The 134,388-nt window shown below is 54.5% G+C and overlaps 13 protein-coding genes across 16 annotated transcripts in view; 7 read left to right on the top strand and 6 right to left on the bottom strand.

Moving 5' to 3' along the window:
- The window catches only part of LOC144273707 (uncharacterized), a 13,459-nt gene extending 323 nt beyond the window's left edge, over positions 1–13,136 (bottom strand). Inside the window, exons 1-5 of the mRNA XM_077832398.1 lie at positions 13,089–13,136; positions 4,922–5,064; positions 4,116–4,329; positions 1,040–1,224; positions 1–110 (exon numbers count right to left, since the gene is read on the bottom strand). The exon at positions 1–110 is cut by the window's left edge and continues 323 nt beyond it. Coding sequence (XP_077688524.1) covers positions 54–110; positions 1,040–1,224; positions 4,116–4,329; positions 4,922–5,064; positions 13,089–13,107 — 618 coding nt within the window. The 5' untranslated portion in view covers positions 13,108–13,136 and the 3' untranslated portion in view covers positions 1–53. The remainder of the gene's footprint in view (positions 111–1,039; positions 1,225–4,115; positions 4,330–4,921; positions 5,065–13,088) is intronic.
- A 5,425-nt stretch (positions 13,137–18,561) lies between these two features.
- On the top strand, positions 18,562–29,413 carry DNTTIP1 (deoxynucleotidyltransferase terminal interacting protein 1). Of its 2 annotated transcripts, XM_077832065.1 has the most exons (13): positions 18,562–18,685; positions 18,997–19,067; positions 20,255–20,351; positions 20,882–20,980; positions 24,243–24,311; positions 24,834–24,890; positions 25,201–25,262; positions 26,472–26,517; positions 27,021–27,079; positions 27,329–27,389; positions 27,844–27,915; positions 28,463–28,518; positions 28,924–29,413. In XM_077832065.1, the coding sequence occupies exons 1-13, from the start codon at positions 18,608–18,610 to the stop codon at positions 29,060–29,062; spliced, it is 966 nt and encodes a 321-aa protein (XP_077688191.1). In that variant the 5' UTR covers positions 18,562–18,607; the 3' UTR covers positions 29,063–29,413. The 2 variants fall into 2 exon arrangements, with proteins under 2 accessions (XP_077688191.1, XP_077688192.1); XM_077832066.1 differs by lacking the exon at positions 20,882–20,980.
- Positions 29,414–29,942: 529 nt separating this feature from the next.
- Positions 29,943–35,772, top strand: UBE2C (ubiquitin conjugating enzyme E2 C). Its single transcript, XM_077831965.1, has 6 exons — positions 29,943–30,211; positions 32,119–32,146; positions 32,322–32,408; positions 32,565–32,769; positions 35,134–35,193; positions 35,570–35,772. The coding sequence occupies exons 1-6, from the start codon at positions 30,114–30,116 to the stop codon at positions 35,626–35,628; spliced, it is 537 nt and encodes a 178-aa protein (XP_077688091.1). The 5' UTR covers positions 29,943–30,113; the 3' UTR covers positions 35,629–35,772.
- A 601-nt stretch (positions 35,773–36,373) lies between these two features.
- LOC144273769 (regulator of G-protein signaling 9-binding protein-like) lies at positions 36,374–38,086 on the bottom strand. The gene is made up of 2 exons (XM_077832469.1): positions 37,846–38,086; positions 36,374–36,888 (listed from the first exon to the last, which is right to left on the bottom strand). The coding sequence occupies exons 1-2, from the start codon at positions 38,084–38,086 to the stop codon at positions 36,374–36,376; spliced, it is 756 nt and encodes a 251-aa protein (XP_077688595.1).
- A 2,093-nt stretch (positions 38,087–40,179) lies between these two features.
- Positions 40,180–42,026, bottom strand: TNNC2 (troponin C2, fast skeletal type). The gene is made up of 5 exons (XM_077831985.1): positions 41,979–42,026; positions 41,485–41,628; positions 41,284–41,398; positions 40,724–40,860; positions 40,180–40,363 (listed from the first exon to the last, which is right to left on the bottom strand). Exons 1-5 carry the CDS (start codon positions 41,986–41,988, stop codon positions 40,332–40,334), a joined length of 438 nt encoding a protein of 145 aa, XP_077688111.1. The 5' UTR covers positions 41,989–42,026; the 3' UTR covers positions 40,180–40,331.
- Positions 42,027–47,127: 5,101 nt separating this feature from the next.
- SNX21 (sorting nexin family member 21) lies at positions 47,128–50,968 on the top strand. Its single transcript, XM_077832193.1, has 4 exons — positions 47,128–47,171; positions 47,844–48,128; positions 48,672–48,829; positions 49,353–50,968. The coding sequence occupies exons 2-4, from the start codon at positions 47,861–47,863 to the stop codon at positions 50,022–50,024; spliced, it is 1,098 nt and encodes a 365-aa protein (XP_077688319.1). The 5' UTR covers positions 47,128–47,171; positions 47,844–47,860; the 3' UTR covers positions 50,025–50,968.
- A 100-nt stretch (positions 50,969–51,068) lies between these two features.
- On the bottom strand, positions 51,069–56,975 carry ACOT8 (acyl-CoA thioesterase 8). Its single transcript, XM_077832195.1, has 6 exons — positions 56,799–56,975; positions 56,154–56,290; positions 53,866–54,091; positions 53,336–53,493; positions 51,575–51,766; positions 51,069–51,499 (listed from the first exon to the last, which is right to left on the bottom strand). The coding sequence occupies exons 1-6, from the start codon at positions 56,972–56,974 to the stop codon at positions 51,381–51,383; spliced, it is 1,008 nt and encodes a 335-aa protein (XP_077688321.1). The 5' UTR covers position 56,975; the 3' UTR covers positions 51,069–51,380.
- Positions 56,976–57,277: 302 nt separating this feature from the next.
- Positions 57,278–62,624, top strand: ZSWIM3 (zinc finger SWIM-type containing 3). The gene is made up of 2 exons (XM_077832264.1): positions 57,278–57,946; positions 59,768–62,624. The coding sequence occupies exons 1-2, from the start codon at positions 57,792–57,794 to the stop codon at positions 61,785–61,787; spliced, it is 2,175 nt and encodes a 724-aa protein (XP_077688390.1). The 5' UTR covers positions 57,278–57,791; the 3' UTR covers positions 61,788–62,624.
- Positions 62,625–65,789: 3,165 nt separating this feature from the next.
- Positions 65,790–68,614, top strand: ZSWIM1 (zinc finger SWIM-type containing 1). The gene is made up of 2 exons (XM_077832270.1): positions 65,790–65,842; positions 66,429–68,614. The coding sequence occupies exon 2, from the start codon at positions 66,581–66,583 to the stop codon at positions 68,429–68,431; it is 1,851 nt and encodes a 616-aa protein (XP_077688396.1). The 5' UTR covers positions 65,790–65,842; positions 66,429–66,580; the 3' UTR covers positions 68,432–68,614.
- Positions 68,615–72,447: 3,833 nt separating this feature from the next.
- Positions 72,448–76,933, bottom strand: NEURL2 (neuralized E3 ubiquitin protein ligase 2). The gene is made up of 2 exons (XM_077832004.1): positions 75,987–76,933; positions 72,448–73,098 (listed from the first exon to the last, which is right to left on the bottom strand). The coding sequence occupies exons 1-2, from the start codon at positions 76,660–76,662 to the stop codon at positions 72,983–72,985; spliced, it is 792 nt and encodes a 263-aa protein (XP_077688130.1). The 5' UTR covers positions 76,663–76,933; the 3' UTR covers positions 72,448–72,982.
- Positions 76,934–77,823: 890 nt separating this feature from the next.
- Positions 77,824–85,299, top strand: CTSA (cathepsin A). Its single transcript, XM_077832328.1, has 15 exons — positions 77,824–77,896; positions 78,265–78,428; positions 79,002–79,113; positions 79,398–79,448; positions 79,899–79,985; positions 80,100–80,255; positions 80,677–80,768; positions 81,650–81,734; positions 82,071–82,162; positions 82,532–82,610; positions 83,149–83,297; positions 83,388–83,463; positions 83,686–83,775; positions 84,008–84,109; positions 84,535–85,299. Exons 2-15 carry the CDS (start codon positions 78,265–78,267, stop codon positions 84,616–84,618), a joined length of 1,419 nt encoding a protein of 472 aa, XP_077688454.1. The 5' UTR covers positions 77,824–77,896; the 3' UTR covers positions 84,619–85,299.
- An 888-nt stretch (positions 85,300–86,187) lies between these two features.
- On the bottom strand, positions 86,188–95,566 carry PLTP (phospholipid transfer protein). The gene is made up of 15 exons (XM_077832200.1): positions 95,458–95,566; positions 95,002–95,101; positions 94,381–94,509; positions 93,840–93,995; positions 93,597–93,660; positions 92,736–92,799; positions 92,347–92,438; positions 91,934–92,104; positions 91,674–91,733; positions 91,296–91,460; positions 91,035–91,102; positions 90,864–90,906; positions 86,773–86,836; positions 86,608–86,684; positions 86,188–86,413 (listed from the first exon to the last, which is right to left on the bottom strand). Exons 1-15 carry the CDS (start codon positions 95,564–95,566, stop codon positions 86,288–86,290), a joined length of 1,488 nt encoding a protein of 495 aa, XP_077688326.1. The 3' UTR covers positions 86,188–86,287.
- Positions 95,567–108,753: 13,187 nt separating this feature from the next.
- On the top strand, positions 108,754–134,031 carry PCIF1 (phosphorylated CTD interacting factor 1). 3 transcript variants are annotated; one of them, XM_077832653.1, is made up of 17 exons: positions 108,754–108,911; positions 109,224–109,336; positions 112,721–112,859; positions 113,102–113,226; positions 113,662–113,799; positions 120,974–121,104; positions 121,323–121,477; positions 122,464–122,611; positions 122,821–122,904; positions 123,997–124,096; positions 125,104–125,266; positions 126,640–126,812; positions 130,284–130,370; positions 130,861–131,045; positions 131,379–131,472; positions 131,696–131,871; positions 132,908–134,031. In XM_077832653.1, exons 3-17 carry the CDS (start codon positions 112,736–112,738, stop codon positions 133,152–133,154), a joined length of 2,130 nt encoding a protein of 709 aa, XP_077688779.1. In that variant the 5' UTR covers positions 108,754–108,911; positions 109,224–109,336; positions 112,721–112,735; the 3' UTR covers positions 133,155–134,031. The 3 variants fall into 3 exon arrangements, with proteins under 3 accessions (XP_077688779.1, XP_077688778.1, XP_077688780.1); XM_077832652.1 differs by having other exon boundaries at positions 109,224–109,602; XM_077832654.1 differs by lacking the exon at positions 109,224–109,336 and having other exon boundaries at positions 108,780–108,911.
- The last annotated feature ends 357 nt before the right edge of the window (positions 134,032–134,388 follow it).

The following is a 134,388-nucleotide window of genomic DNA, read 5'->3' as shown; positions in this document are numbered from 1 at the left end:
TCCTCTGTCAGAGAAGCAAATCTCGGTCTTTCCATCGTCTCCTCACTTCTTCCTTAAAACCTTTCTCCTGCTTTTTTCCTTCTCTTTCCTTTCAGAATGACGACAATCGCCTAGAGAGAATCATTAAAGCAGAGAAGTTATTAGCTCCTGAAATGACAGCTTCAGCCTTAAGGGCCACACTTTCAGCTGGCCTCCACTCACCGTCAGATTATGTGCACATAAATGGCATTTGCACAGGCAGATCCGGAGGCTGAAGCCTAATTCTCCCCTTTGCAAAGGCAAGTCCCTTTTGCATTTATGTTGTTGTTCCATATTCAAGCAGCTATTCACATAGTTTTGCATTTACAATATTTTAAAAGCCAATTTTGGAAAACAGGACCTTTTATCTGAGACTCGCCTCAGTCCATCCTTACCCAGAGTACTCCAGGCTGGATGATGCTTTGCTCAGTGTGCTGTTGGAACCCACTGGGTTTTGGAGTCTGGATTAATGAGGGCAAAAATTTCATTGCTGAGTGGAAGCTCAGATTATTCCGCAGCACCCTGGACTCCCTCCCCACTTGTTCTCTCTCCTCTAGGCTTGTCCTCCGTCTGACCCCCCTTTGGCTGTAGTGTAGCACAAAGGGGATAGACACATACTCACACAGAGGAAAGCAAACTGTATTCAGGATACCCATTCTCCCAGCCCTCTCCAGGAGGCACTTCTTCCTGCAAGCCCCAGGAGGCACCAGCCCTGGAGAGACACGGCAGGGGGCTGGCAGAGCAGGTTCGCTCTGAAGTTGCTCTCGGTCTGCAACTTGATTCCAAGTGCAGCATGTTTATAATTTTCTCAAATCCCATCAGTAAGCAGCTCCTCTTGCCCTAACCAACTAGAGACTCATTCCCAGTGGGGCTTCATGTCATTTGGCTGGGCCGCCCTTTCAGAGGGGGATTCTCTCCCTCTCCCCCTCTCCTCTCCCTCACAAATTGCAGCCTTGAACTCCCATCTTCGCTCCCAGGCCAGTTGACCCTGTAAAACCCTCCTGGCTACACAGAGACTCACCAGAGTGAAGGCAAGACTGAGCAGCCCTTTCCCCAAGTTGACAGCCAACAGGCCCAGGACAGTAGCAAGGACAGGAACCGGTTTCCCCCAGCAGCAGGTGGAATTAGGGCTCACGCTGCTCCCTTGCTCTGAATCCAGCAGCAGAGTCTCCCTGGGTAATGTGGCTGACTGGAGAGTCGAGCACTCTGAGAAGACAAAAAGACAGGTACAGGCAGTGCTAGCCCTAGGGCTAAGGTCAGACCAAAAGAAAGTGAACTCCCCCAGCCCCTACTACTGACAGCTAGACTTCATGCTGGGGGAGACAGGGGTTCAAAAAGCTGGGATCTATATGAGGCTTCCACACTCAAGTTACAAACTGCCACAATTGGTATCTGCAACCCCACCTCTGATTACTGCGAGGGGATCTGGTGCATTGTTATTCATGAGTAAATTAAAAATAAATATACTGTCACCAGATTTACCCTCCTTTGCCTTGGGTGTGATTTCAGGCTGACGGGCTATCTCTAAGAAGTACCAGTTAGTGGGTCAGACCATGGCTTCCGTTACTGGGACATTAACTGATTTAAATGGAGTTACCCTGCATTTACACAAGTTTCAGAGTAGCAGCCATCTTAGTCTGTAACCGCAAAAAGAAAAGGAGAACTTGTGGCACCTTAGAGACTAAATTTGTTAGTCTCTAAGGTGCCACAAGTCCTCCTTTTCTATTTACACAAGTGTGACTCAGGTCAGACTCTGGCCCAGAGCATTTGAGGGCAGACAAGTAGAGAAAACCTCCCTACTCAATTAACTGGCCAACAGGAGGGTGGGTGAGAGAATGGGCGATGAAGCATGTCAGAAGGTCCTAATGATCAGCCTGCACAGGACACAAATGCACCAGGCACGAGGAGGAGATGAGATACCAAGCCCAGAAATGGCTGAAGTTTGAAAGCTGCAGCTTGGCCTGGCAATAGTTTTTATTCCCCCGAACCCTGAGGAACAAGGTATGCAGGAGGAATTGGTTGGAGCTGGACATTAGTTCTATACCTCTGAACCACTATGTGGCTCTTCACATGAAACCTAGAAAGACAAAAGTCCTCCCTGCCTCAAAGTGCTTCCAGTCAGACTCAGCGAGAGGGAGCCATTCAGGGTGGCAGGCTGCTGAGGAAATCTGTGTGGGAAGGCTCCTTGCAAGAAGCAGGTTTTAAGTACAGGTTTACTCCACTCTTCCCGGCTGTGGCTCAATTCTGATGTCAGCACTGAGTGATCCACCACCTTCTATTGCATTTCCAGTATTCCACACCTTGCAGCTTCATGGCTTTCATCCCAGACAGTCAGTTGTTTATCCTGCATTGTTGTTATTAATCGTTGTTAGACTGAAAACACCATTGAGTTAATTGCTCCATCTACGTGGCTGATGCCCTGAGAGGTGAGAACTGCAGCAAATACATCCGATGAAATGAGCTGTGGCTCACGAAAGCTTATGCTCAAATAAATTGGTTAGTCTCTAAGGTGCCACTAGTCCTCCTTTTCTTTTAGCAAATAACAGTTCACTCTGGACACACCCAGCTATTGATCTGAAATATCAAACTACCCAGCAATAGCACATAGTGATCAGATTTCAATGTACTGAGACTTCACAGCCCGAAGCCACGCTACTGAGGCATGGTGTTAGATCTCAGAGCTAAGTATGACCAGGCCAGGTCAATGCTTAGATGAGAGACCTCCAAGAGAAACCCAGGTGCTGCAGGCAGTGGCCCTGGTGATACTCTTCCCTCTGAGGCAGTTCAGAACCCATACTCCACCCTTAGAGGTCCCTGGATCCTTTTCTCAAGAGCAAGGGTGTTTGCCTTGGTTTCTTGGCCAGATTCCAGTGTAGGAAGTTACAGTTTGGCTCCCTAAATCCCTGCCTGGATTTTCAGATTAATCAAATATGTGTTGTGCACTGGTGAATAGAAAGTTGTACAAATTTCTAACCCAGACATGGCTGCATATAGCTCCCGGGGGAAGTGACATCTATCCAAGTTCCTATACGGGCCTAAACTGTCCGTCAAGCACGTTGTATGACAAATGTTATCGGTATTCAGGGACTGGTGGTAATAATTAGGCAATCATTTCCATAACCTGGAACCCAAACCAATTCCTCCTGCCTGCCCCAGGGCACTTTCACAAGTTAGCAATGCAGCAAACAAAGACACTGGGCCAAATTCAGCCCTGAGCAGATGTGACTCACTGATTTCAATGACGTGGCACACACTTACACCAGGGCTGCATTTGGCCGCTCGGTGGACAGTCCCACAAAGAAGTCCAAAGGCCCTTCTCTGGAAGGGCACTGTCCTGCAGCGCTAGGAGCCAGTCACAGGCTTCTTGTGTTTGAAAACAACTCACCGTCTCTAGCCTGCATCCTTTTTCCACTTTTGTACATGTTAATAGTTTTGAACCTTTGTAAAATGCTTTTGTTAGTGTCAGTAACTCCATCATTGTAACACACATTTCGTTACTGAAACGTGCACAGAGGGGTGAATCTCACACCACTTCGTTTTCATAGACATGGGGCAAGATTGTACCCTGGCCCTGTGTGGCTATGCAGGGGAGCAAGGCCTCACACCCTGTGGGTGACCTTCCTGGGCCCAGGTGCAGGGGCAGAGCAGAGGCAGCCCTCTCCCCCTGGGAGCAAGTGGGCAGAATCATGGCTGGCCTGGCCAGGCACGAGCAGGGAAGTAAGCTGCATGCTCAAAAGGTGTCACAGCTCACTTCCCCGACCCAGTGCAAGAGCGGGAGCAGGAGGGGAATGGTGACTCTCCAAATCACAGATCCTTCCTGGGCAGGAACAACTCTATACTGCCCCCTACTCAGGGCTGAGCTTAAAGGCTCAGTCCAGCCCATGGGAACTACAATGAACTGTATCTGGGTGACAGGTTTCAGAGTAACAGCCGTGTTAGTCTGTATCACTCCAAATCTCACTAGTTTCTTTAGCCCATTGCCTTTTGCTGGAGGAGGGCAAAGCTCTGTGCCACAATGTCCTTTTTCAAAGCTCTTTTGTATCCCTGTGATCTTTGGCTGTGATTCCAGCCCTATTAATATGGTGCTGCCAACTCACCTGATATCTGCAGGATAATGTCTGCCTGCTGATTGAAATGCCCAACTCTGGCCCACAGGGAACAGCGGTACGCACCAGAGTCCTCCGGCTGGACCTCAGGAATGACCAGCGATTGCTGCACATCCATCAGGAACTCCCTCTGGGTCCCTGAATACACATGCGTGCTGTTCTCATGTCTCCGAATCAGCCCCATTTCATGACTCTCATTGGCTACCTGCAGTGCCCCAACAGAAGCCCCATTAGCATGTCAGACGTTGAACAGGGATAAGCAATGGACTGTGTTGCCAGAGATCTTAGGTCCAAACATGCTGATTTCCATTTTTGTGCAAACATTTGCATGCACAGCTGACTGTGATCATACAAGTGGGTGACCCCCCATTTGCTTGTATAAATTAGATAGTGGGTCATCCAGCTAGCGGAGCTGCATGTGCAAATGAATGTTTCTTTCATATGAAACAGGTGCAGCCCAATTGAGACAACGTGCTAAAATGCTCCCCCAAACCTGGAAGCTGGACATGAAGATGAGGCCTTTAATGTCACTGAAGGGAGAGCCCACAGCAGCTACATGGAGGAGCTACCATCTCCTCCAAGAGTCAGGAGGAATAAGACAGAAAGAAGCAATGCCACAGTCCCTCTCTGGGTCTATTCCCCTATCTGCCCAACATTCACAGCTTGTGAAATAATGTAGGGAGGACAAGATCCCAGGGAGACATGCGCTGGGTTTGGTGGCCACGAGAAGCTTATAATTAAATTTGTTGTGGCTCAGAATGGTTGTGACTTTCCAGGACGGTTAATAATGTGGTTACCTTGTACCAGCCAATGGCCCAGTAGTTGTGCATCCCTCCAGCAACAGTGGGACACGGTAGGACTGCTGTTTCCCCACACTGGACTTTTATGGACCCAGCTGCCACAGCTGTTCTTTGCAGGAGAAGCCATAGGCAACAAAGAGCTAGAAATGAAAGGAGAGAATCAGGGTTATGAGCGGCCTGCTTCCCCAGACTTATATCCAGGAAAGGCCACCAATAAATCCGCTTCAGAATTCCTTATAGCAACAGGAGCTGTTTCCACCAGGGCTGGAACCCAGGTCACTTTGGGAGGATTTCTCGTCAGTTCGGAGCCTGCCCACTCACATGCCTCTTGCACCTACTGGCGCTTACAGGTTCCAGCACACCTTCTCCATCTCTACGTGGCACACGCCTCGTCCCCGAGCCCTCTGAACTGTCAGAGGAGTTACAGAAAGGTGACTGTTGTTTCTCTGAGTTGCTATGAATTTATTTGAAAGAGACTTCTGACATTTAAAGCACCTTGACAACAGCAGAATGAGACCGAGGTCACTCAGTAGCCTTCAAAATGTGTTTTTAAATTTTACAACTATTATAAAAATCACTGTTTGCCTTTGTTTTACATACTGACCAACATGTTCAGACCTGGCTGCCTAAAGGTAGGCCCCTACGTCCAAATTTAGCCACTTAAATTAATTCTCAGAGTATGTCTAAACTACAAAATTAGGTTGATTTTATAGAAGTCGATTTTTAGAAATCGATTTTATACAGTCGATTGTGTACGTTCCCACTAAGCGCATTAAGTCGGCGGAATGTGTCCTCAATACCGTGGCTAGCATCGACTTACGGAGCGTTGCACTGTGCGTAGCTATCCCACAGTTCCTGCAGTCTCCGCTGCCCATTGGAATTCTGGGTTAAGCTCCCAATACCTGATGGGGCAAAAACATGTCGCGCGTGGTTTTGGGTACATGTCGTCAGTCGCTCCTCCCTCCGTGAAAGCAACAGCAGAGAATTGTTTCGCGCCTTTTTTCCTGGGTTACCCATGCAGACGCCATACCACGGCAAGCATGGAGCCCGCTCAGCTCACCACTGCTGTTGTGAGCATTGTAAACACCTCACGCATTATCCTGGAGTATGTGCAGAACCGGGCTAAGAGACACCAGCACGAGGGTGATTGTGATGAGGACATGGACACAGACGTTCCTGAAAGCACGGGCTGTGGCAATTGGGACATCATGGCAGCAGTGGGGCTGGTTGATACAGTGGAATGCCGATTCTGGGCCTGGCAAACAAGCACAGACTGGTGGGACCACATACTGTTGCAGGTATGGGATGATTCACAGTGGCTGCAAAACTTTTGCATGTGTAAAGCCACTTTCCTTGAACTTTGTGAGTTGCTTTCCCCCGCCCTGAAGCACAGGAATACCAAGATGAGAGCTGCCCTGACAGTTGAGAAGCGAGTGGGGATAGCCCTGTGGAAGCTTGCAACGCCTGACTGCTACCAGTCAGTCGGGAATCAATTTGGAGTGGGCAAGTCTACTGTGGGGACTGCTGTCATCCAAGTACCCAATGCAATCACTGATGTTCTGCTACCAAGGGTAGTGACTCTGGGAAATGGGCTGGTCATACTGGATGGCTTTGCTGCAATGGGGTTCCCTAACTGTGATGGGGTGATAGACGGAACGCATATCCCTATCTTGGCACCGGACCACCTTGCCAACCAGTACGTAAACTGCAAGGGGTACTTCTCAATGGTGCTGCAAGCACTGGTAGATCACAAGGAACATTTCACCGACATCAACGTGGGATGGCTGGGAAAGGTACATGACGCTCGCATCTTTAGGAATTCTGGGCTGTTCGAGCAGTTGCAAGAAGGGACTTACTTCCCAGACCAGAAAATTACCGTTGAGGATGTTGAAATGCCAATAGTTATCTTTGGGGACCCAGCCTACCCCTTGCTCCCATGGCTCATGAAGCCGTATACAGGCAGCCTGGACAGTAGTAAGGCGCAGTTCAACTATAGGCTGAGCAAGTGCAGAATGGTGGTAGAATGTATCTTTGGCCGTTTAAAAGCGCGCTGGCGCTGTTTGCTGACTAGGTCAGACCTCAGCGCAACCAAGATTCCCATTGTTATTGCTGCTTGCTGTGTGCTCCATAATATCTGTGAGAGTAAGGGGGAGACATTTATGGCAGGGTGGGAGGTTGAGGCAAATCGCCTGGCTGCCGATTTTGAGCAGCCAGACACCACAGCGATTAGAAGAGCACAGCTAGGCGCACTGCACATCAGAGAGGCTTTGAAAACCAGTTTCATGACTGGCCAGGCTATGGTGTGACAGTTGTGTGTGTTTCTCCTTGCTGCAAACCCGCCCCCTTTGTTGATTTTAATTCCCTGTAAACCAGCCACCCTCCCCACTTCGATCACAGCTGGCAAAGGAAATAAAGTAACTATTGTTTTGAAACCATGCATTCTTTCTTTATTAATTAGAAAAAAGGTGAGATAACAGACAAGGCAGCCCAGGTGGGGTGGGGTGCAGGAGGAGGGAAGGACAAGGCCACATTGCTTATTGTAGCCACACTACAATTCAAAACTGTTTGAATGACAGCCTTCTGTTACTTGGGCCATCCTCTGGAGTGGAGTGGCTGGATGCCCGGAGGGGCCCCCCCCCCAACGTTCTTGGGCATCTGGGTGAGGAGGATATGGTACTTGGGGAGGAGGGCAGGCGGTTATACAATGGATGCAACGGGGGTCTGTGCTCTTGTTGGCTTTCCTGCAGCTCCAACAGACGCTTCATCATGTCCGCTTGCTCCCCCATTAGCCTCAGCATTGCCTCCTCTCTCTGCTCTTCACGCTCACTTAACGCTTTCCTGGCCTCTGCCACTGAATGCCTCCATGCATTAAGCTGTGCCCTATCAGTGCAGGAGGACTGCATGAGCTTGCAAAACATGTCATCACGAGTGCGTTTTTTTTTGCCTTCTAATCTGCGATAACCTCAGGGACGGAGATGATGGGGGAGCATAGAAACATATGCACCTGGGGGGAGATAAAAAGGGAGAGTAAAATTTCAGATGATACATTTCTGAGAACAAAAGGGAGACCCTTTCACAGTGAATCAAGCAATTCACAGCTGACAGCACATGTGCTTTAGGTACAAGGTGGCATTTTGCCTTTTATATTGAGTGCCTGCCGGTATGGTGACACATCACACATGGCTGGGCAACAGAATTCGGTTTCCAGACAGCTATGGTAAGCCTTTTGGTATGCGGGGTTGGCTTCTTACGCCTTCATAACATGTGGGAATGGTTTCAAACTGCAGCGCCATCCTTTCCCACAGCAAGCAATGCCGGGGTTGGGTTTCACATTTAAAAGGAGGGGCTGCGGTTTTCGGGTGGATGTGCAGCACACACCTCCCTGCACCCCACTGCGTGGCTATTCTCTGTGATGATTCCTTCATCCCTCCCCCTACCGCGAGGCTATTCTGCAGGATGATCCCTTTTAGCCCAGCGCAAACAACCCAGCATGAATGGGGTCCTTTTACTGCTCCCTTACAAAAATTCCCCTATTTCAACCAGGTGACCATGAATGGTATCACTCTCTTGAGGCTAACACAGAAAGATAAAGACCAAATGTTGCTCGAATGCAACCAAAACCCAGGACCATTCGCTGCCATGTTTTGTGCTGCAATGATTCCAGTCTACTTGCTACTGGCTTGGCATGGTAAAGTGTCCTACTGTGGAGGACGAAATAAGGCAGCCCTTCCCAGAAACCTTCTGCAAAGGCTTTCAGAGTACCTCCAGGAGAGCTTCATGGAGATGGCCCTGGAGGATTCCCGCTCCATCCCCAGACACGTTAACAGACTTTTCTAGTAGCTGTACTGGCCACAAATGCATCCCAATTCTTCAGGGCAAATCAAACATTAAACATTATTGCTTTTAAACCCTGTACTGTAGTTACAAATGTGCACTCACCAGAGCTGCCTTCTCTGGCTTCAGGGTTGGGGATCCCGCCTTGGGAGGGTATTGGCTTCAGGGTGATGAAAAGGTCCTGGCTGCCGGGGAGAACGGATTTACTGCTTGCCTGCTGCGCATTCTCCTCCTCCTCCTCATCCACAAAATCCTCCTTCCTGTTGCGTGAGACTCCCCCCCTTGCAGGTGTCCACGGACAGTGGTGGGATAGTGGTAGGGTCCCCCCACTAGAATGCCATGCAGCTGATATAGAAGCAGCATCTATGGGGCTCTGACCTGGAGCGACCATTTGCCTCCTTTATCTTTTGGTAGGCTTCCCTGAGCTCCTTGATTTTCACATGGCACTGCTCTGTGTCCCTGTTATAGCCTCTCTCCACCATGCCCTGTGCGATTTTGGCATATATATTAGCATTTCTTCTTTTTGATTGGAGTTCAGCCTGCACAGATTCTTCTCCCCATACAGCAATCAGATCCAGTGTCTCCCATTCGCTCCATGCTGGAGCTCGTTTGTGATTCTGGGGGGACTGCATGGTCACCTGTGCTGCTGAGCTTGCCACGCTGACCAAACAGGAAATAAAATTCAAAATTTCCCAGGGCTTTTCCTGTCTACCTGGCTAGTGCACCGGAGTTGAAAGTGCTGTCCAAAGCAGTCACATTGGAGCACTCTGGGATAGCTCCCGGATAATTGCGTCTGCACTACCCCAGATCTGACCCAGCAAGGTCGATTTTAGCGCTACTCCCCTCGCCAGGGAGGAGTACAGAAGTCGATTTTAAGAGCCCTTTAGGTTGACGGAACGGGGTTGGTTGTGTAGACACATTCATTTTAAAATCGACCTAACGCAGCTAAATTCGACCTAACCCTGTAGTGTAGACCAGGGCTCAGAGGAACTGAGCACCAGCCATTCCTACTGGCTTCAGAACAAGTTGTGGGTGATCAGTGCCTCTGAAAATCAGGCCAATTTTATTTAAGCCCCTAATTTAGTTTTTGTTTTGTTTTCTTCCTTTTCTTACCTGCATCAAAATACTTATTAAAATGCTCTCAGCATGGCCAGTGACCCATGGACACTTACTCATCTCTAGGTGGGCTAAGAGTTTTGGTCTCTTGACTCACTCTAGTCTTCTATGTGGCAGCCAGGAACAGTTGACATGTACTTACTTAGGGCTGGTCTACACTTAAAAGTTTTGCTGGTTAACAGAATGTTGGGAATCATGAAGAAAGGGATAGATAATAAGACAGAAAATGTCATATTGCCTCTATATAAATCCATAGTACACTCACATCTTGAATACTGTGTGCAGATGTGGTCACCCCATCTCAAGAAAGACATTTTGGAATTGAAAAAGCTTCAGAAAAGGGGCAACAAAAATTATTAAGGGTATGGAACAGCTTCCATTTGAGGAGAGATTAATAAGACTGGGACTTTTCAGCCTGGCCAAGAAATGACTAAGTGGGGATATGATACAGGTCCATAAAATCATGACTGGTGTGGAGAAAGTAAATAAGGAAGTGTTATTTACTCCTTCTCAGAACACAAGAACTAGGGGTCACCAAATGAAATTAATTGGCAGCAGGTTTAAAACAAACAAAAGGAAGTATGTCTTCACACAACACACAGTCAACCTGTGGAACTTGTTGCCAGAGGATGTTGTGAAGGCCAAGACTATAACAGCGTTCAAAAAAGAACTAGATAAGTTCATGGAGAATAGGTCCATCAATGGCTATTAGCCAGGATGGGCAGGGACGGTGTCCCTAGCCTCTGTTTTCCAGGAGCTGGGAATGGGGGACAGGGGATGGATCGCTTGGTGATTCCCTGTTCTGTTCATTCCCTCTAGGGCACCTGGCACTGGCCACTGTCAGAAGACATGATACTGGGCTAGATGGACCCTTGGTCTGACCCATTAGGGCCATTCTTATGACATATCTATGTCAGTTAGAAGTGTGAAAAAAATCACACCTCTGACATCGCTATGCTAGCAACAGGTCCAGACACAGTTCAACCAGCAGAAAAGTCATTTTGTTGATAAAGCTTATTTTGTTCAGGGACTAAATACAAACTCTACTGGCAATATACTGGCTTATATCTTTTGCCAGTATAAGCTGCATGTCCACTAGGAGGGTTTGCTGATATAGCTAAACCGGTATAGCTATACCACAAACACTGTCTAGTGTAGACAAAGCCTTAGTAAAAAAATAAACAAAAAAGTTGAAAACTAGTAGGAAAGAGAGCCATTGCACCCTTGCAAGCCAGAGGTATGGAATTCTACACTGTCCTTCAGATGTTCTGTTTCAATTAATCTGTTTGTTTGAGTCACACTACAGGATCATAACACAGGAGTCTCAGACACCGGGGAGAATGAATGAGAAAGCAGTGCTTGGAGGCACTTCATAGAAGCGAGTATCTTCAATGGCCCCCATTGCTGTAGTCTCTGAGCATGTCTCAATCATTACATGATTTATCCTCGCAACATCCCTGAAGTAGGCAAGTACCATTATTCTCATTTCACAGAGACTATCTGACATGCACAAGGTCACACAGGAAGTCTGTAGCAGAGCAAGGAACTGTGTCTTGGGTCTTGTCTACAAAGAGACTTAGAGTATGTCTACACTTTGAGCTAGAGGTGTAAATTCCCAGCTCAAGGAGTCAGACCTACACTTGCTCAGAGTGAACTAGCGTATGAAAAATAGAGCATAGCCACAGCGGAACAAGCAGGGAGTGGGGTTAGCTACTCAGAGTATGCACCTAGTGTCTCGGGAGGATCACATTCAGGGCAGCTAACCCTTCCTGCTGCTCATGTCGTGCAGCTATGCTCTACTTTTAGTGCGCGAGCTTGATCAGAGCTAGTGTGGGTATGTCTCCTTGAGCTGAGAATCATCCCTCCAGCTCAAAATGTAGATGTACCCAGAGTGAATGGCAGGCCCACTCCTGGAGTCAGCACTAACAGTATGTGAGCTTGCCACGCACTAACTGGCCTCATAGACCCTGCTACCACGCGCTAAGAGCTCCGCGGGGTAGGGTTTTTGTTATCATAGAGCCTTGAACACATCACAACCACTACTGTATTTAGTCTCAACCCCTCTGGAAGTAGGAAAGTATTATCCTCATTTTCCAGGTGGGAATATTGAGGCTCAGAGAGATTAAGCAACTTGTCCAAGATCTCAGAGTGAGTCTGTTGTAGAGCCAGGAACAGAACCTAAATCTTCTTAACCACAAAATGATCTTGCATCCTTCTTTAGGAGACACCTGGGGCAGAGGATAGCTCCCCATGTATCTGGCATATTATTGGCACTGCCAGGATGCAAATAAAACAATAATAAGAGAGGAGACTATTAGAGGAGAGGCTCTGATTGAATTTGGATTTAAGAATAAATTCCACTCCCAAGTTACAGCCACTCAGACAAGTAATAACATTCCCCCTGGAATGTACAAATAAGCCACACAACTCACGATCCCGTAGGGCAACAGTTCTCAAACTGAAAAGGAGGACTTGTGGCACCTTAGAGACTAACCAATTTATTTGAGCATGAGCTTTCGTGAGCTACAGCTCACTTCATCAGATGCATACTGTGGAAACTGCAGCATCGGTATGCATCTGATGAAGTGAGCTGTAGCTCACGAAAGCTCATGCTCAAATAAATTGGTTAGTCTCTAAGGTGCCACAAGTACTCCTTTTCTTTTTGCGAATACAGACTAACACGGCTGTTACTCTGAAACCAGTTCTCAAACTGCGTCGGGACCTCAAAGTGGGTTGCGGCAACCCCATTTTAATGGGGTCACCAGGGCTGGCTTAGACTTGCTGGGGCCTGGGGCCAAAGCCCAAGCCCAACTGCCCGGGGCCAAAGCTGAAGCCTGGGGCTTCAGCCCTTGGGTTTCGGCTTTGCCCCTCCTCTACCCCTCCCACGCCTGGGGTTCAGTCTTTGCCACCACCACACCTTCCCCCCACCCCACGCCCTCGGCAGCAGGGTTCGGGTGAGCTCAGTCCCCACTCCTGGAGTCATGTAGTAATTTTTGTCGTCAGAAGGGGATCGTGGTGCAACTGAAGTTTTAGAAAACCTGTCCTAGGGAATTCCACTTAACATTGGCCTGATCTGCTTCACTGTCAGGCCCTCATCTTGCTGGAACACACAGCCTGTTGTGGGGTACACTCCCCACCCTCCTTGCATGGAATACAGCCAACAACAAGAGAAAGAAATACAAAGGTGATGAATAAACGCCTAATGAGGACTCACCCAAATGCAGGATCTGCATGGTCTGGGCAGCTTGCACTTGCAGGAGTACTTGTGCCCTCTAAGCTTCCTGTTCTAGTAAATGGAAACAAGTGGGCTTGGCTTTTTAGAAAATGAAAGCTGGCTCTTCATCAAACCCTGCAACACAATATGACGTACTAGCTGGAACCCTAAATGCCACACCGCCTGAGCATGGGGACAGAGGAATAAGACACAACTTCATCAGATTGTGATAAGGAATTTATTAAATTGTAACTGAGCATCTCCCCACTCACACTCCTAGGGCCATTATTTCTTCCTTTCAGACTTGGGCAGCCATTGTTCTGCTCCTCCCACAAAGGGTTTCATGCTCCCTCCGTGTTGCTCACTACATATAGAACTGATCCGTAATGCCAACACATTCTCCTCTTTCAGACTCCTCATCCACATTTCTGCTGGGATGTTGTCAAGAAATCAGCCAGTCGATGGTGGCCATGTTGAAGGGTGCTTAGGAAGAGCTGATATTATTGATTGATTGTGGGGAAAAAAAATTCTAATTATTTCAAACCACCACGTTACCCAGGAAATGCCTAATCCTGACCCAATTAAGTCAAGGACAACACTCCCATTGACTTCAGTGGATACAGGTTCAAACCTCCATTGAGCCTATGTAGCAGTATGAGCATATTACTAGCCTTGTCCTTCCTTCCCACTTCTCTCCTCTTGTTCATCACACTCACCTCCTGTGTCTTATCTTATATTAGACTGTAAACTCTTGAGGGACAAAGACAGTTTTTTCCTGTATGTATGAAAAGCGCCACAGTACACGGGGTGCCAATTCTGACTGATGTCTTTGGGTGCTATTTTAATGCATGCTGATAGATAAAATATAAGCATAGGCAGATAAAATCTGGCCAACAAATTAGTAAATCTTTGTCAAACAACATAATACAATATAATACACGGTAATGTTTCTTTATATTGTAGGCTGGAGGCTTTGGAGAAGTCCAGTGCCACCAGCATCTGTGAACTAGGCCTGAATGAAGAGTTTGAAAGAGACAATCCTCTCAACACTTGGCTCACTCTACTAGAAGAAATGGTAAAGTTTCACCCACCCGTATCAATAGAAAGGGTTTTTGTTTGCCTATATCCAAACCTTTATTGAAGCAAAAAAGTTTAGTTCATAAACGCATATGTTGAACCCTTCTAATTGTGCTCTGCTTTGTAACTAGAAAAGGAGTACTTGTGGCACCTTAGAGACTAACCAATTTATTTGAGCATAAGCTTTCGTGAGCTACAGCTCCCTTCATCGGATGCATACTGTGGAAAGTGTAGAAGATCTTTTTATATACACACAAAGCATGAAAAAATACCTCCTCCTACCCCACTCTCCTGCTGCTAATAGCTTATCTAAAGTGATCACTGTCCTTACAATGTGTATGATAATCAAGTTGGGCCATTTCCAGCACAAATCCAGGTTTTCTCACACACACACCCCCCAGCTTTGTAACTGATCAAGATGAAGTTTTAAATCAGATTACAACACAGAAGAGAGACATCTTTCAGGTTCATCAGATCCTAATGTTCCCTGGGCTATTGGGGGAGGTGCAAGAGAGACGACAAGCTCCAGCTCCCAACGGAGGATTGGAGCTGCAGTAACTTTTTTTCCCAGTTAAATGCCAGCTTATTTTAGATGGAATGAGGGAAACATTTACTGATGATATGATGAAGCAAATGGGTTAATGTCTATGATTGTGGTCCCTCTGACATCCAAAGGGTGAACTGAGTTAGAGACCAAATCCAGTCTTTATAAGATCCCTCTATTCCTGATTTGGAATTAATAGTACAATTTTTCTTACATTTTTCAAGTTTAAAGCTATCTTAATGGGGAATATTTTACTAGGCAAAGCATCCCACTGCTCTCGTAAATTTAGCAGTTACAAGCTGTGTACGATTTTGGACAACTACTTGTTTTTCTTTGCATATACATCAGTTTTTATAGGTTTAATACAAATGACCTTGTGTAGAAAGACTGTTTCTTCATGTAGCATAAGATTTAAAATATTTAAATAGTCATGCAAGTTCTAAGGGCTGGACTTCCTCTTCATTAACTCCCCGTGACATGCTTGTGTTTCATCTGCACACTAAACGGCACTTTTCTCTCCGCTTGGTTTATTTATTTGTATCTTGCTGCAATACTGCTTTAGCAAAGACACATTTCAAGGACTGTAAATGATTGTAAAGGTCTCTGCAGCTGCTCTGAGTATGGGTTACACTCTCATGCTCCCCTGAGCAAATCTATAGGCAGTTTAACACCTAGCTGCTTTATGGAACCAGCACCAGACAGGAAGTGGGAGAGATGACAAATAACCACAGCACACAGTCTCCAGTTCGTGTTGTCTTCTTTATGAGCCCCTTTTGGGTTGGTGGAAAGAAGACCCTGCTAATTTGCTTGATTTAAAAATCATCTTATGTAAATTTCAAGTGCCAAATTTCCCCCAGACTGGTCTGTGGGGAGCCTGTAAGGATGATCTTTGAATGGCACTGGGTTCCAAGTGCAGCAGCTTACACCTTGTCCAAAATCCTTCTTGTGTCCCAGGGTATATCTACAACATCTGCTGCCCAATGCATGCCTGCGAATTCTGATGCAAAATCCTGGATTTTCATACACACACACATGCAAAACCGGCAGAGTGCACATACATTTGAAAATCAAGATCTGTGTTGTTTAAAGGGCATTTGGAGGGGTTGAGGTGGAGCCAGCTGCTTCTCATTAGCTGCCCAGCATGCTGGGCACAGGCCATGGCACAGTAACACACAGACTGCACCCTGGCTGCTAGCATTTCCAGATGTTAACAAGAAGTTAGTTAGTAAGAGTATTGCCAGCAGATCAAGGGAAGTGATTATTCCCTTCTATTCAGCACTGGTGAGGCCACACCTAGAGTATTGCATCCAGTTTTGGTCCCCCCACTACAGAAAGGATGTGCACAAATTGGAGAGAGTCCAGCAGAGGGCAATGAAAATGATTAGGGGGCTGGGGCACGACTTATGAGGAGAGGCTGAGGGAACTGGGGTTATTTAGTCCGCAGAAGAGAAGGCTGAGGGGGGATTTGATAGCAGCCTTCAACTACCTGAACGGGGGTTCCAAAGAGGATGGAGCTGGGCTGTTCTCAGTGGTGGCAGATGACAGAACAAGAATCAATGGTCTCAAGTTGCAATGGGGGAGGTCCAGGTTTGATATTAGGAAACCCTATTTCACTAGGAGGGTGGTGAAGCACTGGAATGGGTTACCTATGGAGGCGGTGGAATCTCCATCCTTAGAGGTTTTTAAGGCCAAGCTTGACAAAGCCTTGGCTGGGATGGTTTAGTTGATGTTGGTCCTCCTTTGAGCAGGGGTTTGGACTAGATGACCTCCTGAGGTCTCTTCCAACCCTATTATTCTATGATTCTAAATCCCGGCATAACATATGGATTGGTAACTGGTTAAAAGAGAGGAAACAAAGAGTAGGAATCAAGGTCAGTTTTCAGAATGGAGCGAGGTAAATAGTGGTGTCCCCCAGGGGTCTCTTCTGGGACCAGTCCTATTCAATATATTCATAAATGATCTGGAAAAACGGGTAACCAGAGAAGTGACAAAATTTGCAGATGATACAAAACTACTCAAGATAGTTAAGCGCCAAACAGACTGCGAAGAGCTACAAAAGGATCTCACAAAACTGGGTGACTGGGCAACAAAATGGCAGATGAAATTCAATTTGATAAATACTAAGTTATGCACATTGGAAAAATAATCCCAACTATACATATAAAATGATGGGGTCTAAATTAGCTGTTACCACTCAAGAAAGAGATCTTGGACTCATTGTGGATAGTTCTTTGAAAACATCCACTCAATGTGCAACGGCCGACAAAAAACCAAACAGAATGCTGGGAATCATTAAGAAAGGGATAGATAATAAGAGAGAAAATATCATATTGCCCCTATATAAATCCATGGTACACCCACATCTTGAATACTGTGTGCAGATGTGGTCGCCCCATCTTGAAAAAGATAGGGGGTCTGGAATGGCTCCCGTATAAGGACAGATTAATAAGACTGGCACTTTTCAGCTTGGAAAAGAGACGACTAAGGGGGTTATAAAATCATGGCCGGTGTGGAGAAAGCAAATAAGGAAGTGTTCTTTACTCCTTCTCATAACACAAGAACTAGGGGTCACCAACTGAAATTAACAGGCAGCCGGTTTAAAACAAACACAGGGAAGTGTGTCTGCACCCAGCGCAGAGTCGACCTGTGCAACTCCTTGCCAGAGGATGTCGTGAAGGCCAAGGCCATGACAGGGTTCAATAAAGAACTAGGTCGGTGCACGGAGGACAGGTGGCCATTTGCCAGGCTGCGCAGGGAGGGTGCCCTGAGCCCTTGCCTGCCCGGAGCTGGGGATGGGTCACTCCCTGGTTCCCTGTTCTGTTCACTCCCGTGGGGGCGCCTGGCCCTGGCCGCAGTCGGCAGACAGGAGGCGGGGCAAGAGGGATCCGATCGGATGGGCTCACAGCGCGCCTCTGGCCCGGCCTCACCTGGGGCAAGCGGCACCGGCAGCGGCAGGCGGGTGGGCCGGCCTGCGCGCTGTGACGGGCCCAGCCGGGAATCATAGAATATCAGGGTTGGAAGGGACCTCAGGAGGTTCTAGTCCAACCCCCTGCTCAAACCAGGACCAAACCCAATTAAATCATCCCAGCCAGGGCTTTGTCAAGCCTGACCTTAAAAACTTCTAAGGAAGGAGATTCTACCACCTCCCTAGGTAATGCATTCCAGTGTTTCACCACCCTCCTAGTGAAAAAGTTTTTCCTAATATCCAACCTAAACCTCCCCCACTGCAACTTGAGACCATTACTCCTCGTTCTGTCATCTGCTACCACTGAGAATAGTCTAGAACCATCCTCTCTGGAACCACCTCTCAGGGAGTTGAAGGCAGCTATCAAATCCCCCCTCATTCTTCCCTTCCTCAGACTAAACAATCCCAGTTCCCTCAGCCTCTCCTCATAACTCATGTGTTCCAGTCCCCTAATCATTTTTGTTGCCCTTCGCTGGACTCTCTCCAATTTATCCACATCCTTCTTGTAGTGTGGGGCCCAAAACTGGACACAGTACTCCAGATGAGGCCTCACCAATGTCTAATAGAGGGGGACGATCACGTCCCTCGATCTGCTGGCTATGCCCCTACTGATACATCCCCAGATGCCACTGGCCTTCTTGGCAACAAGGGCACACTGCTGACTCAATGATAGGGGCTCACTGAGCCCCAGACAGATGGGACCGGGGGCGGGGCCCTGGCTCGTGCTGTGCGGCCTCAGGCCCCGCCGGAGAGCGCGGGGGGCAGAGCCCCGGGCACTGACTGGGACCCAGCCCCCAGCCCCACAGCAAGATGGCGGCGCGGTTGCCATGGCAGCCCGTCGCGCTCCCTCCTGGCGAGGCGTCGCGGGTCTGATGACGTCCGCTCGGCCCCGCTCCTTCCGGTGCGGCGGGTCGGGGGCGCTGCGCAGCCGGGATGGGGGCCGCCCGGGATCCCGAGCAGCAGCCGGGGCCGCCGGGGGAAGGGGGCCAGGAGGAGGGGGACGGGCAGCTGGTGAGCACGCTGAGAGCCGGCGGGGCGGAGCCGAGCCGAGCCGTCCCGTCCCGTCCGTGTCCGCCCGCCCCGCTCCCGCTCCCGCTCGGCCGGCGCCGTAAGGCAGAGCCCGGGCGCTCCAGGCCGGGGCCGGGGCCGGGGCCGCGCTCGGAGCGGCCTGTAGGGTTTGCCTGACAGCCCAGAGCGCCCCCCCCCCCCGATCTAGGGGGGCCATCTGTGCCCCTCCCCCCGCCGGGCCCTGAAGTGGGCGGGGTGCGGGCCCCTCTCTGGGCACTTCCCGCTCCAACCCCCCTCTGCTCCTCCCCCTGCAGAGCCCCTGGAACATCATGATCAAGCACCGCCAGGTGCAGCGGCGGGGTCGGCGCTCGCAGATGACAACAAGGTACCAGCTGCCCCCCGGGCTGGGGTCGTCACGGTGGGGTGCTGCCAGGAGGGGCCGCGCTGGGCAGCCAGTGCCCAGCCTTGCTCGTCCCGACACAGGGCTCTCCTGGCAGACTCGAGATGCCTTGGGCTTGCTGACGGGTCTCTGGCGTGTGAAGTCGCTGCATCCCGAGGTGTGCAGGTGCTCAGGGATTTTTCCCCTCTCAGGCAGTTAAAAAGAACCTCCCCTGCCACCCACCAAACCCACTAAACAATAGGATTAAACCCAAACAAATGGGGTTTGATATCAGGAAGAAGCAACGTTGTCTAGAGGACTGAGGAAAGGCAGTGTATGGGAGCTCCCAAATTCTAATCCTGGCTCTGCCATTAACTCCCGATGCGGCGCTGAGCAAGGCATTTTGGTGATCTGGGTCTTGGTTTCTCTGTCTGTAAAATGGGGCTTTTTACCCAGGGAAGTAATGTGCATAAAGTTCTTTGAAGACTGAAATGCTCTACAATTGCTAAGTGATGGTGGTCACTGTGAGATGACCCAGAGTCTAGTGGTAGCACAGGTCACTGGCTCAGCAGCCTGTCCAATCCTGGTGAAATGGAGATTCAAATGAGTATAAGAACGCCTGTTCTGGGTCAAACCAATGCTCCATCCAGCCCGGTATCCTGGCTTCCAACAGAGGCCAATGCCAGATACCCCAGAGGGAATGATCCCAGAAATTGTCAAGTGATCCATCCCCTGTCATCCAATCCCAGCTTCTGGCAGTCAGAAGTTTAGGGACATCCAGAGCGTGAAGTTTGGTCCCTGACCATCTTGGCTAATAGCCACTGATGGACCTATCCTCTCGGAACTTATCTGGTTCTTCTTTGAACCCAGTTATACTTTTACATCACTCCTCTCCAGCTGACACTTGAAGCAGTGATGAATTCAGAGGGGTGTTATATCCAGCACTTCTCTTCTGTTGGGAGACCTAGGTTTGGAGTCAGCAGGTAATTGTGCTGCTAGGTTTGGTGTGGAAATAAGCTTGCAGCCTGTGTTGTTAGAGTTATGTCCTTTGTTAGAAGTCTGTGAACTCTGATGGACATCCATGTGGGTGAGAACATTTGGAACAGCATTGTAGAGTGGGATTCTGGGCCTTGGGGATTTTCTGAGCTGTGTGGGGCAGTAAGGGTGGGTGGAGTAATTTATCTTGTGTTCAGCTTTACAGATCCTGCTGTCTCCATGGATTTGCTGCGAGCTGTTCTGCAGCCTAGTATCAATGAGGAGATCCAAATAGTCTTCAATAAATACATGAAGGTAAAAGCTCACTAGGAAAGGGAAATCTCTTGGGTGGACCTCAGCTTTTTCCTACCTCCAGCCTGTGCTACTAGGCACTGACGCAGTGAAGCCCCAGCCCTGTAGCCCTCTTTATATACACACCACAACCTTGTGAACTGGATAAAAAAGGCAGGTGGGGGCTGCTCAGTCTAACCCTGAAAGGGTCCCACTCAGAGTGCTCCCAGTCCCTTCTGGAGGAGTCGAAATGCACACAGTTAAGATGAAACTTTAAAAACAAGTTCTGGTGGACAACAGCGAGTGACCAGAGAGGATGGACTCTGTTCCCAAGGGGCACGGAACTTCCTGATGGGATTGCATCCCGGGTGCTCAGTGCTGACCCTGGTGACCATACAGTATTTCGTTGTAACATGAGCAGAAGTGGCTCCTGGAGTCACCAGCCCCTGACTTTGTCTGTGCAGATGAGAGCCTTGTCCCCAGGAGGCAACCTCCTCTGGAAAGAGGTTAGAGCAGCCAGCGTCATTCTAACCATCTCTTGGGCCCCTTTCCAGTTTTTCCAGAAGGCAGCGGTTAACGTGAGAGAGAATGTCGGGGAGGAGGTGGACCCAGAGCAGCTCATCCAGGAAACATGTCGGAGCTGCCTAGAACAGGTAGGGCTGTGCCATTGCCACACACAGCTGGGGTCACCGCCCTCTGGGAGTAGCCGTGTAAGAAAGAACACAGGGGTGGAAATATCTGCCCCACAATCTCCTGAGGATGCAGAGAATCACAGGCTGGGTGCCCAAAACCTCACAGTACAAAATGTCCTTGCTAACATGCCTTTGTATCTAGGTCAGGGATACTCAGACTGCGGCTCACCACCCACCAGTGGCTCCTTATTGTGTCTCCTGCAGCTCTTTGCAGCACACAATATTAAGAGGTGTGTGATTTAATTATTAACCAATCAGGGTGCTTTTACTGTGTTGTTAAGCAGTTGTAGCTAATAACATAATACATGCGTCCGATGAAGTGAGCTGTAGCTCATGAAAGCTTATGCTCAAATAAATTGGTTAGTCTCTAAGATGCCACTAGTACTCCTTTTCTTTTTGCAAATACAGACTAACACGGCTGCTACTCTGAAACATAATACATGGTCAGTCATTTTGCTGTGAGAATTATACAGTAAATGAAACAATGAATTCACACTCCTGTGGCTCTTTTCGGTAATGTTGATCGCTAATTTGGCTCCTGAACCACTGGGGTCTGAGTATCCCTGACCTAGGGAGAGCTGGTTGTAGGGATCAGCCAGCAGAGGGCTCTGGTGGAAGGAACTGCATGCTCTTCTCCAGCTCATGCATACTGTGGTGATGTTGGCCTCATAAACATGATATGGATGAGGAGCCGGGGTATGGAGCCAGCTCTGAGCTGCTTCTCCTCTCCCACCCCTTTCTCTAGTTCTCTCCAAGTCTGGTTAATGCAAAGCCAACCAACAAGGAATTTCAGGGGTGATTCTAGACCCCCAGCAGCAGTGGGATGATCCCATCACCGCTGTAACCCAGTCAGCCTCACATCAGCCATGCCTGGCCAGGAGGTCGGGATCTTCCATTTCACATCCCGATCTTGACACTGTTCTCCAGGCCTGAGGCACCTGAAGATCAGACTATTGCCGTGTGTTCGGCATGAGGCTGTCCCTTACAGCCAGCTGGAGACTGGCGGTGGTGCAGAACGTAGCACTTACTTACTGAGCGGGGCCCTTTTCTGGGAGCACATGACCCCATGCTCCGGGTTCAGCACTGGCTGCCCATTGGTCTCTGCAGCCCTAAATAGCCTGGGACTGGCCTTACCTCAGGGATCCACACCTCTCTCCCTGGGCCAGGCCTCCACCGCCTCTGTTGGAGGGGCACTCAAATTGGATCCCTTTAATTATAGAACAGAGAGGGCGGTTGGCAGGACACTGTCTGTGAGGACTCTGGAACTTGCTCTCCCTGGTCTGAAACACCCAAATGTGGTGACCTTGGAGGCACTGTGCCCAGTCCTCTGTTTGGCGTGGGTTTGGAGGGGCTGAGGTTCTGCTGCTCAGAATGAGGAAGTGGCGGGGAGGAGCCCACTGTGTAGGTGGCTGACTGACTGAGTTCCTATCTCTGAGATTATTCTAATGCTGCTAGGGTTTGTCTGTGATACTAATTATCTGTTGGGGCATCTACATTCCAAGAGAGGCGTCTCTCCGATCTTAAATTGAAGTAAATAAATTGATCTTAATTAGATTTCACAATTTTCTGCTCATTAATAGAAAGGAGCTACAACCTCCCAGTGAATGATCAGCTTTGCCTTTCCTCTGCCAGAGTTTGCACCCTCTAGAGTTGGAGAGCGCTTACTAACATGTTACATCAGAACGGGCACGTTGTGCGGGGCAGCAGAAGCCACTCTCTGCACTGAAGCATATCTGAATCTTCTGACGGGTCTGACGTGAGGGCTCGACTGATACGTAGTTATTGTGCCCTCCTTGAAATCATGCCAAACAGAGTGGGCTTACGGGAAACAGATCCTGTGACACTAACTTGGTATCTTTTTGGTGAGGTTACAAGTGTGGTTAATAAAGGCAATAGTGTTGCTATACCTTGTACACACTAGTGTGGCTGTAAAAGGCATTCGACTACGTACCGTACATTTCGATTAAGAAACTAGAATGATACAAAATTAACATGGCACACATGAAATGGATTTCAAAAGGGGTAAGTGACAGCTCTCTAATGTAAACAGGTACTCATCATCAAGCAGGTGTGCTTTGAGTGGGGTCCCGCAGGGATCAGTTCTTGGCCCCACCCAGTTGAATGTTTTTGTCAATGACCTGAAAGAAAACCTAAAATCATCCTTGATAAAGTTTGCAGATGACACAAAAATGCAGGGAATGGTAAATAATGAAAAGGACAGGTCATTGATAGAGCGATCTGGATCACTTGGTAAGCTGGGCGCAAGCAAACCATAGGCATGTAATGTGGCTCAGTGTAAATGTATAAATCTAGGAATACAGAATGTGGGCCATACTTATAGAGTGAGGGACTCTAGCTTGGGAAGCAGTGACTCTGAAAAAGACTTGGGGGCCATTGTGGATAATGAGCTGAACACGCGCTCCCAGTGTCATGCTGTGGCCAAGAGGATGAATGTTATCCTTGGATGTAGAAAGAGGGGGAAATCAAATAAAGCGGTTACATTAACTCTGTATTTGGCACTGGTTCAGCTGCTTCTGTGGCCAGTTCTGATGTCGACAAGTCAGGAGGGATGCTGGACAGGGGGGATCCGAGATGAACTATGGGAATTATTATGGGATTGGAAAACCTGCCTTCAAGGAGTTCAATTTGTTTAGCTTAAAGAAAAGGTTAAGGGGTGACTTGATCCCAGTGTATAAGTACCCAACTAGGGCACAGAAGTTTGATGGGGGCTCTTCAGTCTAGCAGATGAAAGTCTAACACAGTGCAATGGCTGGAAGTTGAAGCAAGAATATTCAGACTGTAAATAGTGTGCAAATTATTAACAGCCAAGAGTAATTAACCATTGTGACAATGTACAAAGGGTCGTGGTGGATTCGCCATCACTGGACATTTTAAAATCATACTTGTATGTTTTTCTGGAAGATCTGCTCCAGTTCAAACAGGAATTAATTCAGGGAAGTTCTCTGGCCTGTGTTACTGGGCGGGTGTCAAACTAAATGATCAGCCAGGTCCCTTCTGGCCTTTGAGACTCTGTGTTCATGTTATTCCAGTGATCTGAGCCAAATAGGCCGCGTGTAAAAGCTGTTATAGGAATCCAACCCATCTGTGAATGCCTCTCGGGGAGAGAACCTGTCCCACATCCAGCCTCCTTCCTGGCCCTCCTGGAGGCCCTGAAGTACAGCAGCTTCCTGGAGGCAGATAACCCTTCCCTCTCTCCCCACAGGCCAAGCTGCTGTTCTCTGATGGCAAGAAGGTGATACCCAGACTGACCCATGAGCAGTCAGTGCCAAAGGTAGAGCTGCTGTCGCAGAGGGCTGAACTTCAGGGACCTGGCCTGGGAGACTGGGGTTGGGCTTCTAATTGCTTTTTCTCTAGCAGTGGCTTGGCAGGAGCTAGAAGAGGCCCCTAGCAGTATTAGATTCTTACGTGCTGGTAGTGATGATCAAGAAATGGAACCAGAACAAGTAAGGGGGTGGAGCAGGGATCTCCTAGCCAGTCTGTCCTTTGTAAAGCCACCTGACTGCAGAGGAGACCTCTGTGTAAGTGGATTTCTTGCCTCTCTGTCAGTCCTTCTGATGAGGAAATGGAATTAGGGAGAGTGAAGGCTGGGAGAGGAGGGGCCCAGGCCTGGTCTCTGCCTTGGGCAGGTAGAACCCCGTGTGCCCATCTCTAAGGATCAGGCTGGGGTGGCGGTACCTGTTTGAGTGGCGCACATTTCTGGGTGCAGCGGAGAAGAGAGTAGTTGTCCGAGTGGCTAGGGTGCTTCTGTAAGAGAGAAGGGCTGTGTTCATCCCATCGCTAATTTCTTCGCCAGCGTGCCCGGCAGATGGAAGAGGAATCCAGTCGGCGAGGAAGCCCTGTTCCCAAAAAGGTAAGGCCCATGCAAGGGCTCCACCCCAATACACTGCCTCATGAGGAAGCTTGGCCCTCGTTTCTTGTGCAGGCCTCACTGGCTGCTCCCTCCCTATAGCTGAGAGAGGGTTAGGAAAGGGGAAGCCCCCAAGGCAGCCTGTGGCCCCGACTCTACTCAGGAATGCTGGCTCCTTTTGCCCAGTCTCAGCATTTCTTAATAGCTACTCTTAACAGGTTCCTCATGTGGTTGGGAGACCTGCCTTCCCAGCAGGGAATGCACATGTGTGCTTCTCAGGTGAGTGAGCTAAAGAGGGATTTCTCTCTTGCAGAGGAAGGGGCGACCTCCAGGGCAGAGCCTGCTGAACGATCGTGGAGCCTCGGGTGTGGCCACGTAAGTGTGGAGATAAGAGGCGAGACACAAGGTTGGCTGAGGAAGGGCGTAGGGCAGCCCAGCTCTCTCTCTCCTGGTGTGTCTCATGCAAATGGATCACGCAAGTGGGCGAGATGCTTTCAGCTGAGGTTGACTCGTGCTCTCTCTGAGTCCAGACCCTACAGGGAGGCAGTTCCAAACATGAGAGCCGCAGGGCAGAAGGTTCTTGGCTATGGTGAGATTGTGCATATGGGCAAACAGAAGGCTCAGGCGAGGGGAGTGAAGATACACGTGGTTGGCTGGAGCCTGGCCAAGCTCAAACAAGTGAATGAGGAGCCTGTAGGTGGGAGCGCTATGGCCCCGCTCCCTGCCAGTGAGAAGGCAGAGGCATAGTGCATGTGCTGGAGACAGGAGGGCGGGGACTCAGAAGCCATAGAGAAGGAAATTGCAGTAACAGAGGTGACGAAGCTCTGCCGAGAAGATGGAGACCTGCGTAGGATTTGGGCCGAGTCAGGGCAACTGCACACAGGGGCAGTGTGTCACACAGGTGTCAATGACAGATTTGCAGCCATGGGGGATGTAGAGGGAAACTCATGGTCAAGCATGGCATTCAGGGCAGGGCCTCTGGACGGAAATGGAAGGTCTGAGTCAAGAAGGAAGAGGAGTGTCTGGAGCTCAGCGTGGGGGCTCCTCCTGGCCAAGAGAAGCATTTGTGTGTGTGAGACCTGCCAGCTTTTCTTCAGCTAAATGAGCCTGGTCAGGGAGGTCGTGGGGGAGGGTTACGGAAGGCCCTGAAATATGTGTGGCTGAGTATTGTCAGGGTAAGGTTCAAGGCAGGGATCAGAGGAGCCAGGGGAGATACAAGAGAGTAGAGGGCTGAGAGTCTTGTGGGACTCTGGAGAGGAGAGGGGTTGATGCGGAAGAGGAGCCAGCACCAGAGAAATGGGTGTGTGGGGGAAGAGGGATATTCAGGGGTGCTCTGTCTGTCTGGAGAGGGGGAGGGGATGTATGTCCCGATCAGGAGAGCAGAATTGTTTTAGGCTATAGGCAGCTTGGATTAGTAAAATCTATGGCTGGCAACACTGTGGATGACCAGCCCTCCCCACAGGATCTGCTCCTGGCAGGCCCTTTCCTAGTGCTTTTTATCCAGTGTTGATTTAAATTCTTTTGTGGCTTCTTGGCATGAGCCTTCTGGGAATTCAGGACTATTTTGTGTTCTTTCCCCTTCAGGTGGAAGCTCAAATCCTGTGAGCCAGTGCGCCGGGAGGGACCAAAGGTACAGTGTGCAGCTGGCTGTCCTTTCTTTGGGCTTGGCTCAGTAGTGCTCCATGCAGCCTCCCTTCTCCCCATTGCCTCTGGCAGTGATCGTGCTGCCACCTACAGGAACAGAGGCTGATTCTAGGTCAGGCTTTACCCAGCTCTGCCACCTCCCTGCAATGACAAAGTGGGGAGAGCAGTGGGCTGGGTGGAGGCCCTCATCTGCTGCCTCCATATGCACAGCCTGTGAGCACTCCCCGGTGCAGCCCAGCAGCTCGGAGGAAGTAGATTCCTCCTGGCTATGGATGAACTGTCCCAGGGCAGCACGTTCTGCTGGGAAGGCCAGAGAAACTCCACTGCCTGTTAGATCAGTCAAGGTATGAGGCGTATTTTCCCCTCCATGGAGCCCACCAGAGGCAGCGGGGCCCCTGCAGGAGTTTGCTACAGAAATCTGAGGCTCAAAGAAAGGGTGTTGGATCTGTTGGGTTTCTAATCTCTGCTCCTTTCCCAATCACTCTTTAGTGGGATCCAGCCCGGCTGACTGAGTCCACAACTTTTGTGCTGGGATCTCGAGCAAACAAGTAAGGAATCGCCCTGTGGGGTGCTGGCTGTGTGCCCCAGGGTTCTGGGTAAGGGGAAGAAGGGGGCAGCAGCACTGCCTCTGGGGCTGGAGCCCATGGTGCTCCTCTCACGAGTTAAATCTCTCTGCACTCTGAAGCAGAGTGGGAAGGGCACAGGCTCTGGGGACAGAAGGAAGCCTCCATACATCACACTTCAGCTGCCCCTGTGCACAGGCCTAACCCCCTCCCCCCGCCATGTTCCTGTTTCAGGGCCCTTGGAATGGGAGGAACCAGAGGGCGACTCTACATCAAACACCCCCATCTCTTTAAGGTCAGAAAGCTCAGCACAATGCTTCTTTTGGGGTTTGCTCAGAAGTTGCCTGTGACGGGGGTGGGGAATGTCTACTTGTGCTTGTATGTTCTGCCCCCTCACACCCTGCTGACGTTGCTTGTCGGCTCCCGGAGCAGGGACTCGAGTACATTGTGAACGTTACTTCACAATAGATTGAAAAATTGTATTAAAGTGAATGTAATACACTAGACTTGCTTCCTGTGGGGTGATGAATTTGCCCGGCACAGGAGGCTTTGCTTTGAGGAGTAAGCAGGATGAGGCTGAGTCCTTATTCACAGGAAAATCTCTTACTGGGAGACATGGGGTTACCCCCTGGGTTTCCACAGAGGACTGGGCCTAGACTCTGTGTCCACACCCAGAAGTTGCCCCATGATGGTGGCTATAGATGTTGGTATGTTGATCATGGTGTTCTCACCTTGCTGCTCTGTTGCAGTATGCGGCTGATCCTCAAGACAAGCACTGGCTGGCAGAACAGCAGCACATGAGGGCCACAGGGGGCAAGATGGTGAGTGTGGCCAGGGCTGGCTCCTGCCGCAGCCTGGGATCTTGGTGGGGTCAGGGAGAGAATAGTAAAGTAGACTGGCTCAGAATTAAAGTGTGCAAATAAGCTGAACCCAGTGCAGTAAGCAGCCCGGATTCCAGGGCTCTGGGTTTTCTGATGGGCTCATCCATGCTGTAGCCCCTTCAGAGCACTGTCTGGCAGGCCACTCTCTGCTCCTCGTCATTTGGGGCTGAGATTTAGCAACTGTTGCTTCAGCCGAGGAATTCATCAGCTTTGATGCAACTGTTATGACGATGAGGGTTTGGAAGAGTGAGCAAGGTGGAACCATGAGATGCAGAAACCCACTTCCCCTGGACTCTCAGGAGCAATTCTGCTCACACCTGACCTGGTTTCTTTGAGGTATTGGGGCGTGGGTGCTATTTACAGAGCTAGCGCCACTACTTCATGCCAGCAGATCTCATTTCTGAGTAGCCAAGTGGAAAATCTTCTTAGCCTGTGTATGTTCAACCAGAATGGCTCCTAACCATCTCTTGTTTCCCAACTGCTGCAGGCCTACCTCCTCATAGAGGAGGATATTCAGGATCTGGCTGCCAGTGACGATTACAGGTGAGGCAAGGAACCAGGACTTCAGCTGTGCTGAAACCCCTGCTGTCTCCCCTTTATGAAACTAGAAATGACAGGGGGAGGGGATGGGGGAGTCATCATGTCCACAGGGAGCAAGAGAGCGAGCAAGGCAGGAAGCAGAGTGGGTCCTGCCTAGTATCATGCTCTACCAGATGATCTTGTGCTCAGCACCCACGACTGGGATGAGACTTCTCAGCACCCAGTGTGTGCCCACCATGCTGCACTCCTGAAAATCAGGCTTCTCATGGGAGCCCCCTTCTCTGGAAAATCTTACCTGAGTAATGGGTGCTGAGCTTTCCTGAATCTGACCAGACAGTGTCTGTGTCCCTCCCACATGCTCACTCCTGTCTCCCACATGCTCACTCCTGTCTCCCACTTGCTCACCAGGAGCTCTCTTGATTTGAAGCTGGAGGAACTAAAACCTTTTATCCCACCTGCCTGGATGACTGAAAAGATGCAGAAATATATGGAGACACTTCGCTATGAAGGGGACCCACAGCCTCCAGAGGGAACCCATGAAACATAAGAAACCTCACCCTCCCTGCCAAGCGGCATCCAGTCACAGCCTGTCACAACATGGACTCTTGCCCGGTTTTTTTATATCTTTCCTTCCTTGGTGTTTCACTGGACATGTTGGGGCTTGTGCTTTCAGTGGCCCAGGTAGCAGAATGCTGCCCACAGGGAAAAGCACTGCAGCAGCTGGGATTAAACCTTCGGAGAGCTGTTTGGGCCATTCCCCTGAGTGGGTGGTGGCTGGCAGTAAGCAAAGTTACTGGCTGCTTCCTGCTTCTCCTCAGAGCTGCACTTTTCTGTGTGAACTTCCTGTGTCAGATCCTCTCGGTGTACAAACAGATTTGTAATAAACGCTGCTGCTGGAGCCTGCTGCGCCTGTGCGAAGGCATGGACCGGGCCGGGGTGGGGGATAGCTGCGTGGGAAGGAGGGAGAGGGAGCTGTTGGTTCCTTATCCAGGGCCCGTGAGCGAAGGAGAGTTTCTCCCCCTTCTTGGGCCAGGAGCTGGGGAAGAGGGCGGGCAAGCGGCTCCTCCTGGAGAAGGTTCTTCAGGCGCTGCCCCCGTGGCTGATTAGTCCAGGCTGCCCCGGTCCTCCGTGCTTTGGCCGCAGCCGGCCCGGTGGTGCGGGAGGGATCGGCCCTGCGCCGGGGGCCCGCGGCAAGGGCGGGAGTCGGGGCGCCCTGGCTGGGGCGGGGGGCCGGCCTGCCCCTCTCCCGGCGGCCTGCCCCGCCCGCCAGCCCCGGCCGGGAGGGGAGCGGCGCTGCCGCCCCGCGGGTCACTGGCCCTTTAAGGGCCCTGCCCCGCCCTCTCGGCCTCGCCGCCGCCCTTCGCGTCACGGCCAATCCCGGGTAACTGACGCTGCCTCGGGCCAATCCTGGGGGGCCAATCCTGGGGCCCATCGGGCGGGAGGCCGGTTGCCCGGCCGCCCCCGTGCCCGACGAGCCGCGATTGGCTGGATCGAAACCAAACGGGCCGCTGATTGGCGGAGGGGCCGGGCGTTCGTTTCAAACGCCGGCGCGGGAGCGAGCGGCCGCGGGAGCGCGGGCGGGGCGAAGTAGCGCCGCGATGGCCTCGCAGAACGCGGACCCCGCCGCCCGCCCCAGCGCCGCCCGCAAGGGGGCCGAGCCCGGCAGCAGCGCGGCCCGCGGCTCCGTGGGGAAGCGGTGAGCGGGGGCCGCCGGGCGCGGGCCTGGACACAGGGGGAATGGTTGGGCGGAGGGCGCGGGGGGGCCTGGACACAGGGGGAATGGTTGGGCGGAGGGCGCGGGGGGGCCGGTTGGGGGGCCGGGCCTGGGCGCGGGGCCTGGACACGGGGGGGCCGGTTGGGGGGCCGGGCCTGGACACTGGGGGGCCGGTTGGGCGGAGGGCGCTGGGGGGCCTGGACACAGGGGGGCCGGTTGGGTGGAGGGCGCGGGGGGGCCGGTTGGGCGGAGGGCGCGGGGGGGCCTGGACACGGGGGGGCCGGTTGGGCGGAGGGCGCGGGGGGGCCTGGACACGGGGGGGCCGGTTGGGCGGAGGGCGCGGGGGGGCCTGGACACGGGGGGGCCGGTTGGGCGGAGGGCGCGGGGGGGCCTGGACACAGGGGGGCCGGTTGGGCGGAGGGCGCGGGGGGGCCTGGACACAGGGGGGCCGGTTGGGCGGAGGGCGCGGGGGGGCCTGGACACTGGGGGGCCGGTTGGGCGGAGGGCGCTGGGGGGCCTGGACACAGGGGGGCCGGTTGGGTGGAGGGCGCGGGGGGGCCGGTTGGGCGGAGGGCGCTGGGGGGCCTGGACACAGGGGGGCCGGTTGGGCGGAGGGCGCTGGGGGGCCTGGACACAGGGGGGCCGGTTGGGCGGAGGGCGCGGGGGGGCCTGGACACAGGGGGGCCGGTTGGGCGGAGGGCGCGGGGGGGCCTGGACACAGGGGGGCCGGTTGGGCGGAGGGCGCGGGGGGGCCTGGACACAGGGGGAATGGTTGGGCGGAGAGCGCTGGGGGGCCGGTTGGGCGGAGGGCGCTGGGGGGTGGGGGAGCCGGGCCTGGGCGCGGGGGGGCCGGTTGGGGTTGGGCGGAGGGCGCGGGGGGGCTGGGCCTGGACACAGGGGGGCCGGTTGGGCGGAGGGCGCGGGGGGGGCTGGGCCTGGACACAGGGGGGCCGGTTGGGCGGAGGGCGCGGGGGGGGCTGGGCCTGGACACAGGGGGGCCGGTTGGGCGGAGGGCGCGGGGGGGCCTGGACACAGGGGGGCTGGTTGGGCGGAGGGCGCGGGGGAGCCGGGCCTGGGCGCTGGGGGGCCGGTTGGGGTTGGGCGGAGGGCGCGGGGGGGCTGGGCCTGGGCCTGGACACAGGGGGAATGGTTGGGCGGAGGGCGCTGGGGGGCAGGGGAGCCGGGCCTGGGCGCGGGGGGGCCGGTTGGGCGGGGGGGCTGGGCTTGGACACAGGGGGGCCGGTTGGGCGGAGGGCGCTGGGGGGCGGGGGGGCTGGGCTTGGACACAGGGGGAATGGTTGGGCGGAGGGCGCTGGGGGGCAGGGGAGCCGGGCCTGGGCGCGGGGGGGCCGGTTGGGCGGAGGGCGCTGGGGGGCAGGGGAGCCGGGCCTGGGCGCGGGGGGGCCGGTTGGGCGGAGGGCGCTGGGGGGCGGGGGAGCCGGGCCTGGGCGCGGGGGGGCCGGTTGGGCGGAGGGCGCTGGGGGGCGGGGGAGCCGGGCCTGGGCGCGGGGGGGCCGGTTGGGCGGAGGGCGCTGGGGGGCAGGGGAGCCGGGCCTGGGCGCGGAGGGGCCGGTTGGGCGGAGGGCGCTGGGGGGCGGGGGAGCCGGGCCTGGGCGCGGGGGGGCCGGTTGGGCGGAGGGCGCTGGGGGGCGGGGGAGCCGGGCCTGGGCGCGGGGGGGCCGGTTGGGCGGAGGGCGCTGGGGGGCGGGGGAGCCGGGCCTGGGCGCGGGGGGGGCCGGTTGGGCGGAGGGCGCTGGGGCGCGGGGGAGCCGGGCCTGGGCGCGGGGGGGCCGGTTGGGCGGAGGGCGCTGGGGGGGCGGGGGAGCCGGGCCTGGGCGCGGGGGGGCTGCGGGCCACGCCTCACCGCCCATGTCCCTCTGTCCCCGCAGGCTGCAGCAGGAGCTGATGGCGCTGATGGTGAGTAGGCGGCGCTGCGGCCCGACCGGACCCCGGGCCCAGCAGGGTTCAGCTGGGCCGGGGCTGGCCTGGGCCGGGTCCTGCGGGGCGGACCCCGGCCCGCCGGGGGGGCTGCGGCGGGGGGGGCAGTGTCGCCGGGGCGTTCGCTCCTGACCGTTGTCCCGTCTCTGCTCAGATGGCCGGCGACAAAGGGATCTCCGCCTTCCCCGAGTCGGACAATCTCTTCAGATGGATCGGGACCATCGACGGCGCCGCTGGGACGGTGAGCCTGCGGGGGCTGAGGGGGGACAAGCGAGCCTGCCCTATGGCCCCGCCTCTCTGTGCTGTGCAGTGGGGCCCCAGGGGTCTGCCTGGCCTCCCTGAGGCACGGAGGGGCCTGGGTCCGTCCTGCTAACTCTCTATTTCCTCCCTCCCCCAGGTGTACGAGGACTTGAGGTATAAGCTTTCCCTGGAGTTTCCCGATGGCTATCCCTACAATGCCCCCACTGTCAAGTTCCTCACCCCCTGCTACCACCCCAACGTGGACACGCAGGGCAACATCTGCCTGGACATCCTCAAGGACAAGTGGTCTGCGCTCTACGACGTCCGGACAATCCTGCTGTCCATTCAGAGCCTGCTGGGAGGTGAGGCTGCCTGGGGATTGCCCCATGGTGTCCTGCAGCTCTGAGTTCCTGGGCTTCCCCTTTCCCACTGCAGTCTCCTCTCGCTCTCCTCACTCCCCTTGCTTGCCCAAAGCATGTTCTTGCCTCCAAGTGATTAGCCCACAGGTGGGCTGTGACTACAGCCCATCACACTGACCAGTATTGCTTCATCATTTCCTTGCGTCCCCGTCCGTTGTCTCATCCAATACTGGGACCGTCAGCTCGGCTTGCTGGGGCAGGGACAGTGCTTTTGTTAGGTTTGTACAAGGCCGGGTGTGATTGGGGCTTTGTCCGTGGCTGGGGCTTCTAGGCGCTACCATGATACAAATAGAATGACAGCTACAGCTGACAGCAAGCAGGCTGGGGTGTGAGCTAGGGGAGGAGGGCACAGGGTGTTGAATGGAGCAGAGCATCAGGGGGAGGGGGGGAGCATGTGACCAGATGCTAAACAACCAGTGGGGCCACTGGACAATCGAGGTGCTAAAGGAGCACTCAAGGACGATAAGGCCATTGAGGAGAAACTAAATGAATTCTTTGCATCAATCTTCACGGCTGAGGATGTGAGGGAGATTCCCAAACCTGAGCCGTTCTTTTTAGGTGACGGATCTGAGGAACTGTCCCAGATTTGAGGTATCATTAGTGGAGGTTTGGGAACAAATTGATAAATTAAACAGCAATAAGTCGCCAGGACCAGATGGTATTCCCCCAAGAGTTCTGAAGGAACTCAGTTCTGCAGTTTCACATTTACTAACTAGTCTGTAACCTATCATTTAAATCGGCTTCTGTACCATATGACTGGAGGATAGATAGTGTGACGCCAGTTTTTAAAAAGGGCTCCAGAGGTGATCGTGGCAGTTACAGGCCTGTAAACCTGAGTTCAGTACCTGGCAAACTGGTTGAAACTATAATAAAGAATAATATTGTCAGATACATTGATGAACATAATTTGTTGAGAAAGAGTCAACATGGTTTTAATAAAGGGAAATCATGCCTCACCAATCTACTAGAATTCTTTGAGGGGGTCAACAAGCATGTGGACCAAGGGGATCCAGTGCATGTAGTGTAGTTAGATTTTCAGAAAGCCTTTGACAAGGTCCCTCACCAAAGGCTCTTATGCAAAGTGAGCTGCCACAGGATAAGAGGAAAGGTGCTCTCCTGGATTGCTAACTGGTTGAAAGATAGGAAACAAAGGGTAGGTATAAATGGTCAGTTTTCAGAATGGCGAGAGGTAAATAGTGGTGTCCCCCAGGGATCTGTTCTGGGGCCAGTCCTATTCAACATACTCCTAAATGATCTTGGAAAAAGGGGTAAACAGAGAGATGGCAAAATTTGCAGATAGTTAAAACCCAGGCAGACTGCAAAGAGCTACAAGAGGATCTCTCAAAACTGGGTGACTGGGCAACAAAATGGCAGGTGAACTTCAATGTTGATAAATGCAAAGTAATGCAAATTGGAAAACATCATCCCAAGTATACCTATAAAATGAAGGGGTCTAAATTAGCTGTTGACACTCAGGAAAGAGGACTTGGAGTCAGTGTGGATAGTTCTCTGAAAACATCCACTCAATGTGCAGCAGCCATCAAAAAAAAATAGATATAAGAGAGAATATCATGTTGCTGCTATATAAATAAATCCATGGAACGCCCACACCATGAATACTGCGTGCAGATGTGGTCGCCCTGTCTCAAAAAAAAAAAAAAGATATTGGAATTGGAAAAGGTCCAAAAAACGGCAACAAATTATGTGGGGTATGAAATGGCTTCTGTATGAGGAGAGATTAATAAGACCGGGACTTTTCAGCTTGGAAAAGAGACGGCTAAGGGGGGATCTGATTGAGGTCTATAAAATCATGAGTGGTGCAGAGACAGTAGATAAGGAAGTGTTACTCATAACACAAGAACTAGGGGTCACCAAATGAAATTAACAGGCAGCAGGTTTAAACACAAGGAAATATGTCTTCACACAACGCACAGTCAACCTGTGGAACTCCTTGCCAGAGGATGTTGTGAAGGCCAAGACCATGACAGTGTTCAAAAAAGAACTAGATAAATTCAGGGAGGATAGGTCCGTCAATGGCCATTAGCCAGCATGGGCAGGAATGGTGTCCCTAGCCTCTGTTTGCCAGAAGCTGGGTATGGATCACTTGATGATTCCCTGTTCTGTTCATTCTCTCTGGGGCACTTGGCATTGGCCACTATCAGCAGACAGGATACTGGGCTAGATGGACCCTTGGTCCGACCCAGTAGGGCCATTCTTAAGGAGTGGGGTGGGCGTGTTGCTGTGTAAGAAACAGGCAGCCTCCTCTGTCCTCACACTGACCTCCCAATCCCGTCTCCCAATCCTCAGAGCCGAACATTGAGAGCCCCCTGAACACACATGCGGCCGAACTCTGGAAGAACCAAGCAGGTGAGTGTCTCCTGTTGGGGTCCATTAGGCACTATGGCTCTGGGCTACTCCTGGCTGAGCTGCCTGCAGGCCCAGCACAGGGTTACAGCTGCCCTCCAGCACCTGGGCATGGAGGGGAGGACAGCTGCCTTCAGACCTGTTTGGGTAATAATCACCCTCCCCAGGGACTGTACCTGATGGGGGGCCTTGGACTTGGCCACTCGCTCAGCCTGGCTTCATTGCTGTGCCCTGGCCTAGTAGAGGAGGATGTCTTCCTTCCTAGCCTGTCACAGGGTGACTTCCTCTCACCAGCTGCAGGAGCTACAAAAAAGCCCAGGGTGAGCCCCTGTGGTCCCAGAGTCTGCCCCTCTCCAACAGCTCTCCCCTCCCTCCCTAGCCTTCAAGAAATACCTGCAGGAAACATACGCAAGGCAGGCGAAGAGCCAGGAGACCTGACGCTTGCCTGAGCCACAGCTGTTTGTCTGTCCGTCCCTGTCTGCTCTCTGGAACTGTCCTCTGGCTGCTCTGTACAGGACTCTGTATCATAAGCTGTTTTAAATTAATTCTGCAGGTGGAACCCACGGTTACTGTATAAATAAACTCTCGTTTTTTAACTTTGGTTTTGCACAGATCGTAGTACTTGCATTTAGCCGCATGGTGTCTTGGGTCACAGTGACCCCCTCTGGCTTGGCTGCCATGCCGCAGCAGGAACTGAGCCCAGGGCATTTTGAACCAAGAGCTCTCAGCTGCTGATCTCCCACTGCCTGGGGCCCGTCGCCCCAGCAGATGGAGATTCCAAGCACAGATCTCTGTGACCTCCATCACCGCCACTGCTGTGGGGGTGGAAATGGTTCCCTAGGGGAGGGGCATTTTGCAGGCTCTACAGGAATGAACACAAGTGGGAGAACAATGGCGTTTATTAATCCCCCCCATGGTCTCCTCTGCGATGGCTCCTCTTAACTACCCGTTCCCTCGGCCTGCAGTGCTCACCCAGCTTGCCAGCGCTGTCCCACGTGTTCACTGAGTTGTCTGCCCTGCTGGCAGGGGTGCCCTCAGCCAACTTGTTCCTACCCCAAGCCAGAGCCCTCTTCCTGGTTCTCCCTGTGGGGCTCTGTGTGCTCCAAGGAATTTTCTCTCTCAGCTGCTATGGCCAAGGGTCCTTGTTCTGGGTTTTCTCCTGCCCCTTGGCATGGGTAGATGGTCATGACAATGTGCAGCAGAGTGCAGGCCAGTCCTGACACTGCCCACAGCACCCTAGGCCACCTGCCACCTCTGCAGCCTGCCTCTCGCTGCATGACCCCTCTGCCTCAAAGGCCAAGCTGCTCTCAGGCCCAGTCTCTTCTGTGGCCTCCACTGTCCAGACAGGGACATTGACTCTGGTCTCCATCTCCAGCAGCATGGCCCCCACATGCTCAATCTGCTCCTCCAGGCTGGGGGCAGCTCCCAGCTGCTCTGTGCTCCTGGTGCCCTTGCGGCTTGGCCTCCTCCAGGGCTTGTGCCCTCCATCTGTGGTCTTCCCTGTGACTCCAGTGCTCAGCAGCTGCACCCCCCACCCCTGCAGGGGGAAGAGTTGGCAGAGATGATGGGCTCTGCAGAGGTCTTGGTGGAATTGCTCCAGAGCTGACAGGGACAGCACCCACAGCCTCTCCAGCTCCTGCCGCTCCTCTGGGCTGGCCAGCGGCTGCTGCAGCCCAGCTAGGAGCATGTTCCGCAGGCCTGCAGGGAGATGTGCATTCAGTGTTACCATCCCTGGGAGGGAAGCCAGCAGAGCAAAGCACTGGATGGGCTCGAGTGGAAGGTAATTGAACAGCTGTCCTAGCAAGGAGCCAGCTGTGATGAAATATCCTGGTGATAGAGGGCCAAACTGTGAGCACTGAGTGCGAGCTGTGTGCTTGTCCAGTGTGCTTGTCCAGTGGGCATGCCCAAGACATCTGCATGGCATGTTCTCACCTAGGGGTGTGGTCCCATGCACATCCTTGCAGGTGCAAACTCTGCCCTCTGTTACTAGAAGGAAACCCCCAGCCACCAACTCTAATGGGGTGGGGGGCAGTGGGAGGAGGTTAAAGAGTAACTCTCTGAGGGGTAACAAGCAACCTCCCCATGGCTCACAGAGGGGTGAGCTCTGGTCTCAATGCCACAGCTCAAGCCTCTACCACCTGAGCTCAGTAGGTCCGTTACATGGCAATGCTAGCTGGCTGTTACTCTCCATGGGGACAAGGCACTGGTGGGGGATGCAAGCATTAGCTCTCAGAACTGCCCACTGCTGCTGCTATGTGACCGGCCTGGCTCTGGGGCAGAAGATGCAGGACGAGAGGGAGGCGGACATGGGGAGCGGGCTCCCATTTGAATGCAGAGGAAAGCAGGAGCTGGCCACAGGCAGGGTGGTCTATGCTCTTTGCTAGACCAGCCCAAGCTGTCTGAGCGCTGTAGCCCCAGGCCTGGGGAAGAGCAGGTGCCCAGCGCACAGCCCCTGTGCAGCGAGCACCCAGGGGCTGGGCTGGAGGCTGCTCTGTCTTTGTGCTGCCCTTCAGCTGGGATCATTGGCCGTGCCTCCTGAGCTGCTCCATGGGACGGGGCAGCCACAGGCGGGGCAGCCTGGCATCTCCCCTCCTCTCTTGCCCTGCTCCTGGCAGGCAGTCCCCAGGTGATAACGGGCTGGGCTCAGTTCCTTACCCTTGCTGAGCTCGTGCGCCTCCTTGCTCCGCTCCTGCAGCTCATCCCGCAGCTGGGGCGAGTCCGACGTGCCCCCCAGCTGCAGCGCCAGCTGGTTGTGCCACACGATGACTTTGCTCAGGGAGGTGTGGGTGGCTGCACACGCCCCCCTCACCTCCCCCACGCTGTGGGAGTCAGGCGCGTGGGACATCTGCCAGGGCAAGGACCTTGCTGCTGGGTGGTCCCTCTCCAGCGCCCGCATGCAGCCCAGCCAGGACCTGCTCCCCCAGGGCCTCAGCTGGGCCTCGCTTGCTCCAGCGCCTGCTGGTGGGTGGGGAAGCGGCACCAGCCAGTGGGTCGGGCTGCACAGCAGGCCGGTGCCGGGGCCTCCGCGCCTGGGTGTAGCTGGTGGGCTGAGCCACAAAGGGCTCTCAGGGGCCTCGTGCAGGCTGGGGGCTGCTGTTGCCTGTGATGCAGGACCCCTCGTCGGCTCCAGCTGTTCTCCGAGAGGCAGGGACCAAGTGGGAAGGTGGCCTGTGCCGAGCTGTTCACTGTGCACTCCCTGGAGGAGCCGGACTCTCCCCCCGCCAGCAGCGCCTCCCTGCTCCAGTCCTGTCACCGCAATGCAATGCAGTTCCCTGGGGGACAGGCCTGAGCCAGCCCTGCAAACTCTGGCTGTCGGAGCCGCTGCACCCCAGCCCCTCGGCTTCCCGGTCCCGGGAGCAGCGCCCTCGCTCCCCGCTGCTGGAGTCTCCTCTGGCTGGCCAGGCTGAGCCTGAGGCAGACTGTCAGGGGCGGGCTCAGGGGTCCCAGGGGAGCTGCGGCAGGTCTAGGCAGGCGAGAGGCGCCACTGGGCATGGCGCTGCCTCGCTGTTTTCTGGGGGTGGGTTTAACCCATGAGGCCTGGTGGGGGGGCTGGGCGGGGGGGGGAGTCCTGGCCTGTGAGGCTCCCAAAGTTTCATCTTCCTCCTAGATGGGACCCTGTCTCCGGCTGCCGTGGCGAGGAGCTGCCGTGGCCTGTGCTTGCGGCTCCCCGGCTGTGGGATCCCACCTGCTGACAGGTTGGGGGGGCCTAGCCATGGGCAGCAGGGGGTGACGACAGGCCCTGCCCCCCGGCCCAAGGCCTGCCCTAGTCTGGCTGTCTCCCTCCCCACCCTGAATGATTTAGGGGCTGCTTGAAAGTGATCCTCTAAAGCACGAAGCCCCTCCATGGGGGAGGCAGTCCCCCGGGGCCATGCATGTGGCCCTGCAATGCAGGGGCTGGCCCAGGACCCGTTGGGGTGGGGCCGGCAGCCCGAGCTGTGATCGCTCTGGTGACTGGAGCAGAAGCGGTTCCTGTAAGGGAGAGCAGAGGGGGCGCTGGCATGGGGTCACTGTGCAGCCTCTCTGCCACGCCAGGCTGGTGATGGCTGCCGAGGTTCCTGGCTTGGAGGGGCTCAGTGTGACTCAGCCCCCCCAGAATAAGAGCACCCCCATGTTCCCAGCCCCTGCGCCCTGTGGGCCAGCCGTGCCCTGTGGGCCAGCCCTTCCCTGAGGTAAAGGGATTCCTCAGTGGTGCCCTGGTCCCGGGCCCTGCCCCCTCCGGCTGCCCCTGCAGCCCCACAAGGGAGGGCCTGGGTGGCCGCTTGGTTCCTGCACCGCAGCCCCTGTGCTGAGATGCAAAGCTGCCAGCGAGTGAGCTCCTCCCCTGCGGAAAATCTGAGCTCACTGCTGGCCTGGTCCCCAGCGGCCATGTGGGAAAGGCAGCCCAGAGTGCAGCCCCCTGGCCGCGCCCAGTCGACCTGAGCCCAGCTGCTCCCTGCATGCACTGGAGGCCCAGCTGCGCCCCGTGCTTGCCTGCATGAGCCCCGCCTGCCTGGCACTAACCCAGGCTGCGAGCATGGGGGGGCAGGCGCCGCTCGTCAGCGGATGGCAGCAGTGTGGGGCACAATGGCCCTGCTTGTTGAGTGGGGCGCCAGGTGCTGCTACGAGCAGTTACCAAGTGCTGTGAGCAGGGCTGCACCGGCCACACGTGGTGATACCCACCCCAGGCACTGGCAGTGGTCCCCCCACCCTGCCCCAACGCCAGTGTCATGCCCCTGGGGGGACCTCACATCCCCCCACCTGCTTCCTGCAGACTCCTCCCGGGGTGCCTGGGCTGGGGTCTCTGGCCAGAGGGTCCCCTGCCCGCTCCACTCCCCATATCAGAACCAGCTAGAATCCAGGCTCGAGCAGGTTCAAACCTTTGACCCTTTTAATGAGGCTTCAGTACTATACACAGCGTTTACAGATGGGGGAAAGGCTCTTTCCAGCCATGTGAGAGGTGAGTCCACAACCCACCAGCCCCAGGGCATGGCCACAAGGGAGCTGGTCTCGGGGAACAGTGGAACTGTACAAAGCGAGCGCTTCGCGGGGCAGGGGAGACCAGGTGCTCTGGCTGGAGGCTGCTCCCAGAGTGGGCTTGGCTTTGCTGTGCGGTGATGGAGCAGGGCTGGAAGCAGGGTCTGGCTTGCAGGAATGTCCATCCTTTACTGCACACCTTCCATCATCTTCAGGAACTCTGCAGGCACAAGCAGCCAGACACCGGGTCAGCACTGGGGAGTGGGTGCGGGGAGCTCAGGGGCTGGGTTGGGGATGGGGGGTGCAGCATGCCCGTAATGCAGCACAACGCTCACTGGCATCGGGCTATCAGGGTACCCTGGCGCCCACACCCAGCTGTGGCCCTTCTGTACGCGGGGGCATCCCTCAGCTCAGTGGAGAGGCTGGGAAGGTGGAGCACTTGGGGCTTAGGAGAGCTCTGAGCACAGATCTGCTGGGCTCAAGGTGGGCTGGGGAAGGGAGGAGCCCAGCCAAGGGTGGGGGCATGAGAGCTGCTCTGGGCAGCCCCACAAAGCCTTGGTGAGGGAGCCCTGGGCCTCACCATCAAAGTCGATGCGTCCGTCATTGTTTTTGTCCCCATCTTTCATGAGCTCCTCAATCTCCTCCTCAGTCACGCTCTCGCCAGAGGATCGGAAGAGCTCGGCCAGCTCCTCGGCATCGATGTACCCGTCCGTGTTCCTGTGGGGCAGGGCATGCGGCTCTGAGCAGGGCTGGCCGGGCAGGCGGAGAGCAGGGGCTGCCGGAGACTCTGAGCCCCTGGCCTGGCCCCTGCTCTAGCAGCCGACCCACTTGGTGCAGCCAGCGCAGGAGCCTGGATGACTGAGGCTCAGGTGGAACTTGGGGCAGAGACGGGCGTCCCCTGGGCTGAAAGGGAGGCAGCAACGCTAGTCAGGGCACAGGGGTCTGTGGCCACGCGTGAGGCAGCCTGGTCAATGGCCACTGGGCCAGGGACCTTCCTGCAGCCTGCGGGGGCAGCGGGACTCAGAAGAGTTCGGCAGTGATGTGACCCCCCCACGCTGAGCTGGTCACTGCAGGTCCCCGCCCCCAGCCGTGCGGGGGGAGACGCGCGTCCTCTGAGCCAGGCCGGCGGAGCTGACTCACCTGTCGAAGACGCGGAAGCACTCTGCCAGCTCCTCCTCCGACTTGCCCTTGGCATCCTCCTTCATCTGACGCACCATCATGACCAGGAACTCTTCGAAGTCGATGGTGCCGCTGCCTGCGGGAAGAAGCCGCCCTGAGGTCAGGAACCGCCAGCCCCTGCCCCCTCCCCAGGGATTGTTCCGAGAGGAAGATGCTGCTCACCATCTTCATCCACCTCCTCAATGATGGCATCCAGCTCCTCCTTGGTGGGAGTCTGCCCCAGCATGCGCATGACAGTGCCCAGCTCCTTGGTGCTGATGTCCCCGCCGCCATCCGCGTCAAACATGTCGAAGGCGGCCTTGAACTCTGCAGGACAGGCCCGAGTTAGCAGGGAGCTTGCCCAGCTCCCAGCAGCTGAGAATGATCCTCAGCTCTGCCCAGTGCCCATCGCTCTGCTCGGCTCTGGGCCCCTGGCATCCTCCGGGTACCAAGGGGTGGGCAGAGCCATGGAGACAGCCCAGTGCCCTCCCAGGCTTGGGAGTAGGATGTGCTGGTCAGGTCTATCGCCCTCTTCCCTTCCCAGGAGAGGGCAGGTCCTGCAGACAGGTCCCCTTTCTGCGTCACCCTGGGCCAGCAGCTCCTGTCCTTTCCCCTCTCTGCGGGGAGCTCTGACAGCCCCTCCTGCCCAGTGCCCAGAGGGGCTCGGTTACACTCACCCGCAATCATTTCCTCGCTGAGGAAGGACCGCGCTTCCGCCTGCTGATCCGTCGTCTGTAAGGCAAACAGAACAGCTGCTCACCCAGAGCCCCAGCCCAGGCCCTGCTGCCTCTTCTCTCAGCAGGCCAGGGGGAGCTGCCGGGTCTGTCCCCTCTCTGCAGCAGGGTGCAGGCGAGGCGGGTCCCTGAGCCACACAGACCCAGACCCCAAGGCTGAGCACAGCCCCAGCACCTGAGCTCAGAGCCATGCAATTCTGGACTCAGCCGCACGTCCCAGAGCCCTGCCACAGAGCACCTGCCACCCAGGCCACTGCCCACCGTGGTCCATGGGCATCCCATGGCCTGGGTGCCGGGCGTGTGCCAGGGAAAGGCAGGCGTGAGCGTATTACATGGGATTTACACAGACCTGTCAGCTGTGCACTGTCCTGGGCGGTCCCCAACCAAGCCCTGCAGGGCTGCCAAGCATCCTGTGAGCTCTGCGGCTGGCCCCGAGATCCTGCAGGCCGCGGGGAGGGGCCTGCGTGAACAGGCCACTCATGGCCAGTTGCTGCTGCTGGAACCCGGCTCCCTCCCTGCCATGACCTGCCCCCAGGCTCAGCTCCAGGGGCAGCTCCCTCACTCCCCACAATCCTCTGCCCCCCCCAACTCCTCTGCCTCTCTGGTCATTGGGACTGGGGGGAGCAGCCTTGCGGCTGGGCATGAGCCTGAGCGCCCGGCTCCCAGCTCTGCTGGCTGCCTGGTCACTAGCCTAGCCCAGGCTGCTCCATCGACACTTGCAGTGGGACCTGCGGGCTGGGGGTTCCCAGCCCTGGACGTGCGCGGCTATTCTTAGCAGAGACTCGGCTCCCTTTCAGGGGACCAGCGGGACGCCAGGCCCACGCACCTGTTGGGAATCGGATTGAGTTACTCCTTGAGGGCCAGGCCCAGGCAGCTGGTGGGAGCTTGCAGGCCTGCAGACGGGTGTCTTATGACCCAGAGCTCAGCTTACTGGCCAGCCTGCTGTGCTCAGCGCTGCTCCTGAATCCCAGCCAGACCTCTGCTTCCTCGGAGTCGAAATGCAGCCTCCTGCCCGCAGTGCAGCACTACCCTACCCCCAAGGGATGGGATGCTAGGACAGGGCTGCCTCAGGGCTTCCTCTCCCAGCTGAGTGAGATGGGAGCAGCCCCTGCCCATTCCTCACCCAGCCCTCTGGGCCCCTTAGTAACCGTGCCCTGTTCCACACCCCTGGGTTGGCACCGTTCGGAGGGGAGGGGGCGGGACAGTATGGGACGAAACTCTGCAAATCGCAACATCATCACTTTGTTTTCCCAAATGCCCCAACACCCCCCACCCGCAGGGACCTTGTCCCTGTAGCCCCGATCCGCCTTGATCTCATACAACCAGCCCAGCCGACTTCCCCCTGCTAACGCTCTGATCAGGAGCCGCCCTGTGCACAGCGCTCTCGCCCGCGTGCATGTTCCCATAGGCAGTGGCTCCTCCTGGAGCATAATCTCTGCCCTGCAGGACCTGACCGTCCCATGGCTCCTGTGCCAGCCTCTCCAATGGGCACACGCCTGAGCTGGCCATCTCCCAGCGGGGGAACGCACCTCTACCACGCACAGGTGCCCCCACCGTCCAGCCCGGCTCCAGCTCCCCCACTCCAGACTCTGCCAGCACAAGCCCAGGCCGCGCCATCTGCTGCCAGGCTGTTCCCGCACAGGGTCTTACCATGTTGACTGGTCGCCCGGCAGCGCCCACAGACCAGAGTCACCGCAGCCTGCAACACACAGACCCCAGGAGCTTCCCCTCCGCCCCTGGCCCCCCAATTTGTACTGTCCTCAACCAACATCCTGCCTCCCAGCACCACGCCATTGGGTGTCACCGGGTGCCGCTCTTGCAGCAGCCTATCAGCTGCCTCCCGTTAGCCCTCGGCCCCTGATTGGTGCCCAGGCCATTTTACCTAATTTAGCAAAAGCTTTATTGGCCGAGCAGTGGGGATTAAGAGCAGGTCAGGGAGCCGGCGAGGAATTCGACGCCTCCAGGGGGCAGGACACTGGAGACACGGCTCCTCCCGGCTGAGCACCTGCCGTGGGCTGGCCCAGGAGGGAAAGGGTCCCAGCTGGAGGCAGCTGGCTCCCTGGGAAGAGCCAAGGAAGAGCCCACGGCTGCCCGAGAAAAGGGGGCCTGAGGGGGAGAACGACCTTTTGCCTTCAGCGCAGCAAAGAAGGTGACTTCCATATGGGCCCCCAGGCTGGGGCGGGGCTGGGGAGGGCAGGGGAGTGAGCTGGGGGGCAGGGGCAGGGCAGGTAGAATGGGGGAAGGCGGATGGATAGGACAGGTCCTGCTCCCTGTCCCAGGCCGAGAACATCTCCTGCTTTTGTGCTATAAGCTGAGGAATCCCTGTGAGCTCCAGGCCCCACAAGTGGTGGAAGCAGCCATGCCACACGCTCTGACCCTGCCCCTGCCCAGCCTTCAACCCCCCATCCTTTCCCAGGTGCCACTGTCCCATGGCTGGCTCATCTCCCAGCCCAGCCGGGCCATGCAGCTTGGCGTATTTATCCCTTTTTCCAGATGATGTGGGGTCTCTGCCAGCCAATGTCTACAGCTATTTGGGGGGGCAGGGTTTATTCCTTGTTTCTATCCCCCTCACCCCCCAGTTCTCAGATGTCCCTGCGTCGTCCTGTCTTTCCCCCACTCCAGCGCTCCCTCTACCCCATGGCTCCCTTCCCTGCATTCCTGTAACTGGCCCCTCAGGCGGGGGCCAGAGCCCATCCTGACTGTCCTCCAAACATCTCACCCCAAGGTGCCTCCAGCCGCAGAGCGCAAGGAGCAGCAGGAACCTCCTGGCTCTGCACCCGGGGAGTGGAACGCCCTGCACTGAGAAGCCTGACATGGCAACAGAGGGGATGGGACCAGCTCGGCTGCAAGAGGCCCCGGCATGGTGGCCGAAGGGCCGGGCATGACACCTGTCTAGCACTGGGTATGCTGGAGCACGAGCCGTGCCTGAAGGCGCTGTCACAGCTCCATGGATGGACACACCGGGGAGTGCCAGCAAAGTGCCCAGGGCTCTGTCCAAGGAGGGGAGGAGGATGCCATGGGACTACAGGATCCTTGGCTTGCTTCTGGCCTTGCCAAGCCCATCCACTCCACAGCTGAGCCTGGGAGCTGGGCACAGCCCTTGGGAGAAGAGCCAGGCCTGGATTTTCTCATCCACCCAGCAAACAGCATCTTCCCCATCCTTTCTCTGGGAGCGGGCAGCAGCACAGGCCAGAGGGGAGGGCAGGAGCACGTCTCCCCATGACACTCCATATACAGGCTTGCTGTGGGAGTGGAGCAGTCACTAGGGGGCTGGAGGAGAGGTTGGGAGCCCCGGCTAGGTAGCCTTGTCCTGCATGGCGGCTCAGATTCCTGGCGCCCTCTGGAGCTCTCCTGTTGTCACTCTCTTGTTTACATGGGGATCCGGTGTCCCACCCATCTAGGGAAGGGTGCTGTCCTTGGGAACACAGCAATAGCAAAAGAAGTGGAACCCCAGTCCCCTCCAACCCTGGGGGCCCATGGGAATGGCCAGGGTCGGGAATGGCTGCTTGGAGCCCAGACTGCCCCAGCTAGGCCATTCCAGACCTTGGGGTTGATGCCATGTTTACAGCCATGACTGAGAGCAGAGGGGGCACAAAGGGTCCGTGCTGGCCACTGGCGGAGGGGATGATCCAGGGGCACTGCAAGGCTGGGAACTGGCACAGTCAGTGCCCAGGTGTGTGACGCTTTGGGCATCAACAAGTGTGCTACTCTGGAAGCAGGGTCATCAGCGAGAGTCCATCCCCATCCCTCTGCTCCCGCTCCCCATCCCCCCTTTGCATGCATACAGCCCTGGGGAAGGGCACAGAGCTTCCCCCAAATTCCTGTTGTGTCCCTGATGTAAATCAACCTGCGTCTGACATGGGTCCCTGCCGGCTTAGTGGAGCCGGGGCCGTTTGCACCGTCTCATTGCCTAGGGCCCCGCCCTGCTCAGGGCAGAGACCGGCACGGCCTCTGTGGTTCCACTGCCCTCTCAAACCAGCAGTGGGTCTCGGGCTTTAGGGTAGATGCTGCCCCAGGGCTGAGCCTCCTTCAGCCCTGGATGGCAGCTGAAGGGTGGCAGCCCATGGCCCGAGGAGGCAGGAGTGGGGACAGGGCCCGGGGGCACACTGGGCCCAGCTCCGAGGGAGGAGTCCGACTGATGGGAGCAGCTGAGCTGGGCTCCGTCTGATATTAATAGACATTCCTAAGAAAACCTGCCGAGGAGGGAGTGGGTGCATCTCTCTAAATAAGGAAGGGAAGCAGCTGGATCCAGGCTGGGGCTGGGAAGGATGCCCAGGCTGTGGCTGACTTCCCAGTTTGGAGAGACGCAGAGCCCTGGGGAGCCAGCAGCTTCTCACCCATGACAGGGACAGGCCTGCGGGCCCCAGGAATGGGGCTGTGAGCGTGTCTCTGTACTGTGGCCCCAGGACAGTATGTCTGCCAAACCCCTGGCACTTGCCCTCACTCTGCCAGCTGCTCGTGCCAACTACTGAAACACTCATGTCCCTGTGGGGAGCGCATGGGGGGAAGGGGGGTCCCCCTCAGGCTCAGGCTGAGCCCCCTGGTGTGTGGTGCTCCCTGAGGGTCTCTTGGATGCTCTCCTGCACTGGGCAGTTTTTAGATAAACCCACCCTGGGCGGATACAGACCAGCTGGGCTGGATCTGATTCCCTGCTGATTCCCGGCACTCAAAGATACTTTGATCCAGGTTAGAGATGTGTGTAGAGAGCCCCTGGCGCTGGATCCAGATCCTGGGCATGGGACATAGAATCCTACTAGACCGAGTTAGAATCCGGACTGGGCACTCCACACACTGGGTTCGATCTGAATTGACTCTGGATTGGCTGGATGGTTGGGGGCGGGGGGGGAGAAGGCTGTTGCGGTTGGGTGCTCTGCGCACGGGGGTCCGGGGCACCCAGTGGGAGACAGGGATGGATCCGGATTGGTTGGGTGCCGTTGTGTGGCTCAGGATTAACTCCGGATTGGGCGGCGGAGGCGGATCCAGATGAGGCGCCGTGCACACAGGGGAGCCCGATCGGGATCAGCCAGCCCCCGGCTGGGCAGGATCCGGGTTCCCGGGCGGAGGCGGAGCTGCGGCGGGGAGGATCCAAGGAGGAGCCGCGGCTGAGCGGCCAACGCAATCCGGACCGCGGCCCCGGTGAGCAGCTCGGGGGCCGGGGAGCGGCTCCGGGATAGTGCGGCCCGGCCCGGCCCCCACTGACCCCCCAGCTCCCGCGGGCGGCCTGGCCCCCACTGACCCCCAGCTGCCCCCCCCATTGATGCTCCATTAACCCCCTAGCTGCCTCTGCCCCCTCCCCTTTGGCCCCCAGCTGCCCCTCCTTCTACCCAGTTACCCCCGCTCCCTCCATGGGGTACCGAGCTCGCTGCCCCGCAGCCTGGCAGCCCCTGGCTGGTGCAAGGCAGAGAGAGGGAGCAGCGACCCTGGGGCTGGGGCCGGCTCTGTGCCGGAGGGAGCGGCTGCGTCCTGCGGGGCGCGGGGCCCTGGGGGTCTCATTTCCCCGCAGGTTTGTAGCGAAAACCACAAAGCACTTGGAGCACCTGATTGGAAGCTCCTGCCTGCACCTGTTGCCCTCCCGAACCCTGTCCTCAGCCTTGACTCCAATCCCGCCCCCCCCCCCCCACTGCTCAGCCTGTGCCCTCCTCCTCTGGGGTCTCCCTGGACTGTGGCAGGTGCAGAATGGCCCCCGCCGCCATCTCTGACTGCTGGCCACGGTCTCACCTCTCCCTGCCCCACCCCTGGGTGCAAGCGCCTTCTCCCACGCAGGCCCGGTTCATTGCCCCCCTTTCTGACCAGCCTCTCCTCCTGCAGCTGCTGAGCCGAGCCCCATGGCCTCCCGCCTCCTGCACCGGCTGCGGCATGCCCTGGCTGGAGAGGGCGAGGGTGACCAGGAGGGACACGGCGGAGGCGGCTCAGAGGCGGAGGAATTCCCAGAGAGCTCCGAACTGGAGGACGACACGGACGGGCTGTCCACGCGGCTCAGCGGCACCCTGAGCTTCACCAGTAATGAGGAGGAGGAGGAGGAGGAGAATGAGGAGGATGCCGCTAGCCGGGAGCTGGGGCTGCCCAAGAACCCCAGAGCCATGGAGAATGGAGGCAGGTGCCAGGGTCCCCTCGTTACTCGGGTCTGGGGTGGGGGTGCTGGCCCAGCCAAGACCCTTTTCTGCTGGGGTGGGGATGGAGGCTCTGTTATTCCAGTAGCGCTGGCGAGGCCCAGCCGTGGGCCCCTCGTGCTAGGTGCTGTATAAACCCAGAACAAAGGCAGCCCCAAGGAGCGTCCAGTCTGAGTGCATGAGGAGACAACAGCTGCCGGGGGAGCACGAAGAACCAGCGAGACCACACCGGCCAGCCTGATGAACAGTGGGCTCAGCCAGCCCGCCGTCAAGTTGGTTGTAGGCCCCACAGCGTGTGCCTGGGAAGGCAGCATGGGAGAATGTGGGCTGGCATGAGGGGCCAGTGCCAATGGACTGCCCACGCCTGCGCCCAACAGGGAGCCCTGCACTCCCCAGGCCTCTCTCTGCAGGAGAGGGCCTGGGCCACTGGGAGCCCCGGGCCACTGGGGGCGAGCCCTCCCCCTTCCTCTCCCTTTACCAGGGTGGCTGGCCTGCGGGGTGAGTGCTTGGCTTGTCTCCGGTGCAGATCAGAGCCCTGCTCCAGCTGAGCACCTGGGCAGTAACCTACTGACACGCCAGCTCCACGACTTCTGGAGGAGATCGCGCAGCAGCCTGGCTCCCCAGCGCCTGCTCTTTGAGGTCACCAGCGCCAGCGTTGTCAGCGAGCGCTCCTCCAAATACGTGGTGAGTGACACTGGCCGCGGGGGCCAGGCTGGGACTCTGGAGTGGGAGACGGGGTACAGGCTGCCCAATCCTGTGGGTGCTGGATGCCCCCTGCTCCTCCCACCCAAGCACGCCACTCATGAAAAGTGCTTGGGTCCCAAGACCCTTGGGAGTGTGCCGTCCCCGTTGGACAGAGAGGGAGGGCAAGGCGACCGGGGGGGGCTGGAGCTGATTCTTGTCTCTGTCTCTCCCTGTGCTGCTCGGATGGCGCTGGCGGCTCAGACGAGCCTCAGGTAACTCTTGCTGCTCTTACCCAGCCTGCTTCCCTCCCCCTGCTCCCGCCAGCCCTTCCCTGCCCCAGGCAGAGCCACCAGGAGGCCTCTGCTGCCTGTCCCCTTCCCCAGCGCGTGCACCCGGGTGCGATCGGTTCGCTGCGCCGCCGTCCGCAGCGTTCCCCTCCCGCGTGCTGAGTCTGGGGGCAGGCAGATCCTGGAGAGCCTGTGCACCCCAGCTGCTTCTCGCTCACGGCCCTGCTCTCCCACAGCTCTACACCGTCTACCTGATCCGCTCCGGACAGTTTGACAAGGCCCCGGCCGCTATTGCCCGGCGCTACTCGGACTTCGAGAGACTGAACCGGCGCCTGCGTCACCGGTTTGGCTGCGACATGGCAGGCGTCTCCTTCCCCAGGAAGAGGCTACGCAAGAACTTCACAGCAGAAACCATCGCCAAGCGGAGCCGGGCCTTTGAGCAGTTCCTGTCCCACCTGCACTCCATCACTGAGATCCGCCGCTCCTCCGACTTCCTGGAGTTCTTCTTCCTGCATGACCTGCAGGCAGCACAGCGCCTCACCTGCAGCGGCATGTACCGCGAGGCCCTGGCCACCTGGAGCAACGCCTACCAGCTCCAGGACAAGCTGGGCGTCTGCAACTCGGGCCACTTCCTCCTCACGCTGGCTGGCCTGGTGGTTTGCCACCAGGAGCTGGACGAGCTGAGCGAGGCTCATCGCTACTGCGAGCAGGCTCTGCAGCTCCTGGAGGCCCAAGACAGCCACTCCTTGCTGGAGCCCTTCCTTCAGGCGCATGTCCACCTGTCCTGGAAGGTGGGGAAAGACAAGCGCCAGTCGGAGGCCAGGCTGCAGGGGCTGCAAGGAACTGGGGTGGCTCTCCAGCAGCAGCCCACCCTGAAGGAGTTCTTGATCAAGGAGGCTTTGGACTGAGCGCCCAGGCCCCCAGCACTGGGACTGGGCGGGGACCGAGCAGCGTGGGCCTCGAGGAAGGAGGCTGCATTGTCCATGGGGACTGGAAGAGCAGCAGCGGTTGTAGGTCAGGGATGGGGTGTGTCTTGAGCCTAGGCCTAGAGTGGTAGAGGGGGAGCTGCAGGTCAGGCTGAGTGTGCAGTGGCAGGGCTTTGTCTGTACGGTGCAGGGGAGAGAGCGGGACACTGGCAGAGGGGTGGGGTGCGGCCCTGGACTGGCCCAGCACCTGCCTGTCCTGGGACCTGTTCTCTTGGAAGTGTGCTTCTCCAAGTATGTGAAATGGCCCGTCCCCCAGTGCTGGGCGTGCAGCCTCCCTCGTGCCAGGTCGACTCCTGGCTCCCTTAGGGGAGGGAGCTGCTGCTGGGCCATATTGATACAGTACTAAAGGGATTCGCTGGCGCCAGGCAGAGTCTGGGGCTCTCCTTGGGAACTTTTAACAATACTTGAAGACTTGGTAGGAAAAGGGACCGAGACTCCCCAGAGTGTGTTCAGATTAACCCTCCCCTGGCCCCATTGCAAGGAGACAGCTCTCCAGCCTTTCAGCAACAACCCTAGGGGCCAGGGCAGCAGCGGGGGCTGGGAGGACAGATCCCCAGGACCCACCGTGCCTTGTGCTTTGGCTGAGAGGTGAAGACAGTCAGTCCTTCTCCTCCTCCCCCTCTACCAGGCCTTACTGTGCTAGGCTACTGGGGGAGTGGCTGAGCTCCCCTGGGGCCTCTCAAAGCCTGCCCAGCCTGCAGGGAGAGCGAGAGCAGGAGCTGCAGCGGAGCCACTGGGGCTGGGGAGGAGAACTGAGAAAGGGAAGCTGCAAGGGCTCTGCAGCAGCTTTCTTCCCTGGCCCAGCCAGAGATGCCCTGCAGCCTGAGCTCCAGCCCCTCGCTCTCCTTATACCCCTCTGGGTCTCTGCCCCTCCTCCAAGGCCCCGGGGGCTCCCTTCTGAGTAGGTCATAGCCCCAGCAGGGTGCTACTCCAGAGCAGATGTCTAAATGCCATGCAGGGACTGAGTCTGGGTGGGCCATGGAGGCTTTATTAGAGGGAGGCAGGGGACAGTGTCTGACAGGCCGCTCTAATCAACAGTCAATAAAACGGATATTCCCACAGCTGCTGTGACTGCGTGGTCCCTCTGGTGCAGCCCTGGGCAGTTGCAGGCTGGGCTGAGGCTTCCAGCAGCACGGAGCTCCTGCTGGCTTGAGGCTTCTTTCCACTCCTGCCCCAGATCTTGGTCATGCCCATCTTCGCGCGGGGGCCCAGCACTGCCAGCTGCCCAGCCTGCACCCCCAGAGCAGGGGTGGATGTGGCTGCTGCTGACTTGTCCAGCTACAGTTTGCTCTCAGCTGGGCTCTGTGTCACCCTGATGACTCCTTCCTGCGCGCAGGTGACAGCCAGGACTCCATCCCTGCGCCACAGCCGCCCATGCACCAGCCCTCGGCACCCACCTGCCCGGGAGAGAGAGCATCCATTACCCTGTGGCCAAGCAGCTCCCCAGCACCTGCAGCAGGGGGAGGACTTACCGGCCCAGGGGCTCTCACACTCATACAGCATCCAGTGGTCAGCGCGGAAGGGGGCGTGGAACCACATGGAGTGGTCGAGGGACACCATGAACTTGACAGGATGCTGCCGGTGCGGGAGCAGAGCTGTGCCCAGGAAGGCATAGTCGGAGATGTAGGCAGCCACGCAGCAGTGCAGCTTCATATCACACTCCCCTGCCAAGCAACCAGAACCCAGCCTCAGAGTTCAGAGATGAGCCCGGTCGTGCCACACTCGTCCTCGCAGAGCGGGTGCCTTGGGGAAACGTCTGTGGAGCTGCTGAGGGTTCAGCTCCCCTGAGGGGTGTATACTATACACTATACCTGGCCACTGAGCTGATGAGCACAGTGAATGAGCCAGCAGCTGCAAAAGGTGAGTCCCTGCTGCACCCGAACTGTTGGCCTGTCCTGGGTTAGGGAGGCAGCGGGGCTGTGCACAGGCCATCACAGGCTTTGGAGCAAGAGGTGGGAGATCACCGGCAGCTCCCCCAGCCCAGAGCACGGACTCAGCAGTGAGGCTACACCCAGCCTTGACCGGGCCTGCCCCTTCATTCCAGGTGTGGGCGGGCAGGCTCAGCAAGGCAGATCCAAGTGTGGAGGGGCTTAGTGTGTGTGAATGGGGGGATCCAGGTGTGGATGGCTCCGTGGGGGACCTGGATGCACAGGGGCTTGTCGCAGGGTTTTGAATGCAATGGCACTCTGCAGGGGAGTCCAGGTGAAGGTAGTTGGGGCTCAGCAAGGGGGTCTGGATGTGGGGTGGGGGGGGAATAGAGCTCAGCAGGGGGGTTGGTGTGGGAGGAGCAGTGGGGGATCCAGGTGCAACTGGTTGGGGCTTAGTGGGGTGGGAATCTGGGTGGCTCGTCGGGGTGGTCTAGGGGGAGTGGGGCTCATCAGGGTGCGGGGGTACTGAGTGCTGGTGGGTGAGGCTCAGCGGGAGGGTCCGGGTATGAGGATGTCTGGGTGCACGGGTGTTGGGCAGATGGGGGAGCAGCTCCTTGTACAGGGATCCCTCCCCCTGCAGCTAAGGAGCGACAGGTGCAGGAAGCAGAGGGGGGAATTTACAGAGCTTCCTGTACCTGGGGGAGAAATCTGGGAATGGGTCTGACCTAGCCCTGGATGCCGTGCAGGGAAAGAGGAAGTCCCATCCTCCCCAGCCAGAACTAGCAGCTGAGCCAGGCGCAGGGTAGGCGCCACCAGCCAGGTCTTCCCTAGTCTCACCCTCTGCCCCACAGTGATTTACCTGGGCACTTGAAACATACTGCTGTGGGAGTCACGTGACTGCTCTTTTGGCTTCCCTTTGCTTCCCCATCAGAAAGTCATTTTTCTGCAGGGAAGCATGTACAGTGGTGCAGAATTCCCCCAGGAGTCAGCTTCTCTGTAAAGCTCCAGACCTACATCTTGGCTGTGTGGCCAAAGGGCCTGAGGCCTCTGCCAAGGGGCACTTATCTGGCCACCCCAAGGTAGCAGCAGTTACCAATTGCATTGCAGCACTTGGCCCTTAGGATGAAATCCAGTGTCATTATCCCCACGTTACAAAGGGGGACACTGGCAAGTGTTGACTAGAACTTGCTCACGGCCACAGAACGAGTCCATGGCAGAGCTGGGTACAGGCCACAGGAGTCCTTGGCTACCATTCCCTGCTCACCTACTAGGCAGCAGAGTCTTTCTGGGAGCCTGGAGGAAGTAAGGGGATGCCCTGGGGGTGCACGCCGGAAGCAGGTACTTAGTCCTTGACACAGGACTTACCAATGTAGCCTCGTGCCCGAACCCAGAGTAGCTGCTTGGGCTCCTGAGACAGCTGGCAGAAAGTCTTCGACGGGCTCACAGGCTTGATCTCAACCGGTACCTCCTGGGCCAGGATCTTGTTGAGTCCCAGCCTGTATTTCTCCACCAAATTGGGATCCCTTTAGACAACAAACACAGTGACACTAGTGCTAGATTTCCAGCAAGAGCTGCTGTAGTGACGTCAGGGCTACAAGGGCAGCCCACTAGCCAAGTTGATTTGGGGGGGGAATCCCCACATCGGCTGCGGTAGTGTCCGCTCACAGCCCCAGGATGGAGGTGCTCTGGCAGAGCTTTCAGGGAGCTTCCCATTGTCAGACAATCACACGGTCACTCTCCTCTGCTGAAGCTGGACCCATCTCTCGGGAGGTGGGTTTCCTCCCTCTGGGCTGACTCTGCTTAGCAAGCTGTGAGAGCTGCCTCTCCCCAACTATTCCCCAGCACACACAAATGAGGGCAGAAACTGCTGCCCTGCTTCCTCTCCGTTCACTCACTGCAGGTATTTCTGAATTAGCTCTTCTTGAGACAGCAGCTCCTCCGGGGGTGGCACAGTGGGCATGGTGAACTGGTGCTGCACAGGGCTCTCCTGGGTCTGCTGGAAGGAGGCCTGGCAGATGAGGATTGGCTTCCCATGCTGAATGGCCTTCACTGAGCGAACAGAGAAGCTCTTCCCTGTGCGTGTGCGCTCCACCTGGTATAGAACCGGCACCGTAGGATCCCCTGGAACAGGGAAAGGCCGTGTGACATAGAGCAACATCTCACTCCTGGCTACCCAAGGGCAGCGCCGAGCACCTGAGCGCTAACAGCTGCTGTTCAAAGGAGATAACATTTACAGAAGAAGGAACCCTCTGCCTGGCCCCCCATCATCTGCATTAAGATCAGGACTTGAATCCAGAGCTGCCTTGGAAGCTACCAGGCTGATACCGCCTTGGATGAGTTTCCTACCCAAGGATCCCTCAGTGAGGAGCAGTTTCCTAAGGCGTTCCCATGAAGACTCTTTGCTGCTGCCAATGTCTGCTTCAGGCTCACAGTCCCTGGAGGGGACTGGCTTTGCTGGGTGACTAACACACAGAGCAGTGCACTAATTCCCACCACCCCTGAGCTCAGGCACTTTACCCATTTTACAGCTGTATAAAACAAGGCAGAGAAGTGCTTTGCAATATGAAATCCCAAACCTGCCACAGATAGGTGCTGTTCCTCCAGCCAGTAAAGGGCCCCAGACCTGGATGACTCTGAAGATCACGTATCATACCTCAGCTTACTCTGCATATACTGGCAAGAGAAGCTCCCTCACTTTACCCCAGCAACAGCTGGGCACTGCACCCAGATCGGAACACCCAGGGGACTCCACCAGCTCCTACTAGTGACCTCAATATCCTCCCCCACCACACTACAGTGACTCCAGGTGAAGTGTTGCCTGAAGCATCCTTGGCAGATTAGCCAGGCAACCTTTTATTGTAGGTAGGTTCATATACAGTGCTTGTCACCGTAGTATCGGAGCACCTTCCAGTCCTTTATTAAGTGACATGACTATTATGTCATGTAGTAATAGTTCTCTCATCCTCTGACCCCCAGGGGATAGGTGTCTTGTTTCTGCAGCTACAGACAGTAACTCCTCGCTTAACATTGTAGTTATGTTCCTGAAAAATGCTACTTTAAGCAAAACTATGTTAAGCAAGTCCAATTTCCCCATAAGAATTAATGTAAATAGGGGGGTTAGGTTCCAGGGAATTTTTTTTCTCCAGACAAAATAAATATATATATACACACACACAGTATAAGTTTTAAATAAACAATTGAACACTGTACACAGCAATGGTGATTGTGAAGCTTGGTTGAGGTGGTGAAGTCAGAGTGGGGGGATATTTCCCAGGGAATGCCTTACTGCTAAATGATGAACTAGCATTCAGCTGAGCCCTCAGGGTTAACACATTGTTGTTAATGTATCCTCACACCTGACAAGGCAGCACGAATGGAGGGAAGAGGCACAACAGATGCATAGCAGAGGCTGCAAACATTCCCTGCAGAAACTGAACAGTGATGAAGAACCCACGCTATCCCACTAGAGCACACCACTCCCCCCACTTTCCAACGTGCCAGGGGGAGGGGACTGTGTGTGTGAGAGCACCACACATAGTGTGTGTGTCTGTGTCTGAGAGAGAGACATGCATTGCCCCTTTAAGTATGCTGACTGCACTGTAAGTACACCGCCTTTTTAAGCGGATCAGCAAATTGACAAAGCAGCTGCTGCCAGCAAGCTCCCTCCCTCTTGAGCCCTGTCATGTGTCATCTCTGTGGAGATGGGGTGTAGGAGTGGGGGGAGAAGAGCAGCAGGAAGGAGACACCCTGACATCAGCACCCATTTCCCCCCCCCCCCCCGGGCTGCACGCCAAGCGGGAGGCTGGGGAGCAGCACAGGGCAGTGGGGGGAGGGACGGCTGAACAGGGAACCCAGGGGAGCTGATGGGGGGCTGCCGGCCCACCCTGGTTCCAAGTCCCCGGCCCCAGCGCCAAGGGGCTGCTCTCCCTGCGAGCAGTGGACAAAACAGCCGGCTGCCAAACAACGTTATAGGGGAGCCTTGCGCAACTTTAAACGAGCCGTGTTCCCTCATAGGTCAGCGACACCGAAACACCGTTAACCGGGAGCAGCCACTGGTTCCGGGCCAGGCAGGTCGCTCTTTGTGCTAGGGCAGCGCGGTCAAGGTCAAGGAAATGCCCCTTGCACTTGGACCGGCGCCATCCCCCGGCCGGAGCGCGCTCTGGCTTCCCGAGGTCGCGTTTACCTGCTCGCACGAAGTAACAGTGCAGGGAGTGGGCGTGGACGTCCTCGCTCACCGCCTTGGCGGCCGCCACCAGAGCCTGGCCCACGATCTGCCCGCCGAAGAGCCGCCGCGTGGCGGGGACCCAGTAGTGCCGCCCTCTGCGGGGACAGGAACGAGGCGGAGATCAGCCCCGGGACACTGCCCCGTGGCGTTTCCCGCCGGCGGGGGACCAGGCGGAGCGGCTCTCCGGTCCGCGCTCGCTGGCCGGCTGCTTCCCGGCCGCGCGGGGGGGGGGGGGCTCCGGGGCGGGGGGATCAGGGGGCCCCGGGGCAGGGAGGCGCGGGGGGGGGGGGCCAGGGGGCCCCGGGGCAGGGAGGCGCGGGGGGGGGGCCGGGGCCAGGGGGCCCCGGGGCAGGGGGGCGCGGGGGGGGGGCCGGGGCCAGGGGGCCCCGGGGCAGGGGGGCGCGGGGGGGGGGCCGGGGCCAGGGGGCCCCGGGGCAGGGGGGCGCGGGGGGGGGGCCGGGGCCAGGGGGCCCCGGGGCAGGGGGGCGCGGGGGAAGCCCTGGGGGAGACGCCACGCGGCGATTCCCCGCTCTCCGGCGGCGGCGGGGGGGGCGCGGAGGCCACACGCGCGCCAGGGGCCCCGGGGAGCGGCGCCGCCGGCACCTGAACAGGTCCAGGTCCAGGGGCTCCAGGCTGAGGACGCTGGTGACCAGGACGCTGCGCAGGTCGCCGGCGGGCGCCGGCTGCCCCGCATCGGGCCGGTCCCCGCTCCCGGGAGACTCGGCTCTGGCCCCCGCCGCTGGAACCCGGAAGCCGCCGGCGCTCGCGGGGGCCGCCATCTTCTTTAGTCACCTGACGCGAAGTCCACCCAGAAACGACCTCCAAAGGCGGGCTGCTATAGGCGTTAACACGAATGCACCCGCTGATTGGCTGCAGGAGCTGCCCATCATCCTGTACATCCGGTATCTTCTTGAAGAAGCGGGAAGTACCCGCCTAAGATATGGGGGCGGGACGTGCAATCTTATTGGACTGCTCAATTGTCACTCACTTGTCACGTGATCCCCAAGTTCTGTGTTGCTTGGTGAGGCTGCTGTCAATCTGGGATCATAGCCGCTGATTGGCCAATTCGCTGAGGAGGGCGGTGGCTGTGGCTGGGTTAATATGAGCTGAGCTGGCTCACGTACCGTCTCCATCTTCATCAGCAGCTGTAGAGGCAGGTGGGGCTCGGTCCCCGCCCCCGGGTGAGCCCCAGCGCAGGGAGAGGGGCTCTTTTGCCTGCCCAGGTCCAGGCCTAGGCCTAGGCAGTGCTGGGCGCTGGGCTCATTGCAGGCAAGGGGGAGCCGGGCTGGGTGAACCCAGCTGGGGCCTGGGGCAGCGCCCAGCGAAGGGGCTGCCGGGGTGGCATGGGGAGCAGAGAGGGTTAAGCTCAGTTGCGGCTCGGAGGGCTGGGGAGAAGTCCAGGAGTCCGAGAAGGGTTACAGAGGCCCTGGCTCTGAGGCACGTGGGACGTTGCCCGCAGGAGACGCTGAGGTGTGTGGCATGCTGTGCAGCAAAGCTGGAGCTCTTCTAGCACCGTCATATTCCAGCCCTAAACTTAGGGCGAGGCTCGGAGAGCCTAGGCGTGGCGACAGGGCACATGCAGGGGACTGAATAGCCATGGAAGTTGGCTCATGCTTTAGAAACTATGATGACTTCAAGGAGTGTTTCAGCACTTACAAGAAAGAGAACAAGTGTCACTATGGCTTAAAGAACTGTGTCTCTGTCCGCTTTTACAACCGGAAACATGGGACCAGCATCCGCGAGGACATCACGTAAGGCTCTTTGTGCTCTAGGGGTGGGAGGGAAGGGGGCCTCAGGCACTTATGAAAATACTCTCCTGTTTCCTGAGGTAAGACCAAGATCCTTCCTGACCCACCTGTGGTCATTAAAGATCCTCTGACCTTCTACCAGGGATAGGATATTAACCTTAGTGCCTGGCCAAGTCCCAGCACAGGGTCAGTCTGTGCTGCCTAACTAAATAGCTTCTGCAGTCTACATTGGAAATGGGGTTCTTTTTCACTTTTTGTCTGAAACTGCCATGCGGTGTTACCATATGTAGTTAAATAGCTGCCTTGGTCCATCCCAGAGGTGGGTGTGCTTCACTGGAGAAGAAGTGGATCCTTTGAGAAGTGTTTTGGGACAATAACAATACCCAACTCTTCTCTGCACTTATTAGTAGATCTCAACATGCTTTACAAAGGAGGTCAATGTGACTATCACTGTTTTATAGAATGGGAAACTGAGGCACTGATCAAGGAGATGTCATGCCCAAGGGTCACCCAGCAGGCTAGTGACAGAATGAAAAATGGAACCCAGGTCTCCTGAGTCCTAGTCTGGTGCTCTAGCCGCTAGGCATGAGAGTTATTTGTACCTGTTTGAAGTGATCAGTTGTGGCTGTGTCACATCATCCTTAAAAATCATGGGCCAGATTTTCAAATTTGTGTGTGGTTAAGTTAAATGCGAATACCAGTATGCAGGCACTCATTGGCTATCTGTCATACTTGCCAGTTTCAAACTCTCATCCTGTTTTGAGTCAACATTAATTTCACACCTTCACCTTTTACTAATGTCTTTTTGGCTAGTACCTGTCTCCTCCCATAATATACTCTCTCTCTTTCCCCTTAATTCCTCTGGTAGTATTCCCTCATTTTGCGTTTTTTGTTGTTCATAGTTCTTTCCCTGTTGCCTGAACTGATTGTTTATTAGTTTGAGGGCATGCTCACCCCCTCTCCCTCGCCTGCCTGCCTTTCATTTCCAGGACAGCCTTTTTAACCTTGATCGGTGAGCTGATGACTTGTGAGACCATACAGGCTAACTTTTATTTCTTGCAATTTTCTTTTTCCAAGGAACTGTCTGTTGTGTGCCTTAATTAGTGTCGATTAGCATTCCCCAGTCACTTTCACACTAATGGGTTTTAGTATTGCCTTCCATTGCACCTTACTTAAGGTCTGATTATACAGGTCTTACTTACGTGAGCAGCCCTATTGAAGTAATGGGCCCAATTTGCCACCTTTATAAGTTAGTGGAGTCACTCATGTGAATAAAAGGCTGAATGATCAGACTCCAGTTTCTTAATTCCTCCAAACTTGCATTCTTGAAACATAAATTCCTGATGCATGATAGGAAATGCTTCCTTACTATGTTGAACTAAAGTAACTTGTCATCTGCTCCTCTTGATGCAGAAGACAGCTGTAGGAGTGATTTGGGCTGCAAAGGAATATAATAAGAACAAATAAAATTTCCTGAAGTGATCGTGTCAGTGATATGCTTTGACCTTGCCACCTCCGAGGACTGGGAGTGTCTGAGACCAATTGTAGAGGATTAGTCAGAGATGGAGATTTCAGTCTAACCCAAGACAGTGATCAAACATTATAAGTATCACTTTAGCCTCTTCTTTCTTGACCTGTATGTAGAACACTAGCCATATTCGGTGAAATCATTTCATCCTAACATCTCCTATTATGGTGATATGTGCTTGTCATGCAGTCCTTGGCTACAGTGTTGGCATGTCAGAGAGGGAGATGGCTCTGCACCAGTACTGTTTGGTCAGACTACGTTCTGTTCCATTGCTAACTGTCTCTCCACTTCCCCAGGTTCATCCAGGTGAAGTTTGGCTGTGTCCGGACACGGGAATACAGTAAGAAGAGGAAACCACAGCCCAGCTTGTGCCCAGCTTTTTTTGTCCTGCAGTATAACGAGGAAATAGACCGGCTGGTGATTACTGAACTGAACAGTAATCACATCCATGTAGACCCGGGGGGAACTTCCTTGTCCCGTACTAGCTCTTCTCTAGTGACGAGAACCACAACCAAAATTGCAAGTTGCATGGCAGATGGCAGCCCTGCAACAAAACTGCGTAGACAACAATCAAGAGAGGCAGAAGCCACTGTAACAGTCAGTGAGGAGTGTGTGATGGCTGACATGACTTTGAATGGGTCACCTGCTCCACTTAGCAAGGTTGCTATGCAACCTGAGGCAGTGAAGGAAAGTGTCTCAACTTCAGCTTTAGTCAGAATTGCAGAGGTCATGAAAAACTTCCTGAGAGTGGACATGGGCTCATTGGCCTCTATTAGCGTGGGCAGCAACCAGGACCTAGACAGACTGAACTTCCAGACCAGCAAGATGAGGAGCCTGTTTGTCAAATTTCCTGAGAGCCTTTTGTTGCACAGGGTGCAGAGTGAGAGAGGGCATGTGCTTTATGCCTTCCTTGTGGAGAGTAAGGACCGAGTAGGGAAGATGGTGCACTTCGCTGTCCTGAAGGAGGACACCGGTGAGAATGTAAGCAAAATGCTGACTGTCTTCAAAGAGTTCAATCCTGAGTGGCAGAAGGTCAAGGTGGTCTTTGTGGACATGTCTTTCCTTCACAAAGCCACCATGCAGGAGCTCTTCCCCTCAACCCAGGTGCTTCTCTCTGTCTACCACACTGTCAGATTCCTTGAGAAGAAAGTAAAGGAAACAGTGGCCACTGTTTCCTTCAAGCATAAACTGAAGTTGGCTTTGAGGGAGGTGGTTTTTTCCACCTCAAATGCAAATCTAGACATCTTGTCTCAGCTGGTAAAGCGCTTGGTGGACAAAGAGTTGTACAACTATCTTCAGGCCAATTGGTTCTCCTGTGAGATGCTGTGGTACATGCATGCAAAGAAGGGCCTTCATTCCTGCAGCACCTACGTAGACAGTCTGGATCTCATCACTCATAAAATATCCAGTCTCTTCAACAAGCAGTTGTCCCTGGAGACCAGCATCCTTCACTTTGTTGAATATGCCGACTGCTTCAATACCAAAGGTCTGGAAAACCTGAACCAGGGTTTCTCAAGTGTTGAAGAAGAGAATCAAAGCAAACGTGTGGAAAAGCCGAAGGTGCGTACCCGTGCCTCCATGAAGCGTACCCCTGTTGCTGCCTCACAGCCCCAAAACAAATGTCCTGAACCGCCCAACCAACTTGCCAAACAGAAACCTGCAAATACCCCAGGCACCATGCTGGCAGCAATCCGAGAGAGTTGCACAGACCTAGGCTACCAGCTGTGTCTGAATGAGTGGGAAGTGGTGCAGAAGTCAACTCAGCTCATTAACGTCCTGAAAGACAATATTGTGGTTCAGCTGCTAGAAGACACACACCAGGTCAGCAAAGACTGCAAGAACTGCAGCTGTTACTTCCACTGCCGGTACCAGCTCCCCTGCAGGCACATCCTGTCTGTGCTGCATGCCAACAAGAAGGCTGTGGAGGAAGCTATGGTATGCAAGCGTTGGCAGAAGAAGTACCAGCACCTTTCAGTCTTGGGAGATAACCTCCTAGATGATATTGGGCCCTCAATGGGTAGCCAACCAGCAGCAGAAGAAGAAAGATATGACAAAATCCAGTCCCTCAGCAAGGAGCTTGCTAATCTCCTGATGCAGTGTGATGGGGAAGAGCTAGAGGAGCGCAGCTCCACACTCAAAATGATTGTGGATATCTGGGCTAAATCCTCAGAGCCAGTGGAGGCTGGGAAATGCTCTACCTTCAGAAATGTGGGGGACTTGCCATTTCTTTGGGTAAAGCAGGAGGAAATAGAAATGGAGGATGCAGGTGCAACCTCTGAGAGATCATTGACAGGTACCAACATGTTCCTGATTTGAAATGCCAGACGTTCTCGATTCAAACTTGGAGATTCAACAAGCTGTTAGTGGGAGCTGATGGTTTAATCCTCTCCCAGCCTCTTATGGTTCTCTCCCCATTCCCTGTCCCAGGAGACTCAGGGTTAACTGTTAACTTCCAAGACTGTTGAAGATCTCAGTAATAAACTTGAGACTTTCCTGTGTGCTCGTGTGTCTTCTCGGACTAGCCATGTTGTGGGTTTCGTTTTGGTTTGGTTTTTCTGGTAAGAGATTATAGTTGGCTAGAAGATGGCAATTCCCACTTGCCAAGTACATGCTAGGTGTCTGTGTAAGAACCTCAGGGCTGCTGAAGTCAAGCCAGTAGTCCTCCCTGTGGGATGGTCTCCTTAGCCCAGTCATCTGCCACAGAGGCCTGAAAACTAAGCTGAACCTGGTATAGAGGGCCTTACACTCAAAACCTGGTTATAGTGATTAAAATGAATAAGTTTCCTAACTCACTACTTTGATTTCTGAAAACTAATTCTTGGTTTTTAAATTTGGGGTGAACTTGTTCTCATTCCTTGCTGTGGTAAGACTTCAAAAAGGAAAAAAAAGTACTTGGCTTTGAACAGGCAGAGATGCAAGTCCAGCTGCCTTCCTCCCTACATCCTCTGCTGTGCACTATTTCAGGGCTGTGCCCTGCTCTCCTCTAAATAGCAGCTGGAAGAAAGTGCAATAATGAGTTTATGGTTTGTATGTTGCTGTTTGTGCTGAGACCACTGCAAGCAGTGGTCAGTTCGCTGCTGTGTATTTAGACCAAATTAATTGTTAAAATATGGTTCTTACTTTGTTTTGTCATTAAATTTGTTTTCCATTTTGTCTTGGGCCATACCCTGTCCTTCATGCTTGGCTTAAAATGCTTCTTTGCTTATAGTCCCATAGTGGTTTCTAACCAAAAGCATGTAAAGTAGTGCTGAGGCAGCTATCATCTCCAGTCTTTGAACTTCAGCCCTATAAACATGAAATATGTGCCTTCCTTGATTGCATTCAATGTGGTAGTGTCCTAAGGGGAAGTGGCTTGGGAGCTCTGGGTGGAAGGGTTGTTTTTCCCACCATTACAATTTAATGTTAATGTAATATCTTTGTATACAAATAACTTACTTAATTGAGGATTTTTGTTTGCTGTAGTAGAAGCAATGTCCGTCCTAGAAAGGAAAGAAAAACAGGCCCTTTCCCTTCAGTTGATCAGGATGGACCCTTCTTTCCTTTGTGTGCTGCCAGGGGCCTCTCCAACTGGAAAACTTGGAATAACAGCATTGGGCAATGCCACAGGAAGCAAAACTAACTCCCCAGAGTGGACTCTTGTCTGCACTAAACTGCTGCTAAGCCATTATCACACTCCAGACCCTATGTTAGTCCATGGTGGCTTTAAGGGGAGCTTTTTCCTGTGTGTGTGTGTGTGTGTGTGTGTGGTTTCAGAGTGGTAGCCGTGTTAGTCTGTATCAGCAAAAACAACGAGGAGTCCTTGTGGCACCTTAGAGACTAACAAATTTATTTGGGCATAAGCTTTCGTGGGCTAAAATCCACTTCATCAGATGCATGGGGTGGAAAATACAGTAGGAAGTTTAAATATATTTGTACATGAAAAGTTAGTAGTTGCCTTACCGAGGGGAGTGTGTGTGTGTGTGTGTGTACGCATGCACGCATAATGGAGGTTGTTTTGCCTTTCTGAAAGGCAAGCTTGGTTTTCATCAGCTGAAAGCAACAGAAGGGAGAGACCTGCTGTGTTGTTTGATCAGAGGAGCCCTGTGAGTCCTCTATAATGATCCTAAAAGCTCATGCTTCAGAACTTCAGCTGGTCACCTCCAAGGGCCAGGAAGGAAACTCTTTTCCTGTGACCCCCATGACATATTCAGAGTTTCTTTCCTCCTTCCTTCCAAGCATCAAATGGGGATATGGGACAGAGTGGGCCAATGCTCTGTGGTGGTGCAGAATTCTTTTTCCCAAGTGCTTGGGTCATGGGCCCATCTGAGGCTCTAACTGATTTCCCTATTCCAGATTGGGAAGGAATTTTTTCCCCAGTCAGATTGGAAAGAAATTTAGGTATGGGTGTCCCCTTCCACTGCAGCATGGAGTGGGGGTTGCAGGCTAGGCTCATCTGCATATATCATTGTCAATTCCCTGCTATTTGCAAGGGCCTTGGCCAGTGGTGAGCCTCGCTCCCTCCAGTTCTCTGCCTGTGGCCCACTTTAGCTTAGTGTTCTGAAGGCTGCAATCTATGGGTCTCATCCTGTTGGTTGATTTGGGCTTGGTGCAGGGGTTGCTGGGTGATGCTGAGTGGCCTGTGGTATACAGGAGGTCAGACTAAATGATTGGGTGCTGCATGTTAACCTTAAACTGTATGACCTTGAGGCCCATTTTTAGGTCAGAGATGAGCTTGTGTGGAGGTGCCCAAATCCATGTGTCACTGGCACCATATCTCCTGGGCAGGGTCTAGTTCTGGGCCTCTCTGAGGCAGCAGCTGCATGGTCTAGGTTGAAGCAGAGCCTGTGCAGGCCAGGGCCATGCCTTGGGGTAGGCAGTGGTAGATCCCCACTGAGATGATGAGGCATGTGCGCAGGGCCTTGGCCCCCCAATCCCTGACACGAGAGCTGGATAGGAGTGGGGAAAGCCCCCATGGCCCAACCCTGCTTCCCAGCAGGAGCAGTCCCCAACTGGAGTGCTGGGTGGGCAGGGAACGCGCCCAGACTCCCTGCTGCGGACAAGGGCAGCTCTCATGGCCCACTGGGGCCTGGGGGAGGGAGTGACAGAGCTTCTCTGGTCTTGGAGCCACGGTGGGGAGAAAGGAGCAAACTGGTTGTGTGCTGTAGTGGGGGATGGGGAGGCTGCTGGGCACAGAGGCAGAATGGAATGTGCTCTGGGCTCCACAAAACGTTAAGCCACCTCTGCTGAGGGTGGTGGTTGGCCTGAGCCTCCCCAGCTACCGGTGGGCTGGGCCTACCGCTGCTGGCTGTAAACTCCAGCAAACTTTGAGTGCACAAGAACAAATGCAGAGTCCTGCACTGCTACAGACTAGGGATCAAATGGCTAGGCAGCAGTTCTGCAGAAAAGGACCTAGGGGTTACAGTGGATGAGAAGCTGGATATGAGTCAACAGTGTGCCCTTGTTGCCAAGAAGGCCAATGGCATTTTGGGATGTATAAGTAGCGGCATTGCCAGCAGATCGAAGGACGTGATCGTCCCCCTCTATTTGACATTGATGAGGCCTCATCTGGAGTACTGTGTCCAGTTTTGGGCCCCACACTACAAGAAGGATGTGGAGAAATTGGAAAACGTCCAGCAGAGGTCAACAAAAATGGTTAGGGGACTGGAACACATGACTTATGAGGAGAGGCTGAGGGAGCTGGGATTGTTTAGTCTGCAGAAGAGAAGAGTCAGGGGGGATTTGATAGCTGCTTTCAACTCCCTGAAGGGGGATTCCAGAGAGGATGGAGCTGGGTCGTTCCGGGGGTGGCAGATGACAGAACGAGGAGCAGTGGTCTCAAGGTGCGGGGGGGAGGGCTAGGCTGGCGATTAGGAAACACTGTTTCACAAGGAGGGTGGTGAAGCCCTGGACTGGGCTCCCGAGGGAGGTGGTGGAATCTCCTTCCTTAGAGGTTTTTAAGGCCCGGCTTGACACAGCCCTGGGTGGGGCGGTTTGGTTGGGGTTGGCCTGGAACCTCCCGCGGTCCCTTCCCACCCTGGTGCCCTGGCTCAGCACCGCCTGCTTCTGGCGAGGGGAGGGGGTCGGGGTCACATGACGCAGCCCAGCGGGGTCTGAGAAATGTTGCTGGGACCTTCTCCACCGCTCCCATTGGAGGACGTGTAACCATGGAGACCGGACTCCCGCTCACGGCCATGCTATACTCTGATTGGTTAGTCTGTCCGTTCTCTCTGTACTCTGATTGGTGGATTCGCCTGAAAAGAGTCGGGATCTCTTTTGATTGGCTGGCGTTTCGGAACAGCCGCTTTATGATTGGTGGTTTGGTTGGCTGTCAGTCTGTGCCCAGGGCCAAGCAAAGAAGATGGCGGCGATGACGGACCAGGCGCCGCGTTAAGGTGAGAGGGGGCGGGCGAGAAAAGGAGAGCGGCCGGGACGGCTCCTGGCGCGGGGCGGGAGCGGGGCACGCCGGGACATTCTGTCGCCGTGCGGAGGCCTCCTGCAGGGTCCGGGCTGGAGCAGTGCATGCCGGGAGGTGGGGCCACCCCTCCCCCGCCCGCGCGCACAGGCAGGGCGGGGCTGGAGCAGTGCATGCCGGGAGGTGGGGCTGCCCACCCCGCCACACACACAAGGGCGGGGCTGGAGCAGTGCATGCCGGGAGGTGGGGCCACCCCTCCCCCGCCCGCGCGCACAGCCAGGGCGGGGCTGGAGCAGTGCATGCCGGGAGGTGGGGCTGCCCACCCCGCCACACACACACGAGGGCGGGGCTGGAGCAGTGCATGCCGGGACCTCTCCCTTCCCTTGGCCCCACCTCCGTAGTCCAGTTCCGTGGGGGGCGATCTGCCCCCCCCAGAGACGTGCTGCCCCCTGCAGGCGGCACCCCACAGCTGGGCTTTGCTCTGGGGCTCCCTGGGCCGCTGTCTGCCCGTGTGGCCACGCCCAATGCAGCCATCTAACTCCACTCTTCTTCCTCCTTCCCCGCAGGCCCGTCACCCGCCGAGGCCGTGTGGCTGTTGGGATGGTCGCCAGGACCCTGGCATTCCCAGCGTGGATGGATCACAGGGAATCGCCCAGTCATCAAGAGAGTCGGGGCTGAATGCTGTAAGGAAAGGGGGAATAGACCCCTCAGATTAACAATGGCCCTAGTTACCGTGAAGGAACTGCTGAGCTTTGATTGTGGCTCCCTGGTCGCTTATCAATTAGATAAAAACTCTCAGCTGGACTCTATCAGCTTCCAGACCGTCCTCATGAGGAACATATTTGTGCATTTTCCTGATGTCATATTCATCCACAGAACCCACAATCCGCGGGGCAAAGCTCTGTACATGTTCATGGTGGACAGACCTTTCCTGAAGCTGCAGGGTGAGATGACAAAGGTAATTCATTTTGCTGTCCCAGCTAAAGAATCTGCAGAAAGCCTGGCTCACATGTATAGGACTTTCAAGGCCTTCAACCCTGAGTGGAAGAAAATTAAGACCTTTCTGGTAGATCCACACTTTCGATTGTTGCAGACGCTTTCTGAAGCATTCCCATCTGCAGAGGTGCAGCTATCTGTTTTCCATGTATGCAAGCACCTGCAGCAGAAGATTCATCAGATGTCTTTGGAATGCATCTCAGAGAGACTGATCTTAAATGCCTTGAGGAACACTATGTGTGCAGCCACTGAAAGCAACCTGAAAATGATGCATACCATCCTGAGTGACTTTGTAAAGCCAGATTTGCTTCCCCAGCTTCATACCCACTGGCTTCTCAATGACAAGATATGGGCTATGCATAGATGGAGGAATTGGATGGAATGCAATCAGTATTTTAAAGACTTGGAGATCATCACACGGGGCTTAAGCCAGGTCTTCTGCACTGGACTGTCTCTGGAGATCTGCATCACTTCTCTGGCGAAACACTACCAGAAGTGTGTTTCAAAGAGGCCACCTGATGCTGTGCTGTTCTCTGTTAACCCTCTGAGCAGTACCATGTCTACTGAGACAGTTTTTCAGAGCCTGCCAGCTCAGGACTCGCCACCAACCTCTCACAACACCCAAATAGCTCTTCAGAATCAACCAGCTCAGAGTTCTCCACCAGTTTCTCCCAGTCTCACAGCAGCTCATCAGAAATGGCCAGGTCAGAATTCCCCTCCAAATCCCCTGGTTCTTCTTCCGCATCCCCTGGCAGCTCCTCAGAGCCCCCTGCTTCTTCAGAATCAGCTGGCAGCCCCTCAGATCTTCCCTTTTCAGAACGAGCCAGCTCCGTATTCTTTGCCAGTTTCTCTCAATCTCACAGCAGCTCATCAGAAATGGCCAGGTCAGAATTCCCTTCCAAATCCCCTGGTTCTTCAGAATCCCTTGCCTGCCTCGCAGAACCAGCTAGCAAACCCTCAGAGCCCCTTGGATCCTTTATCCCATGAAATTAAACTGGAGATCATCACTGAAGACCCAAAGGGTGACCAAGGTGTGGCGTGTAACCAAGAGACTGAAGATTGCATCAGGCAGTCACTGAGAGACATTTGCACAGAGCCTGCAGCCAGACTATGCTTGAACGAGTTTGCAGTGGCACAAAAGTCTGTGCAGCTCATAGGCACCAATGAAGACATAGTCAATATACAGATCCTTGAAGACACCCACAAAGTGAACCAAAGGAGCCTGAAAAGCTGCACTTGCCACTTCAATCAAGCTTTCCAGCTGCCCTGCAGGCACATCCTGGCTGTGTTGAACTCTGATAAGAAGATCTTACAGCCAGAGATGCTGAGCGAGCAATGGCAGAAGGAACCTAATATCTCTCAGGCAGGGCAAAATGGGACTGATGGCCTTTTGGAGGTTCTGAAAAGCTCCTGGAATGAGTCTCTGGATAAATCCTTAGCAGTGTCCTTTCTTACAGCGGAGATTAGCCGGCTTCTTACCCAGTGCAGCAGGGAGGAGTTTGATCGGAGGTACAACACCCTCCGAGAATTGGCCGATAGCTGGATTGGACCTTATGTTCAGGTGAAGCTGTAGTTCAGAACTGGAGAGCTCTGTGCCTCTGCTGTAGGCCTCTTCGAGGTGTGACTCTCCAGCTTTCTGGGCCTCTAGGAGAAGTAAGGTGTGAAATACTACAAAAATGTCTGTTAAAATGTAATCTAGTGGTATGTCTTCCACTTTATTCTCCTTAGAAACTAATAAATATGAGCCTTAAATCTGCATCATGGTAGTTTTTCCCCTTTGGCTTCAGATCCTAAATATCTACTGGGTGAACACTTCCTCTTGCCTATGAGACCTAAGGAAGTGGACTTAAGTAGGAAGTCTGTCTCTGGCCTAGCCAACAGGAAACCCTGCTGGGAATGGAGTTGGGGAGGAGGGTAATACCTGGGAAATACCTGGGACTAACTTGCCTGAACCATAGTTCATGCATTCAGACCCTCATGGGATCCTTTTGCTATCTGTTATTGCAGCAGGGTTCATATGGTTTAGTCCCAGGTGTGTATCTGAGCCAGCCTGTGGTTCCCCTCCCTTCCCTGTCATGGTGACATGGGGCTTCCCACTAGTCTGGTAGAGCAGTATTTGCTCATGTGAAGTCAGACCTTTGTTTTGAAACCACATCTTTTGTTTTTTCTCGTCTCACTTCATTGCCTCTAATTATTTAACTGAACCTGCTTGTTAAGGAGCCACAAACCTTGGAGGGTAGCAACCCATGCTACCAGGGAGCTGCTGTCTGCAGCCTCTGCTATGAGCACTGGAGTGGTTTGGCTGGTTATGGCAACTCTTAAATTTGCCCTCTATCATCAACAGGTGTGTCACTGACATGGGAGGAGGGAACAAATCAATGTTACCGTAAATCTGAAATTAGAGTTACTGGAAGACAAACAGGGAAGTGGAGAAATCAGATATACAGTAGTGGGACATGTATTGTAATGGGACAAAGGGGGCATGCAGAGGAGAGAGCAGCCACAGTCCCAGCCAGTAAGAGCTGTTGCATGACATGGGGATATATGGATGGGTTGGTGTGCGGTCCCTTTCTGGCAGCTTCAGGCAAAGAGACCCTGGGGGCAGGGATATGTAGATATAATATTCTGTACCAGCCAGCAGGGAGTGGTGAGGGAATAGGACAGAAGGTGCTATTTAGGTAAGTAATTTGTCCCACCCTAGCTAACCTGATTTATTCATGTCACATCAAATTGTTTGTGGGGTTTTTTTTATCAATGGTTCATTCACAGTTTTGTTAACCTCCGAATCAACACTCCATTCACAGGAACAGAACTACTGTATGGTTAGATATTTCCTTTTGAGCTAGAGTTCTGTAATATAATCTCCTTTATGTAAATATAGCATCCAATATTTTTGTGAAAGCCTTTTGCTTTGAATTGTGAATTTCTCCTTGGCTTTACTTCTCAAAGTGTGCTATGGAAAGGGGCTGGAAGCCTGTGTCTACTGGTCTCTTCCTTGGTCTGTCTTTCTTCCAGAACTGTGCATCCCCTGTCCTTTTTGGAGTTATCTCCCCCTGTACACCTTGCTCTGGATTCTCTGTCATGAAATTCTGTGCAGCTCTGATCAGATCCTCCTCTTTAATCCCTGGCACAGGCACTGTGGGGATGCCAGCTATCATCATGGCAAGAGTGAGGATGCAGATGTCTGGAGGAGGGTTTTGCACTGACTGTCCACCTCTGTTCTTACTGAGTTTTATGGGCATAAGAAAAGCACCTCTGGGAGGAAATTCACAGGTAGCCAGTGGGAAGTCTCCCCCTGGGCTGCCCAGCTCACCAACATTCTGCCCATTCCTTTGCTGAGTTGGAGGATATCCTTTCACAGAGGCACTTGGATACATGCCAGAGGGGCCACATGGCCACTTGTCTCTGACCCGTTCAGATGGATAATCCCATACAGAGATCTCATCCTGTTTATGCTGGGGAAACTTTCTAGAGTACCTTCCACAGTAGTGTCCACTGTAAGGCTCCCACCTTGTGTCCCTGTACCCTGATCTGCTACTGAGAGGGAACCTTGGACTCTGCTGGGCACCACTACAAGGCTGCTTTAGTGCCTTCTCCTGATACAGAAGGGTTGCTTCTATGTGTGAAGGAGCTGCAGTTTCCTGTGGTTTCCGTCTGAGCACTCCTGGAACCAAAACCCCAGCAGGAAGAGATGTCTCCCCAGACTGATAAACACTTAGTAGGTTGCTTTTTGCCACTTGGAGCTGTCTGCTGGCATCTGTGAGGGGGAAGGAAAAGATAAAGTGTAGGAGAAGACTGAATGTTAATAGCAGATTGGGCTTCTGCCAATGCTCAACAGGTGGGCTCCAGGGCTGAGGCAGGTCTCTGCATAAACAGCCTTTCAACCACTAAAATAAAGCAGCCGTGCTTTCAAAGGGGTCTCGCTGTGCTCTGTAATTGAGCACATTAACATTCTGTGGTGTGCCCCAGCACTGGAAATTGCAAATCTGAGGCCTAGCTTTGAAAATGTAGTCCTGCATGTTCCTAGATAGGTGCCTGAGGAGCAAGAAGTCAGTTTGTGGCAGAATTGATTTACAATATACATAGTTTGTACCAGGGTCTCCGCTGCATTCATATCCCAGGGCTGTCCATTACATCTACCATTACATGTGAAACACTGGAAATAAGGCACCACTATTTTTAAGTAAACATCTTTCCTAAGAGAAATTACACCAGTGGAATGAGAACTAGGGTGTAATTTTCATTCCAGTTGCAGGGCTCAGGAGACACTCTCCTCCGGCATCCCACTCCACCCTGTGAGCTGGAAGCCGCATGGGTTAGTGATCGCGCATTGCATTGGCAACTGCATTCCAATCCCAGCTCTGCTGTATTTTTTCTTAATGAGCTAAGGCCCGATTTTCAAAGAGAGGCTTGCTTTGTGTGTGCAAACACCTGCCCAGCCATTGGTGGGATTGACAGACATAGTCTGCAAAGAACTGATCCTCACATGGTGCTGGCTCTCTTTGTTTCCAGCTGAAAGAAAGGAGTTGGGCTTGAGGCCATTAGCCTCTCTTCTCAGCCCCTCTCCATAGTGTGGTGAGAGTTAGTTAACATTTGGCCAGTGCTTTGAACATGGAGAGTGTGTTGTTCATTCTGAGGGGTAGCAGGCAGGCTTTCCTGAGGAATTTAATAAGGAAGGTCTTGCAGACTTGGATGTTGCTGCCCTACTGTGGGACAGAGCGATGCTGACCCATCAAGAGTGTATTATCTGTACAAATGTACCGGCTAATCTACAGCTAGGGGTGGGGGTGGGGAAGGGTGGTGGTGGAATCACCTCCCATTCAGAGTGGGATGGAGGATTAGAGCTCAATTACAGGGAGCTCTGACATAGTTAATATGCAGCTTGGATTTGCAGGGCAGATAGGACTATATGATTATAACTTCCTGGACCATGGAAAGGCCTTGTACAAAGCAGGGATTGCTGAGATAATTATGATATAGTCATGTCCTGTTTACATGCCACCTCGGGGTGGCATTTTATTTGGGCCTGTGTATGAAGTGTGGATTGTGATGTAACAAGCCCTTAATCCTAAACCTTCTATTTGATGGGTAAATTGGCCATGCAGCAAACAGATCTTTGAGCCACCTTCCAATCACTTTCTGGTTTCTGTACAAAATGATTCCATATTGGAAGGAAAAGCAGTTACCTTGCATGGAAGTTAAAAAACCTGAAGAAGCGTTTTCCTTCATTAAATAAGACATTGCCAGTGTAGGACTCAGGCTGGTGTCTCTTCTCCCCATAATGTACCAGCACTGACCTCTCCCCATTCTAGAACCAGCATCACAGGCCCTGACCTTACCTCACACTGGAACCAGCAAGCCACTGACCTCCCTGCCTGCTTATGCCACGATTCTAACTCTCTGTTCATCCCCACTGAGATCCCATGATCCTGCAAAGCAGGGAATTATACCCCTGCTTCATCTATTCCATTTCTAATGGCTCTGAGTCCCTCTGTGCCTGGAAGAAGCAGCCAGGGCTCCACTTGGATTGTCCCTTCGGAACCTTCTTATGCAGGATGCTGATGGGAAGTGAATATCCCCCAACTCCTTTGGTTAGGGCAAGTTTATTGACTCTGAAGTACCTGAAATTGACACAACCTCAGGGGGATATTCTGTGCCACCCTCTCCCCATTGCTATGTGGAGGAGTCTTGAGACTAGGCCACACCAGTACTCCCAACAATTTGCTTCTGTTTTGAAGCACTTTATTATCCTCTCATTTTTATAACAACAATCTGGCACCAATCCCTCCATGTCCCTTTGTGTGCAGGGAATCCCCCAACTGCTGCGATTCCTTCCCTTCTGCTATCGATTGTCTGTGCTGTAAGGCTCTGCCATTCCAGTGGTCTCTCTGCCATTTTATGGCACAGCAGACTTCCATGGCACAATGTGTGTCAGGATGGGTGTAACTGCTGAGGTTCCAGTCAGCTGCTGTGAAGTGGGGGGTCACCTCTGCTCCTGGGGCTCCTTGGTTGAAGATGGAAGAGCAGTTCTGGAAGCATGGATCCCTTTCTGGAAGGCCATTCTTGGTCACTCACAGGGTCTGCAAGTTTGAAGGGCTTGCCTGCTGAAGGAGATCTTGTCATCTCATTCGTATTTGCAGAAGTTCTTCAACAGTGGAGGCAGGTCCAGCCCATCGATGGCCAATCGGTGGACAATGTGCTTCTGGATGACCAGTCTACAGAGGGTCTGTAAGGCAGGGACTGAAAGAGGAAGGAAAGGAAGAAGCTGAGCTTGCTGCTCTGAGGGCATTTGAATCACCCCAAGCTTAGGAGGCAGGCGGCACTGTCGCAGAAGAGAAGAGGACAGTGGCTCCTGGAAGGCAGTTTGTTCTGGGACAGCAGCAGGTTAATCTGCTTCAAGGGCACCATTAATTCAGACTCACAAAGATCTGCCTGCTGATTATGTTGGGGCAAGGCTCTCCGGGCAAATAGTGCTGCCCCTTGGGAGGGCTACTGATGAGAAGCAGGAGAGCGAAGGATGGAAGTACTTACTTTTCTGTCCTCCTAGTAAACCCTAGGAGAGCAGTTTATGTGCCTGTGCTGGTGCATTTTCCTGATGGATTTTGAAAAGGCCCTATTAATTCATCTAAACTCTGCATGAACTTCTGCTCCCCAGCCCTCCCCTCTCTCTCTCTTCCTGTCCCTGAGTTAGCAAACACGCAGGATTGAATGTTGGATGCCTCAGAGGTCTGGCTGGGGTTTCCCCAAGAGACTGGTTTCACAACAGTGTTACGATTAACTGGTTAGAGCTGGTTTAGTCAGTGAGTTCTCTGTTCCCTCGCAGCAGTACTCCTGCTGGGCCGCAGGCTCTGATCCCACCCCCAAAGTCCCATCAGATTCCCTGTAAGGTTCTCAACACTCAACAGAAAAAATAAAATCTACAGGGTGCTTCTAGACATTTTCTTTCTTAATTCTTTGAGTTATTTGAGTTATTCTGGTAAAAGTCACCAGAAACTCCTGGAGAGTGAATTCGCTATCCATAGTACAGTCTAGGCAGCAGCAAGGCCTGCTCACCCCATGTTATCCTGCTACAGTGCCCCACCCCTGACTACAGGACCATCTCGGAGAGTTCAAAGGACGGAATGATCTGGCCATTGTGTCAGCCCTGTGGTTAAGAACCCGTCAGCTGTGATTAATCTGAACTCTTGCTCAATGTCTCTGTGTAAAATGGCTGCCGTAAGTGCTGGTGACTTCTAGGAATTTGAGGTGCAGTCTGAGGCAGAGATACAAGTAGAGCACTACTGAGCCCAAACATCTTACCACTATTTAGAGGATGTGTCTGAACTTGGGAGTATTTTCAGATAGTTTTATTTACCTTAACGTGGAGGCACTGGGCGCTCGGGTTGTTATGACCAGGGGACTAGGTAAGAAGTCTCTCTGTTGCTATCTGCAGCAGTATCTTCCTCCCCAGGCCCACTCACCCTGAATCTCACTTGTGACCCACAAGCATCACCAGTGGTGGCAGCTTCTGCTTTCTGTGTTTACTCTGCAAACTGGCTCCTGGCCAATAAACAGGGGCAGTAAAACCTCTCTTTACATGCTAAGAAAGCTTTGCAGAAATAGAAATTACTGAAGCCTCAAGTTAAGTGAGAGACGAGCCACAGTCTGCCTCCTGCGTGAGTTCCAGCCATTTTACGAAGCCCGAGTGAACATGCTGAGGCAACCTGCCTGGTACTGCAACTGCCCCCAACAGCTTCCAGCCTAGAGGGCTGATGGGGAAAAAGATATTTATTCACATTCTGAGCTGGACACAGGCCCTCCACAAAAGGTGTGGTCCAGTCCAGGAATACCATGAGAGGCTGCTTGCTACCAAAGTCGCTCATTAGAGCATTGAGGTCCTGTTTGATCAAAGTAGTTTTAATGATTGAAAATCGCACATGCAAATACACAAGTCAGGTTCAAAATATCATTCTAGGACTGAAAAGCCTGCACAGCAGAGCACATCTTATCTCCCTGTGTTTGGATATTCACAGAACTAACTCTAAACAACTAGCTGAGAAACCACTGGATTTTAGCCTTGGTGCCAAAATAATCTGAACTTTAAGCCAGTGAAACAAGGGAAGGCTTCCCCTACATCGATAAGTCACTCTTGTGCCTGTTCCATATTTATAATTGTTCTTTGGTTTTATCGTAGTGTTGTACATGTGGCCTCACATCTAGAATCCAGGTATCAGTCAATAAGCACTGTTCCATTACAACAAATGTGGCATATTAGCTAGCATAGCAATTCTTATGTTACTAGCCATTAACATCTGTCAAGAGTTCTTACACAGTCTCCTTGTCTCACTTAGTACCTGGCCTCTCTAAGGTAGCTAACGAGGTGGCTAATTAGCGATGGTGGATTTTGTGACATGGCCACCTGTCCCATCAGGAGTTTGACTGAGACACCAAACTGATTTCACACATGGCCCACTGAACAGCTGTGGGGTGGAAATGACTTTACCGCTACTGGAATAGGCTGGATGGTCCTGTACCCACTATCCCTATCTATGAACATTTTCACCAGAGGCCGTAACACAGGAGTCCCTGGAAGTTCTGCAGCACATAAATGGCAACACACTGTTTCAGCTCACTGCACCCAAACCTCAGCCCAGAACTGCCTCTCTAAGCTGATCCCAACTTGGAAATGTCACAAAAATGAGAGCAGTCAGGAACTCAGGGACTAGAGGTGGGCAGGGCAGGAAGGCAGAAACTAGAGCCATGGAGATCAGGACACAGAGGTGAGAGCCTCTGGAGTGTAGAGAAAAGAGGCAACAAGGCCAGGGTGCCAGAAGATGGGAGACGTCAGAGATGCAGGAGATGGAAGGTCAGAGAAATGAGTGTTAGGGAACCTGAGCTAGGTCTGATTTTCAGGGGTAAAGCTGTATCCAGCAGGAAATGAGTGCTTTCTCCTGTCTAATCTGTCAGTCCCATGCCCAGCACCATGGTATCTGAGCTTGTGCCCCTTGTAGACTGAGACATTTAATCTTACTGGATGTAAGTAGTTTTTTTGAGCCTCACCCCACTCTGACCTTCCTGAACTCTGATCCAGCCAGAGAGGGCCTGTCCAGCATAGTTCTACAGGGAGGGGAGGAAACACAGATACCTACAGCCATATTCCACTTGAATGACACGGACGCTCTTCGTTGACGCAAAGACATCGATCACTGCATAGAGTGGGCGGGAGGCAGGGAGGCTCCTGGCACTCGGTCCCATGTCCTCTCCATTGATGATGATGTGCATGTCTGCCATCCCGTCAGACCGGATGGCATACAACACCCCAATCCTGCTCCTCCGGGCTGTCGGGGGCAGCACATTTGTCTTGTACAAGTCATCCAGCATGTGGCTGTACTGGCTAGGCCTGCTCCGTCCCACTAGCTTGTCTCGGGGAATCCTGACTTGTTCTATGAGCAGGTAGGGGTCTGAGAGGAAGCCTTGGACCCGAGCCTCCGAGCCATCTGGAGTAACACGGTTGTGATGCCTGGTGATGGCAAAAACCCAGGTGTCCCCCATATTGACCAGGTCTGGGAGTGAATACTCTGGCACCACATCCAGGCTTCTTGGGTCATGTGCTGTTAGCCCCACCCGCAAGTGGCCACACCAGCCCAGCTCCTTCTCCTCGATCTCCACCAGGAAGATCTGTCCAGGCTCCAGGGGCTCCTGGCTGAAACATAGTCCGTTGGCAAAGCTCTCCACCCTGGTGGCCTGAGTGTGGGAGGGGTCGATGCGGATGTTGGTGCCGTGGACGAGGTGGAAGCGGGTGGGTGGGTGGCAGGCAGCAGCCATCTCTGTGGCATTCCCAGAGAGCACAGGGTTGTGGCTATTTTTAAGCAGGCCAGTCAGGCTCAAGCACCTGGCTCGAGTGGTGACATTTGTACACTCCTAATCGGGAAAGCAGAGCCCCACTCAGGCTCTCAAGGGTCCTAGTGCCACCAAGCTGCTAGGTTTCAGAGAAGCAGCCGTGTTAGTCTGTATTCGCAAAAAGAAAAGGAGGACTTGTGGCACCTTAGAGACTAACCCATTTATTTGAGCATGAGCTTTCGTGAGCTACAGCGCACTTCATCGCATGCATACTGTGGAAAGACATCTTCTGCAGTTTCCACAGTGTGCGTCCGATGAAGTCAGCTGTAGCTCACGAAAGCTCAAGCTGCTATGGAGAGCCTGAGCGAAGCTGGAGAAAATAAGCTGGCATCGTGCCATGTCCCCCTGAGCAGAGCGGAGCTCACATCACTAAGGGGCTGTGGGTGGACAATGCTGTCACAGCCGGCACCCGAGCATGAAAATTAAACACTTTGCTACAGCTCGGCCTGCTGTTATTGCCCTTCCCTCGCCCGGGCACTGCCTCCCCTTCAAGGCCCGGGGCGGGTTCCCCGCGGCTGCGGCCCCCGGCGCTGGGCTCACCCAGGCACGCCGCACTGGGTGTATTTCCCAGTGAGGCAGGGCCTGGCGATCTGTGCCCGGGGCACCTGCTACCGGCAGCCCGGAGCGAGGGGGCCAGACAGCAAGTGTGAACATCGGGGCGGGGGCTAAGGGGCCGCTATATAAGAAAAAGCCTCGAACCTCGGGGCTGTCCCTATGAGACGGGACATGGGGTCACGCGACTTGGCCCACAGGTGGCCTGGGTCACAAGCCGCCCACCGGCCCTTCTGCAGGCAGGGAGGCCCGGCTGCAGGCTGCGCTGGGGCCCAGGGCTCCTGCTGCCCGCCCCGACACCCCCAGCCGGCCAGGGCCACGGGACGGGGCGGGTCCGTCTGCGCCCCGGGCGCCCCCCGGCCCGACGCGGCTCTGCCCCGCCCAGCGCCCGGCCCCTCCGCCAGGCGGCGCTGCTCCCGCACGGGACAGAAGCCGCAATTGAGGGCGGGGACTGGCCGCCGCTGGGCTCTGATTGGCTCTATTCGGGGTTGGCCCCGCCCCTCCGCGATCAGCTGCGCCCAGCGTCACGTGACGCTCTCGGTTTATATGAACGGGAGTCACGTGCCTTGCCTGCGAGTGAAGGGGAACCTGCTGCCGCTGCCGGAAGGTGAGAGCCGGGGGGAGTCCTGGACCCGGGGGGCGGAGCGGAGCCTGGGGGGCCATGGGGACGGGGCCCTGGGGATGGAGCTGGGGGGTCCTGGGGCCGGGGGGCTCTGAGCGGGGTCAGGGGGGTCCTGGGGCCGGGGGGCTCTGAGCGGGGCCGGGGGGGTCCTGGCCCCGGGGGCCGGGGCGGAGTCTGGGGGCCATGGGGATGGAGCTGGGGGGCTCTGACTGGGGGTGGGGGGCTCTGACTGGGGGTGGGGGCTGGGGGGGTCCTGGCCCTAGGGGGCAGGGCAGAGTTTGGGGGGCCCTGGGGGTCATGGGGCAGGGCCGGGGCTCCCACTGCTGGGCTGACTCTCCTCTACTCTCCTGCAGATGGGGCCCGTCCTGCTCTGTGCACTGCTGCTGGCGGCCCCCCGCGTCGGGGCTGCGCCCTCCACCGACGAGGTGACCTACCTGCCGGGGCTGGCCAAGCAGCCCTCCTTCCGCCACTACTCGGGCTACCTCCGCGTCGACCCACACAAGAGCCTGCACTACTGGTAGGGGCGGGGTGCGGGAACTCTTCGCCCCTCTGCTGCCCTCCCTCTGCCCTGTGTGGGGTCCTGGGGGGGGATGAGCTGTGGGTTGGGGTCTGGGCTCATGGGGTACTTTGTCCATAGCAGGAATATTCCACTGGGGGCGGCTCTGGTGATCCTAAAACACTGGGGATTTAGCCATTAACCAACCAGGCTGCGTTTACTAGGTTGTTACACATGGGTGGTGCTACCCCTCCCCCCATCTCCTGCTAGAGTCCAGAGCCCCCCACCCTGGCTGCTGTGGAGGGAGGAACTGCCCAGAGTGCTGGGCCATGGGGGCCAAGAGCAGGAAGTAGGAGGCAGCCTTGGAGTGGAGTGTGGGCAGGACCAGGCCTGTGTAGTTGATAAAATATATGTGGTCAGTCATTTTGCTGTGAGAATAACATCTGTGCACTAAATATTTCCATGTCCTACTGTTTCACTATGAATCGATCATTGCTTTGTTTACTAGAGCACTAATTCCCACTCCTGGCTTTTTTGGGTAATCACTAATTTGACTCCTAAACCACTGAGGTCTGTGTATCACTATGTCTGCAGGTTTACAGAGGCTCAGAGCAACCCTGAGAGCAGCCCTCTGGTGCTGTGGCTGAACGGGGGACCTGGCTGCAGCTCCATGTCTGGCTTGTTGACAGAGCATGGCCCCTTCACCGTAAGTAACCACCATCCCTCTCCTTGGCCTGAGCCACACTAAGTCCCCCGCCCTTGCCCTGGTTTGCTGGCAACAATATCTCTCCAAGGGTTGACAGTGACTGGGCTGTAACTGCAGGGAGGGGAACCTTGCTATCTCCTGAACGCTGCTGGTTCAAGCCACCTAGGCACTGGGTTTGGGGATGGTTCTGCTGCTTCCTCCAAGGGGGACAGGCTGGCTAGCATGAGGGTGCATCTCCTGCATTGGCTCTTCTGTTATGGTAACAGAGGCTTCTCCTTTATCAGATTCAGCCAGGTGGAACCACCCTGCAGTACAATGACTATTCCTGGAATAAGGTATGGACTCCACTTCCTGAAAGGGACTGTCTCCTCCACCCTTGCCACGGGAGTGGAACGGCTTGTCCTGTGCACCTGGCAACAGCTGTGCTAGGGTGCAGGCCAAGGAGGGTGCTGGGCCTTGTACATGTTGTGGGAAGCCCTAAGCCTTGCCTTCATTTTTCCCATAGAAATGGAGCCTCTGGCAGGTTCTCCCTTATTTCCCTCCATCTTGCCTCCTAGGTTCTGTCTAGACTAGGACATAAAGCTATGGTGCTAGGGAGTTAGCCAGCATGTTCTAGCCAGCACCAGAAAGAAGTGAGACTGAGACTTTAACCTGACCGTGTTAGCAGGTGCCATGGTTAGATTGGAGATCAAGCTAGTACCATGATCTGGCACCTTCAGAGCCTCAGAGTGGAGGGTCTTGGCTGTTACCTATTCTCCCTGAGTGATCTGTGGCTGTCTCTGCAGATTGCCAACATGCTGTACCTGGAGTCCCCAGCAGGTGTTGGCTTCTCCTACTCTGATGACAAAAAGTATGCCACTAATGACACCCAGGTGAGTGAGATTCTGGGGCTGCTAGCAGTGACTGTCCAGCTCCTGCAGCAAGGAGCTGGTTCCAGAGCAGGGGGCCTAAAGCACAGCCTGCCTCAGCCTCCTCTCTGATTGCAGGTGGCCCACGATAACTACCTGGCGCTGAAGGAGTTCTTCCGCCTCTTCCCGGAGTACAGCAAGAACAAGTTCTTCCTCACTGGGGAGAGCTATGCGGGCATTTACATACCCACGCTGGCCGAGTGGGTGATGCAGGACACCAGCATCAACTTGAAGGTAAGGGATGTGCAGGCTCTGGCCCCTTCCGTGGAGCATATGGTGAGGAGAGAGGGCAGCCATGTGAATCCCACTAGCCTCATGGTTTCTTCCTGCTGCTGCACATTGTAATGTGGGCCAGTCCTTGAGCAGATGGGGAGGAATAGGGGGAGGGACCAGGTGGCCTCAGTGGAGATGCCTTCCAGCAGAGGGAAGAGTGTGCCAAGGGGACAGGTCTCTCCCCATGGCTTTGCATCATACCATGTCCATGCTGCGGGGTCTTAAACTGCTCCGGGTTATCCATCTCCAGTGGGGAGTTTGTGGAGACCCCATTGTCCAGACCAGCTTGCCCTGCCCCGATTCTGCTCGGTGGGTGCCTTGGTCCCTACTCTGGTGTGGAAGAACGCCTAGCAAGTTCTGCCTGCTGCGCCCTGTGTTCTAGGGACTCGCCGTGGGAAATGGCCTCTCCTCCTATGAGGTCAATGACAACTCCCTGGTTTACTTTGCCTATTACCATGGCCTCCTGGGAACCAGGTAAGAATGTGCAGGGGCTGTGGGCTACTGAGTCTCAGCTAGAGGGATCTGGCCTCGAGCGCTCAGAATCTGAGTGCAAATGGGAGAGTCAGTGGCCATTCTCTGCTCTGGCCCAGCCTTCCTGGCCAGGGTGCTGCCCTTGAAACTTGGTTCCCGCAGCACAGCTGGGGCACCAGCAGGCCAGTTCCTCGCTGTTGCTGGGGGGTTGCAGCCTTTCCAGGGACAGGGATCTGCTGTGATGAAAGGGCTTGGAAGACTAGCCCATGCCCCCAGGACTCTGCTTGCTGGGGATTCCATTCTGTTCTACTTGAGGTCTCCCCACACCCTCCTCTCTGCAGTGTCTGAGCCTGGCCGGGCACGCAGTAAGGGATGTGACTGACATCTGTCACATGGGGCATGTTCTTCCTCCCTCTCCTCAGGGAGGGTTGCATGCAGTGGAGGGGTGGTTCGGGTTTGGTTTCTGTGCTGGCACTGCTCTGTCTTACTGGAGAAGGCTGGTCCGAGTGGCGTGCTTGGCACAGGAGGTTTGGGGTGGTCCCTTGTCCCACAGTCTGGGGCCACTCCTGAGGCAGCTCTGTCACCTGCTTTTCCCTGATCGGGACAGCTCCATTGTGTCTGAGGCGTGGAGTTCTTCTTCATGATTGTCAGCCCAGAGCCTTAGGTTTGTAGCTGTTCTGCATGCAGCCCAGTGAGCACTGTGAAGATGAGGACTCTCCTTGCTGTCCTGTGGGAGCAGAGGACAGGGGTGATGTGCCCATGGAGTCTGTGTAGCAGAGAAGTGCTGCAGTGCTTGGTAGTCATTGGAGTTTCCTACAGGCTGGTGGCTTCATGTCCTGGCCTCTTGCATTGTTCCATGTTCTCACAAGGGTCTCTTGCTCCAGGCTGTGGACAGATCTGCAGCGCTTCTGCTGCTCCCAGGGAAAATGCAACTTCCATAAAAGCTCCAACCTGAACTGCACACTCAGGGTGAGTATTGGCCAGGGAGTGCTGGGGAGGTCCCGGCGTACCACATAGCCCGTTGTAGCAGTGCTCTCATTCCCTAGGGCAGCGCAGAGTCTGGCTGATCCCTGCGCCCTGTGTTGGGTTCTGCACCAGCAGCAAGGTCCTTACCCTGGCTGTTTGACCAGGCATGGCTCCATGAGGGATTGGATCCAAGGGCAGGGTTTAAAGGGACAGGGGGCTGAGCAGATGGGCCCATGGCAGCTCCTTGAATCAGTCAGTGCCCTGCAGACCATGGTAGCATCTGAGCTATGAGTTGCTGTAACATGCTTGCTGGATTCCAACCCACATGGCTTGTTCCAGATGCAAGAGATGATCCAGATCGTGGAGGAGTCAGGCCTGAACATCTACAATCTCTATGCCCCATGTGCTGGCGGTGTCCCTGGAAGCTACAGGTAGGAACAGCTGGCTCCAGCTCCTCTCCGGGTGGCTGACTTGAGTCTGGAGAGATCAGCACCGCTTCAAAGTCCTGCAACCCAGTAGCCAGTGGGAGGAGTGCAGGAGTCTGCCAACCTGTTGCAAATAGGTCCTTGCTGGCCATCTCGGCAGGGGCCCTGGAGAGGATCCCTCCAGGAAGCAGCTTGGGTTGGGGTTTCCCGGCTGCTGTCTGGGGCTCTGTCCTTCCTCAGTAGGATGCCTAGACCGATGGCCTAGTCTAATAATTTCCCCTAGAAAGGGGAACCTGAGCAAGTGAGGGTTGGGGGTGAAGGCACTCGCAGAGGGGCCCAGGCCTGGTTCTGAGGCTGCTCTCGCCCTGGTTGCAGGTATGATCAGGATCAGCTCATCAGCCATGACCTGGGCATCTCCTTCATCCAGCAGCCCCTGAAGTACTCCTGGAGGCAGGTAAGTGTCAGGGCTCCTTCTCTCTGGAGTGTAGGGAACGGGTACCTGCCTGCCCTGATGAAGTAGGAGTAATGGTCTCAAGTTGCAGTGGGAGAGGTTTAGGTTGGATATTAGGAAACACTATTTCACTAGGAGGGTGGTGAAGCACTGGAATGGGTTACCTAGGGAGGTGGTGGAACCTTCCTTCGAGGTTTTTAAGGCTCAGCTTGACAAAGCCCTGGCTGGGATGATTTAGTTGGGGTTGGTCCTGCTTTGAGCAGGGGTTGGACTAAAACCTCCTGAGGTCCCTTCCAACCCTGCTAGTCTATGACTGAGGGAGCCCCGTCCTGCTGTGCTAACCTAGTATGACCTCTGGGGCAGACAGTGTCTCAAACTCTGGGGCTGGCACTGGCTCTGGTCAGCCTGCAGTGCTGCCCATGGTGGGCCAGGGCAGAGGAAGTTAACTCTCCCTGCTGCGTTGTGCAGGAGGCTTGGGGGAATTGGGGGTCTGCCCCACGGCTGCAGCTTTTCTCTCTTCTTATAACTCTTCCTCTCCCAGAATCTGCTCCGGATGCCAGCAGCCAAGAAAGGGGTTCGCCTGGAACCCCCCTGCACCAATTCCACAGCCTCCACCACCTACCTGAACACCCCCGAAGTGAGGAAGGCACTGCACATCTCTCCAGAGGCACCTGAGTGGCATATATGCAGGTGGGGAGGCTTCTGTCCTGGAGGGGACCCTGCTTCCTGGCCAGGACTGGGTGGGTCTCTGCCAGTGTAACTCTGCCTGTTCCTTCGCAGTTCTGAGGTGAACCACAGCTACAAGCGGCAGTACCTGACTGTGACCGACCAGTACCTGAAGCTGCTTGGCACCATGGTGAGTCTGAGAGGTCCCAGACCCCAGGTCCCAGACCCCTGGGGGAGAAGTGACACCTGAGGTGGGGTTCAGCTGCAGGCATGTCTGACACACCAGCTCCACAGTCAGCTGCTGAGCTTGCCCAGCCCCTTCCCTTGGCTGCCAGGTGCTCTGAGCAGATCCCGAGGTGAGGCGCAGAGCTGCTGTCCCTCCGCCTAGGTGATGCCCTTGTGCTCTTGGCAGAAATACCGGATCCTGGTGTACAATGGTGACATTGACATGGCCTGCAACTTCCTGGGGGACGAGTGGTTCGTGGACTCCCTGGACCAGAAGGTAGGCAGGGGAGGGGGACTTGCACCCCATCAGCACATCACTGCCCAGCACTAGCCTGGGACTGCTGCAGTGACCAGGCATCAGGGAAAAGCTATTGGCAAAGAGCCAGTACTGGCAGGAGTGTCTGGGGAATGGCCTGCCCTGCCCAGAGCTGGGAAAGGGGACACCTGGGGACAGCAAGGGGCCAGACTGGCACATGGTCAGCTCTAAGGCTGCTGAGCTCTGGTTCCAGGTGCAGGTGGCCCGCAGGCCCTGGCTGTATAATGATGGGACTGAGGACCAGATCGGGGGCTTTGTGAAGGAATTCACCAACATCGCCTTCCTCACCATCAAGGTAACCAGCCCCACCAGTGTGGCAGGGTGGGACCCTGGGCTGCAAGCAACATGTTCATAGCAGCAGCTGGGAGCTGAGCTGCCCCACACAATCCCCTAATCACCCCTTTGACCTTCCTGCCTTCATCCTCATGCTGGGGTGAGATTCAGCAGCTCCTCTATGCTTTAGCCTGAGGCTGAGCTGGCCTGGGAGGGGAGGCCAGGGGGCTGGAGCTGTGGCCCTCTGGGACCTAGCGACCTTCAGCCTTGCAGGCAGGAGGGTGGCTGGGCCAGTTGCAGGGAGAGTTGGGATATCTTGTGGGATGGGGGCCTGGCTGGCTCTGGCAGAGGTTGAGAATCACTGGCCCACCCATTAAGGCTGCTTGGATGCTCCCTCCAGCCCTGCATGGCTGGTCTTGACCTGGTGCCTTCACCTGTCTTCTGCAGGGAGCTGGCCACATGGTGCCCACAGACCAACCGCAAGCCGCCTTCACCATGTTCAGACGCTTCATTCAACAGCAGCCCTACTGAGTGTCTGGCAGAGTGGGGCCTGCACTGCTGCCTGGGGCAGCTCCTCGCCTCGCCTCTCCCCTCCCCAGCTATGGGCCACTTCCTGGCACGACCAGGGCCTCTCGCTGCTCAGCAATGGCAGCAGATACGGGTTTTCCACAGTGCTGAGCAAAGCCTCTGGCTGCTGGCCCAGGCCAGTGTGTGTCCTACTGCTCCCTAGCTCCTCCACTGGGGGAAGACTGGCCTGGGCTTCCCTGCTTCCTGGGGGTGCTGCCCTTTGCCTCTCATGGGGGCCCCTGCCTGTAGGCAGTGCAGGCTTGGTACCAGTGCACAGCAGGGGCAGGGGTAGAGCTCAGCGGATAGGAGGCTGCCTGTCCCAGCACAGCTGCTCTCACTTCTCCAGAGCTCCTGCTGTGGCCTTTACCTCGTGGGGTTCTTCTGCCTCCTGCCCTGGAGCTGCCATCTCACCTTGGGGGTGGAACAGCGCCCAGGCCCCCTGCACATGTCCCATGGGGCTGGCTTAGGCATCACACTCTGTGCCTGCAGGAGGCTGTGCTGTCTCAGGTCTGCCCTGGAAAAGTTCTCACGTGTCCTGATGAAGGAGGTTTGAAATGAAGACATTCCTGGCCCTGCCCCCACTCACTCCCTGGGGCATGGGCTGCTCCCTGGGCCTTGCAATAAAATGTCACAGCTGAACCTGGATCCTTGTGACTGTTGCACATTTCTTCCCCCACATCCCCACCAGCTCATGGGGCTAGAGCTTGGAGCCTGGATGTCTAGGGGGCCCATGTGAGCCAGGGGTAGGAGTAGTGGAAGGAATAAAGTTTCCTTGGTCAGGAAACCTTCATAGTCTCCCCCCTGCAGATGTTCTTGGCCCTTGGGGGGAGGGGCTGTGGTGAGGAGGCTGGCTGGGCCTCACCTCTGCCCCAGTCTGGCCATATGCTCCCCAGGGGCCAACTAACCCTAGTCCTGCCACTGTTGCTGGGAAGTGCAGTGCAAGCCTGTACAGCAGCTGAATGGCACGGAGGGCCCCAGAGGGAAGGGGGCAGCCTGCAGCAGGGCAGGGGTGGGGCTAGGCCGTTCCAGCCTGTGGGGTGAGGGAGCAGCTGGGCTCCTAGTACTAGCTACCCCAAGCTAATAGCTCTTCCCTACAGTGGGGATGGGGCCAGTAGGGGCTAGCTCCAGAGGCTGAGGGTTGTCAGGCAAGAGGCCCTGGGTTCAGAGGAACACCTCCCTCTGGAGCTGCTGTCCTGCCCTGGCCCCTGAGAGCTACTGGGCCAGTGCAGCTATATTCCAGGGGGTCCTTGGGGCCAGCATGGAGCTGAGCTTGGGGGGGGGTGCATGCAGAGCCCTCTGGGCACAGGAGCCCCAGATTTCCCCACTCTGTGGGGGCTTGCATACTGCTGGGCTGTGTTCCCCAGCTGGCTGTAGCACTTGTTCCTGGGCCCCCATCAGCTCTGGGGGCAGGGGGAGCAGTCTGACAGCTGCTAGGAAAGGCCCCTCCCACAGTGATGCCCAGACTGCCCCGGCTGGGTCTAGCCCTGTTTATTGGTGCAGTTGCTGCCATGCCCCAAGCAGCTGCATGCGGGGCCAGGTGTGGCCTGCAGGGGCTGGCTGGCTGCTTTCTCGTGAAGACTCAGGCAGGCTGGCCCGGGGCGCCATGGTGTTAAAGGAAATCAGCAGGGAAGGGTTAGAGCCCAGCTGGGGTTGTTGGCTCTGGGCTCAGCGGGCGGCTGGCCTGAGCAGGCTTGTATTTCTCAATCACCTCCCGAAGTCCCTTAGAGAAATGGAGATCTGCCCCCACCGTGATGAATCCCTGTAGGGTGTGAAGGGAAGGAGCATTAGTACTGCAGGGGCCTCACCTCTGCCCCCCCCAAGCCAAAGAGTCACAGGGGCCCAGCCCTGTGGCAGCCCAGTGCCTGAACACAGCTGGCCTGGGGGGGTGCAGAGAGCTTAGGGTAGCACTGTGGGGCCCAGAGCTGCTGGGCCTCTCCTACAAGGCACACGTACCACATGGCTAGTGACTATCTCCTTGGTGAAGTCCATGCCCTCAGGTAGGGGGATCGGGACGCCCTTCTTTGTCCTCTCTGCAGAAAAGAAAAGGGAGCCTTTGAGAGTGTCCTTGGGCCAGTGCCCAGACCAAGCCCAGCCCCCTCCTGCAGCACAAGTCCCTACCGTTGAGGATGGGCATGATCACCAGCTGCAGCAGTGTCTTCAGGGGGGCCTGCAGTGGGAACAGCTGTGGGGAGAGAGGAAGAAGTGTTAGAGCTGGGCTGGGACACATAGCTCCCCCTGCATGCACCCCCACCCCCGGGAAGGGTCAGCGCCAAGTCTCCACAAAAACAGGAAACCCAATAATAAGGGGGGGATTTCAACTATCCCCACAGTGGCTGGGAACATCTTGCCTCAGGGTAGGATAGAGACCAAATTTCTAGCCTAGCAGCTCGTGCTGGAAGTCACACGGGGAGGGGATTCTGGTAGTGCACAGGATATAGTCTACGAGTTGCTCAGTTACAGCAATCATGTAATTCAATTTAATATACGGGGGGGTGGCTGTCAAAGAAACCCACCCCAGTAGTATTTAACTTCAGAAAGGGGAACTACACGAGCACGAGGCAGTTAGTTAAATGGAAATTAAAAGTAACAGTCATGAGTGAAATGACTGCAAGCTGAATGGAAACTCCGTAAGAGGCTCAAACTAAATGTAAATCCCAAATGAGATAAAACAGTAAGAGGACCAGAAATGCCACCTGGCTAAACAGAGTAAAAGAGGGGGCTAGAGATAAAAAGAACAGGAGGACTTGTGGCACCTTAGAGACTAACATTTATTTGAGCATAAGCTTTTGTGAGCTATAAAAAGGCATCCTTTAAAAATTGGAAGTCGAATTCTACTGAGTAACATAGAAAGGAACAGAAACTCTGACACGTCACGCATAGAAGTATAATTAGGCAGGGCGCAAAAGACACACAAAGTTAACGCTTAAGTACATCAGAAACAGGAAGCCTGCCAAACAGTCAGTGGGGCCACTGGACGATCCGGAGCCCCTGGACGATCCAGGGCCTGAAGGAGCACTCAAGGAAGACACAGCCATTGTGGAGAAACTAAATGAAATCTTTGCATCAGTCTTTGCTGCAGAGGATGTGAGGGAGATTCCCACACCTGAGCCATTCTTTTTAGGTGACAAATCTGAGGAACTGTCCCAGCTTGAGGTGTCAATGGAGGAGCTTTTGGAACAAAATTTTATATTAAATGGTAATAAGTCACTAGGACCAGGTGGATTCACCCAAGAGTTCTGAAGGAACTCAGACATGAAATTGCAGAACTACTCACTGTGCTATGCAACCTGTTGCTTAATTCAGCCGCTGACTGTACCAGATGATTGGTGGATAGCTAATTTTTTTTTAAAGGCTCCAATGGTGATTCTGGAAATTACACGCCGGTGACCCTAATTTCAGTACCAGGCAAACTGGTTGAAAGTACACTAAAGAACAGAATTAGCAGCCACATAAATTAATACAATATGTTGAAGAGGCACATGGCTTTTGTAAAGGGAAATCATGCCTCCACCATCCATTAGAATTCTTTGAGGGGTCCACAAATGTGGAAAAGGATGATCCAGTAGATATAATGTACTTGGACTTTCAGAAAGCCCTTGACAAGGTCCCTCACCAAAGGCTCTTAAGCAAAGGAAGCTGTCATGGGATAAGAGAGAAGGTCCTCTCCTGGATTGGTAGCTGGTTAAAAGATAGGAATCAATGGTCAGTTTTCACAGAAGAGAGGGGTAAATAGATCCCGCAAGGAACTGTACTGGGACCGATGTTGTTTAACATGTTCATAAATGATCAGGAAAAAGGTAAACTGAGGTGGCAAAATTTGCAGATGGTACAAAATTACTCAGTATAGTTAAATGGAAAGCAGACTGTGAAGAGTTACAAAGGGATCTCACAAAACTGGGTGACCAGGCAACAAAATGGCAGATGAAATTCAACATAGATAAATGCAAAGTAATGAATACTGGAAAACAATCTCAACTATATATACAAAATGATGGGATCTAAACTCAAGAAAGATCTTGGAGTCTTCTTGGATCGTTCTCTGAAAATATCCCAATGTGCAGCAACAGTCAAAAAAGCGAACAGGATGTTGAGAATCATTAGGAAAGGGAGAGACACCAGTATATTAATCCATGGTAGGCCCTCACCTTGGCTACTTGGTGCAGTTCTGGTGCCCCGTCTCAAAAAAGACATACTAGATTTGGACATGGTACAGAGAAGGGCAACAAAAATTATTAGAGGAATGGAACAGCTTCCGTATGAGGAGAGATTAAAAAGACTTTTGATATGGTCTCCCACAGTATTCTTGCCAGCAAGTTAAAGAAGTATGGTCTGGATGAATGGACTATAAGGTGGAGAGAAAGCTGGCTAGATCATCAGGCTCAACAGGTAGTGATCAATGACTCCATGTCTAGTTGGCAGCTGGTATCAAGCAGAGTGCCCCAAGGGTTGGTCCGGGGGCCAGTTTTGTTTAATATCTTCATTAATGATCTGGATGATGGGATGGATTGCACCCTTTAAGCTGGAGGGAGAGGTAGATATGCTGGAGGGTAAGGATAGGGTCCAGAGTGACCTAGACAAATTGGAGGATTGGGCCAAAAGAAATCTGAAGTCCTGCACTTAAGACGGAAGAATCCCATTCACTGCTACAGACTAGGGACCGACTGGCTAAGCAGCAGTTCTGCAGAAAAGGACCGAGGGGTTACTGTGGATGAGAAGCTGGATAGGAGTCAGCAGTGTGCCCTTGTTGCCAAGAAGGCTAATGGCATATTGGGCTGCATTACTAGGAGCATTGCCAGCAGATCGAGGGAAGTGATTATTCCCCTCTGTTTAGCACTGGTGAGGCCAGATGTGGAGTATTGGGTCCAGTTTTGGGCCCCCCCCACTACAGAAGGGATGTGGACAAATTGGAGAGAGTCCAGCGGAGGGCAATGAAAATGATTAGGGGACTGGAACACATGACTTATGAGGAGAGGCTGAGGGAACTGGGATTGTTTAGTCTTCAGAAGAGAAGAATGAGGGGGGATTTGATAGCTGCTTTCAACTACCTGAGAGGTGGTTCCAGAGAGGATGGTTCTAGACTATTCTCAGTGGTAGAAGAGGACAGGACAAGGAGTAATGGTGTCAAGTTGCAGTGGGGGAGGTCTAGGTTGGATATTAGGAAAAACTTTTTCACTAGGAGGGTGGGTGACGCACTGGAATGCGTTACCTAGGGAGGTGGTGGAATCTCCTTCCTTTGAGGTTTTCAAGGTCAGGCTTGACAAAGCCCTGGCTGGGATGATTTAGTTGGGGACTGGCCCTGCTTTGAGCAGGGGGTGGGACTAGACGACCTCCTGAGGTCCCTTCCACTCCTGATCCTCTGATTCTATATGCCTGGGACTGTCCAGCTTGGAGAAGAGACGACTGTGGGGGGATGTGACAGAGGTCTATAAAATCATGGCTGGGGTGGAGAAACTGACTAGGAAGCGTTATTTTCCCCTTCACATAACACAGGAACCAAGGGTCACCCGATGAATGACCAGGCAGCAGGTTTAAAACAAACACAAGGAAGTACCACATCACCCAACGCCCTGTCAGCCTGTGGAACTTGTTGCCAGGGGATGTGAAGGCCAAAACTATAACTGGGTTCAAAAAAGAACTGGATAAATTCATGGAGGATAGGTCCATCACTGGCTTTTAGCTCAGATGATCAGGGATGCAGCCCTATGTTCTGGGTGTCCCTAAGCTTCTGACTGCCTGAAGCTGGGACTGGCTGACAGGATGATCACTCAGGAACTGCCGGTTCTGACCATTCCCTTTGAAGTGCCTGGCCACTGGGCCAGGAGGACCGTTCTTATGCCCCCTGTGCTTGGCCTGGGTAATAGGTTTGCTGGACCGAGGCCCGTGTTGGGGTCACGGCAGAAGGCAGAGCAGTTTAGGGCCAAGCAAGGGCAGCTGCAGGCCTTGGGCTGGGTGTTCTTTTTTAAAGTGAGAGGCCCCCCTTCCCGCCCCCCATCTTTGGGAATATCCCACCTTTTCCACACGCTGCCCCGCTTTAGGCACCGCCCCCTGACAACCTAGATGTTTCCCCACTCCTCTCACCATCCTGCGGCCCCCCATTTTCTCCCCAAATCCCTTGGTGGATTTTCCCTGGGGATGCAGGGAGAAGAGCTGGTCCCCTGCGGCTGTCCCACAAGGCCATGGGCTCCATGCAGGCCGCCTGCCCCACTCACCGCCAGGGACTCCAGTGCCGACTGCTTGGAGTAGATCCGGAACCTGCCCGGAGGGAGAGAGAGCACTGTGAACACAGCTTCGAGCTCCAGCCCTGGGACGGCTCTGCAATCTGTGCCTTGGGACGCTGCCCAGACGCCCTAGCAAGGGGCTCCCAGGGACAGGGGAGTTACCTTCTCAGATCCAACTGCACCTCCAGTGCTTTCCCTCGCAAAGACACCTTGGCACTCAGCTTGGCATCCTGGAGGGGAGACAAGGCCACAGCCCCATTACTGCCCACCCCAGGGAGCAGACAGCCCTGCCCCATGCCTCCCTGCCGCTCTGTAGCGGCAGGTTCGCTGCTGGCCATGGGCTCATGGGACCAGGTTCTGCACAGCTGCATGACCTGTAACAGGTTGGGGCTGGGCTCCCTGCTGCCCCGGGGAACAGCTCACCATGGTCATGCTGGAGAGCTGGATGGCGGGGTGGTCGACGGGCACCAAGGAGATGTTCAGGACGGCAGCGACCGAGACAGAGGTGCCCGCGGGTTTGATTGTCCAGAGTGGAGGAGCCGACGCTTGCAGCACCAGCTTTAGGGGCGCGTCCACCACAGCGGGGCTCTGTCGGGGGAGAGCAGGGTCAGAGGGGCGGGGGAGCAGGCAGCTCAGGGGCTGAGCCGGGTCCCCGAGGGCAGCTGGCTCTTCTCACCAGCTGCTCCACTGCCATCCTCCTGGGGCATGGGCCCGCACTGCACCCCCCACCCAAGGAGCTGCATCCCCTCCACAGGAATGGCCTCCTCCCAAGGTCGCCCACCCCATGACCACCGATCTTACCAGCATGATGATGCTTCCGAAGAATGTGGCTCTCAGCAAAACCTCCAGGTCCTTGGGCACCTGAAACAATGTACAACCGTCCTGGGTAAGGAGGTTTCCCCGCGGTGCACTGCTGTTACCCAGCCCCTGCCTCCATGTGCACGCCCAGTGTCCCTGCCCCTTCTCCCCCATGTGCACGCCCAGCGCCCCGCCCCCACTGCCCTCTGCACACCCCACGTCCCTCCCCCCATCCGCATGCCCAGCACCCCATCCCTCCTCACCTCCTCCCCTGCAATCTCCTTGCTCAGCACCCCCGCCTGGTAGTAGGCGTCCATGGCAGAGTTGAAGAAGTACTCGGAGAAAGCCACGTAGACCATGCGCTCCGTCTCCTTGATCACTGGTGCCACCGCCTGGTTCACCAGCGTCTCGTTCGACTGGTAGTAGAACATGCCCTGGGCAGCACAGAGCTAGTGAGTCCCTGCACCGCCGGCCCCCGCCCCAACCCCCCAGAACAGGGCTCCCCGGGGCACTTGGCCATTGCAGCCCCAGGTTCGGGCCTGGCGTCCCCACGCAGTGGTATCTGTGCGCGTGCTGGGCCAACCCTGGAGCGCGCCCCGGAGCCAGGGCATCACAGGACGTGGCCCAGTGGCTCCCTCGGACACGCTGGAGCCGCTCCCCCACTGCCCCCCGTTACCTTGAAGTCCAGATCGAGGGTGTCGGGGGAGACGACGGGGTGGCTGAGGAGGGAGTAATCGATGCTGATGTGCTCATCCACCGGGCTGCGCACTGTGCCCAAGGAAGGCAGGGTCAGTGGCCTGGTGAGGCCTGACCTCGACCCAGCCAGGCTGACTCCCCCTCCTCCCCGGCTCTGGGCCCTTTCAGTCCTGCCCCCAGCTTCCCGAGCAGAACAGTCACTGAGCCCCAGCCTGTTCCCGCAGCTGCAGCCCACTGCCCTCCGAGCGTGGACCTGCCCCCCAGCATGGCAGCACAGTGCAGCCCTGCACCGAGGCCCAGGCTGAGCGGAGCCCAAGTCCGGTCTCGTCAATCCAAGCCCCCATCACGGCCCCAGGGATGCGGACTCACCCGACACCGTGTCCAGCAGCGAGTTCAGCTCCACACGCCCCGCGTAATGCAGCGCGGGGCAGATCTGAAACAGACACCACAGGCTGGGGACGGGGTCGGCAGGACGGGGCCAGGCACACAGGCAGGGAGGAGGGTCTAGGCTGGCGGGTGTCCCTGCAGCCTCCACGGGAGCGTCTCCCTCTCCCATGGGCCTAGCCACCGACCCCAAGGGACCGGGACCATCCTGCCCCAGCTCCAGGAGCTGCTCGTCCGACTTCGTTAAAGCCACAGCGCAAGAGGGCACCCGGTGCCCCTGAACCGGATGGAGCGAGAGCACCAGCTCCTCCCAGGCACCATGCAATGGCTGTGCCCCCCAACCCCATCCCGCAGCCCCCTTCCACCCCACCTACCCCTGCTCTGCCTGCCCTCCTGACCCGCAGCCCCCTTCCACCCCACCTTCCCCTGCTCTGCCTGCATCCCCTGACCCGCAGCCCCCTTCCACCCGTGCCCCCGAACCCCGACCCACAGCCCCCTTCCACCCCACCTGCCCCACTCTGCCTGGGCCCCCCAACCCGCAGCCTCCTTCCACCTGCACCCCTCAACCCCGACCCGCAGCCCCCTTCCACCCCACCTTCCCCTGCTCTGCCTGTGCCCCCCAACCCTGACCCACAGCCCCCTTCCACCCCATCTGTCCCCGCTTTGCCTGGGCCCCACAACCTCAACCCGCAGCCACTGCCCTCGTGCTGACCACAGTTCATGATTTGGGGCTGGGGACCTGCAAGGGGGAAGTGCCCTCTGTTGATCCACTCCCTGCCTGCTCAGCCCCCGCTGTTTGTGCCCCTGTCCCCGGCCTCAAGGGGGATGTCTCTGCCCACATCATACCTGCTGATTGAGAAGGAAGCGTATTCCTGTGGTGATGAAGGCAGACAGGAATTCATAGACCTTCCTGTGAAGACAGAATCACAGTCCTCAAACCCCTGCCCTCTTGCTAGGAGACCAGAGAGCCTCCTGGCATGAGAGCAAAGGTACCATGGGGGACGATGGGGCTGCTGACCAGTGGTTGGGGGACAAAGCACCGTGAGGTGGTGCCCAGGAGTGTGGGACAGGTGGCCCCCCAGGCGGTACCTGAGTGTACCCGTGAAGCCAGTCTGCATCCTGGCAATGGAGGCATTACAGGTGATGTTAGAAATCTTGAGGCGCCCGGCCTTGTCCATGGAGAGCTTCAGCAGGGTGCGGACGTTGACGCCTTCGGCAGAGGCATTGATGGAGCCAATATCGTAGCTGGGAAGCAAATGGTTAAAGCAGGTGAGCAGCACCCACGCAAACAGGCACCTCCCAGCTGAGCTGCCCCAGGGGAGCCGCTGCCCCGAGCCTGCATGGGGTGAGAAAGCTGAGGGGTGGGGGGCTGGCCCAGCCAGAGCCCAGTGACTTGCCCAGCACCGGGGGCGTCAAGAACCTGAAGGCAAATGTCAGAGTGAGCATCTGATCCCAGCACGGCGGGAGGCCTGACCGCCGCTGGCAGGGGAAGGGGGAGAGGGCCTGGGACCGGACCCCGGGCTGGTGGGGAGCGGGGGGAGAGGGGCCTGACCCTGCACTGTGGGCGGAGGGGGCCTGGGACCCGAACCTGCACTGGGGGGAGCAGAGGGGGAGGGGCATGGTCGCTCACAAGAACCAGTAGAGCAGCTGACGCCGGAAGCGGAGGCTGATGGAGGCATTGTTGATGTTGAAGGCAAGGTGCTGCGGGGGCTGGAAGTGCAGGTTGGAGAGCGCCAGCTGCAGGTCCATCACCTTCACCCTGCGGGGGGCAGAGTCAGCCGCACGCCCCAGCCCTCTCCCTCCGCCCAGTCCCCCAGCGTCTCTAGCTCGGCTTTGCCGCCCCGGCTGTGGCCATGATTCCTGGGCTCGTGCTGAGCCACGTCGGGGTCACTGCAATGGGAGAGGCCCCGGCACCCCTGGGCAGCAGCACGCCCCGAGGCCTGGGTCTTCAGGGCTGCACCCAGTCCAGGGCTACCAGCCCCTCCCTGGGACCCTCCCTCCCTCCACCTCCTGCCAAAAGCCAGCTCCACCCATCCCTGAGTCACGCCCAGCTGCCGGCTCCTTGCCCCTTTGCAGCCCCAGCCAGCCCCACTGCACAGTCCCAGCCCATTACACATGCTGCTGTCTCAGGCCCCTCCAGCCCCAGGTCCTGCCCCCGTCATTGCTGGTGAAGGGGTGCCCAGAGGGAGCGTGGGATTCTGGGCCAGAGGCAGCAAATGCCACCCAGAGCTCTCCCCCGGCCCTCACTGACCCGCTGATGTTGTACTGGAACTGCCCTTCCTTCCCGTGCAGGTCAGGGATGCTGATGTGCTCCAGCTCCTGCTCCACAAAGCGCAGCCCTTCCTGCTTCACTGCAAAACAACAGCCCCGCTCTCTGCCCCGGCCTTGGCTCCACAGGGAGGAAAGGAGGCCAGGGCCCTTCCCCGCCTCCCCTTCAATCCCAGGGCACTGGCCAGGCCAGGCCAGGCCTTTTCCTGGCAACCCGATTGTATGTAAACAGCACAGAGAGCCCACCCTCCCTGGGGAGGGAAGGAGCCCAGTGGGACTGGGGCAAAAGGACAGCGGAACATCCTGCCCCACCCCACCAGCTCAGCACCGGCAGCAGGGAGCATCCCGTCGTGGGGAACCCCAGAACAGTGGGCACGCCCTGGTCTGGTGCCACCTCGGGGTGCCAGGCCAATTGACTCCTGCACCGCCAGCTCCTTACCCAGCTCCAGGCCCTTGGTGGTGATCCGGATCTTGCACCCAGGGTTAGCAGCTGTCACTGCAGCGACCAGACAGGGCAGCCCGAGGAGCAGGAGGTTGCACAGAGCCATGGCGTGTCTCTTCCTGGAGGAGGCCAGAGCAGGGTTGTCGAGACCAGCGGAGCAGGCAGCTGGGCACCATTCTCAGCCACCGAGTCACTGCACCTCCCCGCTGGCCGGAGATGCCCGGACACCAGGCGGGCGCGGGCAGCCGGGCTGAAGAAGGCCCCTAGCCCATTACCATCCATTGCGTGGTCCTACCAGACTCTGGCCCAGGCCCCTGGCCACCCCCCAAGCACTGTGGCTCCCTCCCTCAGTCACCCTGCCCAGATGCTCCCCCGATGACACCCTGTGACTGGCTCCGCTTCCTCCCATGCAGGTCACTTGGCTTCCTGGGGCCGCCCCCCCCGGACCCCCAGTGCCACCTCGCCAGGGGTCTCCCAATGCGCTGCCCAAAGAAGGGCCCAGGGAGGGACAAGGAGTGTGTGAGCTGCTGCGGGGGGGCGCTCAGCTGAGCCAGCTGCCATGGGCAGGAGTGGTGTTGCTGAACCCCCACCCCCCACTGCCCGGTCCTGGTGCAGCACCCAACTCCTGGGCATGGGGGAGCGGGGCCAGGGCGCAGGGGGGTCCCCACCACTGGCTGCAGGCACCGGCAAGACCAGCCGCGTTCAGCCGCTGCCCCGATCTCCCGGCCTCCTCCGCCGCCAGCTCCAGCTCGTCTGCGTGGGGCCAGGGCTCGGCACGCCGGCCCCTTCCCCGCCGCGGGGCCCGATGCTGCACCCCGGCCGCCCCTGTGCCCCCTACCCCGGCCTCACGCCTGCAGCAAGGAGCCGGGGCCCGGGGCTGCAGGAAGGGGTGGAATCCGCGTCCAGCCCGCCTCCCCCACCCCCCCGGCTGGCCTGGCCCGGCCCACCCCCCTGCCTCCCCTGGCCAGCCTGGCCCCTCGCCCGCACATGCCTCTGTCCCCAGGGGAACCGTTGCTGGGCTCAGAGCGCTCCGGGCAGCAAAACAAATGGCTGGTTCCTGCCAGCTTCCCGCAGCAGCGCCGGGAGGGACAGGGCACCCCCAGAGAGGGGGAAGGATAGGGCACCCCCAGAGAGGGGCACAGCTGCCCCCAGAGGGGGGAGGGGATGGCCACAGGTGTCCTGGATGCAGTTGAATCAGGTTAAAAGTGGAGCAGAGAGCGTTGGTTCTGCCCGCTTGTGCCACCCCGTCCATTGGGCCTTGCACCCGCAAGGGACTGCGCATTGCGCTATATGTACCTGGGTGAGATCAGGACTGCGTGAAACAGGCTGGGGCCTTGCCCCCGTCTTTGCCCTGGCCAGAGTGCCTCCTGCTGGGAGACATTCCCACACTCTGCCCCAGTGAGAATGCCCCCACACCTTCTCGCTCCCTGACCAAGCCAGCCCGTCACCCCTGCCTCCCCCTCGCTGCCTCACGTGCTCCTGGCTTTAACTCCAGCAGATTTGGGCAGATTGACGTTCTTTGAAAATCCCCTTGAATCCTTGCCCCCTCTTGGGGCCGATTATCCACAGCTGCAACAGGCCAGCATTGTGTCACCCCCTTCCCCCCCAGGCACTGTGGGCAGGTCGCTTGCTCTTCCCCCAGAGCTGCCAGGTCCGGGACTCCCACCCCAGCCCCTGCACCCAGACGTGCTCTGGAAACCAAGTCAGGGCCTCAGCAGTACTAGCCAGCTTGCCAGAGGCTGGGGCTGGAGCAGGGCCCCCGTCTGTAGTGGTAGCTAAGGTTGCAAGATCAAACACCAAACATGAGATTTGAACCCACAACTTTGCTATTAAAAGTCTTATGCTTTACCAGCTGAGCTAGTCAAGGTCAGTTGGTAAAGCGTAAGACCCATAGCGCTGGGCACACTCAGAAAGCAGAGGCAGGGCAGGGGCAGCTGGCTGAGCTTGGTCTCCAGGCAGAGCTTCTGCATAACCCCTTTCCATGCCCGTTTGCTGGGTAGGGAGCAGCCAGCCAGTCCAGACACGTGCTCATGAATCTGCAAGGGTTCTGCCCACACCATGGCAAGCAGGATAATGCTGTAGCCATGGATGCGGTCGCCATGCCCGTCACAGGCACGGCAGGGCAGAGAGATCCATCCCATCCCCCTGCCCCATGCCGGGCACCCAATGAACAAGTACTCCCCACATTGACCTTATCGCAGCCTCACCCCTGCTCCTTCCAACCCGCACCTTAGCGCTCGCCCCCGCAGCCAGCACTCACCCATCGGGAAGAGGTGAAAATCTCGGCTCTCCAATGAGGAATTCCCCCCATCCCTCCCTCCAGTGGGGCGCCCTGTGCACACGGCCCCTTCCGCAAAGACCCACAGCTGAGACGCTGTCACCCAGCCGCCCCCTCCTGGGTTGTAACAGGAGCAGAGTCCCTGCAGGCACTGTACAGGGACCCCCCTCCCTTAGTGGGGCGCTCTCCCTCCTACCCGTCTCTACAGCTTCTACTGGGCTCTGGCCATGGAGAGAACTTTGGGGGCACCCCCAGACACACACACTCCCCATCTGGTTACAAAGGGCACTTTCCTTCCCTGGGCCAGGGCTGCCTGTGTGGGCCTGGGGATTTGCCTGGCTGCACAATACCCGCTTCATTTCTTGTACTTACAGTTCCCTGGGGTTACTTTTTCCTGGCTCTCCCGGGGCTGAGTCACGTGGAGGGAGGCAGGGCAGGAGAGAACCACTGGCTCCAACAGTTTCTCAGGGGCTGGCTGTGCTTCCCCTTCCTTTATATATCCCACTGTCTGCCACTCCTCATGAGCCCAGCGCTGGGAGGAGACAGTGGGCCTGGGAGGCAGCGAGAGGCGGAGAGGATGCAGGTCTCAGGCATGCCAAGACCAGACTCTGCCAAGCCAGTTTCCCCTGCCTATGGGCTGCCTGCCCAGGCACAAAGGGCCTGGGCTCCCAAACCAGCACAAAGGGCCTGGGCTCCCTCAGCGTGTGTGTGCAATGGCCGTGAGCACGTGTGCAAACCACCCAGCGCACGCTCCTGAGGCCACAGCAACATTTGGCCTGTTGGGGTTGTGGGGGGCGTGAAGCAGCTGGGGGGGGGCATTATGTCTGCACTTAGGGGTCAGGCTTGTGTTATGCTCCCCGCTATTCACGTGTCCGAAGCGAATTCAGTGCTGGTGCGGGGGCCCTCGAGCCTATCCCCACAGCTGGCCCAGCACAACCAGCGTCCCACCCCCACGCTTCAGCCCTGACCTTCTGGGGCCACCTCCAGGGGGCAGAGGCGAACACCGATGGCCTTGGCCCCTGCGGAGCCTGCAAACAGAGGTCAGGTTGCGCTCCTTGAGGCAGGAGCCAAGCTGGGGGCAGCCTGGTGTCCAGCCTACTGGGGCTACACACTCAGCTTAGTCAGTCCCTGGGGGCTCTGGACACACCCCTCTGCCCAGCCCCACCTCTGCCTGCTGCCGCCTCCCCATGAGCCCAAAGGGAGGCGCCAAGGCCAGAGCCGAGGTTCTTAACCCCACAAGGGGCAGTCACCAGGGCTACCTCAGGAGTGTCCATGCTCCATGCCAGAGCTGCCCCACACCTGACCCAAGCTTGCTGGGATCTCACAGTCACAGGGAAAGGCTCCCCACGCTGGGATTTCCCTGGGAATGGCCCCTGCTGGTTCCTTCAGGGACACTCGTGCAGATGCCACAGACTGTTCGGAGAGAAATCGCATGAGCTGGGAGTTCTGCTCCTGGCCACAGATGCTTGCACAATCCCGTGCCTGACTGGCAGACTGCCAGGCCCCATGCTCTCTCGGCTCTGGATGATCCCTGGGAGGAACCCCCTTCAGGGTGACAGCCCTCCGTGAGGGTTAGACCCTCTGGCCAGGCCACCCCCGGGACTGCAGCCCCTCTGAGCCTTCTGCACGCTCAGCTTTCTCCAGGGGCCTCCACGGAGAGTCCCCACCCAGGGGGAGCAATGCAACCCCAATCTCTTGCCTGTAGTGACCCTCAGCCAGCATAACACAGGAGGGTTTCTTCTACATCCGAATACAGCACAGGAAGTTCTCAGGGCCCTCGGGCCTAGAAACTCTCAGCAGCGTCCATCTGGGTCTGCCTCCATCCAGCCTGCTCTTTGTCCCCAGTCCAGCAGCAACCTCCTTCCTTCCAGCTGACCACCCTATATCCCCTTCCCTAGCCCCTCCTCCACCTGGGTCCTCTCTCTTTCCTCCTTTGTTTCCACTGGCCAGAACCAGCGCCTTCCAGATCCCCAGGGTCCTCTCTCCTCAGGCCTTTGTCCTCCCACTGGCCAGAGCCAGCTGGCTTCCAAGGGGGTGGGCCTCCAGGTCACCGGTTGCTATGTTCCACTGTGTGTGTCCAGGTCATTGTCTGGGGTCCAGGCCGCTAGGCGAGGTCACACTTGGTCCTCTGCAACAACAAACACCCTCTCCCACCACCTTGTTACACACACAGCACATGGGGCAAAGTGAGGCACACACTGTTCATGCAAAAAGCTAAGAAAATCCTCCTCCCTTCATCTCTCACGCACACAATTAGAACAATTGTGCAAGCAAATGTCCACATGGGTCTGTGTCTAATCTGCACACGATTATCACGTGCAGCTGGATAAGTGCTTGACTAATTAGGAGTCTTTGTGGTAAGATCACAGTAATTGCTTGTGTGTTTGCACAGCTCATGTTGCCTAAAATCTGATCCTAAGAGCCTAATAAACAAAAGGAGAATTAACAAATAAACAGCAAAGTGCTATTTGCTAGGTCTGGTGCAGCAGGGAGAGCTCAGGGAACCCTGTTCTCATGGAAAGCCGGAGGAAAACAATGACTTCCCAGGTTGTTGCAAGGTAAACTTTACTAATTTGTATTCCACTTTGGGTGCATTTTAAGGTAGCTAAACTGGGGTACCCACTGGGAAATACCACAAAAAGAGCAGTTCCCAGCGACGACAGGGCAGCCAGAATTGGTGAAGGGTGTTTGGAAAATCCCTTTAGGATATTTGTATGTAGAATGTACGACTTCCCAGAAGGATGTACTAATCAGTGTAGGCATCTGAGGGCTCAGGAGATGCTGATGTGGTTTCCTGGCGCAACTTGGCCTAGCCAATGCTGGAAAAGCTGCAGTTTGGTGTGACCCAGAGGAGACCATTAACAGCGCTTTGTCTCACTCTCACCATCTCCCTGGCTAGCAGCCCCAGCTCACTCCCACAGACTGGCTGTCAGGACTTCAAAGCTTCTTTGGTCATCTAGCTATTTGCAGACTAACCCTCTGTTTGGATCTTTCGGAGGGGAACCACCCATCCAGGCAGCAGGAGGCTGAAACACGTGATGAAGCCAAGCTGCTTTTGTGCAGAAAGTCCAGCTGAGCAGAAGAGCCATGGGTGCTGCTCACTCAGTCTCCCTCTGCAGAGGGACGCAAGGCGGGGGAGAGGACCGAGTTTTAATTCTATATGTTAAATTACTAGGGATCTAACAATTAAATCCCTAAAAGAAACCAGCCCATTGAATGTGACCACAGGGGCAGAGCAAAGGGCACTCGTTAGCTAAATGAGAGGTTCCACAACCCTAAATAGACCAGAGAGCCGCCACAGGAGCAGCTGGCTGTGGGTCCTCCAAAGATCACCCCACTCTGTCTCCACCTGCAAAGTATATGCTGCAGATGCTGTGACGAAGCAGGACTGTTCTTAATGTTTCCTCTGAATAATGTGGGTGTGCCTCAGTTTCCCTTAGGCAGTTCTTAAGTATCTAGGGGGTGGGGTAAGGGTGTATGATCATTGCAGAGCCCTAGAGGGCAGGTGTGTGCAGGGGTCTGGACACAGAGAATGGGCGACACCCTGTTTCCTGGTACCTGATGGCCTGGGCCCTTCCCCCCTGCAAGGTGAGAGCTAAAGGATTGGAGAACAAAGGAATCTGGTGACCTCCTGGCCCGGGAAAGGGACAAAGCCCAGAGGAGGAGGGGCTGGAGGGAGTTTCAGTTTGGGGCTGGCTGGGACATGGAGTGAAGTGCAGATGTGATTGTCTGGCTCACTGCCCCCCAAAATGGACCCAGCTGAGGGGTCCTGTTCTCTGCTCCTACAAGCTCTGTTTTAGACCATGTTCCTGTCGTCTAATAAACCTCTGTTTTACTGGCTGGTTGAGAGTCACGTCTGACTGCGAAGTTGTGGGGCAGGACCCTCTGGCTTCCCCAGGAGCCTGCCTGGCGGACTCGCTGTGGGAAGCACACGGAAGGGCAGAGGATGCTGAATGCTCCGAGGTCAGACCCAGGAAAGTGGAAGCTGGGTGAGCTGTGTGTCCTGCAGACAGGCTGCTCCCAGAAAGGAGACTGCCCCAGAGACCTGCCTGGCTTCATGGGGAGCAGTTCCAGAGCATCGCCCGGGGACTCCGTGACAGATGCCCCTAACCACGAAGGCAGGGCAGGCCCTTACCAGGATGTCACTATCATCCCAGGGCCCCGGTGCCAGGTGCACACCAGCGGGTGAAACTCTCTTTTGCTGTGAGGCTACAAAAAATTTCACAGTGGCTGGGCTGCTTTTGAGCTGAGACCATTGTCCATCATTTCTGCCCCATACTGTCTGTTTCCTTGGCGCCACCCCCCCCCACCTGTTGTGCATCCCCCCCCGGTCTGGAGCTGTTGTTTCTTGTTAATACTTAGGGGGTCTACACTTAAAGCGCTATAACAGCGCCACTGTAGTGCTTCAGTGTAGACACTGTGCAGACGGGAGGGCGTCTCTTGTCGCTAGGTAACTCACTGCCCTGAGGTGCAGCTAGGCCAGCGGAAGAATTCTGCCATTGACAGAACACTGTCTACACTAGGGCTAGGTCACTCTAGCTGGGTCTCTCGGTGGGTGTGTGGGGGGGTGTATTTTTCACCTCCTGCCCCCCGGAGATGTAGCTACACCGATGTCAGTTCCTAATGTAGACAAGCCTTAGACGGTAAGCTCTTTGGGGCAGCGACTGTCCTTTGTGTTTGTACAGTACCTAGCTCCCTGGGGACGCTCTGATAATACAAATAAATAATACTAGCATCCAGCCAGCCACACTCCTGGGTTTTTTGGGTTGCCGAGCTAGCCTTGCCTCTGCACTATTGCATTAAAGTGAACCTTCCTCTGAGTAAGGACAGAGAACCTCCATGACGCACCTGAGAGGGAGGCCTCGTCTACACTAGGCATTTACTGTGGCATAGCTGCATCTCTCAGGGGTGTGAAAAATGCACACCCCTGAGACGCAGCTATACCGACCTAACCCCGGGGTAGCCCAGCGCTAGGAGAATTCTCTGTCCACCTAGCTACTTCCTCTCAGGGAGGAGGATTACCTGCGCCGATGGGAGAACCCCTCCTGTTGGTGTGAGAAGAGTCTATATTGAAGCTACAGCATTTTAAGTGTAGACAAGCTCAAAGTGTGGGCTAGTGGTCCAGGCATGGGTCTGGGAGTCAGGATGCCTACGTTCCATTGGCAGGGTCAGGAGGAGAGTGAGGTAAAGTGTTTAGAGCAGAAGGAGCACAGAGGCAGTTGACTGGGTTTCCCATCTGAGAGACTTGCTGGGCATTTCACAACTCTTGGCCTCAGTTCCCCTCTCTCTGAAATGGGGCTGATGATACCACTTCCTGGCGGACTTATGGGATTAATTAATGTTTGGGACATGGGTTCTCAGGGTTGCTTCTGGTGTACAAGGACCTTCACAGGCAGGAAATATTCAGTCGTAAAGGGCTCTGCAGTCTAACAGGGAAAGGTATAACAAGAACTAGGGGCCAAAAGATAAAGCTAGACAAATTCAATTTAGAAATAAGGCACAGGTATTTGACAAAAAGGAGTACTTGTGGCACCTTAGAGACTAACCAATTTATTTGAGCATGAGCTTTCGTGAGCTACAGCTCACTTCATCGGATGCATACTGTGGAAACTGCAGAAGACATTATATACACAGAGACCATAAAACAATACCTCCTCCCACCCCACTCTCCTGCTGGTAATAGCTTATCTAAAGTGATCATCAAGTTGGGCCATTTCCGGCACAAATCCAGGTTTTCTCACCCTCCGCCCCCCCCCCCCCCCAAACTCACTCTCCTGCTGGTAATAGCTCATCCAAAGTGACCACTCTTTAAAATGTGTATGATAATCAAGGTGGGCCATTTCCAGCACAAATCCAGGTTTTCTCACCCCTCCACCCCCCTCCAAAAACCACACACAAAAACTCACTCTCCTGCTGGTAATAGCTATCCAAAGTGACCACTCTCCTCACAATGTGTATGAAAATCAAGGTGGGCCATTTCCAGCACAAATACAGGTTTTCTCACCCCCCCGAGTTTGTGTGTGTACGGTGGTGGGGGGGTGAGAAAACCTGGATTTGTGCTGGAAATGGCCCACCTTAATTATCATGCACATTGTAGGGAGAGTGGTCGCTTTGGATAAGCTATTACCAGCAGGAGAGTGAGTTTTTGTGTGTTTTTTTGAAAAAAAAAAAAGGGGGTGGGGGGGGTGAGAAAACCTGTATTTGTGCTGGAAATGGCCCACCTTGATTTTCATACACATTGTGAGGAGAGTGGTCACTTTGGATAGCTATTACCAGCAGGAGAGTGAGTTTGTGTGTGTGGTTTTTGGAGGGGGGTGAGGGGGTGAGAAAACCTGGATTTGTGCTGGAAATGGCCCACCTTGATTTTCATACACATTGTAAGGAGAGTGGTCACTTTGGATGGGCTATTACCAGCAGGAGAGTGAGTTTGGGGGTGGGGGGGGCAGAGGGTGAGAAAACCTGGATTTGTGCTGGAAATGGCCCAACTTGATGATCATTTTAGATAAGCTATTACCAGCAGGAGAGTGGGGTGGGAGGAGGTATTGTTTCATGGTCTCTGTGTATATAATGTCTTCTGCAGTTTCCACAGTATGCATCCGATGAAGTGAGCTGTAGCTCACGAAAGCTCATGCTCAAATAAATTGGTTAGTCTCTAAGGTGCCACAAGTCCTCCTTTTCTTTTTGTGAATACAGACTAACACGGCTGTTACTCTGAAACCTGTCATTATGCAAGGTATTTAACAGGGAGGGTGATTGATCACTGGAACAAACTGTGACACTAGCAGACCAGGTGCCAGCTCAAACCAGGGTCCCCATGCCTCAACTGAACACTGACACACACAGCTGGAGCCAGTCCGGCTCACCTGGGTGTTAGTAATGTTAAAACAGGAAGTACAGGAATGTGTTGAGTGTTTAGTCTATCGAATGCTGGGGCGCGGCTGCCTGCATTAATCTCACATATAGCATCTGTATCCCATAGTATAAGGTAATGCTTGAGCATTGTAAGCCATTGTAACTGTAACTCTCCAGGCAGGAGGGGACATTAACCAGTGTGAAATGCTGGTCTCCAACAGATGTTATGTCCTGCCCGACAGGGAAGGTCCAGCAACACCAGATGGACTAAAGTGGAACGTTAGAGAGGACTCGAGACTTTGCTGTTTACTCTCCTCCTCCCCTCCCCCATGAAGATGAGTCTTGCAAGCACAGCTTAAATTCAGCCGGAGCCCACCGCAGCAGGACCTCTGGTAAATATTTTCAAACTCCCAGGAGCCCTGGCACCTCCCACAGGGTTTCAGCCTGCAGGAGGCCCCAGGGCTTGTGGTCTCAGCCCTGCAGCGCATGCTGGGGCTCAGGGCTTGAGCCCCAATGTGCACCATGGGGGCTGAAGCCCCGGCTAAAGCCCTGATCCCCAAATGGGGAGATGGGGCTCCAGTAAATAATTGTTGAACTTAAGCCCTGCTTGCAAGTGAATTTCTCCCATCAACTGAGCTTGCAGTTCAAAGCAGAAGTAGAAAAGGGAATACTGTCAAGGAGGAACAGTATCTTTATGCTGCTTGGACTGTGAGAACAAGATTTCTAGGCATAAGCAAAAAATCCCCAGTGCTTTGCTTGGATTAGCCCTAAAGGACATCTACAGCTTGCTTATTGTAGAAGCTTCTGTTATTTTTGAAGCTTAAGATTTGTGTGTGTTTGCCTGCTTTAACCTTGTAAATAACTCCTGTTTCCTTTTCCTAGTTAATAAATCTTTAGATAGTTTACTATAGGATAGACAAGTACTGTCTGTGGTGTGAGATCTAAAGTACACTTGACCTGGGTAAGTGACTGGTCCTTGAACTCAAATATTGCTGTGATACTCAATGTAAGGGACCATGTCACAAAAGCAGGGTCCCCTGGGTGGCGAGACAGACTGGCATGCCCACGGGGACTGTGTGACGCTCTGGTTAGGCTGTTACAGAGCCCAAGGAGTTTGCACTTGATCACTGGTTGGGAACAGTCTGCCCTAAGCTTAGTACTCACACTCCTGAGCCACTGCAGGACAGTTCACCACAAACTACTAAGGGAAGTGCAGGATTCTCCATTTCTTGACACCTTCAGAGCCAGACGAGAGGCCTTTCTGGAAGATGCTTTAAGGTATGTCAACACTGCACGCCGAACTAGCATGGCTATAAATGGCAGTGTGAACAGTGAGGCTTAGCCTGGGCAAGCTGAGAGCCCTACATGCTTGAACCCTAGTGTATACATCCCTGCCCGGCTCTCTGCACACCCACGCAACGCCTCCCATGGCTGCACCACTGGTGCTCGCAGCAAAGCATTCTGCTGCCAGAGCCTGGCACCCCGGCAGGGACGGGCAGAGGGAGAGGGCGAGGCTCCCGTGACTCCTGCCGCCAGAGCCTGGCACCCCGGCCGGGACGGGCAGAGGGGGAGGGCGAGGGCGAGGCTCCCGTGACTCCTGCCGCCAGAGCCTGGCAGCCCGGCCGGGACGGGCAGAGGGAGAGGGCGAGGGTGAGGCTCCCGTGACTCCCGCCCCCAGAGCCTGGCAGCCCAGCCGGGACGGGCAGAGGGGGAGGGCGAGGCTCCCGTGACTCCCGCCGCCAGAGCCTGGCACCCCGGCCGGGACGGGCAGAGGGGGAGGGCGAGGCTCCCGTGACTCCCGCCGCCAGAGCCTGGCACCCCGGCCAGGACGGGCAGAGGGGGAGGGCGAGGGTGAGGCTCCCGTGACTCCCGCCCCCAGAGCCTGGCAGCCCAGCAGGGACGGGCAGAGGGGGAGGGCGAGGCTCCCGAGAGTCCCCGTTGCCAGAGCCTGGCAGCCCGGCCGGGACGGGCAGAGGGGGAGGGCGAGGGCGAGGCTCCCGTGACTCCCGCCGCCAGAGCCTGGCACCCCGGCCGGGATGGGCAGAGGGGGAAGGGGAGGCTCCCGTGACTCCCGCCGCCAGAGCCTGGCACCCCGGCCGGGACGGGCAGAGGGAGAGGGCGAGGGTGCCGTGACTCCCGCCGCCAGAGCCTGGCACCCCGGCCAGGACGGGCAGAGGGGGAGGGCGAGGGTCCCGTGACTCCTGCCGCCAGAGCCTGGCACCCCGGCCGGGACGGGCAGAGGGCGAGGGCGAGGCTCCCGTGACTCCCGCCGCCAGAGCCTGGCAGCCCGGCCGGGACGGGCAGAGGGAGAGGGCGAGGCTCCCGTGACTCCCGCCGCCAGAGCCTGGCACCCCGGCCGGGACGGGCAGAGGGGGAAGGGGAGGCTCCCGTGACTCCCGCCGCCAGAGCCTGGCACCCCGGCCAGGACGGGCAGAGGGAGAGGGGGAGGGCGAGGGGGAGGCTCCCGTGACTCCCGCCGCCAGAGCCTGGCAGCCCGGCCGGGACGGGCAGAGGGGGAGGGCGAGGCTCCCGTGACTCCCGCCGCCAGAGCCTGGCAGTCCGGCCGGGACGGGCAGAGGGGGAGGGCGAGGCTCCCGTGACTCCCGCCGCCAGAGCCTGGCAGCCCGGCCGGGACGGGCAGAGGGGGAGGGCGAGGCTCCCGTGACTCCCGCCGCCAGAGCCTGGCAGCCCGGCCGGGACGGGCAGAGGGGGAGGGCGAGGCTCCCGTGACTCCCGCCGCCAGAGCCTGGCAGCCCGGCCGGGACGGGCAGAGGGGGAGGGCGAGGCTCCCGTGACTCCCGCCGCCAGAGCCTGGCACCCCGGCCGGGACGGGCAGAGGGGGAGGGCGAGGCTCCCCTGACTCCCGCCGCCAGAGCCTGGCACCCCGGCCGGGACGGGCAGAGGGGGAGGGCGAGGCTCCCCTGACTCCCGCCGCCAGAGCCTGGCAGCCCGGCCGGGGCGGGCAGAGGGGGAGGGCGAGGCTCCCGTGACTCCCGCCGCCAGAGCCTGGCACCCCGGCCGGGACGGGCAGAGGGGGAGGGCGAGGCTCCCCTGACTCCCGCCGCCAGAGCCTGGCACCCCGGCCGGGACGGGCAGAGGGGGAGGGCGAGGCTCCCCTGACTCCCGCCGCCAGAGCCTGGCACCCCGGCCGGGACGGGCAGAGGGGGGAGGGCGAGGCTCCCGTGACTCCCGCCGCCAGAGCCTGGCAGCCCGGCCGGGGCGGGCAGAGGGGGAGGGCGAGGCTCCCGTGACTCCCGCCGCCAGAGCCTGGCAGTCCGGCCGGGGCGGGCAGAGGGGGAGGGCGAGGCTCCCCTGACTCCCGCCGCCAGAGCCTGGCAGCCCGGCCGGGGCGGGCAGAGGGGGAGGGCGAGGCTCCCGTGACTCCCGCCGCCAGAGCCTGGCAGCCCGGCCGGGGCGGGCAGAGGGGGAGGGCGAGGCTCCCGTGACTCCCGCCGCCAGAGCCTGGCAGCCCGGCCGGGACGGGCAGAGGGGGAGGGCGAGGCTCCCGTGACTCCCGCCGCCAGAGCCTGGCAGCCCGGCCGGGGCGGGCAGAGGGGGAGGGCGAGGCTCCCCTGACTCCCGCCGCCAGAGCCTGGCAGCCCGGCCGGGGCGGGCAGAGGGGGAGGGCGAGGCTCCCGTGACTCCCGCCGCCAGAGCCTGGCAGCCCGGCCGGGACGGGCAGAGGGGGAGGGCGAGGCTCCCGTGACTCCCGCCGCCAGAGCCTGGCAGCCCGGCCGGGACGGGCAGAGGGGGCGGCTCCGGTAGTTCCCCGCCGCACCCAGCCTCGTGTCCCACCCGGGCCAGGCCCCAGGGACACCCAAGTGCCCACGTGCCAGGCAGGGGCCAGGCTCCACGACCCAAGGGCCCTGCAACCTTCGGCTCCACGAATCACCCGCCCGGAGAAGAACCCAGGAGTCCTGGCGGCTAGAGCTCCGCCCCCAGCCAGCATCCGTATCTGGCCCCGCCCAGAGGGGAGGAGCCTCCCAGGATTTCCAATAATGCCACACTACAGATGGCGCCAGGAAGGGAGCGGGCGCCGCTGGATCAGCGCATGCGTATTGTTGGCACCCGAAGAGCGAGTCTCGCTTCTGCACATGCGCATTGCCCGCGGCTGGGGTGCGGAGAGAGTCACGCCTGCGCAGTGTCTGAGTTCGACCGCGGCGCCTGCGCAGTGCCCGGGGCGGGGCGGCCCAGCGGCTGCGCACTGGCTGCTCCGGGTCCCGCTACAAGATGGCGGCGGAGGGGAGGGCGCGGCGGAGGCGGGACGGTAGCAGGAAGCGGACCGCTCTCCGGTGCCCCCAGCCCCTGACCTCGCATGCAGGTACCGGCCGCGCCCGCGTGGGCAGGGGCCGCGCTCCGGGAGATGAGGCGGGGCCAGGGCGCCGGGAGGGGGGCGAAGGGCCCGCGCGGAGGCGGGCGGCGGCCCCGGGTCCTCGGCCGCCATCTTAGTGTCCTGCGCGGGGCCCGGCCGCGGGCTCCCTCTGCCGCCGCGGCCGGGGGCCCGGGAGCGCGCACGGTGGGGGAGCGGGTCCGCGCGCCTGCGCAGGCCGCGGGGTCCGTTCCCCCCTCCCCCCGCGGGGCCGGGGCCCGGGCCCGCGGGCGGAGACTGACGCGGCCCGTTCTCGCCCCGTAGCGCCCGCCGCGGGCCAGGCGCGCCCCCGCCCGCTGTGAAGATGCGGCCGCAGCCCCGCGCAGCGCACGGCGTCGCTGGAGAGGCGCGAGAGGCCCGCGAGCCGACCCGCAATTGTAAGTAACTCGGCGGCGCCCACGGACCGTCGCCCGCCCGCGGGAGCGGGCCCTGCTGCGCTGCGCCTCCGGCCCGGCGAGGGATCGCCGCCCCCGCCAGCGCGCCGCTGGGCATCGCGTCTCCGCGGCCGCCGAAGCGCCCCGGCTCGGCCTGGACCGGCTCGGCCTGGACCAGCTCAGCGCGCCGCCCGGCGCACACGCCTCTTGGTGCACCAGGCGCTCTCGGACTGTGCGTTAGGCTGGTGTCATTTCTTTTTGATGCTCATGTGAGTTAACACCGGCGCCGCCTTCTGCTGCTTACCTATGGCCTCCCCGTGTGTTACCCATTAAAAACAACCACCAAATCATTAGCTTGTCAGTGTCATTCTCGGTGTCTGGGAGAATAGAAGTAGCCTGGGGGCTAGGGTGGATACACGCTCTGGTGTTGGGCAATTACAACACCCAAACGCAGTGCAGAAATGAATTGTGATGGTGTTCAACTTTCCCAGCCCCAGCGAGCAGCCCTGCCCTGGGGATGGCAGGAAATATCTTCAAAAATTTCTCCTTCTCTGCTGCTGATTTCTAATGTCTGCATCCATCCTTCTGTCTGATTATAGAGAGAAACGTGTAAACTCCCCGACTGATGAAATGGAGCAAATCATACTCCTTCTGGCTGTACTCCTTGCTGTGTGTCTTCTTCCACCTCACTGTGCTCTGTTTTGGTAGTTACCACTTCTAGCTATAAGCTCTTTGGGGCAGGGGCCAGATCTTATGTTTGTAAAGTACTGTACACAACACTGATAACATAACCAATATATAATGGTTATTTTGGATCCGTTTTAATAAGTCCCAGCATCGGTGAGATACAGACCAAACTGCTCCTCCAAATAGTCCCATCAGCACGATCCACTGGAGAGAGAAGGGGACTGGGTATAAGAGAACCTGGGTTTATAGTCTGCTCTGCCACATTTTCGTCAGTGACTTGGGAAGAATCACACTCTCTGCTTCCATTTTCCTGTCTGTAAATGGAGATGGAAATGGTCATTTGTTCAAGTTTAAAGCACTTATGGATGAAAAGAATTAGCTAAATATTATTATATGCCACATATGATCAAACCTTGCACCAACTTCTGTCATTTTATTTAACACTCTGTAGCCTGTAAATAGCTGTAGCTTCTTGAAGTACACACCTGGTTTATTTTGGGCCTTACCCCACTACATTTAAGTATAAGGCACACAATATATAATGGAGGACACACCAGCAATCGTATTGAATAAGCATAGGCTTGGGTGTTTTATGTATTTTTCTAAAGAGGGATTAAAAGCTTTAAAAATCAGACAAGATGGGTGCTTAATTTAATGGACTATTTAATGAAGCTTGTGAGTCTGGAGCCCTATGATACACCTATTCCAGCTATGGTCTGGTACATAAAAGTGAGTATAGAGTGAGGCTGAGCTGTTGCTTTTTTCCTGCAAAATGATTGAGCTAGTTTTGCAGCCTTTGCTCACTCCCAGCAATGGAGTTAGGATGACTGTAGAGGTCACACTGGGGTTGGAGAAACAGCACAGATATGCAAAGGTGTAGGAGAAACAGCACAAATATGCAAAATTAATATAATTCCTCCACTTGCTGAAGGGTCTAAACGTTTGTATGCTGTGGTGCAGGCTGTCTAATAGGTGCTCTCGGATAATATACAGCCTTTCAGCTGTGGGCTTGTCTTTTGCCTGGTTGTGGAGAATCAAGGCTTCTAGAAGACCTGCACGTTTACACTAACCCACTATATTGCCTTTCCTGGGAGAAGGAGGGAGGGTGGTTCCCTCTTTGTGGCACCTCCCCCGCCAAGCCAAGCATGCCTACCAATACACTTCAGTTCTGACCTGCACCACAGTCTCCTTTTGTAGTTATCACCACAGGCAGCCAGTGCTCATTCCTGACTTCCTTCTGTTCCACTTCTGCTGGACACACTGCCTATTGTGAAATGTTCAGGGACTTCTTTTAATATGCAGAAGTGGAAACTAGACTGATAAATCTGGTAGTCACTCACATGGGTCTCTGTAGATGAAAGATGAGAGCATGGCCACTTTGCAATATTATTTAATATTAGTACCACTTAAATACACTTCTTTTAAAGGCAAAGAGGTGGCAATATCTTAGATACTGAACTGGGAGGACAAAAGGGTGGTGAAATACAAAGGCAGCTGCCGAGTTGGAAAAATGGGGGTAATGGCTGAAAACTTTACATTCATCCCTTTTTCCTTGCTTCACTGTGGAGCCAGCATGTTTAGGGTTGGTAGAGAAGCCATCTCTGATACTTGCCCCAGGACAAGTGTTTTGATAGCTTCACAGGGAGGGCTCACTGAGAAGAGAAGAGCCTGGAGGCTTCTCTCTAGCTGACAACATTTAATAATACTTACATAGTGCTTTAGCAGTATGACCCAATTAACCTTCACATTCCCTTTTGTGGGTAGAGCTGGGAGTGTCACCCCCATTTTGCAGATCAAGAAATTGAAGTACAGAGAGGTGCGGTAACTTATTCAAAGCCCTGGAGCAAGTCAGTGACAAGACCAAGGAGTTCTTGCCTTCCAGCCTGTGTTTGCACCTGTGGAGCTCACTGGTTGCCTTTCTCATAGAAGTGAGCTGTAGCTCACGAAAGCTCATGCTCAAATAAATTGGTTAGTCTCTAAGGTGCCACAAGTCCTCCTTTTCTTTTTGCGAATACAGACTAACACGGCTGTTACTCTGAAACCTGTCATAGAGCACTGGAGTTATTTTATGTAGTACTTGAATGTTTAATAGATGTCTCGAGTTTAAAGCTGAGATGGGGGGAGGTCTGCATATGTTCTCAGGTGAGGAGTGATTTCTGTCCCAGGTAGGCGAGTAGGGGATCAGACACTTGACCTTTCTGATGGGGTCTAGTTGTAAGTTGTGTATTTTTAATGCTGCTAAGTGATTCCCCTCTTGTGTGCTGTTCAGAGTTCAAAGTTCCTATTAATCAGTGTATAATTAGGTTAACAGACATCTGTAACAGCTTTCTGCCACCAAGTCAGGTGCTGCCTTTCCTCCCCCACTTTCAAGCCTTCTTTGCTGTTGCTGATACAGGACTGCATTGCTAGAGCTAAGCTGTTGAACTGGCTCTGGGCACAGGGCTAGCCTTGCACAAATCCTATTTTGATGTGCTGTTTGTATATAAAGAACAGGAGGACTTGTGGCACCTTAGAGACTAACCAATTTATTTGAGCATCAGCTTTCGTGAGCTACGGCTCACTTCGTCGCTGTAGCTCACGAAAGCTTATGCTCAGATAAATTGGTTAGTCTCTAAGGTGCCACAAGTCCTCCTTTTCTTTTTGCGAATACAGACTAACACGGCTGCTACTCTGAACCTGTTTTGTGTGTATTTTCTCTAGTGCCTGTGCTGAGAAATGGCCAATGAGAATCACGGCAGCCCTGGGGAGGAAGCTTCTCTGATGAGTCACTCACCTGGTACCTCTAACCAGAACCAGCCCAGCTCCCCGAAACCCATCCGACTGGTGCAGGACCTGCCAGGTACTTGTTCTGCTGTTTAGGGGGTCAGGGATAGGATTCTGGAGCCCTGTGGCAGCAGAGAGGGAGACGAGAAAGTTTAGGGTAAGGAGCCTCTTGGAGTGGTAGAGGGAATTTTGGGATGATCCTTCTCCCTCCCCTGCTCCCCCCCCGCCCCCCCGGGGTTTAGCATGTGCTGTGACAGACAGCGATGGAGACTGGAGCAGCGGGGCTGCTCTTGTGCTGATACTTTTCCTCTCTCCTAGATGAGCTGGTGCAGGCTGGCTGGGAGAAGTGCTGGAGTAAACGGGAGAATCGCCCTTACTACTTCAACCGTTTCACCAACCAGTCACTGTGGGAGATGCCTGTCCTGGGACAGCATGATGTCATTGTGAGTAACTGTTTACCTCAGGTGGTCATAGTAATGCAGGGATGCCCCACTGGGACTTGTGTGGCACTCGTGTTGGAGTGGGATTGTAGAGAGAGCGCTCCTCTTCTGAGGGTTTGCTTCACTCTTGGGATGAAGGTGTCTGGTACTGGCAGGGCACTGTGGGGAAGCAGCTTACCTTGCTACAAGAGTCTTATCTGGCCCTGGCGAGGCATTTCTCTTTTCCGGGGGGACGACACACTGCTGGAATTGTTCCAGACACTGCACCTACTCTCTGCATGTCAACCTCTAATGCCCCAGTTTCTCTCCACTTGAGAGACTGGGGCAATGAAATGGGAAAGACGAGAGCTTGTTCTCACCAGTTAGAATTGTGGGGTTGTGAAAGGCTTGTGAACTTACGATTCTCATTGTAACTCTGTCTGTAACTAATCCTCTTAGTCGGATCCTCTGGGATTGAATGCTGCTCCAATGCCTGTGGAAGGAGGAGTGGTGGAAACCACTCCGGAGAGCAAGCCAAGGAAGAGAAGACTCTCTGAGGAAGTTCAGCCCAGTGGTAATAGTGTGAAGAAAGCTAAGGTAGGTCCTAATTCTCTGTAGGGTGTCCTTAAGCCCATCCAGGTTGGACTAAACGCTAGAATTAATGTCAAATATAGTTTAGACAGGAGGGCTATTAAAGAATTGGTCAGCAGGTAACAGAGCTGAGTTACTCATGGAAGCTCCTATAAGAACTGAAGATTCTGTGGCTATGTATTTTGAATATTGAGGAAAAACCTGGGTTGCTGAGGGAAAAGGGAGTGGAACTGAGGCTGTCTGCATCGGGGGAAGGCTGCTGAGTTCCTGAGGAGCACAGAAACCCCTACAAAAGGGATGGCGGTAGCAGGATGACTCCAAATTTCTGACTGTCTAATATTACAGATAATGTGTCTCAGTACAGTGCAGCAAGTAGGCAGAGCCTTGTGTATCAGCCTGCTGGGCCTGAAAGGGGCATGCTCAGGATCTAACCGACCATCATATGTGGCACTGGGAAGGAATTTTCCCTCGAGTCATGTTGGCAGTGATCTTGGGGGTTGGGGCGGGAGGAGTCATAGAATCATAGAATATCAGGATTGGAAGGGACCTCAGGAGGTCATCTAGTCCAACCCCCTGCTCAAAGCAGGACCAATCCCCAACTAAATCATCCCAGCCAGGGCTTTGTCAAGCCTGACCTTAAAAATATCTAAGGAAGGAGATTCTACCACCTCCCTAGATAATGCATTCCAGTGTTTCACCACCCTCCTAGTGAAAAAGTTTTTCCTAATATCCAACCTAAACCTCCCGCACTGCAACTTGAGACCATTACTCCTCGTTCTGTCATCAGCTACCACTGAGAACAGTCTAGATCCATCCTCTTTGGAACCCCCTTTCAGGTAGTTGAAAGCAGCTATCAAATCCCCCCTCATTCTTCCCTTCCTCAGACTAAACAATCCCAGTTCCCTCAGCCTCTCCTCGTAAGTCATGTGTTCCAGTCCCCTAATCATTTTTGTTGCCCTCCGCTGTACTCTTTCCAATTTTTCCACATCCTTCTTGTAGTGTGGAGCGCAAAACGGGACACAGTACTCCAGATGAGGCCTCACCAATGTCGAATAGAGGGGAACGGTCTGCTGGCAATGCCCCTACATATATATATACATCCCCAAATGCCATTGGCCTTCTTGACAACAGGGGCACACTGTTGACGCATATCCAGCTTCTCGTCCACTGTAACCCCTAGTCCTTTTCTGCAGAACTGCTGCCTAGCCTTTTGGTCCCTAGTCTGTAGCGGTGCATGGGATTCTTCCGTCCTAAGTGCAGGACTCTGCGCTTGTCCTTGCTGAACCTCATCAGATTCCTTTTGGCCCAATCCTCTAATTTGTCTAGGGCCCTCTGTATCCTATCCCTACCCTCTAGTGTATCTACCACTCCTCCCAGTTTAGTGTCATCTGCAAACTTGCTGAGGGTGCAATCCACACCATCCTCCAGATCATTTATGAAGATATTGAACAAAACTGGCTCGAGGACCAACCCTTGGGGCACTCCACTTGATACGGGCTGCCGAGACGACATAGAGCCATTGATCACTACCCGTTGAGCCTGACAGTCTAGCCAACTTTCTATCCACCTTATAGTCCATTCATCCAGCCCATACTTCTTTAACTTGCTGGCAAGAATACTGTGGGAGACCATGTGAAAAGTGTTGCTAAAGTCAAGGAACAACACGTCCACCGCTTTCCCCTCATCCACAGAGCCAGTTACCTTGTCATAGAAGGCAATTAGATTAGTCAGGCATGACTTGCCCTTGGTGAATCCATGCTGACTGTTCCTGATCACTTTCCTCTCCTCTAAGTGCTTCAGAATTGATTCCTTGAGGACCTGCTCCCTGATTTTTCCAGGGACTGAGGTGAGGCTGACTGGCCTGTAGTTCCCAGGATCCTCCTCCTTCCCTTTTTTAAAGATGGGCACTACATTAGCCTTTTTCCAGTCATCCAGGACCTCCCCCGATCACCATGAGTTTTCAAAGATAATGGCCAATGGCTCTGCAATCATATCCACCAACTCCTTTAGCGCTCTCGGATGCAGCGCATCCGGCCCCGTGGACTTGTGCTCGTCCAGCTTTTCTAAATAGTCCCGAACCACTTCTTTCTCCACAGAGAGCTGGTCACCTCCTCCCCATGCTGTGCTGCCCAGTGCAGTAGTCTGGGAGCTGACCTTGTTCGTGAAGACAGAGGCAAAAAAAGCATTGAGTACATTAGCTTTTTCCACATCCTCTGTCACTAGGTTGCCTCCCTCATTCAGTAAGGGGCCCACACTTTCCTTGACTTTCTTCTTGTTGCTAACATACCTGAAGAAAACCTTCTTGTTACTCTTAACATCTCTTGCTAGCTGCAACTCCAGGTGTGATTTGGCCTTCCTGATTTCACTCCTGCATGCCCGAGCAATATTTTTATACTCATCCCTGGTCACTTGTCCAATCTTCCACTTCTTGTAAGCTTCTTTTTTGTGTTCAAGATCAGCAAGGATTTCACTGTTAAGCCAAGCTGGTCGCCTGCCATATTTACTATTTTTTCTATGCATCGGGATGGTTTGTCCCTGTAACCTCAATAAGGATTCTTTAAAATACAGCCAGCTCTCCTGGACTCCTTTCCCCCTCATGTTGTTCTCCCAGGGGATCCTGCCCATCAGTTCCCTGAGGGAGTCAGTCTGCTTTTCTGAAGTCCAGGGTCCGTATTCTGCTGCTCTCCTTTCTTCCCTGTGTCAGGATCCTGAACTCGACCATCTCATGGTCACTGCCTCCCAGGTTCCCATCCACTTTTGGTTCCCCTACTAATTCTTCCCGGTTTGTGAGCAGCAGGTTAAGAAGAGCTCTGCCCCTAGTTGGTTCCTCCAGCACTTGCACCAGGAAATTGTCCCCTACATTTTCCAAAAACGTCCTGGCTTGTCTGTGCACCGCTGTAGTGCTCTCCCAGCAGATATCAGGGTGATTGAAGTCTCCCATGAGAACCAGGGCCTGAGATCTAATAACTTCTGTGAGTTGCCGGAAGAAAGCCTCGTCCACCTCATCCCTCTGGTCCGGTGGTCTGTAGCAGACTCGCACCACGACATCACCCTTGTTGCTCACACTTCTAAACTTAATCCAGAGACTCTCAGGTTTTTCTGCAGTTTCATACTTGAGCTCTGAGCAGTCATACTGCTCCCTTACATACATACAGTGCAACTCCCCCACCTTTTCTGCCCTGCTTGTCCTTCCTGAACAGTTTATATCCATCCATGACAATACTCCAGTCATGTGAGTTATCCCACCAAGTCTCTGTTATTCCAATCACATCATAATTCCTTGACTGTGCCAGGGCTTCCAGTTCTCCCTGCTTGTTTCTCAGGCTTCTTGCATTTGTGTATAGGCACTTGAGAACTCGCTGATCGTCCGTCTTTCTCAGTATGAGGCAGGACCTCTGCCTTCTTGCGCGTTCCTGCTCGTGCTTCCTCCCGGTATCCCACTTACCTCAGGGCTTTGGTCTCCTTCCCCCGGTGAACCTAGTTTAAAGCCCTCCTCACTAGGTTAGCCAGCCTGCTTGAGAAGATGCACTTCCCTCTCTTTGTTAGGCGGAGCCCGTCTCTGCCTAGCACTCCTCCTTCTTGGAACTCCATCCCATGGTCAAAGAATCCAAAGCTTTCTCTCCGACACCACCTGTGTAGCCATTCGTTGACTTCCACGATTCGACGGTCTCTACCCAGGCCTTTTCCTTTCACGGGGAGGATGGACGAGAAAAGCACTTGCGCCTCAAACTCCTTTGACCTTCTTCCCAGAGCCACGTAGTCTGCAGTGATCCACTCAAGGTCATTCTTGGCAGTATCATTGGTGCCCACGTGGAGTTCGCCTTCTTCTGCAGCATGTGGGTGTGGGTCACTTGCCAGGATTATCTGGGTATATCTCACTTAATCGTTTCTCTACCATTGCAGAGGCCTGGGGCACTTGTGCCCCTAGTCCCCTCCTATTTTTTCCCCGTGCACAGAACAGTCTGATCTCCTGTGGTCTGTGATACTTTAATTTTGTTTGCTGCGTTAGTGTGCAGGTGCTAACTAGTGTTGGTGGCCTTTGATATTGTTATGCAGACAAAACTACACGGGATCGTTTCAGGGGACAAGACAAGATGTCACGTTTATCATAACACAATTTGATTTATGACCAATAACTAATATCTAATACCTATGTATGTATGTACACACACACACACACACCCCCCCACTCCCAAATGTTCTGCAGCTGCTGAATGTAGCTTGAGTTCGTGGCTTGGGTTCGTAAAGCCGGGCACAAGGAAGAGCTGGGTCTCTGTTGGGCATGCACCGATGCCCTTCCATGTTGGCAGCAGAATGTTACCCTCCAAAGTCTTCCATCTCATCCATCCTTTTTGTAGGCTTTAGTATGAATCCAGAGTCTATAGGTCTTGCTGTGTCAGGCTGCCTCTGGGTCCGGTGTGATTGATCACCTGTCAATCGCAGACCTGACTTTCAGCCTGGGAACTGGCTTTGATGTTTCTTCAATTGTACTTTTGTTCTGTTCTTTTTAGAGTGGACTCTTCTTGCTTTGTCAGGACTGTGTTGGTGTTTACACTTTATTTCATCGGGACAGGCTGGGGCTGGAGGTTGATTCCATCATCCATATATACCTCATTCACACATCTAAACTAAACTAATAAGATTACAGCAGGGTTTTGCAAAAATGAAGGTTGCAGCAAGCTTTTACAAAATGGAGTGAGCATTTTAAAATGGAGTTTGGGACAAGTTAAAATGGAGTTTGAGTTACAAGGAAGGAATGGCAAACAGAGAAGAGAAGTTACAATTTAGAGGAGTATAATGAATGACAAACAGTGAGCAGAAGTTACAATGTTGAAACAGTGTAAATTTCAGTGATTTAAGCAGCAATTGGATTGAAAGTGAAACTCAACCGGTTATTATTGGGGTAACCGGTTTTATGAATGAATGTTGTTTCATTAATAAGATTTTGCTTATGAAGTTATATTAATAAAGTGAACAATTAAAAACAATTTCATTGATCAGTTCTACAATATACAGGAGGTCAGACTGTATGATCTGGTGGTCCTTTCCTGCTTTACATGCTATGCCTCTAAAGCAAAGGTCTCCTGTCAAACCAGCCTGAAAGTTACCACTCCTACCAAACCAGGAAACCAACTGAAAGGTGCTTCCAGTAATGAAAGGCCAAAAATATCTGATTCCATAGTATACAGCAGATGGGAGGCTGTGTCCCAAAGGGAGTGAGGCATTCATTTGAGGGAGGGGATGAGGGCTGAAAAGCACAGGCCAAGGTGAGAGAGAGGGCACAAATCTTGCTGCTGTTGATCAAAACTGCAGCAGCTGAATCTGAGAGCATTAGCAAGCACAAACCAGTTGGCAAAGAGAAGGTTCTTCCTAGCTGTTTTTGTGAGATGGCGCTTGGGCTTTGAAAGAAAACATGTCGGGGGGGAGGGGGGGGCAGGGGTCCTGGAGGACTTTACAGCCAAGCATCTGTGAGATCTGATGTGAATCTCTGTGAATGGTAATATTCTCTGAAAAGTTTCGGAGTGGTAGCTGTGTTAGTCTGTATCAGCAAAAACAATGAGGAGTCTGTGTGGCACCTTAGAGACTAACAAATTTATTTGGGCATAAGCTTTTGTGGGCTAGAAGCCACTTCATCAGATGCATGGAGTGGAAAATACAGGAGCAGGTATAAATACATGAAAAGATGGGAGTTGCCTTACCAGGTGTGAGGTCAGTCTAACAAGACAATTCAATTAACAGTAGGATACCAAGGGAGGAAAAAAAACTATTGTAGTGGTAATGAATGGCCCACTTCAAACAATTGACAAGAAAGCGTGAGTAACTGTAGGGGGAAATTAGTATGGGGGAAATTAGGTTTAAGTTTTGTAATGACCCAACCACTCCCAGTCTTTATTCAGGCCTAATGTGATGGTGTCCAGTTTGCAAATTAATTCCAGTTCTGCAGTTTCATGCTGAAGTCTGTTTTTGAAGTTTTTTTGTTGAAGAGTGGCCACTTTTAGGTCTGTTATGGAGTGTCCAGGGAGATTGAAGTGCTCTCCTACTGGTTTTTGAATGTTATAATTCCTGATGTCAGATTTGTGTCCATTTATTCTTTTGCGTAGAGACTGTCCAGTTTGGCCAATGTACGTGGCAGAGGGGCATTGCTGGCACATAGCACATTGGTAGATGTGCAGATGAACGAGCCTCTGATGGTGTGGCTGATGTGGTTAGGTCCTATGATTGTGTCCCTTGAATAGATATGTGGATAGAGTTGGCACCGGGGTTTGTTGCAGAGTTTGGTCCTGGGTTGGTGTTTTTGTTGTGTGGAGTGTAGCTGCTGGTGAATATTTGCTTTAGGTTGGGGGGCTGTCTGTAAGTGAGTTTTCTTCAACAAAAAAACTTCAAAAACAGACTCCAACGTGAAACTGTGACAGGAAAAGATATTTAAGCCTCATTAGCCAAAATTCCTAGAGCAGTACAGAGTAACTAATCCTAAAGGAAGCCCCTTACAAAGGCACTGTCTTCACTGTGTCTGCCTTCCTTTCATGTTTGAGATCTGTATTAGAAACAGAAATCAAGGGGGGGCCTAGAACTTGGTCTCAAAGAGTCACTTGAACTGTTCAAGGTCAGAGGACAGCCCCAATTACTGTCTAAAGAAAAGGAGTACTTCTGGCACCTTAGAGACTAACTGATTTATTTGAGCATAAGCTTTCGTGAGTTACAGCTCACTTCATCAGATGCATTCAGTGGATCCGATGAAGTGAGCTGTAACTCACGAAAGCTTATGCTCAGATAAATGGGTTAGTCTCTAAGGTGCCACAAGTCCTCCTTTTCTTTTTGCGAATACAGACTAACACGGCTGCTACCCTGAATCCAATTACTGTCTAGTAACTCGGATCCCATGTCGCCTGGCACCCAAGGAATAGGGAAATTGGACTCAGACCTGTACCCAATAGTTGTACTTGCGGCGGTGAGGGAATTATGTGTGCCTCTGTGCTGGGAAGTGGGCTATGACTGAACAATGGGGTAATGTAGGTGCCCATATTTGTGTATGTCAGAGGCAATGTGAACATACTCTGTCTCTGGCAATCAGCTGGGCATCCTGAGTTCTGCACTGTTCCAGGAGTGATTTGGGGGATAATCGACACAGTGCCCCAGTGCCTTACTTTCTAGTGTGATGACTGGCATTTCTCACTCTCAGGTGGATGTTCCAGGGAACACGACTGCCCAGACAGTCCCTAGTTCTCCCAGTATTCCAGGAACCCCTGTTTTAAAGATATGTGGTATTACACCCGAAGATAAACAACAGGCAGCTCTTTTACGACCAACTGAGTGAGTTGTCTCCTCTTTGCTTCTGCTCTTTCCTTATTACCAAGCTGGGGACAGTAGACTTTCCCCATGTCTGTGAGGGAGAACTTGGCAGGCCCCAGGTTGGGGGAGGCTGGGTGGTTCAGTCTTCTGACTGCTGGTATGTCCCAAGGTGACTTCTTTAAGGGGAGACAATTTGGTTAAATATCTGACCATCCTGACGACTGTTGCTCCTGCCACAGAGTATACTGGGACCTGGATATCCAAACAAATGCCGTGATTCAGCAGAGGGCACCGTCTGAAGTGCTACCTCTGCACCCCGAGGTGGAGCTGCTTCGATCCCAGCTCATGCTGAAGCTGCGGCAGCATTACCGGGAGCTCTGCCAGCAGCGAGAGGGTAAATTCCTGTCTCTCGCTTTCCCCCTGCCGCTGCAGTGCCTTGCTCTCCTTCTTTTTGTCTCCTCTTCATCTGCCCCTCTAGTCTGTCTCTCTTCTTCCCTGTTCTCTGCCTTCCTTATGGTCTCTGACACAATTTTAGAAAGCCATATAAGATTGTAGACCCATCAAGCAGAGATTGCATGCAGCAGGATGGGACCCTGGTTCAAGCATCTGGGCAGTACCATAATTAGGGCCCTACCAAATTCATGATCCATTTTGGTCAATTTCATGGTTATAGGATTTTAAAAATTTCATGATTTCAGCTATTTAAATCTGAAATTTCAGGGTGTTGTAATTGTAGGGATCCTGACCCAAAAAAAGGTTGCGGGGGAGGTCTCAAGGTTATTGTAAAGGGGTTGTGGAACTGCTACCCTTACTTCTGCACTGCTCATGGCAGCGGCACTGCCTTCAGAGCTGGGCAGCTGGAGAATGGTGGCAGCTGGCTGGGAGCCCAGCTCTGAAGGCAGACCTGCTGCCAGCAGAAGTAAGGATGGCATGCTATGGTATTGCCACCCTTACTTCTGCGCTGTTGCATTCAGAGCTGGGCTCTTGGTCAGTAGCCGCCACACTCCAGCCAGCAGCGCAGAAGTAAGAGTGGTGTGGTATGGACACTGTCTTCAGAGCGGGTGCCCGGCCAACAGCCCCGTCGCCAGCTGCCCAGCTCTGAAAGCAGTGCAGAAGTGAAGATGGCAATACTGCAACCCCCTAAAATAACCCTGCGGCACCCACCACAACACCCTTTTGGGTCAGGGCCCCCAGTTTGAGAAACGCTGGTCTCCCACGTGAAATCTGTACAGTACAGGGTAAAAGCACACAAGACTAGATTTCATGGGGGAAGACGAGATTTAACAGTCCGTGACGTGTTCTTCATGGCTGTGAATTCGGTAGGGCCCTAACCATAATACTATTATTAAATAGTAATAAACCTTTTTTCTTTTCCTCTAGGGATTGACCCTCCACGGGAATCCTTTAATCGCTGGATGTTGGAGCGGAAGGTAGTGGATAAAGGGACAGACCCTCTGTTACCAAGCAACTGTGAGCCAGTAGTCTCTCCTTCCATGTTTAGAGAAATCATGAATGACATTCCCATCAGGTACTACTCAAGCAAAGTACACATTTGGGGTTTCTGTTCTTGGGGCATTATAGGGGTTTTCCTAGGAAATTCTTTACTGCTGAGTTTGACTTTCCCCAGTGGAGCAGCAGCAAGCTTGTGTGAAAGGTGGGAGCTGGCCCTGATGCTTCCTGCTTGGAGTGGTAACTGGGAAGCTGACTGTGATATGTGTGTATTTGTATTTGTTTCAGATTATCCCGAATCAAGTTCCGTGAGGAAGCCAAGCGACTCCTATTCAAATATGCCGAGGCTGCAAAACGGCTTATTGAATCCAGGTTGGGATTGTCTCTTGCAGTTTGTATTATCAGCTTCTGAGAGCAGAGAATATTCTAAAACCTTTCTAGAAGTGGCTGTTGCATCCCTACCTTGAATTCTTTTCAGTATTGGTCACCTCATCTCAGTAAGAATGAAGCAGGACTAGAAAAGACCCCCAAGAAAGGCAATGAAAATGATCAGCAGCATCTTGTGGGGGAGTGGATCAGCTGAGCATGAGTTTGGAAAGATTTATGCTATTGTGACTGGAAAGCAAGACAAGGAGATAGTGAGAGTCAGTGAAATGCCTGGCACAGAGAGGGCCAACTGTGTGCTGTGTATCCTTGTGATAAGACAAGAACAGTAGGCACCAATGGTAGGAAAAGGAAGCCAATTTAAAATGGATAAAAGGCAGTATTACCCAGCTTTGAATGCCCTGTGGAACTCTCCATTACAGGATAGTATTGAGACAAATAGGTCCATCTTTTATTTTTGCCATGTTTTCTGTTAATGAGGATAGTATGTGCACAAGTTAAGTGCATGACAAGGGCTAAAGATCCTTCAGGGTCAGGAAGAAAGAATAAACTCCTGGCTGAGGTACAGAATGGCACCGTGAGATGCCATATTCCTTTTCATTGAGCAGCATTGGTGGCTGAAGCAAGGCAGAGCCCTGCCCCAAGGAGCTCAAAATTTAAACCCTATACAGATAGTCCAATCCAGACATGGTAGAAGGTTGCAACTTCTATTCATTCAGTTTTTAGTTTTAGTTCGTTGGGGAGTGGAGGATTTTATGTCTTCCCCCGAAGCTTCCAGTAGTGGACACCTTTGGAGATGAAAGGACCATTGGTCAGTTAGGGCAATTCCTTTACTTACCTCTCCTGTTGCAGAGAGGAGAGCAGCCATCTACACTGTGTCTTGGAGACAGCATGGCAGGTCCTGATCAGGCAGGCATCTGAGAAACTGCCCACAGGAATCCTGGATGGCAGTGACAGGGCACTGCATTGAGGAAGACACAGCTGCCAAATTTCCCCAACTGATAGGAGGGCCCTGTGTTGGGAGGGGGCATGTTGTCACAGCAGATGTGGGTTAAATTCCTATTTCCCCACTGTGTGCAGGAGTGCATCACCAGACAGTAGGAAAGTTGTGAAATGGAATGTGGAGGACACCTTCAGCTGGCTGCGACGGGACCATTCAGCCTCTAAGGAGGACTACATGGTCAGTATCCCCTTTCCAGCTCAGCACAACTGAATACGCTTGAATCCAAGAAAAGGTGGAGGGCAGGGAAAAGCCCCTCATTGGATAGTCTGTGGTTGTTTTATCACTTACAGCTGCTTTGTGAGATAGAAGTGTTACCTGCCCAAAATTCTCTGTTACTCACACACACTCTAGGGTACCCACCCTTACCCTGTTTCAAGGGTTCAGGCGTAAGCCTGCACTCTGGGTTCGCGGGGTCTTTTAGCAGTGAAAGCCTTACACAGTAATATCCTACTTAACCTCTGTTTATTAACAATCACCAAAACAGAATGCACACGCTAAACATACAATGCTCACCACTCTCAATAAGGCAGATGAACTTTTCTTGGTGGCCGATCAGGTCATCTAGGGGATTCCAGCTTCTGCACATTGTGGTTGGCAGGGTGTTGAGGTCTGGCAGCTGATCTTGGGGTGGTGTCCTGGAGTTGGTTCCAAAAAACTTCCTTTTGGACCCCAGTTTATAGTGAAATTTGAGTCCTGCTTAGCTGTATCTTAACCAATCATTTTACTAAAATATTAATAAACAATTTTCTAACCAATCCTAACATATCAGAGATCATACAGATTAAACCAGAGAAGTAGGGACCAAAAGGCAAAACAATAGAAGTAAAGATTTTACAATCACAACTGTTGATAAGTGATTTCGTGCGAGACAGAATGCTATCAAAAAATTTTCTTTAACTATCGTAAGATCCTTTTCTTTATCTGGTGATGGTGGGTGCTCTTAGGACAGGATCTCCTTCTTAACAGCTCGATATTACATTGTTTTGATGCAATTTAGATGGAATGTGAGGATGTGACTTTCTGCTTCTTGGGTAATGGCTGCTGCTCTCCTGATATGGCTGCAGACAAAGGCGGCCTTATCCTTACAGAAGAGAGAGCCTTGTTAGAAGCCCCTGTGGATTTGGTGCAAGGCTGAGGGAGAGTTGGTGATTATGGTGTGTAAGGGCCTCTCTCTGACTCTGCAGGACCGCCTAGAGCACTTACGTAAGCAGTGTGGGCCCCATGTGTCTGCTGCAGCCAAGGACTCTGTTGAAGGCATTTGCAGTAAGATTTACCACATATCGCTCGAATATGTCAAGCGGATCCGGGAAAAGCATCTTGCCGTCCTCAAGGAGCACAATATATCTGGTAGGCCACAAGCTCTGAAGAGGCACAGTACAACGCACCACATGACAACAGAGTGGTGGAATGCAGCCTAGCCTGTCGCATTCAAATGCAACTTGTAGTGTGGGAGGCTGCTTTCTGAATCCTAGGGGCCATGTTTAATTACAACAGACGTGGTGGTCTAGGGCTAGCTCAAGTGACAATAGCACAGTAGGAGAGCAGTGGGCAGGTGGGCCTCCGAGACACCCCTGCCAGTTAATATGAACCCTCTTAGAAGCGTACACCGGGGGTCTCACACTTTGTAGTTTCGGTAGGCTGAGAATAATGTACAAACCAGGGGCTTCTTGTATTCCTCCATTGTCCCGGCTAGCCTGGGGCAGTGTGTGCCCCCCAGTCCCCATCGTCCCCTCTCCATCTCTGCTCCAAGTCCCTGCTGCCCCAAGCACTACTCTTCCCCAGCATTGTCTGGGTCTCCTTTCTTCCCCACCACCTGCATCTTGAGGACTAGATGGCCAGTATCCTCTCATGCCTCCCAGATGTCTGTTCCCCGCCCCCACTTCTCCATCCCCTCCTCCTGATCCCTACTTCCTCCCTTACAAACTTGCTATCTTATTTCTTAGGCTATGTCTACACTAGTGACCTTGCAAGCGGCACAGCTGTACCACTGCAGCTGCACCACTGTAGGGTCTCCTTTGTAGTCACTCTGTGCCGACGGGATAATTGAACTACCCCCAGTGAGCGGCAGGAGCGATGTTGGCGGGACATGCTCTGCTGCCAAGTTGCTCAGGGGTGTGGATTGTTGGTTTTTTTCCCCCACACCCCTGAGCGATAGAAGTTTTTTGCTGACATAAGTGCTAGTGTAGACACTGCCTTAGAGTCCAGGTTACAGTCTTCCCTGGGCCCCACAGCAAATTAAGCAGCTGTCGCTGATATGTGTAGGCTTCAGCAGGGGGCAATAGAGAGATTCTTCTTGCAGCACCAGCCTGGGGGCCTTGATTTTCCTCTTAATCTGGCTTGTCTAGTGTTCCAGTTTGCATCAAAAGCCATAGCCATGGATGCCCAGAGAATATTCCCTGAGTGAGGTTGATTAGCTGCAGTGTCCAGAGTTATTGTGTTGCAGCCAGAGAAGTGCTGTTGAGTTGAGTGTAGGGTCTTGCTTCACTTGGCCAACACGTATTTAAAGTAAGCTGTGGGTGCGGCTCTTAACTGGGTGCCTGAGTGGACTGCCTGGTTGACCTGTAATGTGGTCACCCCAGTCCTGTCTCCATATGTGTTTGGAATGGGGCCTACCGCCTTTGCTCCAGACCCATTACTCCTGTCTTTGGGGTGGAGGTGGAGCCTGTCCCCTTAGTGTGCTTGGATTCTAATGTGACTGTCTTTCTCTGTCTCCCACATAGCCGAGGTAGAAGCACCAGAGGTCCAGGATCGGCTTGTATACTGTTACCCAGTGAGACTCGCCATCCCTTCCCCACCAGTCCCCAATGTAGAAATGCACGTGGAGAACAATGTCGCATGTGTTCGGTACAAGGGGGAGATGGTGAAAGTGAGCCGCAGCTACTTCAGCAAGCTGGTAAGGGCTGTACTTCAGTCCTGCTGAGCGAGAGAAACACACTCACCATTGTGAATTGCCTTTTAATGGGAGAGATCTGCCTTCTCCTTGCCTTCTGCGAGGGTCTCTGAAACAGCATGGTCCCTTTCCACATTGGAAGGGGAATTCTGCCCAGTGCTGGTTGCTTGACTTTGAGAGAGTTTGAGAATTCAGAGATCCAGCGGGGGTGGAGAATGTAGAGGCCAAAGCAGGCCTCCATGTATGACAAGGAACTGTACAAACAAAGGAGTATTTATGGACTGGCCTATGCGCTCAGAATGCTGAAGGGTCTAAGTGAAAACTGATCATTGCCTGCTGTTACCTACCCTTCAGTATTAGGCCACTCATTAAAAGACTGTCCATTAAAACTTAGAGTGCAGCGTATTTAGAGCCAATAAAAGGCAGCAGTTCCTCAGTGTGTAGGCATCTTGTGAAATACCTATCATTACTGGTAACTGAGTGAAGGACCACAGCGAGGTAATTTTATGTCTACTAACGTGTAATAATGCAAACTAAAATAACAAGTTCACCTGTTTCAGGGTGTTAGCTGATCAGTGGTGAGGTCAGAAAGGAATCTCCTTTCCCATATGTGCAACTTTGCTCAGTTGGCCAGGTGAATCATTAGTGTTTTGCCTTTGAAGCATCAGCTATTGGCCTGTGCTGGACTCGATGGACCAGTAGTCTGATTAGATATGATAGGCCTGCACAAATGTATAATAAGGGACAGTCCATGCCCCAAGAAAATAAAGAATCTTAAAAGCAGTAAGCTCCATGGAGCAGGGACTGTCACTTTGTTATATGTTTGTGTGTCCAGTGCCTAGCACAGTGGGCCCCGGAGTCTTTGTGGATAGTTCTCTGAAGACGTCCACGCAGTGTGCAGCGGCAGTCAAAAAAGCAAACAGGATGTTAGGAATAATTAAAAAAGGGATAGAGAATAAGACTGAGAATATCTTACTGCCCTTATATAAATCCATGGTGCGCCCACATCTTGAATACTGCATACAGATGTGGTCCCCTCATTTCAAAAAAGATATACTGGCATTAGTAAAGGTTCAGAGAAGGGCAACTAAAACGATTAGGGGTTTGGAACGAGTCCCATATGAGGAGAGATTAAAGAGGCTAGGACTTTTCAGCTTGGAAAAGAGGAGACTAAGGGGGGATATGATAGAGGTCTATAAAATCATGAGTGGTGTGGAGAAAGTGAATAAGGAAAAGTTATTTACTTGTTTCCATAATATAAGAACTAGAGGCCATCAAATGAAATTAATGGGTAGCAGATTTAAAACAAATAAAAGGAAAGTTATTCTTCACTCAGCGCACAGTCAACCTGTGGAACTCCTTGCCTGAGGAGCTTGTGAAGGCTAGGACTATAACAGGATTTAAAAGAAAACTGGATAAATTCATGGAGGTTAAGTCCTGGCTAATAGCCATTAATGGATGGGTAAGGAATGGTGTCCCTAGCCTCTGTTTGTCAGAGGGTGGAGATGGATGGCAGTAGAGAGATCACTAGATCATTACCTGTTAGGTTCACTCCCTCTGGGGCACCTGGCATTGGCCACTGTCGGTAGACAGGATACTGGGCTTGGTGGACCTTTGGTCTGACCCAATATGGCCTTTCTTATGTTCTTCTGACCTGGCAGAGGCTTCTAGGTGCTACTGCAACAAGAGTGTTAAATAAGAATACCTGCTGAAATCAGGACAGCTCCTACCATCTCAGTCAGGGGAGGCTTACCTGAAGAGTGGTGTTAGTAGGCCCCCAGGGTTCCGATTTGTGTCACATGCCCACCCCACAGCAAGCCCAACTCTGGATGTGAGGTCTTTGGTAAAAGGTAAGTTCCCTCTAGTGTCTAGCCCGCAGTGTGCCACTTTAAAAGTAGAGCATAAGCTTTTACTTTGTGTAATGACCCATCCACTCCCAGTCTTTATTCAAGCCTAATTTAATGGTGTCCAGTTTGCAAATTAATTCCAGTTCTGCAGTTTCTTGTTGGAGTCTGTGTTTGAAGTTTTTTTTGTTGAAGAATTGCGACTTTTAGGTCTGTAATTGAGTGACCAGGGAGGTTGAAGTGTTCTCCGACTGGTTTATGAATGTTATAATTCTTGACGTCTGATTTGTGTCCATTTATTCTTTTACGTAGAGACTGTCTGGTTTGACCAATGTACATGGCAGAGGGTCATTGCTGGCACATGATGGCATATATCACATTGGTAGATGTGCAGGTGAACGAGCCTCTGATGGTGTGGCCAATGTGATTAGGTACTATGATGGTGTCCCTTGAATAGATATGTGGACAGAGTTGGCAATGGGGTTTGTTGCAAGGATAGGTTCCTGGGTTAGTGTTTTTGGTGTGTGGTTGCCGGTGAGTATTTGCTTCAGGTTGGGGGGCTGTCTGTAGGCAAGGACTGGCCTGTCTCCAAGATCTGTGAGAGTGATGGGTCATCCTTCAGGATAGGTTGTAGATCCTCAGTGATGCGCTGGAGAGGTTTTAGTTGGGGGCTGAAGGTGACGGCTAGTGGCGTTCTGTTACTTTCTTTGTTGGGTCTGTCCTGGAATAGGTGACTTCTGGGTATTCTTCTGGTTCTGTCAATCTGTTTCTTCACTTCAGCAGGTGGGTATTATAGTTTTAAGAAACTGCAGAACCGGAATTAATTTGCAAACTGGACACCATTAAATTAGGCTTGAATAAAGACTGGGAGTGGATGGGTCATTACACAAAGTAAAAGCTATTTCCCCATGTTTATTTCCCCTACTATTACTCACACCTTCCTGTCAACTGTTTGAAATGGGCCATCCTGATTATCACTACAAAAGTTTTTTTTTCTCTTGCTGATAATAGCCCACCTTAATTGATTAGTTTCGTTAGAGTTGGTATGGCAACACCCATTTTTTCATGTTCTCTGTGTGTGTATATATATCTTCCTACTGTATTTTCCATTGCATGCATCCGATGAGGTGGGTTTTAGCCCAAGAGAGCTTATGCACAAATAAATTTGTTAGTCTCTAAGGTTTCAGAGTAACAGCCGTGTTAGTCTGTATTCGCAAAAAGAAAAGGGGTACTTGTGGCACCTTAGAGACTAACCAATTTATTTGAGCATAAGCTTTCATGAGCTACAGAAAGCTTATGCTCAAATAAATTGGTTAGTCTCTAAGGTGCCACAAGTACTCCTTTTCTTTTAGTCTCTAAGGTGCCAGAAGTACTCCTCATTCTTTTTGCTGTTACAGACTAACACGACCACCACTCTGAAACCTATTAAAAGTAGATGTTCCTGAACAATTCTACAAAGCTCTCTAAAGTCTCTACCACTCCCATCACCTCAGTGCCTGCTTCTCTCAATGGATGGGATTGTATTAGCACCCCCCATCTCTCTGATTTCTTATCACTTCAGCATCCTGTGGCTCTCTGACACTCCTGCTTCCTTTATTGCTATTTTTAATGACCTGGGTTTCTTTTCCAGTGGCTTCTCTATCGGTACAGTTGCATTGACGACTCTGGCTGCGAGAGGTTTCTGCCCAGGGTTTGGTGCCTTCTCCGTCGATACCAGGTACTGGTTCCTTCTCAGCTTTTGGGCAGCAGGCAGTTCTGGTGGAACTGTAATACTGGCACTGTCAGCAGTGCTCTGGGAGACCCAGCAGAAAACTGAACAATAGATCCAGAAGTGGAGCAAAGTTGGGCTTAAACAGGGTTTTCTCCAAGATGTTCGGGTAGGGTGCTATGCTGGGGAACTATCATGTGGTCTTGGCATTCACCCTCAAGCTTGGAGAAGTGCACACATTTACAGAATAGCCTGCTGCTCTTAGGCTGAGTTTCAGGTGAGGGGAGATGGGTGGTGAGTAGTGGTGGGGCCCAGTTGGATGAAGTGTGCAGAGTGCATTCTTGACTGTTCTGGAGACTTGAGAGTGTGGAGCGAAGAAGGGGTACTGTCAGCCTGGTGGAGTGGGGCATGTGGCCCTGGGTCAGAGTGCAGTGAGAGGGGAGCAATGGCGGCGCATAGCTCTTAAGGGAATCACTCACAGAGGGTTTGCTCTCCTCAGATGATGTTTGGTGTTGGTCTGTATGAAGGAACTGGCCTGCAGGGGGCACTCCCGGTGCATGTCTTTGAAGCCCTCCACAAACTCTTTGGAGTGAGTTTTGAATGCTTTGCCTCGCCCCTGAACTGCTATTTTAAACAGTACTGTTCGGCCTTCCTGGACACAGATGGGTATTTTGGATCCAGGGGGTGAGTCTCTTGCATTCTGTTGCCCTTGCCGTATGTATATTTATGTGCGTGCATTTTTGGCTGGGGTGGGAACTCTATCCTGGACTTAAGTACTTATTGATGATATCAAGAAAATAGTGAACTTGGAGCCAAGGAATGTCAGCCTGCGGGTTCTCAGGTGGTGTCTCTCCTTGGTGACAGTTTGTGCCACAGGGGAAGTAAATGAGCAGGCCCTGCCCTGCTAGAAAGTCGGGCTGCAGGTGGCTGCCCTTTAGCAGATGCTGATGTCTTCTAAGATGTTTGCATTCATGGTTGGTCCTTCCTAACTGGGATCTTTTCCCTTGTTCCCTTCAGCCCATTCCTGGATTTCTTTCCCATAAGTGGCTCTTTTGAGGCAAATCCTCCGTTCTGTGAGGAACTGATGGACGCCATGGTCTCTCACTTCGAGGTACGTCCGCTCATCCCTGTCACTGCTTGGACTGGGACAGTCCTCTCTCTCTCTCCTCTGCCGCTATCCCGCATCCCCATGGCAGGGTTACAGATCAGCAGGTCACTGAGGACTGTGACAGCTCTTATGCTGGTCTCAGAGAAGGGTGCATTTCCTTCTCACAGAGCCTGTCGTGATTGTCATTACTTGGTCAAGAATAAGACTTCTTTTCCTTGTGGATTAGAAACTGCTGGAGAGCTCCAATGAGCCCCTCTCCTTCATTGTCTTCATCCCTGAGTGGAGGGACCCTCCGACGCCAGCCCTGACCCGCATGGAGCAGAGCAAGTTCAAGCGGCACCAACTCATCCTGCCAGCCTTCGATCATGAGTACCGCAGCGGGTCTCAGCATATCTGCAAAAAGTAGGCTTTCTCGCAAGTCTTGGTTGGGATGCTCTTGAGATGTACTGCATTTTAGAGAGGCCCTTGGCAGGAATCCCCTGCTCCAAGGTGACATTGGTTAGGGGTATGGAACAGGCTAGGAAAAAAGCCAAGTGACTTATCCAAAATGAACCTCGAGCACATCTCAGATTGGGCTCAACAGTATCAAGGGTCACCATATTTGTGTATATTTCCCTACTATTAAAAATTTACATCAGCCTCTCCCTCAGGGACATGTCTCTGATCTGACCTGCGTATGTCATATTGTACTGTGGAGAAGAGTCATGTGCCACTCACCAGCATACAGTCTGAGGTGCAGCTGGCTGAGCACAGTAGCTTTCTGGGCTTGTAAATGTCCTGTTGCTGCCACCATTCAGTAACAGTTAAAAAGAAGCAGAAGCTTGAGCCAGTTTTCACCATAGTCTTCTGTATGGCAGGCTACCAGCTTGCTTGGTGGGCAGCAAGTGCTTAAATATCACATGTCCCCAATTGGTTTCTGGTTGGCCTAGGCTGTCTGACATGATTTTTCGTAGCTGGGATGGTCGGAATTCCTAGCTATGTATGTTGGAGAAGGAGCTGCGCTGCAAGATTTGTACAGTGTTCCCTCTTCTCTAACTTGTTGAGCTTCCCCAGGAGCTAACGGTGCTGTGGTGCGTGCTTAGCCAAGAGCAGCCCTTGTAGTGTCCATGGGAAGTAACACACACTGATTCTCTGAGGTTATCCTTTGGAAGGCTCTTGACCGCATGTGGGCACCACTGAGCTCACAGCGGGGTCCTAGCTATATAGCTATATTGGCACATCAGGACAGATACTTCCCACGTGAGGGGCTGCATGATGCGTCTTTGAATTTTAACTCACCAGTATGGCTTTCTTTTAAGAGAGAATGGCTGTTCCTCGGTGCTACAGAAGGGAAGGGAGATGGGGAGGACATTAGTGTGGGAGGGTCCAGGCGCAGCTGAGCGACTGGTTGGACAGGGCCACGAAGCGAGTACTGAGTGCCTGTCATCTTCCCTTGCAGAGAGGAGATGTACTACAAAGCCGTGCACAACACTGCTGTCATCTTCCTACAAAACAACGCAGGCTTCACCAAGTGGGAGCCCACGCCAGAGCGGCTGCAGGAGCTTGTCACAGCCTATAAGCACTCGGGACGGACCCTCAGTTCCACGGGTTCCTCCTCCTCCTCCTCCTCTTCTTCCTCAACTGCAGATAAAGATCGGGAGACGGGCCGAGAGCAAAGCACCAGCCGGGAGACCAATGCCAATTAATCTGCAGAGGGCAGTGTGCGGGGACAGACGCCAGGGGCGAAGGTAACAGTGCTCCAGAGGAGGGAAGGTTTGATGTGGCAGGTGGAGAGACTGCTGGCCGAGTAGCGCCAGGCCTGGGGGACTCTCTCCAGGCAGCTCCACCCTGCTTGCTTTCCTCTGTAAACCTGCAAGGCCACTTCCCTCACCAGAGTCCAGGGAGATTCCCTCGCCTTACGCTCCGTGGGAAGAAAACTGGCTGCTGCCCTAGACGAGGGGCAATGAAGCCAAAGGTCGCAGTCATAGGAAGAGTTTGCAGCCCCATCAAACACTATAAAGCTCTGAGGAAGAGGCAGCTGGTGCTGAGACGGCTGCACAGGTGAAGGATGGATGGACGGACGGACGGACTGACTGACAGACAGAGCTGTGGCCTAGAAGGTCTCTTGCAGGTGGCTGAAGCCTGGCATTTCCAAGAGAGAAGCAGGCAGGGTCCAGAGGCTCTTCCTGCTGGCCTGGCACCAGCCCAGCTCCGTGTCCATAGTGTAAATAGTTCTGTCCGTGGCGACCATGCTCCCTGCAGGGTTTGTTTCCGTAGCATCCATGTTTCCTTTCCACATGTACGAGTTCCGTGTTTGCCGAAGCTGTTTACTGTATAAAAGAAAAGCAGAGAAAAGGAATTTCTTCTAGTGTGTAAAAACGTCTTTGCAGCTGTTTTGTAGTCGTTGTGGTTTTTACCCAGAGCCCTCTGGGCTTTATTTAACCTCCTTGGGTTTTGTTTTTTAAGGATTAATTTAACACCGCTAACCATTTTATTACTTTTATCAAAGAAAGCAAAGTAAAGTCTATTTTTGATTTTTGTTTCCTAGTTCTTAGGGACATTAAAAACCAGCATTACAGCTCCCCTTGGTGTCAGTGCTATTCCTCATCTGTGGGGCCTGGGACTGTCCGTGGGAGGCCAAGCCTGCCCTGTCTGCCCTCAGATTGACTGCCTTCTCCTGTGCCCCTGGACTGGGTGAACTCTAGGAGAATGATCATCACTTTGAATCTGTTTGTCTGCAGTGTTTGTGGGTTGAGTTGGGCAGAGTTGAGTGCCGCATCACTAAAACACTATATCCAAAATGTCTGGGAGTTAAATAAAACCATTCCAATGATAGATAGCAGAGACTCCCATGCATAGGCAAGGGAAAAGGGACCCTTTTGCTGAGATTAAAAATGGCACGTAACTGAGAGGGAGAGATGGTAGGCACTCTAATACCTA

This window comes from Eretmochelys imbricata, chromosome 13 (genome assembly GCF_965152235.1).
Source record: "Eretmochelys imbricata isolate rEreImb1 chromosome 13, rEreImb1.hap1, whole genome shotgun sequence".
Lineage (NCBI taxonomy): Eukaryota > Metazoa > Chordata > Testudines > Cheloniidae > Eretmochelys > Eretmochelys imbricata.
Note: the sequence above shows the minus strand (reverse complement) of the source record. Positions and strands in the feature narration are given on the sequence as shown.

Bases quoted from the DNA above. Each gene is read 5' to 3' on its own strand.
- DNTTIP1 (XM_077832065.1), top strand. From the start codon at position 18,608: ATGGGGGCCGCCCGGGATCCCGAGCAGCAGCCGGGGCCGCCGGGGGAA. The intron at 26,518-27,020 runs GTACAGTGTGCA...ATCACTCTTTAG, and splicing joins TGCGCCGGGAGGGACCAAAG to TGGGATCCAGCCCGGCTGAC. The intron at 28,519-28,923 runs GTGAGGCAAGGA...CTTGCTCACCAG, and splicing joins GCTGCCAGTGACGATTACAG to GAGCTCTCTTGATTTGAAGC.
- UBE2C (XM_077831965.1), top strand. From the start codon at position 30,114: ATGGCCTCGCAGAACGCGGACCCCGCCGCCCGCCCCAGCGCCGCCCGC. The intron at 30,212-32,118 runs GTGAGCGGGGGC...CTGTCCCCGCAG, and splicing joins CGCGGCTCCGTGGGGAAGCG to GCTGCAGCAGGAGCTGATGG. The intron at 35,194-35,569 runs GTGAGTGTCTCC...CTCCCTCCCTAG, and splicing joins ACTCTGGAAGAACCAAGCAG to CCTTCAAGAAATACCTGCAG.
- LOC144273769 (XM_077832469.1), bottom strand. From the start codon at position 38,086: ATGCGGGCGCTGGAGAGGGACCACCCAGCAGCAAGGTCCTTGCCCTGG. The intron at 36,889-37,845 runs GTAAGGAACTGA...ATCTCCCTGCAG, and splicing joins GGCGCACGAGCTCAGCAAGG to GCCTGCGGAACATGCTCCTA.
- TNNC2 (XM_077831985.1), bottom strand. The intron at 41,399-41,484 runs GTGAGCAGCATC...TTCTTCCCGCAG, and splicing joins TGAGGAGGTGGATGAAGATG to GCAGCGGCACCATCGACTTC. The intron at 40,364-40,723 runs GTGAGGCCCAGG...TTGTGCCTGCAG, and splicing joins CGGACGCATCGACTTTGATG to AGTTCCTGAAGATGATGGAA.
- SNX21 (XM_077832193.1), top strand. From the start codon at position 47,861: ATGGCCTCCCGCCTCCTGCACCGGCTGCGGCATGCCCTGGCTGGAGAG. The intron at 48,129-48,671 runs GCAGGTGCCAGG...TCTCCGGTGCAG, and splicing joins CAGAGCCATGGAGAATGGAG to ATCAGAGCCCTGCTCCAGCT. The intron at 48,830-49,352 runs GTGAGTGACACT...GCTCTCCCACAG, and splicing joins AGCGCTCCTCCAAATACGTG to CTCTACACCGTCTACCTGAT.
- ACOT8 (XM_077832195.1), bottom strand. From the start codon at position 56,974: ATGGCGGCCCCCGCGAGCGCCGGCGGCTTCCGGGTTCCAGCGGCGGGG. The intron at 56,291-56,798 runs GTGCCGGCGGCG...CTGTCCCCGCAG, and splicing joins CTGGACCTGGACCTGTTCAG to AGGGCGGCACTACTGGGTCC. The intron at 54,092-56,153 runs GTAAACGCGACC...TCCCTGTTCCAG, and splicing joins CTGTTACTTCGTGCGAGCAG to GGGATCCTACGGTGCCGGTT.
- ZSWIM3 (XM_077832264.1), top strand. From the start codon at position 57,792: ATGGAAGTTGGCTCATGCTTTAGAAACTATGATGACTTCAAGGAGTGT. The intron at 57,947-59,767 runs GTAAGGCTCTTT...CCACTTCCCCAG, and splicing joins AGCATCCGCGAGGACATCAC to GTTCATCCAGGTGAAGTTTG.
- ZSWIM1 (XM_077832270.1), top strand. From the start codon at position 66,581: ATGGCCCTAGTTACCGTGAAGGAACTGCTGAGCTTTGATTGTGGCTCC.
- NEURL2 (XM_077832004.1), bottom strand. From the start codon at position 76,662: ATGGCTGCTGCCTGCCACCCACCCACCCGCTTCCACCTCGTCCACGGC. The intron at 73,099-75,986 runs GTAGGTATCTGT...TTCCTCTTTCAG, and splicing joins CATTCAAGTGGAATATGGCT to TCCCTGCCTTACAGACCCTC.
- CTSA (XM_077832328.1), top strand. From the start codon at position 78,265: ATGGGGCCCGTCCTGCTCTGTGCACTGCTGCTGGCGGCCCCCCGCGTC. The intron at 83,298-83,387 runs GTGGGGAGGCTT...GTTCCTTCGCAG, and splicing joins CCTGAGTGGCATATATGCAG to TTCTGAGGTGAACCACAGCT. The intron at 83,776-84,007 runs GTAGGCAGGGGA...CTCTGGTTCCAG, and splicing joins TGGACTCCCTGGACCAGAAG to GTGCAGGTGGCCCGCAGGCC.
- PLTP (XM_077832200.1), bottom strand. From the start codon at position 95,566: ATGGCTCTGTGCAACCTCCTGCTCCTCGGGCTGCCCTGTCTGGTCGCT. The intron at 92,439-92,735 runs GTGAGTCCGCAT...CCTTGGGCACAG, and splicing joins GCTGCTGGACACGGTGTCGG to TGCGCAGCCCGGTGGATGAG. The intron at 91,103-91,295 runs GTGAGCTGTTCC...TCTCCCCTCCAG, and splicing joins AGCTCTCCAGCATGACCATG to GATGCCAAGCTGAGTGCCAA.
- PCIF1 (XM_077832653.1), top strand. From the start codon at position 112,736: ATGGCCAATGAGAATCACGGCAGCCCTGGGGAGGAAGCTTCTCTGATG. The intron at 113,800-120,973 runs GTAGGTCCTAAT...TCTCACTCTCAG, and splicing joins ATAGTGTGAAGAAAGCTAAG to GTGGATGTTCCAGGGAACAC. The intron at 130,371-130,860 runs GTACTGGTTCCT...TGCTCTCCTCAG, and splicing joins GCCTTCTCCGTCGATACCAG to ATGATGTTTGGTGTTGGTCT.